Raw genomic sequence first — 136,252 nt, 5'->3', positions numbered from 1 at the left:
TCAGTCTAGTTGTGGAGGGAACAGCTCAGCTCCAAGTCAGCTCCAAGATATGGTAATAAGTTCATACCACTATATTCTCACTGGTGGCTGGGTTGGAGATACAGGAAGCAGGAGTCACATGATCTGCAATCCTCCATCTGCTTCTCTGCCAACCAACCAACCAACCAACCCACCAACGTAGCCACGGCAGTTACCTCAGTGGCTAATGGCTAACCGGTAACAGTTGATGGCCAACTAGTCACACCTGATGGCCATCTACTACCTGAGCCAGCATCTTTCCACGTGAGGCCGAGAGCCTGGAAACTGCTCTCTGGGACTGTCCCCACAGCCAATCTGTAAGGGACCTTTGGGCCATGAGAAGAAATGGAGTATTCTTCTAAACGTGAAGAAGCCAGCAATGGGCTTTATACAGGGGAAAGAGATATTGGATTTGGATTTGTCAGAGGTTCCACTGGCTGCTGTGTAGAAAATGGGTAGTAGGAAGACTGGTTATATAGACTATTTCCATATTTAGGAAAATAATGATAGTGGTTTGCTCTAGAGTGGTAACAGTGAAGATGGAGAAAAGTAGATAGATCGGGGGTACATGTTGGAGATAAAGTCTACAGGACTTGTTAATGGACTGAATGTGGAAGGAGAAAGAAAAAGTGGAAGCAAGGATGACACTTAGCTCTTTGATGTGAGCAACTGCATGGGAGACATTTCCTGAAATGGAAGAAGTTGAAGGCAGAGCAGGTTTAGGAGGGTGTTTGGGTAGATGAGAGAGGCTTGAACATGTTGGAACGCTGATGGAAATGATCCAGTAGAAAGGACAGAGGATACAGGACGAAGAAAGGATCCGTCCTAAGGGGTCCCAGTGTCACAAAGTCTGCTGTCCTGCCAATCTAGGTGTTGGGGGCCTCTGTGTCATTAAGTAAATGAGACTTCCGACCATGGACACTGGCTAGTCAGGGTGGAGGAATACTGGATTGATTATACATGCACAAAGGAATAAATGGGTCTGTTCAATGACCACAGGTCTCTATTCTAATCTTTATATCTTTCATTAAAAAGATATGAAGCAACATTAAAAAAAGAAATCTTGGAACATGTTTTATCATTATTCCCTACCCAGCCCTCACTGGGTCATATCCATCAGCATTCAAACATGTTCAAGGCAGGTTACAAAGCAGTATGCATTATATCATCTATAATACTACATGCATGTGCACACACACGCAAGCATTTTATACATATTGAAAAATAACTGAGGACTACCATGAAAACGCAAATAGTATCTTTTTAATTGGATTATGAATAATCTTTTTCATTGTCTGCATTTTATAAATTATCTACAACGAACATGTACTACTTTTGTCTTTAAAAAAACTAATAAATTTATTAGCTAAAAATCTTGGGCTCTCAGACATACCCAAGTCCTGGAGGATTTTTAGGGAGAAGGAAGAGACTAGCACAGTCAGCAGCATAGTTTTACTCAAGGCATTTGCTCTGTGTTTTTGCCTGGTCTCTCCTCCCACAAGGAGCATGTACGTCCTCCCCAAGTCACCTGCTGAGGTCCCAGCCACCATCTCCTACCTGCAGGAGCTGCCACTACTCTAAGAAAACTCCTTTACCAACCTCAAGAGTCCAATAAAGGTCACCACTGCCATTTCTCAGACCACATTTACAATAAAAATAATTTTTTTCCAATAGTTATTACATTCATATATTTTAAAATTTAAAGGTACAGACAGTATATAGTGAAAGCTCCTCCTCATACCCCTTTTCCCCAGACACCCAGCTTCTATCCCTGGGGCAAACAAATGTTATCAGTTTCTTGTGTATTCTCCTAGACATAAATAACGTAATATAATTTTTTTTAGTTTATTACATAATGAAGAAACTTTTAGTTAAAAAAAAATAGAAAATACAAATAACCACACAGAACACAATAGAACCAACCTTCTGATGCTGTTAACATTTGGGTATGTATCATTCTAGATTTCTATGTGCTTAAACTAATACCTATGTGTATTGAAAAATTAGAATAAAACAAAATAATTAAAATAATTTAAAAAATATCTTGTGTATCAATTATTCCTAAGTATATCCTCTTTCAAAATTTAAATCATACTGTAACATTTTTTTTTAATTTTTAAAAATTTTGAACACTTTAATTTATTTATTTTTATTTATTTTCTTATTAAATGTATTGGGGTGACATTGGTTAATAAAATTATATAGGTTTCAAGTGTACAACTCTATAATATATCATCAATAGATGGCATGGTGTGTTCACCATCCAAAGTCAAATCTCCTGTCACCATATATTTGACCCCCCCTTACCCTCTTGTATCTCCCCAACTTTTCCCGTTACTCTCTGGTAACCACTATTGTCTGTGTTTATGAGTTTTTGCCTGTTTGTTTATGAGTTTTTGCTTGTCTTATTCCTTTGTCGATTTCAGTTTTATATCCCACATATCAATGAAATCATACAGTTCTCCACTTTTTCAGTCTTATTTCGCTTAGCATGATAATCTCAAGATCCATTTATATTGTCGCAAATGGCAGTATTTCATCTTTCTTATGGCTAATATTCCATTGTATGCATGTACCACATCTTCTTTATCCAGTTATCTGATAACTCTGTGTAGCAATTTTTCCTAAATGTGCTCTTTCAAAATTTAGATCATACTGCAACCTTCTATTTTTTTAATTTTTAAAAATGTATTTTTCAATTACTGTTGACATGTAATATTATATTAGTTTCAGGTATACAAAACAACATAATGATTAGCTATTTACATACCTCACAAAGTGATAACCCCAATAACCCTATTACTCATCTGACATTGTGTATAGTTATAAAATTATTGACTATATTCCCTATGCTGTACTTTACATCCCCATGACTATTTTTTTTCAATTATAGTTGACAGTCAATATTATTTTATATTAGTTTCAGGTATACAGTGCGGTGGTTAGACATTTATATGATTTATGATGTGATCCCCCTGATACTACAGTTTTTACGATATTGTTGAGTATATTTCCCATATTGTACTTCAGGGTATTATGCTAAGTGAAATAAGCGAGACTAAGAAAGACAAATACCATATGATCTCACTTATATGTGGAACATAAAGTACGAAATAAATGAACAAACAAAACAGAAATAGACTCATAGATACAGAGAACAAACTGATGTAACCTCTCTTTAGTAAATATATAGTGAATGTCTTTCCATATCAATAAAGATACTTCCACATATTATCTTTAATGGTCAAACAGTATTCCATTATTTGAACATGTTGTTTAAAACAACGCCTTCTCGTAGGACATTTGGATTGGTTTAAATTTTTTCAAATGTTGTCATGAATATGTATAAGTGGGTGGGTGGGTAGGTATCTATATGTATCACTGGTGATAACAAGAGCATAACTTCCTACATGAAAACTGCTGGGTCACTTGAAGCCTTGCAGAAAGGGCACCTCCAACAGCTGCCTCTGAGAACTGGCACTGCTGCTGCCTGATTGGCTGTGCGAGGAAGCCATGCTCATCTTTCTGTTTCATTACCTCCATGCCCAGCACAGTGTGAACAACAGACTTAAGAACTCTTTGGATGCATGAACTGAATTCACTTTAAAACAGCTATCATTTCCTAACACCCTCTGCCTATTCCTTACCCCTCACCCAAAGGTGAAATCAATGTTTTTAATTGAGTGTGCAAACACAGAGTTCAAGAGAACATAACTACTATAAGTGCTTTTTGCACAAAACACTTTAGCTGAGAATGACTGACAATCTTACTCATACATAACCAGTAACCATTTATTGAGGGCCTACTGTGTACTGTGCCAGGTACACTATTTATACGCTCTCTTGTCCTAATCTATGAGTTAGATGTTTTATTATCCCCAGCTAATGACTTTTTAAAAGGGACTCACATTTATGGAGTACTTACTATGTTTCAGCCACTGTTCCATACATTTTGTATTCATTCATTCAACTTTCAATGCCTGTGTGCCAGGAGCTGTGCCAGGCAACAGAATAGCGAGCAAAACAGACAAAACCTCTGGCTTCATGGAGCTTACCTTGGGAAAGGTGGCCATTTATGAAGACAAACAAGGAAGCTAAAGTAAGTGAGATCACAAAAGGTACCTAAATGGAAAAACAAAGCAGGCAATGGTGACGTGAAGTTCTCATTAATCCTCACAGCAACTGTATGCGGGAGAGACTATTATTATCTTCTTTTCAAAACTAAATAATTTGAGAGAAAGAGGTTAAGTGACTTGCCCAAGTTTTATGGAGCTAAAGTAGATGACCAATAGATGCACCAAGAGCACTTGCAGGGGCTTTAGAACCCCCAACCCATAGAATCTCTATCAGCACCCCACCCCGAGCTTTGCAAAGATGTTTTCTCCATCTTACGTAAAGAGCCTTGGCGAGCAGCCGCAAAGCCCCAACACCTACCAAACCTGCACAACGAAAGCATATGATCACCACAACCACTGCTCTGTGGAAATCCTGCAGCTGCCACAATAGATGAAGAACAGAGCTGGTGTGTGATTTGCAAATGACAAAAAGAGAGAGAGAAAATTGTCACTCATCCTAAAAACAACCCCAGGAGACCGTTATTATCCCAATAGAGACACCGAGGCTTCACAGACAGGCAAACTCAGAGAAGTTACCTATATGACACTGGCTACCTGTAGCCGATGCTACCTGTAGCCAATGTCGTACAGGTAACAATGGCTAAGACAGGATTTCAACCCACATCACTCCAGATCCTAAAGCTCAGGGAGGTGGCCCCAGTGTGGGCTATGGCTCCAGACTTCAAGATGACTTGTCAGAGTCACATGTTTTGAGGGCAGGTGCATCAGAGCGGCCAGAGCCCAGCTGTTTATCTCCAGCCAGGTCTTTTGAGAGAAAGTAATAGGTGTCTGTTAAAAGAAGGTCCTTATGAAATCATTTCTGAAGTAAAACACAAAAGGACTCCTCACACACACACACACACACACACACACACACACACACACACAAATAGCCTCAAAGCAGCAATGTGAAAGGTTAGCTGAAAGGAGTGGTCTTGAGTCTTAAGTACTTTTCCACTTCCTGAACAATTTATTGGGCTCCCCCCACCCCGCTTGTACCTTGTGATTAACAGAACTTCAAGAGCTGTTCAGTCTCCAGGCCATTTTGCGTTAGGAAGCTTTGATTGGAAAAATGAGACAAGCAGTTTCAGTGCTGTCATCAACAGGAAATTAGGGGATAAAAAGAAATCTATTTAAATGGTTTTTAAATATTCACACAAAGAGTCGAAGGGTCTTAGTCATGTTTCTCTCCTCTGTCCCCCTTGCCCAAAAAACCTGTTGCATCAGAATAATGAACACAAACTGTGTCACTATTAGCAGATGCTGAAGAGTCACAGGGAGTATGGCCCACCCTGGCCTGAGCTCTTGTCCCTCAAGAACTTGAGTCTTTAGGAATGTGATTCAATAAAGGGTCTTTGACATGGCTTCACTCCTCTCGCACAGGGTGCAAGACAAGATAGCTGGAAGCTACGGGCACAGGGAAATGACAATCTGATTTAAAAGAAGCCTTTGAAATTAGTTCTACGCAATCAACTGTTTCCCTTTCTTTTTAGCACCCAAGAAGGTCAGAACCAAATCTGAGGCTCAGATACAGCACCGGAGGCCCCTGTAGCCTGCAGATTTGTGGTCTTGTGTTCCGTGGAGAGGCAGGACAGGACAGTGGTTAAGGGCATGAGTTCTAATGTCACACTTGGCAAATACTGGCTCTCCTGCTGAGTACCCATGCGACTTGGGGCATCATCTTTCATCTCTCTGAGCCTCAGTTCCCTATACCTCAAAATGAAGATAATCAGCGCACCTACCTCAAAGGACTCTTTTAAGGATTAAATGGAATAAACTACATAAATTCCTTTGCAAGCAGCAGGAACTCAGTAAAAATCAGCTGTAATAATTGAAGGAAAGAAGGAGCCTTTAAAAGGGGGTATAAATTGGTACAGCCCCTTTCGATATACTTTGTCACATGCATCAAAATTTTAAATGTGGATTCCCTTTGACCTAGCGATTCTGCTTCTAGGACACTTATTAGTGTACAGATGCAAGGATGTTTGCAGATATGCTTTGTAATTTGAAAAACAGCAAAGTAAACATGCATCTGTAGGGAAATGATTCAATGAATTATATTTCATCTATACTAATGTATACAGTAAGTAAAAAGGACAAGACGTATGTGTTTCACTAACGTTCCACAATATATTATTCTGTGCAAAAAAGTAGAATGCAAGGCAGTATACATGGTATGAACTCATTTATACAAAATATACAGATATGCGTTTACATGTTTCACTTAAAAGACGGGACTAATCCCCACCAATGCCAGCAGCCCTTAGCTAGAGGATTGGGACGAGCTGGGGTTTGAGGACAGCAGCCTGTCACTCTGCTGCATGGTGTTCTCCATTAGTTGAATTTTGACAAGCAAATGATATTTTATATTTTTAAAAAGATTACTAGGCCTCATACTTTTGAGCTTAGCCACTCTTAGAAAGAGAAAAATTAAGCAAATCAAGCACAGACACACTAGCAAATGGAGCTTTAAGCATGTAATTATGTGATTCATTTCAGCCATTTCAATTGAATAAAATTCAATGTAATAAATGAGAGAGTTATGAAAATTTTACCATGGGATGTGCAGTCACATTTTACCTCAAACTGTTTAACTTCATAAATGTATACTTTGTTTTCAATTGTACCAATGCAACCTTAGTTTTATTTTCTGATCCATGAGTTCCCTTCACAATCCTGCACACCTGCCTGATACGTCCACCTGAATATGCCAATGTACTTAAAAATAGCATATCTAAAACCAAATGTATCATCTTCCCCAAATATCCTATTTTTTCTAAGGATATTCCCTGTCTCCCACCACCCAGGCTTGAAACTCTAACACTTGTTGAGTGGGCCTCCATCTTGTTCCCTCAGCAAATTGATGGTTCTTCACCTGCAGTGTCTCTGACGTCACTTCCTTTTTTGCCTTTCCCAAAGGTCAGTGCCTAAGAGCAGGCCTCCCATCTCAATGTCACCTTCTATCTTTATTACAATATCTGTAATATTGTGTATATCTCCCCACAGCACTCCTGCCCAACTGCAACCCCAAACAGACCGTGAAGGATTCATGGGCTAGTCATCCCAGCAGCCAGCATCCTGCCTAGGACACAATGGGTGCTAGGTAACACTTTTTTCAGTGAACAAACAGACGGAAAGAAATAACTGGTCTTTATTTCTAGCAGATTCCCCTTTTCTCATCTCTTCACCCTCCGCCCCCCACCATCCATTTTCTTCAATAATTCTCCCTACTTGATAATTCAGTGTGTCATCATCATTGGTAATTTGCCACTTCTCAGATGAGAGCACAATCCTTTCAAATTCAGTCATGAATGGAATTTAATGGGCGTTATTTGATGTATTCAGTGCTTTTCAAAGAAAATTTGAAAAATTCAAAGCTATAGAAACTGAAAAACTCCAGTAGGCCTTAAACTTCCATTGAGACTCTTACAAAACAGTAGAAATGAACATTTATGAATCATTAGAGGGTTAAAGATCAAGCCCTTAATTATCAATCATTAAATATTATTTTATGAGTGGAATGCATACACATTAAGAATGGAATCATGTAATTTACAAATCTCTTCTAAATAGCTCTCTGACTATGATGTTCAGCTCATTAGAAGTTGTTAATATTCTATTACTCAGAGGTCATTAGCACATTCTGCTCGCAATACAGTTCACATAATATCAAGTGACAAGGGGAGAACACGAAGCATCCCAATTATGATTGTTTTTTAAAAAGGGCTGTCGTGACCTTCTTCCCAGAGTGTGAACTATATCTTACAAAGTCTGAAAATGCTACAACCCTTCTCTATTAAATGTGCTACCATCAGGGGAGAGGAATATTACCTAAATAGAATAGTAACTAGCATTTATTATATACGCTCCACTATGTGCCAGGCACAGTTCTGAGGGCTTTACAATAATTCACTAAATCCTCACAAAAACTTTATGAGATAGGTACTGTTAGTATCCCATCTTACAGAAAAGGAGACTGAGTCCCCACTGAAGTTTTAAGTAAGATGTCCGAGGTTACATAACTTCTAAAAATTAAACCTGGTGTGGCAGACATGGAGAGGTGCCCCCCAGAGTCACCTTCTAGGAAGGACTTGCCCCAGATGCTGGGAGTGCTGTCAGCTCCTGACCAGTCTTCCTCAGCTACACAGAGCACCTTGCCAAGAACACACCCTTCCCAAGGCAGCTCAAACCTAGGGACTGATTGTCATTGAGGTTTCAGGTCTGGCCTTTGGGGGGCTCTCGGGGACAGATGTAATGGTTTGTGCACATTCGGGGCTCCCCATGGGGTGGGCTGAGGTTTTGCTGGACCTGCTTTGCAGTTCCGCTCTTCCCTCTGCTCCAGCCTGCTTCCCCCACTCTCCTGTCCACAGCGCTGGATTCCTATAATACCCTGCGTGCCCAGTTCCATCCGAAGACCCCAGCCCACGACACCAGGATTGGAACCACAGCATCTGCCTGCACAGTCCGCAGTCTGAACTCTCTACTGTCTTCCCAGGCAGAACGACACGCAAAAGGAAATCTGCAAATTATTCAACAGCCTCATCTTAGCTATTTACTTCTATCTCTGCTTATACCAAGCATTTGTTAGAACTGTTAAACACAAGCAACATTGTGCCATGTTTGGTCTAAATTCTGGAAGGAGGGAAAAAAACCTGAGATCTTGGCTAATATCTCCCCTATATCAGGCCCCAAAATATAGTATTCTGCATTTTGAATACCCTGAGATATACATATTTGTTATTCTTCATTCTATAACCAACTCACCGACTCATATGCTTTTCTCTCCTCTGCTCATCTTATACTACTCACTGCTTAAGTGTGGGTTAAATGTAGGCTGACAAATTTTAAGGCTTCCATTCACTTTAAATGGCTGATTACACACTCAACGTCCTTCCTCAAGCACCTTTAAACTTTTCTGTGGGAAAATGCTTGTTCACAAAGGAAACAGGGTCTATCTCTCTCCCTCCCTCCCTCCCTCTCTCCCTGCCTCCCTCCCTCCCTCTTTCTCTTTCTTCCCTGCAATATATTAACAGCACAACTTAGAAGTGAAAGCTAAAACAACAAGTGGAGACCCAGAAGTTTCCAGGGTTTTCCCAGTGTCACAGACTCCTAGTTGGAGCACCAACACGCCTCCTAAATTCTCACGGAACTGTCATCCGGGCCCTGATTCATGTTTAAGGTGCAGCACGTTGGTGAGAACCTCAGTAATACTTACACTTTACTACGTACGGATTTTTTGGATTCCACATTTCCAATATTTATAGTAACAGTTCGAATAGGGAAATAACTGCTGGAAGTGCTTGTATATACTCTTGATGGCTCACCAGAAGAGCTTAAACAAGGCACTTCTTATTTCTGCCTCATCGCTGAAAGGAGCCCACAGCTGGCTTTATTCACTGTCAGGGAAGAATGAGTCCGTGTCCACAGAGGTTCTTTGATAAGAAACAGGCCAATACTTCATGTCTTGATCTCAAGGGTCAAGATTTAAATATTAGCACTACAGACAATGCACCAAGATATGGAACATGGATAACACATGGGTTCTCCTTTTGTTAGAATTTTATCATTGATTTTAGGAAATGTTCTAGCAAACATGTAGGCATGATTCTGTATGTTCTTCAAGTTGAATATCAAGTTCAACTTGAAGAGTATACAGAATCATGCCTACACTGAGATGGTCGTAGTCATGCCAAAACCATGAAGTTAAGACACATCAACAAAAAAGGTGAACATAATAATCTCTTTAAGTGTAGATGACACAAGGACCACTTTCTTTTACTTCCAAACTCATCATGCATTCTGGGCTTTCTCTTCCTTGCTTTGGCTCTTCCTGTATTCGTACCACGGGGATGTTAAAGAACAAAATTCAACTGAGTAAATTTTAAATATCTTAATGGCATTACTCAGTGATTCATGAATTGGGCAGCATCCAATTAGCAGACATAAAGGAGCTCCAAAGAACTGTACAAGGCAAGAGATTTTATAGGCAGAAGGGAGAAGAAGTAAGGAAGTTATACTGAGGATTTGCTGATTGGTTATTACAAGATTACTTTTCTTACATAGAGCAAAAGTAAGTCTTAGAGCCAAGTCAGGTAACTTGAGCTGAGCAGGCAAGCACTGAATGGTTGACGTAGGCCTTCCTTTTCTGGGAGAGCTGAGCATAGAAATTTGACAAAGTTTTGGTTTGCTGAAATGGGTCTTAGCAGGAATGACTCCATCTTGGACCCAATTTGGTTACTTTAACAAGTCGTTGAATGAAGCCCAAGTTGTGGGAGCAAATGTAAACAGAACAAGTAAAAGGCACCCCACCCTACCTGGCTTTGCCCCTAGGTGATTCCCTGATGACCTGGTCTTACCTGTCTTCTGTCTCTCCCAGACACTTCCATTCCCTAGCAGGCTGGATTTTCTTAGTATTTCATTAACACCCCAGGGATTCACTACTGAGAGGAAACATCTTCGACCAACACTGGATGAACCCTCCCGGTCAGGTGTCCAGGACCTCCGCTGACCTCGGCTAACCCTCTAGAGTTCAAGCACCCAAAGCTAGAGCATGCTCCCCTGTATCTGCACTCTGAAAACTATGACAATGAAACCCTCAGACCTTCCTGGAAAGAAGGAATCTCCTCAGCTCTGCAAATGGTACCCTGAGAAAGTCAGGCCAGAGCTCCCAGCTTGATTGCAGAGTCACCTAACAGCCAGGGAGAGTGTAAGCCTCAGTCCGTCCATGCCAGTGCTGCTGTTTTCTTCTATCACACTTGGTTTTGGTTGCATCAGGAAGGCAATTTTATCCATTCATGCCCACTCACGTTCACTAAACTGAAGTCCAGAATTAATTATGACTGATTCAACAAAAGGGAATGACTCTGGCTCTGTTATACATGTAATGAGTAGAGAAAGTGCACTGAAGTAAAAAGTATGGCCAACATGTATAGTGTTGATACTAGCAGTAGAAAGATACTGATTTGGGTGGGTCAAGTTGTTTTGCATGGGAATTTTATTAATAAAGTTTTAAATGTTTTAGTCTCTTTTGTTAAATCTTTCTAAAACATATTTTGTGTCTTCATAACTTACACAGAGTAAACCCTTCCTTATTGGCCCTGAGTGATCGTTCTTTCAGCCAAAATTCCCACCTTCACTCCAGCACTTTGCTAATGGTATGTGGCTGCCAGAATTTAGATCTTAAGTGACGAGCCAAATATAACAACAGATGAAAGTTAATAAATATAACTACAAATTTCTATACTCATGTCCAAAAAATAAACCATACAATTGGGAAGACATATCCTGATAAGCGCACATGTTTTAAGAACCAACGGTTTGCTTGAACGTCAACAGCATGATGTTCTTGCCAGAGAACCAATGAGATTTTGGCTACATTATCAGGAGCAAAGTCTCCAAAATAAGGGAGTGCTACTCTGCTCCATGCACATGGGCTCACCCCTAAAGTCAGGTATTTGGCTCCAGATAACGTCCTTTAACAGGCTCATTAATAAATTAGAATCAATCTATTGTTGGGATTTAAAATATGGAGTTCAGAGTTCAAAAGATAGGAACTGGAATATCAGTTCCATCAACTTACTCATGTTGGTTTACCACTCTGGGCTTTAGTTTCCTTGTCTGCTAAGTGCTGATATGAATACTGCCTATCTCATGAGATTGTTGTGAGAATTAAACGAGAAAATAGCTAGCAACATTTACTGCACTCTAAAGGTAAAATGTTAAATACAATGCTTAGCAAAGATAAGATTCTCAAAAAATGGCTTATTTTTAAGTATAATGAACTACATGGGGCAATCAATTTTCTTTGAATCCATTTCATATAAAAATTATTAACAGAACTGGGTGGATTTAGCTGGAGGAAAAGTCATCTTGAAAAAAACATGGGGTTGCTATGTTCAAATATTTGAAGGTTGTCACATAGATGAAAGAACTAGGACCAGTAAGTCCAAGTTACAGGGAGATAAATGGTTTTGAACTCAACACAGGAACAACTGTTCAATGAGCAGTTGAAAAGTTAAGCTGCTGCCACAGGAAGTGGTGAGTTTCCCGGCAGTGAAAAGTTCCATAACTACTTCGAGAGTATACGAATCTATGAAAATCCCCTAATGCCCCTCTACTGTGTGGAGTCTCTCTTTGAACATCTCATCAACTTACCAATCACTTCAAGGTTGTAAAAGTCTAAAGATCAAAATCCTGTATTTCCAAGGGCCAGGAACATCTCAGCTTTGAAGCCTTGCCCTATGTTCCCTGTGCCAATTGCCCTTCTCTCCTCTCACAAACTGAAATAACCAAAGATGCTTCTCAATGAGGGGGAGACTGAGAAGAAGCCATAAGCACAAAACAAGGTGGTCACATCCTTCAGTGTCTAGCCCAAACAAAGTCCAATTTCCTTCCAGATGAATTTCATCCCATTCTGCACAAACTTTTAACCTCTGACCCAGTGGCACTTAAATAATCCATTAAAAGTCTATCAGTTTTTGTTGTTGTCAGTATATTATACTTTCCTTTAGTGAAGCAAGAATCGGCGAATGGAAGTTTTATGGTATCAACTTTTAGTTTAACAAAAGAAAGAATTTTTTAACCATTATTGCTGTCCAATAATGAGGTGGACTATCTCTAAGGATAGTGATGGCCCTGTCAGTAAAAGTGTTAGAACTGAGGCTAGGTAAGCATGGGAGGCAAAGGCAAAGTAGATTACCTTTAAAGTCCCTTCCAACCATAAAAATCTGTCTAAGTACGAGGTTGAACAATTCAGTTTGCAAACTCATTCTAGAAAAAGCACTACATACCCCATTGCTGAATATCACGATGGTCACCTTCAAAGTACTCCCCTTGGGAAGCTATGCACTGACGCCAGCACCTAGTCCACCCTTCAAAGCAATTTTGGAACTGTTTTTCTGGAATGGCCATCAGAGCTATCGTCCTATTAGCCTTGATGTCCTGAATGTCATCAAAATGTCTTCCTTTCAATATTTCCTTTATCTTCGGGTAAAGAACGAAGTCATTGGGGGCCAGATCAGGTGGGTAGGGAGGGTGTTCCAATACAGTTATTTGTTTACTGGCTAAAAACTCCCTCACCGACAGTGCTGTGTGAGCTGGTGCATTGTCGTGATGCAAGAGCCATGAATTGTTGGAGAAAAGTTCAAGTCTTCTAAGTTTTTCACACAATCTTTTCAGCACTTCCAAATAGTAAACTCGGTTAACTGTTTGTCCAGTTGGTACAAATCCATAATGAATAATCCCTCTGATATCAAAAAAGGTTAGCAACATCACTGCAACAAGTTTGCAAACTTAATTGTCAGACCTCGTATATAATGTTCAGTAACTTCAAATGGAATCAAGGAAGAAAAATCACCTGGGTGTGTAAGTAAGTAAATGAATCCAGGTTGAAATGATACACACCTGCACTTGCTGTAAACACCTTAATTTTAAAAATAAAACAAGAACTACCATTTAAAGTAGCTTTGCTACTATTTCTTCACCAAAGGTTAGTGTGTTTTAGTGATAAATGCTTGCAGTACATTACAAAGACAAAAGCAGTTTTCTGAGAATGTACACATAAATGTCAAACAAAAAACTGTCTGTAAAACTTAAAGTGAAATCCCAGGGCCGCAATTATATAACATCCTCCGGAAATGTGTACCAAGGCCTTGACCTTGGCTCCCGATTCCACTTTCAGATAAAAAAGAGAAAATCACCCAATAGGGTGTGAAATTCAATGCATAGAACAAAAATGAACACAAAAATATATGGAGAAAAGAAGCTACCACCAGATCATCCCAAACCTGTTCCTATAGTTAAAACTCTGTCTTTCTGACTCTTGCAAGGAGCAACGGTGTCCCATTGCGCAATTCATTCCTTTAATGTCTCCGGCACTTCTGTGAAGATGCATGTGGAGGCTTTTGACACCCTTCCTTCATTCTGCTAAGAGTAATACACCTCCTCCGGAGGTGTTCCTTCTCTTTCTTAACAAAGAGCATGAAAGTCTCAACCCCTGGCATTTCCTCTTCAAAAACAGGGAACTTGTACATGGGCTGATAAACGTCATTAAACACACTTCCTTTACTCATGCAGTAATTTAGTTGCCATGGTAATCTTTGGTAACTTGAAAGGTAGTTTGAAGTGGTCATTTCTAAAGCCTGTTTTTTTAAATTCTAGAACTTTTTAAAGTCCTAGAGGATAAAGAGATTGAAAATGCTTTTCTGTTCAATTTCTAACCATGGACTTATTAAATGGAGCACAGCTATTCGCAATATGACATCCATTACACCTCTGACAATGATCACTTCATCATTTCCCACCTCAAGACAATCTTGTAGACTGCCCATTTCTTCCCAACTGAATGAAAGCATTAAGTCGGGTCTCCGTGGCAGTGAAGAGAATTAATTCATGAAATAAGTACTTTCCCATAATAGTCCCCAAAGCTCACAATTGAGCACTGTCATTTCGGCTTTCCATCAATAACAGGGTGACAAAGTACATTTTGAAGTAGTTTATCAAAGAAACATCAGATCACTTGGGACTTGAACACATCCAGGCTGCTACCCAAGGAAACCCTGTCAGACAGAGGCCCTGATGAGTCACAGCTCTAACGTACTCTGTTCATCAACTATGTCAGGGTTCAAAAGGTTTCCGGAGACACTGTGTAGAAGCTAGTTTTTGGCTAATAGCTACATTCGATTTTCATTTTTATCATCCTATCATTAACCAAGAATAACATACGAGCACTTTTCAAGTATGAGTTCGTGGGCTGAAGATGTTCTAAAGACTGCATCCGAAGAAAGGCACGATTGTTTGTGTTATCTGACTCTGACTATATCCTGGATTTTCAGAAAGAACTTAATTAAGTAAAGTTCATGGTTTCACTGGAGTTGAATAAGCAGTCACACACTATTTGTTTCCTTATTTTCTGCGGGGCTCTCTTGGTCACGTCAGAATAGGATAGCACTCAGGAACTGAAGCAATGCAGGCTGTGTGGTAACAGGAGCCGTGACCTGGAAGAAAAGAGTCTGCTCTCATCTGAAGCAAACCTATTTCGTACCTCTGAGTCTGCTGCCTCATCTGTAACCCATGAGGAGTGGGCCAAAGAGGAGGGCATGTGGCCCCAGGCAATGCAGCTGGAACAAGAGAGAAGTAAACATATAAGGAAACACAAAGTTTGGCCAGGTAGGCAGGGGCCAGGCCACGCCTTGTAGGTTATTTACCCTAAGAGCAGTAGGATATAATTCACTGAAGGATTTAAGCAAGGGACTGATGTGATCAGAGATGTATTTTGGAAAGCTCACTGTGGAGTCTGGATTGGAGATCAAAGTAGAGGCATGGAAACCAGTCAGTAAACTAGTCCAGTAGCCCAGGTGAATGATGGTAAGTGCTTAGACTAGAGTGATGGCAATAAAGGTGGAAATAGGGAATGGATTTGAGAGATACTTAGGAGGTAAAATCAATAGGATTTGTGGTGGAGGGTAGGGAGAAGCACCACAAGAATGGCTCGGAAGTTGATGGCTTATGCAACCCGTTGGTTGGTGATGCCATTGGCTGGAATAGAAAACACTGGAAGAGAATTAATTTAGGAGAAACTGTTCAATTTTTACAAGTTCAGTTTTGGACAAATTGAGTTAGAGGTACTTTAAAATATCCCAATGGAGGTATCAAAGCAGTACTTGGGTCCAGCGCTTAAGGAAGGGATCTCTGCTAGAGATATAAACTTGAAAGTCATCAGCATATGGAAGTCAATTGAAGCCATGGTATGGAGCAAGTACAGTTAGGAAAGAAGAGGCCCGAGAGCCAAGCTCCAGAATCTCTAACAATTTAACCTCAGAGTATAGGAGTAAGAGTTGTGAAAGAGACTGGGAAAGGAGAAGCCACATAACTGAGAGGAAAACCAGGATGGAGCATTACCGAAAACAAAGAGAAAAGTCTTTTCTTGGAGGGAGAGTTCAACACTATATTTAGTGACCGGAGGTAACTGATGACCTTAGTGAAACTGTGACAAACTCAGACGCAAGATTAGAATGAGGAGTTTAAGTCTTTAAAACTTGATTTACACATAACAATTTATCCCAAAAGAATGTTAGCTAAAGGGGGGAGTCACAAAAAGAATACTTGAATGAATCATGTTTAAAAAGAAAAAATATCTATATTGGATTTCGAGCAGGGTTCTGTTCAAGACCCAGAATACTTTGTAAATAAAGCTATAGTGCAATCCTACAGCCCAGGCACAGCGCCCCCCAGTGGAGAATTTATATTCCATTCGGGGAGAGGATAAGCCTTCATGATTCCAATCCCAACAAGCCCTAGAGCCTTATTATATATATATTAGGTTCTCTGGGTCGGTAAGGAAACCACTAACTACACGAAACTGCCTTACTGCAAGGGCTTTGGCACTCAGTCCCCATGACAGACATTTGTACAGCACACTCTATGTCTGAGGGGCTGTGCTGGGTCCTGGAAAGCAAAGAAAAGGTCTGCAAGTCAGTTTAAATCTATGTAGCGACCACCCTGGGGACCTTTCCTAGGTGTAACTGTTCGATTACTCCCTTCCAGTTCTCAATAAAGGCCAAATGGGAGATGACTGTTTTTTTGGAGGCACTGAATTTTGGCTCAGTAAGCTCCTTGAATAGAATGAAGTGATCCTGGAGATAACACCATCTTCCTTTCCCACATCTTCTTTAGCAACTGTGCTCATTCATTCATTCATCACTCTTCAGTCATTCAACTACCATGTTTCCCTGAAAATAAGACCTAGCCGCACAATCAGCTCTAATGCGTCTTTTGGAACAAAAATTAATGTAAGACCCAGTATTATATTATATTATATTATATTATATTATATTATATTATATTATGTTACATAGGACCAGGTCTTATATTACAGTAAAATAAGACCAGGTCTTATATTAATTTTTGCTCCAAAAGACACATTAGAGCTGATTGTCCAGCTAGGTCTTATTTTCAGGGAAACACGGTATGTACCAGGCTATGTGAGCTCTGGCAGCTTGCTTACTCTTTTGTCCTCATCTGCCAATAGTAGAGTAATAACACCTGTCTCACGGTGGGGTCAGGATGACCAAACGAGCTCCCTTACTGAAAACGGAAAACGCTTTGGAACTCGTGGAGCATTCTGCATGCCCTAGATTCCTGCACTCCGCACTCCTGGGCGTCGGTGCTATTGCAGGCGCTGGACCTGTGAATGGGCCCTGGTAAGGTAGACTCCATCCTGCCCTTAGGATGCACTGAGTAAGTCGTCCCCTTCTTCAAATACATGAAACCATCACATCATCCTCAGACGACGGCCCTGCATGAAGGGCCTCCTTTGTCCTCACTTTTGTTTAGTAACGCCCCTCTGAGCTACTCCTTTTTTCCAGTCATGTCACTTTCTCTCACCACTAGCTTCAACTTTCATCAGATTGTTCCCTTTCATCCTCTTCTACAATTTTCCACTTAACAACACTAGCCTTGACCTCTTCTAGGAAAAGTGAAGGTAGGAAGGTGAGAGGAGGCGGGGGAGTCCCACGGAAGTTCCTGGAGCACGTGGGCCACGAGGGCGACTGCTGCTGAACAAACCTCATTAGTTTTCTAGCTGCCTCTGTGTGTTTACCTTTTATTGACAGTGATTATGCAAATGTGATATTTGTTTTAATGAGCATGTCGGATGTGTTTTGCTGTAACGTAACATGATTGACTATGGTATTAAAGTAACAACTTGATAACAACTGCATAAGAAAATGTTGAGCTGTAAAAACAGACGTCTGGCAAACTTCTCTCTTCTAACAGTGGCACAATCTCTGTTGGACAATAAGAGCCTAAATTTTCTGTACAGCTATTCCTACTGTGGGATAAAAAATTCAGACATGCAGTACCCGTTGTGATCATTTCTGTCAAACTCCATTGGAGGCACAAGAGTGACATGGGGCCCCAGCCACCAGTTCACTAATCTTAGGGAGTCAGTGTTCAGACCTCACGCGGACTTTTTGAGGAGCCTACTGGGTCAGGGGAAGGGCATACTTTATTCTGGGGATGCAGAATGGCAGAGTGGTTTTAAAGTCAGACCACAACTGAGGTTGGATTCTGGTTTCTGCCCTTTCTTGCCACATCATCTTAGCAAAGTTACTCTCTGTGGATCTTGGTTTTCTTATCTGTAAAGTAGAGATACAAGATAATGCCTACTTCATGGGGTGTTGTAAAAATTTAATGAAGTGCTAGCTGCAAAGCACTTAGCCTAGTACACGAGCCTGCAATAAATCGTTTATATTAGTGACTAGGACGGCTGAGGCATTAGCTTTCTGTTCACTGTCTTAGATGCTGGGGAAAATACTTGACACTAGGTTTGTCCTCCCATATTTTCCTCCTTCCTCTAGCCTCAGTTCTCCCTATCCTGACTGCCTCTTCTCCATCTGTATTGTAAAATGTAAAACCCTCTTCTAAGGGACACAGGTTAAGTGAGCGAAATGATGGGAACTGCTGATTTCTCCTCTCTCAGGCCCTGCTAGTCGACTGGCAGGATCAGAAGAGGAGTTCATTGACAAGAAGGCTCTCCCACATCAGCGCCTGTCCTTCATTACACGTGGCTGGGCAGGGAGAAAAGGGGGCCTGCTGGAGGAAGAGCCCCCATCATTCTCTGGGACACAAACAGGGCAGCAGCAAGGAAATCAACACATCAAAATTGAGTCAGACATCAAGACAATTTTTGACCAAAATCCATTGTCAATGATTTGATTTCACTATATTACTTGGCAGTTACTGCTCTGGCCCTTACTGTGAACGCACACTTGTACCTATTTCACGCAAATCTCATAAATAAGGTTGGTAGTGAAAGGCCAAACATCATGGGCCACGACTTGGTCATTTTATGTTCATACTCCTGACTCTAGAAAAGTATACAATGGGAAATAAATAACAACAACAAAATTGATGAAATATCTGCATTATTATGATAAATTATAGTAAGTCTAAAGACTTCTGAGCATTTCCTCTTGTCATTAAAACAAAAACATATTTCATTAGCTAGAAAGTCTGCATATCAATAAGGGCAACGACCACTTATCTGACATATGGTTTACAAATATTTTCTCCCATTCCATAGGTTTCCATTTCATTTTGTTGTTGGTTTCCTTTGCTGGGCAGAAGCTTTTTAGTTTAATGTAGTTCTACTTCTTTATTTTTGCTTTTGTTGCTTGTGATTTTGGTGTCATATCCAAAAATAATCATTGCCAAGACTAATCTCAAAGAGCTTCTTCCCTATGTTTTTTTCTAAGAGTTATTGGAACAGGATATTTAAGAAATGTCTGCACTCCCATGTTTATTGAAGCATTATTCACAATAGCCAAGATATGGAAACAACCTAAGTAGCCATCAACAGATGAACAGCTGAACAAGATTTGGTGTACATATACACATACAATGAAATATTATGCAACCATGAGAAAGAAGGAAACCCTGCCATTTGCAACAATATGGATGGAACTTGAGGGCATTATGCTAAGTGAAACAAGTCGGACAGAAAAAGACAAATACTATATGATATCACTTATGTGGAATCTAAAAAGGCCAAACTTGTAAATATAGAGAGTAGAATGGTAGTAACCAGGAGCTGGAAAGTGGGAAAATTGAGGAGATCTTGTTTAAGGGTAGAAATTTGCAACTAGTAGCTAAGTCCTGGAGACCTAATGCATGGCACAGTGGTTATAGTCAACAATGCTATATTATAAACTTCAAAGTTGCTGAGAGACTAGATCTTAATTGTTCTCACCATAAAAAAGAAATATTATATAAGATGATACAGGTGAGGTGTTAGCTAAAGCTACAATGGTAATCATTTTGCAATATATAAATGTATCAAATCAACACGTTGCACACCTTAAACTTACACAATGTTATATGTCAATTATATCTCATTTAAAAACAACAACAAAACAAGGGCAACAAGTTTGACCTTTAGGCTTATTCTCTTTCCAACAGTATACAAGTCCTTTTTAACTTTGGGGACAGCACTGGTAGCACTCTGTTCTCTTCAAGTTCTTTTAGATAACTTCTGCTCAATTTACTCTTCTTGTCAAATTCTCTCTCTATATATATATGAGTGTGTGTATATGTATATATACATATATATACACATACACAAAATGGTTTTGCCTCATGAATTAAGGTCATCTATGCCCTGTGCCATCAGTGAATCAATGATAGTTTCAGGACTTGATCGGCTAAGGTTAGATGTGAGTTTAGTCTATGCTCTCCTTGGGTTTCCAAGCTGTGTCCTTCTTACGTTTTATTACAAAACAAATTTACTCATTTTAAATACTGGAGACTTTTTTGAAACTGAAATTTCCGAAAATTTTAAAATAGCTTGGCTTTAAGATCCACAAATCATCCAAAAACTTTTTCATAATGAAAGGCCTCAACTTTCTCCCTCATGAAAAATTTAGCCAGAATTCCTCATGAAATAAAGTGATTTCAACTTGAACCCATATAACATAGGATTAAATGTTTTCAAACCAGGTTGAGCAAAAAGATCCAAAAAACCTAAATAATTCATTGACACTCAATAAGCGGGTATCATTTCCAAACCCCAAGAACAGGGTCAAGCTGCATGAGCAGAGACGTGATATATACAGTGGACACAGCTTGGTGAGGCCTCCCGAATGGACAATACAGTAACACCTCACCCCTCCCAGCCGAAATAGCAATTCATCATTATATGCTACTATCTTTTTAATTTAAGAACAGCTTTTAACAAGCTTATTTTAGAATCTGGTTCATTATCATTTTTAGGAAATTTAAAGGCCTTCAATCTTCTCCATACTGTGTGATTACACCTAATTAAAGTTCACATCTTTCGCAGAAAAGTGGAACATCAGTTCTAATTTTATATACTAGTGTGATCAAGAGCATAAAACATCAGTTTGCAGGTCAGGAGGCCCAACTTCTATTTCTGACTTGGTCAGTGCTTTTCTTAAATGCCTCAGTTTTTCTATCCATAATATATGGGCAGGGTTCATTAGAACTTGTCAGAGCTCATCAGAACAAATTATGGCATCTGCATTCATTTTAAAACTATCGAGCCCATACTGTGTGCTGGACACCACCCTCTGCCCGTTTTCAGGGGAACAAGAAAGGTGTGATTCTAAATGACACCGAACTTACATTTGTTCTGTATATTTTTACTGCCATCAAATCACTGATAAGACACTCTCAAGAACCGCTGAGGATACATGAACTCAATAAGTCAACCAAGTCAACAATATTTGTTGAATACTTACAATGTGCAAGCATTGTTCAAAATTAATGAGAGAAAAATGTCCCTCCTAGACCTATGCTCATAGCAAGAGGACAGAGGTTATGCTCGGCGTAGCACTCTGTACCCCCAGAGTCTGGCACAGAGCCCAGTACTCAGTAGGTGCTCAATATATAATTGTTGAATGACCAAATGAGTGAGTTTGTGAGTGAAAGAAAAAGTACGGTCCCTGTTCTCAAGGGATTAGAATCTAACAAGGATTTAAAGCATCTGTGCATCTAAGCAACAACCACAATATATCACAGCATGTTATGAAAAGACATGAAGGATACAAAAGAATTAAAAGCAGGAACTCAAACAGACGGTTGGAGACTAAAAGTCATAGCGCCATTATTCACAATAGCCAAAAGGCAGTAACAACCCAAATGTTCATGAACACATGAACAAAATGTGATATATCCATACAATGGATTATTATTTGGCCTTAAAAAGGAAGGCAATTGTGACACCTGCTACAACATGGATGAACCTTGAAGACATTATGCTAAACGAAATACGCAAGACATGAAAGGACAAATATTATATGATTCCACTGATATGAGGTACTTAGAATAGGCAAATTTGTAGAGACAGAAAGTAGGGTGGGGTTACCAGGCCCTGGGGGAATAAGGAATGAGGAGTTAGTGTTTAATGGGGACAGAGTTTCTCTTTGGGATGATGAAAAAGTTCTGGAAATGGATAATGGAGATGGTTGCCCAACAATGTGAATATACCCAACGTCACTGCACTATACCATTAAAATTAATTAACATGGCAAATTTTCTTATGTATGTTTTGCCACAATAAAAACAATGATAGTTATAAAAAGACATGAAGGAGGTTGGGAGGCAGTAACAGTATCTGCCTGGCTTAACCACAGCATGGTAGGGGGTTCATAGAAGTGGTATATTTGAGTTTGCTCTTCCTTTTAATGCCTATAAATTAAATTGAAAAAGTTTCCACTGTTAACAACAAGAAGCACGCATGTCTTTCCATATGGTTCACCAGTTTTATATGACCCCTTCTTCCACACGAAACTGATAAGAGTGGTTGCTTCTGGGGAGAGGCACCAGAAGTCTACAGGTTCAGGGATCTAATGGCCTGGGGTAGGAGATGATTTACTTTTCACTGTACATTTATTACTTTTTGCTTAAAATACTAATATTAAAATATATTTAAAAACAAATGACTCCTGATGCTCTTTACAGATTCCCTAACTGTGGCCTGAAAGATACACCAATTGTCTTAGTTTCCTATACTTTTATTCAAAGGACATAAAAACAGTCCATGTTCCATGTCAGAAACATTAATCAGATAACTACCAAAGCACCATTTCAATTTGAAATTCTGTCTCTTCTGGGGACATCGGTTTTGTAACTCGGAAATCTGCTTCCCTGCTAATCATCCCTCTACACACAAAGAACTAATGAGATCAAAATATTCAGACTACAGTTTTAACCACCAACCCTTCCTGCCAGGCATCTTAAATCAGGGTCTTGGTCTAAGTCTTTAATGCTGTGTCTTAATCTTGGGTCTTCGTCTAATAAGCGCTAATTTGTCCATTTATTCCTATGACAGAGTATTTGTGGTCACAACCCCCGGGTTAAAAGACCAGTTCCCTTAGACTACTTTGCAGCTAGATATGGCCAGGTGACTAAGTTCAAGCCAACAAGAAGTACTGTGTCCTTTTCTGGAAGATTCCTCAGCCGAGAGACACACTCCCTTGCCCTTCCCTTTGCATCCTTCCCGGGAGTGATTTGGAGGATAGAAGGCATGTGCTAAAGATAGTGGAATAGACAGACAGGAGACTGGGTCTCTGGTGGGATCCTAAAGCTTCCATCTAACACCTGGCTCCCTCTGCATTTCTTTTATGTGGGAGAATAAGCTATGGTGTGGTTAAGCCAGTGTTACTTGGAGTTTCTATTGTATGCTGTTTACATAAGCTTGCTTGCTTCTTCTGTGCAACGTTCTTCTTCATACTCACTTTACTGTAATCCCTGGACTTCTGGACACTGTGATACACACTCTGCTTTCTGGAAGCTTTGGCTCTCGTGCACACTGCTCTGCCTTTTGCCGAGGGCCGCGCCCATGTGTCCTCCTCCATCTCTGCTGCTGTGGCCTCTTTACCAGCCCCACGCGCTGTCCTCTGCACAAAATGCTACGCACTCTGCAGTTCTGCTGTTTTGCAGTAGTTGCCACCAGGAATGTCAGCTCCGAGAAGGCAGAGCTGTCCCATCCATCTGCAGCTGTATTCTGAGAACAGAGAGCAATGTTTGACTGTTAGTAACTACCCCATAACTATGGCACAAGTTTACTCTGCAATATTTATTAAGCACCTAGTACGTGTCAAGCACCTTTCTCAGCACTGAGGACACTTCAGAACAAAACAGATGAAAATCACTTCCCTGTGGCAATTACTGTATTTTGCTGTGTATAATGTGCACTTTTTTGCCCAAATTTGTGAGGGAAAAATAAGGATGCGCATTATATATGGGTGGTACTAATTCCATATCTATATAAATGTTTTTAATTCTTTTATTTATGCTTATGAGTTAAAAGTGTAATAATAAATCAATAAATGCTAAAATTCCTCTAAAATACAAAAAACAAGTACCAAAATATAAACAAAAATTTGCATGAAAAAATTATAACAAAATATTTTTTTCCCCTGAAAGTCTGGGCCAAAAACATGGGTGAGCATTATACATGGGAGCACATTATACACAGCAAAATATGGTACATTCTATGGAAGAAAGAAAAATAAACAATAAACATGAAATCAATCAATCATTCAATGAAAAAAAGGAAAAATCCAGTATGTTACCAGAGGAGAGGTGCTATGGAAAACCACAGCAGGGCAAAGGGGGTTGGGGGCTCACGGTAGAGGAAATGGGCAGAAGGGGGGGGGGTCACAGTTTTAAATAAATAAAGGAATAAGAGTTGGCCCTTGGAGAAGGCAACCTTTGAGCGAACACCTAGAGGTGGTGAGGAAAGGAACCACTCAGATATCTCGGGGAAGAGCATTCTTGGCAACGAGTACAATGAGGGAACGGCAAGTACAAAAGCCCGGTCTTCCCAAGGAATAGTGTTAGAGACGCTGAGCCTTGAAGAAAGTGAGCAGGTGGGAGAGAGGTGTAAGAAGAGGTCAGAGATCAAACCTTTAGGTCAATCTCAGTTCTCCGGTCATTACTCTGAGTGACACGGGGAACGACTACAGGGTTTGGAGCCAAAGTGGGACAGGATGTGGTTTTAATTTTAAAGAACACTCTGGCTCCTGTGCTGAAAACAGATGATAAAGGACCGGGAATGGAAGCAGGGAGACCTGCAATAATTCAGGTGAGAGATGGTTAAAAGCTTAGACCAAGATGTAGCAAGAGGTGGGCAAAAATGATCAAAGTCTAGATACACTTTGAATATAGAGGCAAGGGGATTTGTCAGCCGACTGGGTGTGGGGTGTGGCAAACAAAAAGAAAAAAAGTCCTTGGATGACTACAAGTTTTCTGGCCAGGGCAAGCAGAAGAATGGTGTTGCGTTAACAGAAATAGACAGCACTGTAGGTGGGGTGGACTCGGAGGATTTGAGGGTGGCTACGTGAGAAGTCTGTGAGACATTCAAGCGGAGGTGTCCAGCAGACAGTTGGGTATACACCCTTGGAGTTCAAAGAAAAGTTCTGGGTTAGGAGCAGAAACTTTGGAGTCATGGTCGATATATGCAAAAAGGGCCCGGAACAATGATAACACATACTTTCCTTTACTCAAGGAAACGTAACATTTTGTAGCTGAAGGAATGGCTTCCAAAGAACAAGACCATTTATCAAGAAAACAAGGCAAAACCTCTATGATGCTTCCTAAACTTTCATTTTAAAGCAACATGGTCTATAGATCCCCTGAATTAGAATAAAACCAACTTTTGTAATAAGCTCGCTTAGTGATTCTCACACATATTCAAATCTGAAAACCACCCACAATGTGCATGTAACCGTGGCATAGAGCGTCACTTGGAAGTTTCCACTTTCAGCCCTATAACGGCATCTAAATGAGGTTACACAGGACGGGTACAGCCTAAGCACAGAGTCATTAGGGATCATTTTATAATAGCCACAGACTGACACAGGTCGCATGGGATTTATCAATATTCAAGGAAGTATGTTTCTGGGCAATCTCCTGAATCATTTCCTGCAGCATCTCCATAGCAACCCTGATCATTCGCCTTTAAGATGGATCTGTCTTGCGATGAGTTGTAACAACTTTGGTTCGGATGAGCATGGTGTTTCAGGCAAGGGGCTATTTCTCAGCCAGATCTGATTCTCTGGTGTCAACATTTAAAACCTGTACCCACGACAGTTTTTCAGTTCTTTGCAATCTTGTTTTTTCGTTTTTTTTCTTTGCTTGCTGATGAAGTTTAAGAGTACATGAGACTGCGTTATAGTCTGATGTACTGAAAAGTCCTTACAAAGTTATTGGTACTCAGAGAAACAAACATAGCAGACACTAAAGGATTACCCAGGTACCCTTTCAGGGAGATGCTAGTTCCAGGAGGCTGTGTAAACACACTTAACAGGTTTCTTGAGTAATCATTTTTAGGCCCAAATTGACCTGTAGTAACTGAGTAATATTTTCAGAATTTCTGGACCAAGGAAGCCATAAACCTGAATATCTTTTCAAATCGTTTTCCAGAATGTGTGGTGGCTGGGGGCTTCACTCATGTATATTTCCTGCCAGGTCTTTTTAATAGCAGAATTACCGTTCCTGACCTACATCTATTATTCTCATAGGCTCAAGATCCCGAGCTACATTGTCCATCTACTACATCAAAAAGAAAAAGAGAAAGCCAGTTGACTCAATACGCTATGGAGAATCTGGTATTAGAGGACCTTTAGACAGCACTTAGGCCACTTTTAAATCCTGAAACCCAAATTTGTGGTATCTCTAGGTGTTAGTTTCCAAAAGTCTATGTATTTCTGACTTCAGTTTTACTGGACAAAAGGTTTACATTTTAAATTATAGTTGCCATGTTCATTTGTCTCAATTCTAAAATGATATATTTTTTATAATTTTGTTATATAAAATGTGAATAAGTTTGATTGATAGGTTGCACCTAAATTCAGCCAGTGCCCAAGGACTGAGAGTCAGGGACAGAAATTAGAGACCATGAGGAACCAAGATCATATCGTTCTGTGGGAGCCCGAGTCCCAGGTCACTGGGCCACAACATCCCTGAAATGGGCTCAGAACTGACATCTGTAACCCAAAGAGGACACGACCTGGCTGGGGGGAGGGAAAAAGGTGCAGAGTGAGAAAGTGCCAACTCTGACAATTCTCTAGCACATTCCAGGCCACAGTTCTGGCCTGGCTTCTGGCAGGAGGAGCACAAAGGAGCTCCAGTCCAGACAGAGGGGTAGTCAGAGGCCAGGGTTCCCTGGGGAAATCACGCCACCTCTGACTGTAAACCAGAAGGAGCAGCAGCATCCAATAGAAAAACAGGAGCTTATGACTCTTGGCAGACATCGAGTTTGTAAGGTACGTCGTTTTCATCTCCCACTGATTAGAAAGAACTTCATAAATATTGAGATAGGCCTTTAAACTTTTATCGTCCACTTTATTTACATTCAGATCTTGTCTGCTCCTGGGAGGCACTGGATCTTATTCCCAAAATATTGATTTCCCTGCTTTTTCTACACATGGTAAGTAGGAAGCACATGACCGTGACAAGCATTGGGACAAGTACTGGGGGGTGATGGGAAGGGAGCAGATACCTATGCCAGGAAACACTACTGCTACACTTCCATGTGCCTTCCCATGCTGGCATGGTGTCTCTTCCGTTATCAACAATCGCTGCAGTACAAATATCCTGTGGTCTTTCCCTGGCCCTTGCAGTTCCGCTGCATTAGGCAATCACCAAGCATCTGTTGACTCATGATCAATGCAAACTAGAAAAGGGAAAAAATTATGATATCCTGTCATGTGTCCGTTTTCAAGGCTGCAAGTAGCATAAGATGTTGTCACAGAGACTTAGTAGAAAAGCTGCAGTATACAATGTACACATATGGCTAACCTGGGAGCTGTAAACTGGGAGAAAATATAATGTAACAAAATGTTCTCAACACGTATTTTTATTTTCTTAGAAGAAATTACTATTTGGAAGGTATTGATAGTGCCGGCTAAATCATCTGTTATTAAATATATTGTCAAGAGAATAAATCCTTTTGTTGCATACTGTAAGAAAACAGCTTTAAGTAAGGTTCCAAGAGGAAGGAAAGAGAAGGGAAAGGATATCTGGTAACATATCCTTTGTTAAAATAGCAGTTGCTATTTCCCCTTAGTATTATAGCTGTTAAAAGACAATGAAGACAATACAAACAAATAGTCTCTAAATATTTCAAACTATATCTGCACATAAAATTATACAACATTGTCATTTAGCAATTCTTTTTACAATAGCTACTCATATATAAGATAATTCACAGAATTGCCTCAAAGGGATCTCTAACTGCCCTAGTAAAAACTTAGAAAATAATTGAATTCCTCCACAGGAGCATTTCCAATAAGTCAACTATGATGAACTAGGTTATTAACTAGACTTATTGTAGTGATTATTTCATGATATATATATATATATATATATATATATATATATATATATATATATATATCAAATCATTAGGTTGTATACCTGAAACTAATACGTTATATGTCAATTATAGCTCAATTCAAAAAAGACACGTAACTTAATCAAGCTAATAAAATGACAGAGCAGAGAAAAATAGGTATAGAAAAGACCAGGTAGACAGCATAAAAATGATAGAAATAAATATATCAGTAATCACAATAAGTATAGTCTAAATGTATTAATTAAAAGTCACAGATTGTCAGATTTGATTGAAAAAACAAACAAACCACCAACAAAATCCAACTGTACACCACCTGAAAGAGGCATATCTAAAGCAAAGGACAGATGATACAGGTTGGAAATGAAAAATGGAAAAATGATAAATCAGACAAATACTCACCAAAAAGCAACAGAACTATTAAAAATAGCAATAGAACTATTAAAAGCATTATTAAGGCTAAAGATGCTCATTATGTTATGATAAAAGGATAAAAAGAAAAATTCACTAGGAGGATTTAGTACATCGAAATGTTCATGTTCATCAAAATATAGAATGGAAATTTGGTAGGATTACACATTGATAAATCTGTAATCAAAGTAGAAGATTTCAAGACACTTCTTAGCAACGGATAGATGAAGAAGACAAAATATTAGTAAGAACATGGACAATTTAAACAATCCCATTAAGAAAATACCATTTTGGTTATGTCTTTACTGGTCTAAAGTCTTCCGTGGCTCCTTACTGCCTCTGGCACCAAATCCAAATTCTTCTCCTTGATCCTAAAAGTACTCCACATTTGGTACTGCCCTATCTAGCCAAGCTTATTTCTTACCTGTTCTCTACACAAATCACCTCTCCTAGGCAAGCCACTAATGGACCAGACAGAGGACGCTCTATGGTGTAGCACTTATGTGCCTGGGCTGGGAATTAGGCTGCAAAGGTTCCTGTCCTTGTTCTACCATTTACTAACTTCAGGGCCTTGGGCAAGTTACTTAACCCTTACGATCTTCAGTCTTCTCACCTACAGAACCAGGATACTGGTAACCTCTACCTCCTAGGCCAATACTGAGGATTTATAAAGAAAACCAGGGCCTGATACATTGTACTTGCTCCATAAATACTGGCTACGTGCCTGTATTCATATGGTTACAATCTATTGGAACAACCCCAACCCGCCTCCCATCTATTCAAACTCTACCCAGGCTCAAAGGCCAACTCAAGTTCCTCTTCTTTCATAAAGCTTTCACCAATTCCTCCCTTCATTTATCTGGCCTTCATTTATCTCCCTCTTCTTAACCTTTTGGGGGAGAGGTAGTGTCATAGATGCTTTAGAGAATCTTATGGGGGGGAAAATTCCCCATCTATAAAAATGCACATGCATACCTAACGTTAGCCTAGAATATCAGGGATTCATGTCCTCTGAAGCTCACCCATGGAACCCCAACTAAAGAACCTCTGTCTTCAAGTCTATGTTTCACCATCACCCACCCTTTTCTCCAACGCCATCTGAACAAAAGCACAGACTGCTACACAGAGCTAGAAAAGGCAGAGAGAGAAGGCAGTGAGGCTCACCTTGGAGATAAGGAAACTGACACCTAGAGAGGTGAGGTGACTTACCGAAGCCAACGCAACGACAGAGTGGCAGAGATGGAGCCAGAACTTGTCTCCTGACTACCATTCTAGGGCTCTTTGCAAAAGTGTATTGGAATAATTTATCTCTGACTCACGGAACTCTAAAATTGAGAAATAATGTTAGCCCATTTTTCAGATCAGGGGATGATCCCTTGGGGAATTTGTCCCCAGGTAAATCAGGCCAGAAAGCACTACCTACGACTTATTTTCGGAATTATAATTACTAACCATACTAGCTATGTTATTATATTTTATTCTATTTTACCTTCCTTATGTTAAAATTCTCTCACTAGCTTTCTCTGAAGCAACTCCAAACTAAGAAACACAAAACTGCCCCAATTTTACTGAGGCAGTTAATTTTAAATCATTCTTTAAAACTTTTCTACAACTGTAATAATCAAAGAATATTATTAGTCTAGATTTTTGGTCAGGAAAGACACACATAATGCCAATCTACAATCTTTCATTCTAAGATCTGACTTTATAAATAGAACTATTTTTATAAATATTTTATAAACGTATCTTCTATCTTCTTCCCCATAAGACATTTTTCCAGAACTAACAAACAGTAAAATGAACTATACCTTGCTCATTCTCTATCCTACCTTCCAATTCTCAAAGTAGTTTAATGGTAAGTAAAGAAAAAAGCATCCTGAATAACCTAGAAAAAACAATAATCAGCCTCCACGTTATTAAAAACTGATTAACGCTCTGCAGTCAGTCTCCTGTACACACAGAGGACTGTTTCACTACGTGGAGTCATACAACCAGTCTAGGAAATGAGATAAATGACTCAGGAAGAGGGGGAGGTTTGTAAAATGGGATATATTATTCAAAAACTTTACTCAACAACCAGGAAAGAAGGCACTTTATAAGAAAATAATATTGAGGCACTTGAACAGGACAGATTTTTAACAAAGGGATCATACAGTTGAATCATAAAGGCACTCTGTCAAAACTCTTCATTTTCTAGATAATATGTGTACACTGAAGTCTGAGACCTAAACTGCATCTCCTCTGAAATCACAGGCTTTCCAGAGAAGGGAACCTGGGGACCCATCATAAGAAGTCAACTTCCCCAAATGAAAATTCATACGTTCTTAGCTAATAAAGTAAGTGAAATAAATACTGGAAAATACCAGGAACATTATTTATACATTCTAAATAGTAAGTCCTATTTAGGCCTTAGGGGAAAGTACACACACCACAGGCAACTGGACCTTGCACCTTACAAGTGACACAGGGACTAGATGGGACTGCAGTGCTCTCTTGGATGCTGACAAAAATACAACGACACACCTACTTGGCCTTAAGAGGTTCTTTCCTTTACTGTCTTCCTTTGTCAAGTTAAAACACCTAGAAAAAGAAAAGTGTTGGCTACAGAATTTACCATATATGTGTTCATATTTTTAGTATTTCTATTCATGTTTTTCATAGATGTGCTCTAAAAAAATAATGTTTAGAAACAATTATTGGTTAAGAGGGGCAAAGAATTAATGTTTATTTGGAATAGCAGTAACTTCCTGTGTATTATTGTTGCTCATGTGGGAAATTTAAAAGAAAAATTTGATTAGTATATGAGGTCTGAAAATTAATTTTGTGACTTCATCCTAGAATAAGTGCTACATACCTCATTGCTGAATATCACTATGGTCACCTTCGAAGTACTCCCCTTGGGAAGCTATGCACCAATGCGTGTCTAGTCCACCCTTCAAAGCAATTTTGGAACTCTTTTTCTGGAATGGCCATCAGAGCTGTCATTGTATTACCCTCTATGTCCTGAATGTCATCAAAATGTCTTCCTTTCAATATTTCCTTTGTCTTCAGGTAAAGAAAGAAGTAATTAGGGGCCAGATCAGGTGAGTAGGGAGGGTGTTCCGATACAGTTATTTGTTTACTGGCTAAAAACTCCCTCACAGAAAGCGCTATGTGAGCTGGTACATTGTCGTGATGCAAGAGCCATGAAACGTTGGCAAAAAGTTCAGATCGTTTTCGTCTAATTTTTTCACACAGTCTTTTCAGCACTTCCAAATAGTAAACTTGGTTAACCGTGTATCCAGTTGGTACAAATTCATAATGAATAATCCCTCTGATATCAAAAAAGGTTAGCAACATCGTTGCAACAAAGTTCACAAATGTAATTGTCAGACCTCGTATGTTCACACATGATCTATGGTTACAAATACAAACTGAAGGCTGTGTGATGACGAAGTTGCTTTCCTGAGGGGAAGGTATTCAGGACTCAGTTGCCTAACCTAGAGTAAATCACTCTAAAGTTATTTATAAAACTTGTTCACTTTTATTAGAAAAAACACAAAAGGATTTCTTACTGATTGCAATTTTACTTTCATAAATTAAAATAGAATAGAAAATGATAATTTAATAAATGGATCAACATTTTCTGTTATTGGATTCTTTGAGTGTAAACATCCCTAGAATTCTGGAACTTCAGCTTTCCTTTTTATATCAATACTTCATTTTATATTAAACTCCTTATAGAAGTAAAATTGAAAGCCTAATATCAATCCCATCCCCTTGGGATTTGGTGATAAAGCCTTATGAATAAAAACTATAAGTCAGTATTTACCTATCTTACAGGTGGTGATAAGATTTTGGCAAATAAAGAAAACTGCATTTGCCAATCTTTAAAAACCAGAAACCATTGTGTATTTTATAGAGAGCAAAACAAGTCAATTCCCAAATGCTATCATCATTTTTACAATCCTAAAATCCAAAGTACTTTCTAGGCAAAAGTACAATATTTGGAAGTTTTGTTTGTTTGTTTTTATCTGCTTCTACATTAACTACACAAAATCTTAATGCTATACCTTCTTTGTTCCTTTTAAACATAAAATAATGGATTTTGTACAGGTTTCTGACTAAAACTGGAGTACATGAATAAACAGATTTTGTTTATGATTAAGAAATTTTAAAAATTAAATCGTTTCTTCCAGTGTTCCCAAGTTAAAATTATAAATCAGTAAAAATGAACTATGTGAATAATGAAAGCATTTTAAGGGCAATTTTCTACTACTTTATCATATTACTGGCACATTGAATTTCCTAGACAAAAATACTCAAAACAACTATGCTGAAAAAATGGTTGAATCATCCCTAACAACTTCCGCTACCAAAAATGAGCAACTGAGAAACATTAGAAACTAAATCTAAGTTAATGCAGTATCAAAAGAATGAGAAATTGCTTACAAAAATGTTTTACTGACCAAAGTAGTTATGTTTTGTGGAAATGTGAAAGGTGTTACCTTCATATCTTTAACCTTCTTGTCCCTGGTTGAGGGGGGGAGGCTGGGGGCAGCAGAATCTCCCTATAGGTTCACTTTTGTTAATGGAAACTTCACAATAGCTACTACAAAAATATAATGATTGCTTCTTCTTTCCAGCACCTCATATTTGCCTTTTTTAGGAATGTTTTTAAGTTTGCAGAAAGGCAGTTGATGGAAAATAGGAACGGGGAAGAAATATTTGGAAAATAAGCATAAAGAGCACTATATGCCATGTGAGTGCAAAGACTTGTTTGGGCCGGATCATGAACATCCAAGACCAAGTACAATCACATTTTATTAGGCAGAGAAGGCAGCTTTTGAGAAAAGTGACTTGGCCAGATCTGTGGAAGATAAATCTTCAGGACTGTCCTCTAGAGAGAACGGAGGCAGGAAACTGTTGGGATTCTGCTGGGTTAGCTCCCTGGGTATCAGTGAGGGTCCAGGCAGGAAAACAGGTAGCAGTCAAGCTGGGTAATTTAAGAAAGATCAACAAAGGGAATATTACAAAGATGTGGGCATAGTTTAAGGAAACTCAAAAAGGAGAGTGTTGTAATAGCAAGAGCTGTGTCTCCTCCAAGGCCTACAGGAACCAGGGAAGTAGTTAAAGGAGTTAGGAGAGGGTGGAGAGCTGCCTGATTGGAGCTATGGCCTTTTAAAGGAACCATCCAGTCCACAGCAATCTGCAGAGGGCTGGGGGCACACAGCGCTTTACCTTACTCTCGTCACACCCTCAGATCTCCCGCTGGCGGCACCCATCTGGAAGCCAGGGGCAGAGAGCAGAGTGGAGAGGGAGGATCTAGAGAAGCCAATGAAGACACCCTGTCTAGAAGAAAGGTCCTGGTAGTGGGAACAGAAAAGGTACAATAGACATAGGGACACATTTAACAGGACTTTCTACCTGGATGGATTTGGAGATGGAAAGAGAAAGTCAAGAATAATATCATAGTTTCAAGCCTAAGTTACTAGACTAGAATGACAATAATATCAACTGAGCCTATTGTTACTAACCATTGTATTTCCAATGCCCAGCACAGTATCTTGGGCATGAAAGGCCTTCTATAAACATTTTTTGGGGGAAAAAGAAGTGGATGGATGTTATTTAGCCTTAAACATACTGAGTTTATAGTGGAAACACCCAGCAAGTGATTGGAGATTTCAGCCTAAAGCTCTGAAAAGGAAAGGGAAAGAGATGTACCTCTAAGAACCACCTGCACAAAAAAGGCAGCTGACACCCTGAGACGGGATGAAATGGCATAGACAGCAGGTATAAAGAGAAAACACGGAGGATCTGGTGACCAAACTAGAGATCTGTCAGCATAATGAGACAAAAAGAAGAAGGGCAACCAACAAAGAGAAAAGGCAAAGGGAAAAACCAACAAAGGAAAAAGACAATACATGCAACCTTTTGCTGTACTGTTAAAATAATTTCACATATATTTGCACATCCCTCTTTTTCTTGACACTGCACAAACTTGCCTAACATAAAGATGATACAAATGCAAGCGGGAGACCTCCACTTACCTATTTATCTCAACAGATTTTTTTTAAAAACATTAATTCCCAATTTTAATAGTTTTGTTTACCTTAAATCTAACATAGCCAACATTAATCCTTTTTTAATTTAGAAAAGTCTATTTAATAAGCTTATTTTTTCAAGCAATCATGTATTAAATACCTATTATGTATCCAGCACTATGCTCAGCAAAGTGAGTAACAATCAGTCTCCAGCCATCAAGGAAATTGAATTCCACTTGGAATTTAAAAAAAGCCCCATTGAACATAAAACAATTAAGAGTCCAATTAAGAGCTGACCTGTATGATTCAAACCAAACAGCATTTCATCCAGTGAGAATTCATACCATTCAAGACCTGTTGACATCTGCTCTTTTTTTTCCTAACTCAGAATATTGACAGAGGAGCTAAATCCTACATAGTTGCACTTCCTATTAAAAGCCCAATCATGCCATATGGTAAATTTCTCTTTACCTTTCTTTCTTCCCCACTGTTCCATAAGGTCTCAATAATCTTTGCATCTAATGTCTGAAACATGGTAGTCATTCAAATGTTTGCTAAATGAATGAGTGAATCAGAAGCTAAGCCAGGTCCAGAGCAACTGTCAATGTCCTTAACTCCCTCCTACAGCAAATCCCCGAAACTTTAACGTTCACAGCAGTTACCTACTCTGGTCATTGACCTGGCCTTGGTTCAGGGGATGAGATATTACAGACTTGGCCGCGAGTGTTAAGGTAAAGGCTCAGAAAACCCTGGCAAATCTTAAAACCCTTTTAGAAAAGAGAAAGAAAGAAGATTCTAGCACAATGCCTGAAGCATAAAATGTGCTCATTAAACGGTTTATGAGTAAATGAACAAAGGAGATCGGAGGAAAGACAGTGAGTTCAAGAGGAGACCAAACTCGGGACAGGTATGACAGATGAGGCTGTATCTAAAGCCCTCTCTAAGAGGAACTCAACTGAATCTATTTCCTAATGGAAATTATGTCCATATCTATAGGTTAATTCTCCAGCATAACACCCTCTTTACTATGCCCAACCTCCCTTGAAAGGAAAATAAAACCTGTAAACCACACAATCAGCGCCAAGTCTGTAGTGCCTCCCAAATTTGATTATACATGCTCATCACCTAAAGATCTTACTAAAATGAAGGTCTGAATTATTACATCTGGGGTGAGGCCAGAAATAGTGCCTTTCTAACAAACTCCCGGCTGGTGCTATAATGCTGATCCAGAGAGCACACTTTTAGAGTATGGAGAGCCTGGAAGACGTTACAGAGAATATGTATGCAGTCCTAAAGCCTTGAGTAAGCTACCTCCTGCTCCCAGATTTCCTAGTTACATAACCTTAGACAAGTCATTTCACCTCTCTGAGCCTCCCTTTGTCATTAGAGGAATGTGGTGAATAACAACAGCTAAGATTTATTGAATGCTTACCGGAAACTTATGATAACAAGTTATCATAACTTAGCTTAAACAACCTGTCCAAGGTAGGTATAGTAAACCTAGATCTGATTCTAGGTAGTCTGACTCAAGAACCTGGTGTTTAATCACCGTTTAAGACTGCCTCTTTGGCTTAGCACCCAGAGCCATTATGAAGATTAAATAATAACTGGTATTTTGCTAACATTTATCGAGCACTTACATATTCCAGGCCCTGGTCTAAACTCCCTTGGGGGGTCATATTAACTCATTTATCTCTGTAACAGCCCTAAGGAGGTTACAGGTTTTAAATCAGGCCCAAACAAGTTAAAGCTGAAGGTCAAACACGGGCAGTCAGGGTTGGAACCCCGGCAGCGGACCTACAGAGCCGGTTGCTCTTCTGCCACTGTCAGGAGAGGCTGTGGCCCGGACTCCGGGCTCCTGGCGTTCAGCAAGCCGAGGGGGGCGGACACTCGCGCCCACTCAGGGCGTCGGTAAGCCCGCTCACTCCCAAAGCAAACCCCGTCTTCTACACTTAGCTTCACACGCATCTGTGCAAAGTGTCTTTCCTGGCCCAAACCCACGACCCCCATGAACGGGTTGGGGCTCCGGTGAAATCATTTGTCTCGTTCCAAATCCACGCCCCTGATGAACGGGTCGGGTGAAATAACGTGTCTAGCTAAACATCTGGAGAAGGCACTTGCACTGAAATTGTGACAGAGTCGCTCCGGAACCCCACAACCTGTGGCCCCAGGAATTAGCGCCGCCCCACCTGCGCCACCGCCTCCAGGGAGCCGCAGTCCAATCAGGTTCCTGGAATTTGTAATCTGGGCTCCTCGCGCCAGCTCCGCCTCCAGCCACCAAGAATACCATCTGCTCTCCAACACCGTCCTCTGCCGGCCTTTTCTGGAGTAGCCCGGATTGGGCACTAGTTCCGGTTGCTCCGGAAGTGAAGCTTTCTCTTCCGGGGCGAGCGTCTGGGTGCTCGCACGTGGTTGTGTTGCCTGAGTTTTAGCCGGCGCTGGCGAGAAGTTATTTGAACTGGTTTCCTGGAGCCAGTGAGCCCAGCCGAAACTATGGAGGGCCAGAGTGTAGAGGAGCTGCTGGCAAAGGCGGAGCGGGACGAGGCAGAGAAGCTGCAGCGCATCACGGTGCACAAGGAGCTGGAGCTGGAGTTCGACCTGGGTAACCTGCTGGCGTCGGACCGGAACCCCCCCACTGGGCTGCGCGGGGGACCCTCGCCGGAGGCCGAACTGCGGGCCTTGGCGCGGGACAACACGCAGCTGCTCATCAACCAGCTGTGGCAGCTGCCCACGGAGCGCGTGGAGGAGGCGCTGGTGGCGCAGCTGCCGGAGCCCACCACTCGCCTGCCGCGCGAGAAGCCGGTGCCCCGGCCACGGCCGCTTACACGATGGCAGCAGTTCGCGCGCCTCAAGGGCATCCGTCCCAAGAAGAAGACCAATCTGGTGTGGGACGAGGTGAGCGGCCAGTGGCGGCGGCGCTGGGGCTACCAGCGCGCCCGCGACGATACGAAGGAATGGCTGATCGAGGTGCCCGGCAGTGCGGACCCCTTGGAGGACCAGTTCGCCAAGCGGATTCAAGCTAAGAAGGAACGGGTAGCCAAGAACGAGCTGAACCGGCTGCGTAACTTAGCCCGCGCTCACAAAACACAGCTGCCCAGCACGGCTGGCATGCACCCTACGGGACACCAGAGTACGAAAGAGCTGGGCCGCGCCTTGCAGGTAGCCAAGGTCTCCACCGCCTCCGTGGGGCGCTTCCAGGAGCGCCTGCCCAAGGAGAAGGCTCCCCGCGGCTCCGGCAAGAAGAGGAAGTTTCAGCCCCTCTTCGGGGACTTTGCAGCCGAGAAAAACAGCCAGTTGGAGATGCTGCGAGTCATGAACAGCAAAAAGCCTCAGCTGGACATGACGAGAGCCACCAATAAGCAGATGAGAGAGGATGAACAGGAGGAGGCGGCCAAGAGAAGGAAAATGAGCCAAAAGGGCAAGAGAAAGGGAGGCCGTCAGGGTCCTGGAGGCAAGAGGAAAGGCGGTCCGCCCAGCCAAGGAGGGAAAAGAAAAGGGGGCTTGGGCGGCAAGATGAATTCCAGACCGCCTCGCTTGGGTGGCAATAGGAAAGGAGGGCAACACCCAGGCGGAAAGAGGAGGAGGTAAATTTCACCCTCTGACCTGCCTGTAAACCAAGAACTACACTAAATGTTAACTTCTAGGACCTATAGGAGGATGCAGAATAAGGGGACTGCCTTCATTGAGCTTGAGGTTGAAGGGATAGGACTGCCCTCCCCTCAAGATAGTATGTAAATGTTGGACTCTACAAATTAATGTTTTTCCCACAACCAAGACTTTGGCTGGAGATGTAAAGGATGTATTTGACGACTTAAAACTTAGAGAAGGAATTTGGTGGAAATTAGGAATGACTTCTATTTTTTAACTTTGTGTATGTTGTCAGGGTCATATTTCAGAGACTTAGATTGATTTCTGTGTTATTTTTCTAACAAGCTTGTGTATTTATCAAAGCAGGTGTGTCTGGGGAGGGGTCGACCACACAGAAAGATTACATTTTCAAAACTGGCCTTACAAGTAACGTTATTTAATAAAAGTGTGTCTGTATCTAATGTTGCTTTTAACTCTTGGCTATTGGTAGAAATCTTAAGTAAAGCCTGTGACTTGAATGCCTGGTACAGATTATTTTCATTTACTGTCTAAAAAACACAAAACAGCTAAATTATGATTTCAGTGAGATCACTTAGTTTAGAAAAAGTTATGCTTCTTTTGGTATCAAATATGGAAAGTGTAACTGGTGTGTCTGAAAAGAGTCATGCTTTTCAACACTGAAAACACTGATTTGCTATAAATGATAAAGCTTAACTAATAACAGGGTAATAATCCTCATTAATCCAGAAAATACTTAAATCTTTGTCAACATTTATGTCCCTGATTTTGTAAAGGTTCAAATAGGGTCTGTTTTGGGGAAGAGAAAACCCACAAAATCCATAACTGAAACATCTTGATTCATCTGAGCTGGTTTGTTTAGGAGGTGAAATGTTTCACTATTCTGGATCTCTCCCCTAATTCATCTCAGTAACTCAACTTTGTAAAAAATATCTCCTGAAAAGGATTCATAGTAGATCTAGATCCCTGGATTTGAGGGGGTTAGGGGGTTGTTTTTGCTGCTATTAGAGTTGAGTGGACTTCACTCTGTTTGATCTGACAATAGGAAATTAAAATTGGGAATTCATTTTTTCTTTTCAGTATTCTCTCATTTTTATAAGGTTACTTTTAGAAATTGTTATGAAAGAAAATGTTCAGATATAATAAGTTACTTAAAACACTTGCTCAGTCATTACTATCTTAGGAGACTTTCTGATTAAGTTACAAGTTGAACTTTGCCAGGTTGATCATTGATCAACTTTGCCCCTGGAACAAGGTGCACTGGGGCTGCTGAGCCCTCCAAAAGCATAGTGTAATCATGGGAAGTTTTAACTACTGATGAAACTGTTTAATGCAATCGTGAACAACTTCAAAAGCCAAGCCATCCACAGAGCATTTAACCTTTTAAAGTATTAACTAGGGGGTTCGGGGTTGGGGGCAGGTTTGTTGCTGTTTTGTTTGGGAATTGTCTGTTTTTGTTTTGAGACTTTCTGGGTTTAACAGTTGGACACAACACTGGCCCTGTAAAAAAGGGTCCTGGGGCTTTTTGCAAGGGTCTTGTTTACTGTTAAAACTTTAAATGCAGTGTCTTAATTTATTCTGAAAATAAGAAGGCAGAATAGCATTCGAAAGGAAATCAGTGGGAAGAGAATACCCTAGTTTCTCCCTTTCCCCACGTGTCACATAGTGGGTTTTAAGTAGAGACTTCAGACCCTACGGAGCAGTTATCTATACGGCAATTTCTGAGGTGCATGGTGAGACCGCAGCTGGAGCAGTTGAGGTTTTGACCCGTGGGAAAGGGGGTCCTGAGCCACTGAAAGCTAAATCTTGGGCGGAGGGCACCTAGCATAGGGGGTGCACAGACGCTGCCGAGTGGGCGGGAGGATGAGGCCACGGCTGGGATTGGTCGGCGCAGGGGGCGGGGCCACGGGGAGACGCCTGCGCAGCCATGGCCGCCGCCGCCCGCTCTCGGGTCGCGCACTTGCTGAGGCAACTGCAACGCGCAACGTGAGTGCAGGGCCCGGCGGGCGGGCAGGGGATCGGAGGGTGCCGCGGTGCCCACGCAGCCCCACTGGGTGTGACCCGCCCGGGCCCCGCGCATCCTTCCTCTGGTTGCTTTCAAGAACTTGGGGAAGGGTCCAGCGCCCGCTGCAAGTGGTGCAGGACCGCGTTGTCACACTGCGGTGCCACCACGCACCGCGCTTGGGACAGGTTTCACCCTGTTCTGCGGTTAAGGAAGCTACGGCCCAGAGAGGACAGTGCCTGGTCCCACGTCCTGGCAGGCAGTGGCGGGCTTAACATAGTGACCCAGACGCATTTATGTATCCAATCAACACATTTATATTGTGTGCATGTTATGTGCCAACTATTCTAGGTGCCGGGGAGACAAAGACGAAAGACCCTGGAGCAGTTTAAAGTCTAGTAGGATATCGATGAGGGGACAGCGTTTGTAAAACGGGCGGGCCAATACGGAATGCAGCAGACAGAGGGTGTAGAAGAAAAAGGTGGACGTGAGAAGTCACCAGGAGCTGCACTCCCTGGCGTGTACAGGGTGTTAAATGTTATGACATGTCAGACTTGCCCTCTAGAAATGCGGGTACCTGGCAGCCACATGATAAAATACTTGTTGACTGTGCAAGTGCACTAGTGGGCCTGGGAAAACATGGAAATATTCACGCAAACGGGGAGGTAAATAAGCGGTGTGGGGGGGGCACGGGAGAGGGAGAGACTAGAGAGGTATTTCAGGCCAAGGGAAGAGCAGCACCAGAGGCAAGAGATGAAGCTCCAGCATCTAAAAGTAGTTCAAATATGGACCTGCCTTCATAGGAGGAGGTGAGGATGGAGAAGACAGATGGTGAAAGACCATGAATAAGAAAATAAAACTTATGGGGCACTTAGGTGTCAGGCACAGTCCCACACTCTTTACGTGTACCGCATACTGTTACTAGTAACTCTAATCGTTGCAACAATCCTATGCAATACTGTATTATATCCTCATATTACAGATAAAAAAATAAAGGCATGGAGAAAAAGAATTTGTTCAGTGTCACACAGTAAGCAAATGGCACAGCCATAATTTGAACCCAGATATTCTGGATTCGCAGTCTTCGTTCTCAGTCCTATGCTAAGGAATTTGAATTGTGTCCTATGGGTAATGAAAAGTTATGGAAGCAATAGTTCTCACTGTGAAACACTAATATCTTGAAAGGCCCGTGAAAATAGAATTCCATGGACAAATAGGTTTGGGAAACTGCTCACCGCTGCATAGCTCTCTTGGAAAGTCAGGATATACATTGGTACATGCAGGGCTCTGAGAAGTCTGGTAGTGGTGGGGGAAAGGTTAGGTGTATTTAATTAAACTTTGTTCTAAATCTGTCATCATAGAACTTTTTATTAAGCAACACCATTCATATCCCTTGGAACCAGTGTCATGTAGAACATGTTTTTGGAATGGTTGCATGACAAAGGAGTGTGGCATAATTAGAATTATGTGACAGCTTTGTGGTGGCAGTGTAGAGTGCAGAAGAAAGACTAGAGGTAATTATAGTGCTCCAGCTAAAAGGTGATTGATGGCTTCGAGCACCAAGGAGCGGCAGCTAGTACAAGGATAGATACAAGAAATATTGAGGAGTTGGTAAGAATCAGCAGGATTTTGCATCTGATCAATGAGACAGAAGAAATTGAGCTTTCTGTCTGGAACATCAGGTAACTGGTGGGCAATTTACCAAGATTGGAATGGTAAAAGGGTTAGCTTTAGAAGGAAGATAATAACTGCAGTCTTGGGCATTTTGAATTGGACATGCCTCAGGTATATCAGGATGAAGATACCCAGCAGGGAACTGAATATATTGTTCTGGAACTCAGGAGTGAGTTGAAATCTCATCCATGTGTATCACGGACCTCCCCTCTCAAGGAATCGCCAGTTCCAGGAGGGTTTTGCAGTCAGTGATATGAATGTTGTCCATCGGGCTGAAGGGCTAGTTCATCCGGGTAAGCAACAAGGCCTGGTGATGTGCCTGTTAACATCGTTTTGATACAAGCCATTTTGATACAATTTGGTGACTTTTTCATTTCATCTGCTGATGCGGAAGAGACAGACAGAAAGCAACATCTCTCATATCTCCCCTGTGGGGAATGAGACAGAAGAGGCAATTGCAACCTCATCTCCTGTCTCTCCTGCAGGGGAAAATGAGACCAAAGGGGGAATTTACTCAACCCCTGATCACGGCACAGAAATCACCTCATATGCAGGAACAGACAAAAGCTAATAGACAGCAGCCAGTGAAGGCAAATTTTCCTCAACATCTTCCCTACAGTGTGCAAGCAAAGGCCTTGGCAAACTAAAACCAGAGGAAAAGGGCTGAGAATGAAGTCGTGGGGAGTAGCACTGTCATAGTAGGAGTAGCAAAATGGTGCTTTGTTTGTTCTGTACATGTTCATTCATTTCATAGGGTAAGCATTTAAACGTGGGAGATTTTAAATAAACGTCTTGGAAAATTGGGAAATGGCATCACGGCTCACATTTAATCTGGGGAAAGTCTGCTGGGGCTGAGTATTTTAGAAGCCACATGATAAAATACTTGTTGACTATGCAAGTGGTGGCCACTTTTAGATGGGGCAAGGTACTCAAGGTCATGAGACAGGTGAGGTCCCTCAGGGAGTAAGTGTGGAAAGAAGAGAAGCATCCACAGTCAGAACCCTAAGACCCACCAGCATTCAGACTCAAGCATAAAAAGAAACAAGGTCAGGAGCAGCCAGTGCAGTGGGAAGAAAACCAGAGAGTGGTCCTGGAGGTCAACAGAAGAGTTTTTCCAGTGAGGAGGGAGTGAACAGGAGTGAGCCTGCTGACAGGTCAGGTAAGATGCGGCCTGAACTGAGGACTGAGTGGTAAATTAGCAAGGTGGGGGCCATTGGTGACCCGGTAAGCTAGTCACTGGAGTCATGGGGCAAAGGCTGATTGAAAGAGGTCTCAGTGACAATGAGAGAAAAGACGTTGAAGAGAGTCAGCTAAAGGGAAGGAGAGAGGTGGGGGCGGCATCAGGAGAGGGAAGAGGGGCAAGAGAAAGTTGTTTGCTTTTTTCATATAAAATGGAAAAAAATGACAGTTTCCTACTGATGGATAAGATGGATTGGGAGGGAAATTTGGATGATGCAGGAGAGAGAAGGAAGGACTGCTGGTAGTGGTGTCCTTGAGTAGATGAGCGACCTGAGATTTAGTGCACAGGGGAGGGCTTGGCCTTTGCCAAGAGCACAGCCAGTCTGTCAGTGGTACAAGGAGAGAAGCCAGAATGATTGGACCGGAGCCAGGAGCTGGGCAGATGAGGGGCTTGCTCTGACGGGCTTCTGCGGCTTCTCAGGAGGGGTGCAAAGAAGCCCATCGGTGGTTTCAGGCCATCCTACGAAAGTGGGGGAGCCCACAGTCTGTTCCCCTCCCCCAGATCAGGCTCTGTGTCTTTGCTCACCAGGAAAAGAGAGAAGAAGGTCAAGAGATGGTAAATGTCTACATTTCTTTATTTATTCATTCACTCAGGATTAGGGCTTACTTTGTGCTGGGCCCATGCTAGCCGCTGCAGATAAAGTTGTGAGCTAGGGTACCTCTTGCCTCATTACCACAAAATTTATAATCTCAAGGAAGATGGAAACAGGAAAGGGGCGCCAGCAACAGAGTTTGATTACAGTTTTAATGGGGAGGGATATATAGGTACTATGGACCACAGAGAGAAGGTGTCTACCCAGGGCCCAGGCCTTAGGGAAGCCACATCTGAACTGACAATGAGAAAGAACCTAATTGCCCAGAAGTATGTTCCAGACAGCGAACATAACAAGGACAAAATTATGGAAGCAAGAGATAAAGTGTATGGCCGATTAAAAGAAAAGAACAAAATTAATCTTTTAAGAGCCCAACCCCGGGGATGGCCAGAGATGGGGGGCTAGGCTGGAGAGGTTAACCGGGCCAGTGAGGCACGCCCAGGTCTGAGCTTTATCCTAAGAGCCTTGAGGAGCATTTGAAATACTTTGAAACAAGGGAGTGACATCATTGGAAATATGCCCCAGACCACAGTGTGAGAAGGGTGGAGCCAAGCCTGTTAGGAACTCCACAGCAATACAGGTGAGAAATGACACCAGAATCAGCGAGTGGCAGGGGGCCCCAGAGAAGTGCATGGGTTTGGGTAGAGAAATATTTGGGGCCTTGATGCGTGGTTGGCTATAAAGGGTGAGGGGTGAGCCCAGGATAGAATCCAACATTTAAGGAATTAGCAGAGTGGAAAAGAAGCTGGAGGAAGAATAATTAGAGGAAACCCAGGTGAGCAAGGAGTTCTGGAAGACAAAAAAGTGTTTCAGCCACCCAAAGAGGGGTGACCCACAGTGTTCAAGGCTGTGAGAGTAAGGTGCTAGGGCGTCTGAGACGTAAGGACACAGCAGGAAAGCTGGGACTGATGGAGACAGCAGCTGGATTTCAGGGGGCCAAGGAATGTGTGGGAGGCAAGGAAATGGAACCAGCAGATAGAGGCCAGAAGGGGAGAAGCAGAGTGAGCAAGCCAAGGTGCAAGAGGTTGAAAGTTTTAAGCATGAAACTAATAAATACGATATAACACGAATTGAGTGAGGGGGGGAGAATAGGAAATACAGGACAGATGGAGATCCCAAGATGGCAAGAGAGGATGGGATTCAAAGCACAAATAAGGAATGACCAACTGAGGTAGCCTTAGAGCCTGAAAAATGTAAAAACGGGTGGGTGCGTGTTCTCCCGCTGGCCCTGGGCATTGGAAAGCTTTGGGTTTGCTTTTCGTCTTCCCTTTGCCTCTTTTCTCTTGTGGGAGGCGTAAGTGGAAAAGAACACCTTGGCCTAGCCTGCTTTCATTGCTCCTGCCGGAGCCTGTGGCTGGATCAGACCAGCGGGGATGCTCCTGGGAAAACACTTAGCACTTGGCGTTCTCAGCGGCGCCCACGAGATGGCAGCCGTGATTCGTGGTCGTGCACACACCGCCGCGCGGTTCTGACTTCCCCAGTCAGTTTTTGAGATCATGACCATCATGGAGTTCAACCTTTTTCCTTCCTTCCCCATCTTCCCCCTCAGATGTTTTCATTCCAAATTTGAGTGGGGGAGGGAAGGTTATACACTCACATATCCATAGGGACCCAACTATGACAAGGTCCCCCGGGGAATAATTAGAAACATAAAACCCTCTCGCAACACTCAGTGATCAGGACAAAGGGAAGCCAGAGAAGGGACTGTCCAAGATCTCAGAGGCGACCAGCACAGGGAAGGGATACGGAAGGCAAGGGCAGAGAAGCAGACTGAGACTGAGAAGAGTAAGGGATTTGGTAAGAAGACAGGGACAGGTGTGAGTGCAATTTAGGCAGAGAGGGGATGGACACGAGGGCAGTGGTCACTGGTCCCTGAAGCTTGGCAGGGAAAGGACTGGAGGCTCAAGGTGGTACCCAGCGAGGCCTGCAGGCCCAGGGAGGGACAGGCCCAGAACCTGTCTGAAGAAAAATTAAACACCTTGAAGACCCTGGGAAAATACAGGAAAGTACCTGGAGTGGGGGAAAACGGGAGGATGGGAGGAGATTAGGTGCGAGAGTAGTCAACTGTGGGTCCTCTCAGTCAACTACTAACCTAGTAAGAGCTGGGACCTCATGGAAACAAGGAAACCAGGGACCCCATCGAGACCAGGGACCCCACCTTAAACTTACTTGTAGTCCTGGGATGTTCGTCTCAGCTACCCGTAGGCAGTTGTTAAATACTGCTTGAATAATTCATGAAAGAATGGACCTACAACACTGGAAAGACTCTCCGTCAACTTTTTGTCCATGGTGATTTCTGTTTTCTTCTATATACAGTATTTGCCAATAGCTACTACTTTGATGGCATCTTAAGACTAGATAGACTTCAAAATGAGTTACTTTAAGGTTTCTTATCTTTGGGTTTTCTAGTTTCACTTTACATTTTTTTTCTTTTCTCTAGATGCCAGTGCCCAACTCATTCGCATACTTACTCCCAAGGTAATAATACATTCTGTTTTCAGAATGGCCTCAATTTCCACTTCCACAGTTGGCATTTATAATATATTTGGACAAAGGGTAAAAGCAAAGAAAATCAAGGGATGTGAGAAGGTGAATAAAAATGATTGTCTTCTTTGAAATTGGTAATATGTAGTTCTAATTCTATGATGTTAGCTGAATGTATGTTACTGATTATGTGTTTGGCTCAAATACATATTTAATACTATTTATAATGTTTGTTCTAAATAGAATTATATGCCAAAGCTGAAAATGGTGGTATGGGTAGGATTTTAAGATTGTCTGAGTTCATCAAACAGAATTCATCAAGATGAAATCTTTGCAAGTTTCTAATACATTTCGAAAAAGAAAGAGGCTAAAGAACAAGGTGGTTCCTAGAAGGAAAAAACTTACTGGTATTAATGTTTAAAGTAACTTCTATTTCTTAATAATTCAAAATAATGACAAAAGTTTTCAGTTCCCACAGACATCTTAATCTGTACCAACTCCATTGTCCACAGAGCAGCAGGAAGCCCATCATCACCTCAGTGTGTCCTCAGAATGTCTGTCACATGAATTACTGACACAAACACTGATGTCACCTCTTAGAAGGAAAGGTCAAATCTGAACAGTGTTGCGAGGGATAGAAAGGAGGGGGTCTGGCCATGCACAATCCTAAGCAACCTCCCCAACACCCCACCCCCACCCCCCGCTGCAGAGAAGCCTGTTGAGGAGTAGAGCAGATAAACTAACTGAGGGCTGTGCTGGAGTGACTCAGCCTTAAGGACAAGCCAGGGGACCCCCCATTCATGAACAGCCATCACCACGCAGAAGCATGCCCAGCCTTCAGGCCCTCATGTGCATACGTCTTCAGTTGGTTTTCTCCAATTCTGACTTGGTTTCAGCAAAGAATCAGGAATTTTCTATTCGGGGGGAATAAAATTAGTAATTTAGGGAAAGATAATGTCTCTTTCATAGGATCCAATTTATGACTTCTCCTAAACTTTACTCACAAAAATAATAGATTATTTCTTTAAAGCCTGTAGTAATCAAAGAAATTTAAATTTTGATTAAGGATACCCTCGCCCTCAGGAAAGTGAAGATAGATTGTTGTCTAGTGGTGGTCTCTTTTACTTTCAAAAAAAAAAATGGTAGTGAAAATTGTTCGGTAGACTTTTTGTCAATCTTATAGTCATAACCAGGACTGATAGAAAAAAATCGATAAAAACAAGGATAAAATTCATTTAACGGGGCCCTCTTATTGTTCCAGTATCACAGAATTATCATTTTTGCCATAATTGCAACCAGATACATTGCAAAGAAATAATCAGTTTATAAATTTTTTTATTAAATCTCACAAAGAAAACTAAAATTTTTATATGTATCAGCGTGAGAAATAGAAATATCTCACTGTGATAAGTAACATCCATGGGAAAAAATCTTAAACAAATGGTCACAGTTGCTATAAGAAGTGTAAGCAGGACACTAATTACTGAATTTACTAATAGTTTTTCTCTAACAATAACCCATCTGTAGAGTCTAGAGGATTTTTTTCTGGAAGATTTTTACACATCATGTTTTCAAAAGGTATTTTAATTTCAAAGGAGAAAATATTCTAAGTAACTTTGTTTTCACACAATCAGCATCAAGTTAGCATTACATTCTCTTAAAATTGAGGTTTAATTTGATATACAACAATGAAACCTGAAAAATATAGTTTAGGTAAGGGTTCAGGGGAGATGTTTATGTTTACTGCTGGTGTTCACTGCTGGACTACTGATTTACTGTCAAATGACAATGCTTTGCTTTATTTTTGACACCTACTCTAATGCTAAGTTTTACATTTCTAGCTCCTGGATTTTCACCTTATGGGAAAACAACAGATTATGCCTTCGAGGTAAATTCAATCGGTCTATTCTTTCTTTTATGAATGACCTGAAAAAAATACAACTAGAGTATTTTGCTAATGCATTATTATCTCATTTGAAATCTGTTATTAATTGATGTTCCCTAATCTCATTATTTGATCAGGCCCTATTTAGGAAAGTACCTTATTAGGATAATGAACTATAAACATGAGTCATGTCTACCATACTGTCTTCTGTGTAGCTGTTAAAGTAGGACAAATTCCCAGTTCTACAAACTCTCCAATTTATATATGTTGTATGCTGAATCTTCTTTAGCTTTGTAGTTATAACTATCTCAAAAGAGGGCCAGGTAATCTTTTGACACAAGAATAAATGAACAATTAATTCTGATGAATTTTTATCACACCGTATTTATATAATTATTTGTTTAAATCCCGGCCTCCTCCTATTTCAGGAATCATAAAGTACATGTCACCAGGGGCCTAACAATCAACCTGCCCCTGAGCAGGCTGGGTGAGGATGGTGCTGAGTTCACTGAGAGCCCATGTCCATCTGAAAGGTGCGGCCTCCAGTCAGCCCCCCGTGATTGCTGCCCCCCAGGAATGCAGGCTCGGTGTAGCCCAGTTATTTAAGAGACATAGTCACATTGGATTTTTTTTTAAATCCTGACTTTTAAGAGTTATTAGCCAATTCAAAAAAAAAAAATCTAAACATAATGTGGATCAAGCAAAACATCTTGGAGACAAAAGTGACCCATCATCCATCAATATGAAAGCTCTTCTCTCAGCTGTAAACTTTATGAAGCCATGATCCTCCTATTAGTAGTTGTTTTACCAGAGCCTACCACAGTGCCTGGAACATAGCAGGTACTCAGCAGTTTTGGGGGGGTAGGAGGGTGGATGGATGGATGGATGGATGGATGGATGGATGGATACATGCATGCAACAGTAGTTGGATAGACGAATGGTTGGATGAGTGAATGGAGTGAAAAATACACGAGGAATAAACAACATTTAAATTAGAAAATAAGAAATTTGAGAGGTAACTTAGATATGGAGGCATTTCAAGCTGAGGGAAGCATTGAGAGTTTATGATGAATTTGGAAAAAGGTAAATAATTCCAAAGTGACTAGAGCCAAGGTTTGCTTAAAGAAGTGTGATGAGTCTGAGGCCAGATAGGGGTGACCTGGAAGGCCATGCTATTGAATAAATACTCTATTCTCTAAAGGAACCATTTCAGGCTTTTAGAAATGAAATGGTCAAATCTCTAATACACCCATCACGTATACCTTTTTTTTTTCAGATGGCTGTTTCAAATATTAGATATGGAGCAGGAGTTACAAAGGAAGTGGGAATGGCAAGTATTTAAGTTTTCTAGAGTCTACTGTAGAGGTTATATAGCTTTCTGAAAAGAGCAAATTGACAACAGTTGAGTCCTTTGTGGTTGTTGTTTTTTAAATGTTCAATGTTAAGCTTACCAGAAGTGTCTATTACGTTTCTAGTGCGATCAAACCTAACTTATAAATTATTTTCATTACTGTAGGACCTACAAAACATGGGTGCTAAGAATGTTTGTTTGATGACAGACAAGAACCTTTCCCAGCTTCCTCCTGTACAAGTAGTTATGGATTCCCTAATGAAGAATGGCATAAACTTTAAGGTTTATGATAATGTGAGGGTGGAACCAACCGATAAAAGGTATTTTTTTATCGTTGTTACTTTACGTGGAAGCCAACACATTACCACTGTTGGCGTAAAACTTGTCCCAAGCCTTCCTTAATGGCATGGCAATGTATTTCTGAAAAGTATGACATCATGGCTTTTATTTTCCCTTCTCTAAGCTTCATGGAAGCTATTGAGTTTGCCAGAAAGGGAGCTTTTGACGCCTACGTTGCCGTGGGTGGCGGCTCCACCATGGACACCTGTAAAGCCGCTAACCTGTATGCATCCAGCCCTGACTCCGATATCCTAGATTATGTCAGTGCCCCCATTGGGAAGGGGAAGCCCGTGTCTGTGCCTCTTAAGCCTCTGATTGCAGGTAAAGACTGTTCGTTTGCTTGTTTATTTGTTTTCTTTCGCAGTTGGCAAAAGGCCTTAGGAAAGATGCAAGCCAGGAATTTTAGGGTAGATGTTTCCGAAGCTTTCTGATCTCTTCATTTCAGTGTAGTACCTCATTGGGAGAGCAAAACAGATAGCAATTCCTTTATGGTAAAATTCTGATCTTCATTATTGCACAGATCGAGACAATTGGGTCAGTGGTAGGAAAGTTTGCAGACTAAAGCTATGAAATCACTATTTGAAGAAAGGGGGATGGTCATCATTTACTTAATAGATCCCTCTGCCGGTTTCACAAGGTGTTTCTTCTAAACCCCACTCTGTTTTGTCCCATGTTCCCAGCCTCTGTGGAGTTTAAAGGGAACATTCACTATTATTTTTCTGGTGTTGACTCAACCCTTTCTCCCACATAATGGCCCCTCAGCTGACCTGAGGCTTCGTGTCTGCCCTGGGACATGTGGCCAGCATGGCTGCATCACTCTGGGTGACATCTGCTCTGTAGCTGCTAGGAGGGGCACAGCCGCGCAAATCCAAATCAGAATAGCTTGTGTGTTTCACACAGACCTTGGGATCTTTCTGTCTTTTCTGCCCTCTCATTTTATGGCTGTTAGCTTATGACTATTTAAAGTTTTGTGGCTGAAGTGCGCTAACTGGTAACTGGGAAGTATCAGTTTAATGCCTTGTCGTCTCTCTTCTCCCCCTCTTCTGCCCCCATTGTGAATGGGCCTTGTGATGGGATGCGGGTGAGTTGATGTCCCATGAACTGCTGTGATGTGAGTGAGCAATCAGCAGGGGGCAGCATAACTGATGTCTGGCAAGTGGAACCCTCTGGGGAGACAAACTTGACAGAACTACCAAACCAGGAGCCCAGCGAAGGCAGAGCATTACTGTGCTTGCTGCCAAGAGGGCATGAAGACGTCTTTAGCGAGGCAAACAGGAGTTTTCTTCCTGGAGATGCCCAGCGGCCTGCGTTGGGATCCCCAACTGCAGCTGCTTAAGCTCTGGCACCGAGGAGCCCGAGGTTCCCAGCGCTCCTCACTGTTACTACAGAAACAGACATTACACGTACATGTTAAACCTACATACGTGTTAATACAGTCATGGACATCATACACACATGTTAACACAGGTACAGGCATCACATACACATCAAACCGCACATACATGTTACACATGCATGCATGTAATGCAGACATGGACATCATACGTGCTTGCCAACACAAGCATCATGCTGTTATCCACACATGTTAATGCAGACACAGACATACATGTGAAGCATACATACATGTTAATAGACATCAGACAAGCAATGGGGGCTGCAAAGCTTCCTTCTCTAACTTTGCTCCTAAGTATCTCCACCGACCTTTATTTACATGTTGTATTAAAATTAATATTATTTTGTTCAAGTCCCAACTACTTCAGGAACCGGGAGTGAAACTACTGGCGTTGCCATTTTTGACTATGAACACTTGAAAGTAAAAATTGGTAAGAATTTTGCCCTTTAACTTTTAAAAACATTCTCTTACCTTTTAACCCCACCCCCTTTGCTTTAATCCTAATACTTCACAATCAAGGAATTATGGAGTGAAATGCATATATATGTACATTTTCTTTCTTTTTTCAAGTATATATAAAAATATGAAACCATCTAATGAACTTCTTTTTGAGAATTACCTACAAAAGCATATTGAAATGCCATGAATCGCGACTGGCCATTTTTCTGCTCAAGTTAGTGACTTGTATGTCAATGACAAATCGTCCTTCCTTTCTCGGACATCTTTGTTATATTTTAAATCAACGTCATTGAGACATAATGTTATATAATAAAATGCCTCCATCTTAAGAGTCTGGTTTGATGGAGTTTGACAAACATAGACATCCATGTAACCACCACCCCAATCAAGACACAAAACGTCCCCATCATTCCAGAATGTTCCCTCCTGCTCCTTCCTAGTCAATCCCTCCAGCCCCATTCCTGAGTAACAACTGTTCTGCTTTCCATCCTCTTCGTCATTTTTATCCTATCTTCCGCTCTGACTCTCAGCGAAGGTGGCAGAAATGTCCGTCTCCTTGAGTCTGACTCAATATTTTTCTTCTAGGCCTTTGTAGCAGAATAAATTGACGTTCAACCACATATTTATAGTAACTTCTCTTTTTAAAATTAAATTACATTATCCTTTGACATTGTTAAGATAATAATAGTTACCAACACTTAAATTCTACCTTATAGTTGTTGTTGTTTTTTTAATGCATCCTTTTTTTTTTTTAATTTTTTATTGGGGAATCTTTGGGAACAGTGTGTTTCTCCAGGGCCCATCAGCTTCAAGTCGTTGTCCTTCAATCTAGCTGTGGAGGGCGCAGCTCAGCTCCAAGTCCAGTTGCCGTTTTCAATCTTTAGTTGCAGGGGGCACAGCCCACCATCCTATGAGGGAATTGAACCGGCAACCTTGTTGTTAAGAGCTCGCGCTCTAACCAACTGAGCCATCTGGCCACCCTTACAGTTTTGTGTTTGTTTGTTTTTTAAAGAATTTCTCATGTCATCTAATGTGATCCTTAAACAGTTCTGTGAGAGATGGAGGCCCTTTGATGGCATAGTCTAATCTCATAGAGAACTCAGAGAGGCTAAGTGACTTACCCAAAGACACACAGTTGCAGAGCAAGGAACCGAACCAGTGGCATGCTAGTAAACCAGTTCTCTGGAATTTAATAAGTAAATAAGCCCTGATTTGTAGTCTTTGCCAATTTGTGTGGTATAAATACTCCCATCAGAGCCAATGACGTCACTCAACCTGGACTTGGGAAGACATGCTCACACTTGGCTCTTTCGAACCTGAAGGAGCTTCAGCTCCACTGAAAAAGCCAGGTTTCTGATTCCCAGTCTCTTTCCACTGTTCCTGGCCACTTGTGTACAGGAGAATGAATCTTGTCTCGGATTTTTTATTTTTAGGATAATTTCTTATCCTAAAGTTATTTAATGTTTTTAAATGGACCCCATTATCTATAACCTCTATTGAAAATCCCTGTCTTAGGCATTGCTTCCCGAGCCATTAAACCCACGCTGGGACTGGTTGACCCTCTGCACACCCTGCATATGCCTGCCCGGGTGGTCGCCAACAGTGGCTTCGATGTGCTTTGGTAGGTACGGGTGCCACCCGGAGGGGCTTTGTCAGTACCTGGGTCTACAGATAGTATTTTCTTGCTGAAATTACTTTCTAAGCATTCATGTATTAGTACTCCACAGCAGCCCCAGTTTTGGCTGTATTATCCCCTTGCCTACATGAAACTATTGAAGCTGTAAAGATGGTTAAGTCAGTGAGGCCATGGGTGAGCCACAAACCTGCTGTTCGGGATGGACCACCCCAGCCATGGCTGCAGCCACAGGGACGTAGCAAAAGGAGCAGTTGGAGCTGGCCTGTCTCTATGGCCACGCTAACCAGAGAATGCCCAGGGCTGTCAAAACACGCGAGACGGCAGGAAAGGGAGCTGACGTTCTATGAGCTGAACCGTGCTCACCATGTCAGCACATTCCATGCATCATCCACAGCTCTGTACCTGGCGAAAAAGAGAACTCGCTTCAAGATGTTGAGTAACTTGCGCGCGTCATAACGATGCTGCCTTGCCTTCAGCTGCCATGTGCTCCGGCTTCCTAATCAGCATTTCTACTCCAGACTTCGCTTCTGAGCTCCAGGCCATTCATCCCAGCGGCCTCACTCCCGGAGGTCCCGCGGCATGTCACATTCAGCATGTCCCAAACTGCCCTCTTTCACTCATCTGTACGTGCATATTTTTTCACATTCTAACATCTCTAAAATCAGAACATACCTTAAAATCTGTGGCATGGTGATATAGTGTTCTTCCTCAGTGGTACCTTTGTTTTTTAAATGGTACATCTTATAATGCATGGCATCTTAAATTTGATGAAATCTGATCATGCTCTTAATTCCACCTCCCTTCCCCCCACACACACACCTCACAGCTTCTCCTCCTGAGTCCCTTAACTTAGTGAGTGCAGGACTCAGTATGAGTGTCTCCTTTCTCTCATGCCCACACCAGCCAGGAGTTCCTCCCCCTGGTCTTGCTGAATTTCTCTCGTATGTGTTCCCTCTCGGGCCTCATTGCTCCGCCTTGGTTCAGGCCCGTCCCAGCTCTTGCCCTGATCTTTGTAGTCATTCGCTCATCAATTTCCCTGCTGCCATCCCATAGTTCATCCATCTGTCCTCCTCACTGGCCTCACCAAGCTTTCAGAATGCAATATGCCCACTACACAGACACACACACACACACACACACACACACACACAACTCTACCTTATAGGTCTTTCCATGGCTTCCCATGCCTGCTGTCCAAGGGCCACATTCCTTTGGCACTGGACTGTCCCTAAAGCTCAGTTCTTTATCTGCTTGGGTAACTCATCTTTCATGTCCATTGGAGCATTCTCTCTCCAATGGAGTCTTTGCTGACCCTTCCCTTCCCTTTCCTCAAGCACAACTGACCACTCTATCCTTTGCTCTTCCCCTGAGACGGGCCTATACATTGCTTCTGAGACACCCTTCTCTTCACATGCATCTCTCCCTCAGTGCACTGTGAGCTTGGTGAGGACAGGACCATCTTCCTTATCCCTCCTTGCCCCTTGACACAGTGGCAGTCACATCATAGGTATTCAATTAATACCCATTGAATGAATTTCACACAAGCAGGAAGTGGCCGAGTTAGGATTCATGCCCAGGTCGACCCAAGTTCATGGTCTGCTTTACTCAATACATTGCGCTGCCTTCAAGAAACTGGAAAAAATTGTGTTCAACTCCATCCTGGTCATTGTTATCAGTACTTTGAAGACTTCTCCCCTAACAACTTGGAAATGAGGGAAATAAGATTACCCTCCCTAACTGGAAACTGCATAATAAATATATAATGGACGAAAGCAGTCGCCTTTAAGTGAATGATTCACAGGCCCAAAGACTTCACTGTTAGTCAGACGTGGGAGTGGGCTCAGGAGGAAGAATGGTGATAGTTGCCCTTCCAAATATTGTCCAAGGGAGAGAACACCTGGCCTGAAGAATCTGCCCCTATGGCCCAGTGGCCTGTTCTGAAGGTGGACACACCCATCCACTCAACCTTAGAGGCAATCCCCCTGGTTAGGACTCCATGGGCCTTCTGGTCATAAATTAGCATCCATAGGACTTGCCAGCAGGGAGAAAAGGTGTCATCTGGAAGACTCAAGCGTCTGTCCCCCTCAGCAGTTATGTTTCTTGTTGCAAATCAATCATCAGACTTCTAGGTTTTACGTGTAGTTTCTGTGAGTGCCGTTCGGTGAATGTGCCGCTGAGAGACAGAGCTGCTCCTGGGCCCAGACTCGAGATGCATGCAGGGCAGAGGTTGGACTCTGGACCTCAGCAGACTCACTGCCACCCCATCCTGGCCACGTGGACACCTCATTCTTACATTGCCCACAGATTCTGTTTAGAACCACAAAGCCATAGCTTCTGTCGACCAACTGATTTTTTGGTTAAGTTCTAATGCTTTGTTCAACCAATGTTAGCTGCTTCTCAAATGTAGAAGAGAGTAAATTCTCCAATTGAAGACAGAAAATTCTGATTCGTTCAAAAAATAGTTCATCTTATATTGTGTTCCCAATATATCATTGATCTAGATGGTTATGCTTACTCTTATCTTCAGCACTTGATTACCTAGAATTGGTGGCAAGCCAGCAGGTGGAAGAAACGCTGAAGCTTGGGTCCTGAAATAGTCAACCCTGAATTTAGGTCACATAAGGAAAAAGAATTGGCGTTTCTTTCAGGCCAAGATTTAATAATAATGGTGATTGATAAGTTTTATAATGTGCTGGTCCAATATGCTAAGTCCTTTACATGTGTCAACTCAATTTTCACAGTTGCACCCTGAAGATGTACTATTATTTATTCCTGTCTTAGAATCACAGGGAGGGTGGTGACTCCCCCCATGCCCGCAGCAGGAAGATTTGGTGCCAGAATTTACACCTGGGCAGATGACCCCAGGTTTACTGTTCTCACACACTGCATCGCGCTCTTAATAGGAGGCTAGTGTAATAAATGAACTCCTTGGGTAAGACGGTATTTGATCAATGCGACGTATAATAAAATGGTAAGTATACTTTAGAAGGTAATCGTTTTTCTAGAGTCAGTGCTTTGCTTCATGACTTAAATGTTTAAAAAATTTCACATCATAAAGATTTATTTGCCATAGGTAATCTTATACAGATAGGTCAAAAACACTATTTTCAACCTGTGCCTTTGAAATACTTCTTGTTAGCCATGCTCTGGAGTCCTACACGGCCCTTCCCTACCACATGCGGAGCCCGTGCCCTTCAAACCCCATCTCCCGGCCAGCCTACCAGGGCAGCAACCCCATCAGCGACATCTGGGCAGTCCAGGCCCTGCGGATCGTGGCTAAGTATCTGAAGAGGTATGTCACCCCATATCCTCTGGCCTTGAGCTGGAAGCTGCACTGGAGAAGGGACTTGGGCTGCATTTGTAGTAGAGCCGGCGGGAAGTGACATGGAGCTGTTTCAGACTCACGGGGACCACCAGAGAGCGTGGCAGCATTTGACTGGGTAGAAGCGGGTACAGATAACGGGCAGCCAGTGTGTTTGAGAGGAACAGAAGGCTTGGCAGAGCAGCGGTGGGAGGTGAGGGGATAAAATGGACACAGGAGAGGCCCAAGCTCCATCATCTACTATTTCGTCTTGTTAATCAGGAAATACGGAACAAACATTGGGTTTTGGAAAGGAGACACAGACGCCTAACTATTCCAAAGAAAGGGGGGAAAGGCCGTGGCACTCTTATTTCATAACAGGAACGCTTCCTTACTCCAGGCAAAATGGTGAAAGAGCAAGTGAGAACTGGTCGGCTTGGCAGTCAGGCTTCCTCCCCAGGGCAGGGTTTCCAAGCTCTGTGTGCAGGAAGGCTGAGCTGCATCTGAAAGGGACCTTTGAGAATGTGTTTTTCCAAAGTGGCACTGGGGACACAGAGAGCAAGCAAAGCCCGTCCTACAATAACATCCCACTTCCACAATAATAAATATTAAAATAACATGTGCAGTTTCCACAGATAACGAGAGGCCTCCAGTGGGTCCTAGTTGGGGCAGTGTCACAGCAAGAACGGTGGGCGGGCTGCGTGTATCCTGCAGGTTGCCCCAGGCGACAGGGACTCACTCCGGGGAACCAGTCTGGGCCCTGTGCATTCGAGTATGTGTTTACTCTAAGTCCATTCACAGCTGCAGTCAAGGTCATTGACAAATGAAGAAGAAGAATGAGTCCCAGGGCACTTTGCTAGAGCAGCTCTCACAATCCAAGGGTCAGTGCTTTGCTTCCCCTGGCGCTTTTATCACATGAGCAGCCTGATGTGATATTTATTATGCCTTTTCTGAAACCATTGATGAGAAAATATTGCTTACCTTCAGTTTTTCTTGAGAAGACAAGATGTCATTTGAATAACTTGCCTAATTTTTCTTCCTACCAAGTAGCATTTCTTATTTTCCCGATCGTTCCCTAAGGCAGCTCTTTATTCAGTAGGAAATGCCAATGTCAGTGTGTTATTGTTAGGTATTTATGTCATCCACAGGGCTGTCAGAAATCCTGACGATATTGAAGCAAGGTCCTATATGCATTTGGCAAGTGCTTTTGCTGGCATTGGCTTTGGAAATGCTGGTGTTCATCTGTGGTGAGCAAATCTGAGATTTTATTTCTTCACCTAAGATCATTGCTTTAAAATTTTTTAAAATATTTAGAATTTAGGACAGGTGGTAAGATTTAAATATGCTATAGAAAGAAAAAAAATTAATTTAGGGTCCTGGAATATTTTCTTAATTCCTATGTAGTGTGTTAGGTCAAAGATTTTGGGGTTTTTGGGTTTTTTTGGTAACAGTTTTATCGAGATATAATTGACACACTATATAATTCACCCATTTAAAATATGTAATTGAGTGCTTTTTAGCATGTTCACTGAGTTACTGTTACCATAATCAATTTTAGGGCATGTTAATCACCCAAAAAAGAAATCCTATATCCCTTAGCTGTTACCTGCCAATCCTCCTATGCCTTCAGGCAACTATTAATCTACTTTCTGTCTCCATAGATTTGTCTATTCTGGACATTTCATATGAATAGAATCATATAATGTGTGGTCTTTTGTGTCTGGTTTCTTTAACTTAGCATAGTGTTTCCATGGTTCATTCATGCATATATAGTACTTCATTCCATTTTATTGCCAAATAACATTCCGTTATATGGACAGACCACTTTTATTTCTCCATTCATCAGTTGGTGGACATTTGAGTTGTTTCCACTTTTTGGCTCTTATGAATAATGCTGCTATGAACATGAGTGTACAAGTTTTTGTGTGGATGTATGTTTTCTTTTCTATTGATTGTATACCTAGGAGCGGAATTGCTGGTAATCCTATGTTTAAATTTTGAGGAACTTCCAGACTTTTTCACAGCAGCCGTACCATTTTGCATTCCTACCAACAGTGGATGTGGGTTCTGATTTCTCCACATCCTTGCCATGTGTTGTGGATTTTTAAAACCTCAAATACATAATTTTTTTCCTCCTAATCTCTCACAAAAAGAGAGATCAGAATCTGTATTAATAGCCCAGAATTCATCTTTTTGAACAGAACTTTATTTGTTTGTTGCCTTAAAAATGAATACCAGTGAACACGGAGAATTAAGAATAGGTCTTTGCTAGGGAGAGAACAGCAAAATAGTCACCCCCAAACTCTAATGCTGAGAGGAGCACAGATTGTCAGTCACGACCTTTCTAAAAAGAAGGTGAGCAAAGTCTCTCCAGAGCTTGAAAAATATTTATATTCTTTGACCCACTAATTTTACCTCTAGGAATATAGCCTAAAAAAGTAATCATGATATGATCACAGCATTTCCACATAAGGATATTCGCCTAAATGTTATTTATAATTGAAAAATTTGGAAACAACCTAAATTTCCAACAGTTTTTGAATGGTTAAAGTGCAGTACTCAATGAACAAAATAAGGCTATTAAAAATAATGTTTTAGAAGAATATAAAATTATATGGGAAAATGTATACAAAGACTATATTAAGTAACAAAAGCAATGTTTAAAACTGAATACACAATATGATCATAAATTAAAGATATGCTCAAGACTAGAAGCATTGTTTCATTTTTTGTTGTTGAGTTGTATGAGTTCCTTATATATTTTGGATATTAGCCCCTTATCGGAGGCGTTGTTTGCAAAAATCTTCTCCCATTCGGTTAGTTGCCTGTTTATTTTGCCTATGGTTTCTTTGGCTGTGCAGAGCTTTTTAATTTGATATAATCCCATTCATTTATTTTAGCTTTTACTTCCCTTGCCTTTGAGGTCAAATTCATAAAATCGTCTTTGAACCCAGGGTCCATAAGTTTAGTACCTATATTTTCTTCTATACATTTTATTGTCTCAGGTCATACGTTTAGGTCTTTGATTTATATTGAGATAATTTTGGTACACGGTGCCAGATAGTAGTCTAGTTTCATTCTTTTGCATGTGGCTTTCCAATTCTCCCAGCATCATTTATTGAAGAGCCTGTCTTTTCTCCATTGTGTGTTTTGGCTTCTTTGTCAAAAATTATCTGTCCATATTTATGTGGGTTTATTTCTGGGTTTTCAGTTCTACTCCATTGGTCCATGTGTCTGTTTTCCTGCCAATACCATGCTGTTTTGATTATTGTAGCCCTGTAGTACAAGCCAAAGTCAGGGAGTGTGATACCTCCAGCATTGTTCTTTTTTCTTAAGATTGCTTTGGCTATTCAGGGTCTTTTGTGGTTCCATACAAATCTGATGATTTTTTGTTCTATTTCTTTTAAAAATGCCATTGGGATTTTGATGGGGATTGCATTAAATCTGTATATTGCTTGGGGTAATATGGCCATTTTTAACTATGTTGATTCTTCCAATCCATGAACACAGAATGTCTTTCCATTTCTTTGTGTCTTCTTCAATTTCTTTTAAAAATATCTTATAGTTTTCAGTATATTGGTCTTTTACATCCTCGGTTAAGTTTATTCCTAGGTATTTTATTCTTTTTGTTGCAATTGGAAAAGAGATTTTTTTTTTTTGTATTTCTTTTTCTGAGATTTCATTGTTAGTATATAGGAATGCAATGGACTTTTGTACATTGATTTTGTAGCCAGCAACTTTACTATATTCATTTATTGTTTCTAATAATTTTTGGTGGCTTTTTTAGGGTTTCCTATATATAGCATCATGTCATCTGCAAAAAATGACAATTTAACTTCTTCATTCCCAATTTGGATGCCTTTTATTTATTTCTCTTGCCTGATTGTTCTGGCAGGGACTTCCAACACTATGTTGAAAAGCAGAGGTGATAGGGGACTTGTTCCTGAACGTAGAGCAAATGGCTTCAGTTTTTCACCATTAATTATGATAATACCTGAGCGTTTATCATATATGGCCATTATTATGTTAAGGTATTTTCCTTGTATACCCATTTTATTAAGTGTTTTAATCATAAATGGATGTTGTATCTTGTCAAATGCTTTTTCTGTATCTATTGATATAATAATATGATTTTTGTCCTTTATTTTGTTTATGTGTTGTATCACATTGATGGATTTGTGTATATTCAACTATCCTTGTGTCCCTGGGATGAACCCCACTTGGTCGTGATGCATAATCTTTTTAATGCATTGTTGCATTCAATTTGCTAGAATTTTGTTTAGGATTTTTGCATCTGTATTCATTAAAAAATATGCAGAGGACCTGAATAGACATTTCTCCAAAGAGGACATACAAATGGCCAATAGATATATGAAAAAATATTCAACATCACTAATCATCAGAGAAATGCAAATAAAAACCATAATGAGATATCACCTCACCCCAGGTAGAATGGCTATCATCAACAAGACAAATAATAACAAGTGTTGGAGAGGCAGTGGAGAAAAAGGAACCCTCATACACTGTTGGTGGGAATGCAGCCGCTATGGAAGGCAGTGTGGAGGTTCCTCAAAAAATTAAGAATAGAATTACCATATGATCCAGCAATCCCTCTCCTGGGTATCTACCCAAAATATCTGAAACCATTTATCCGTAAAGATATATGTGCTCCAATGTTCATTGCAGCTTTATTTACAGTGGCCAAGACATGGAAACAACCAAAATGTCCTTTGATAAATGATTGGATAAAGAAGTTGTGGTATATATACACAATGGAATACTATTCGGTGGTAAGAAAAGATGAAATAGTACCATTTGTGACAACATGGATGGATCTTGAGAGTATTATGCTAAGCAAAATAAGTCAGACAGAAAAAGTCTAGAACCATATGAGTTCACTGATATGTGGTATATAAAACTGAAAACAACAAAAGAACAAGACAAACAAATGAAGAAACAAAAACTCATAGACACAGCCAATAGTTTAGTGGTTACCAGAGGGGAAGAGGGAAGTGGGTGGTACATGAGGGTAAAGGGGATCAAATATATGGTGAGGGGTGATGAACTGACTCTGGGTGGTGGACACACAATATGATAATATATGATGTATTACAGAATTGTACACCTGAAATCTCTGTAACTTTACTGACAATTGTCATCCCAATAAACTTTAATTATTTTTTTAAAAGACTAGAAGGAAATATTCTATAATGATTATCTTGAGAAAATGGGATTATGTATTATTTTCATTTTTTAAAGAATACATGCAACTGTTAAGAATTAAAATATTGGATATTGTTAGAAAGGTACCTTTGAAAGCTACTGTGTTTCCCCGAAAATAAGACCTAGCCAGACCATCAGTTTTAATGTGTCTTTTGGAGCAAAAATTAATATAAAACCCGGTCTTACTTTAATATAAGACCAGGTCTATAATATAATATATAATATAATATAATATAATATAATATAATATAATATAATATAATATAATATAATATAATACTGGGTCTTATATTAATTTTTGCTCCAAAAGACACATTAGAGCTAATGGTCCAGCTAGGTCTTATTTTGGGGGAAACACAGTACATGCACCCTTTCATGTCATGAAAGCACACAAAGCAATAATATTCTGAATACTCTGGAACCTGAGCTAGGTAAAACACATTCCAAAATACCCAACAACTCAGAGAATTGATAGCTTCTGATCTGCCTCAAGAAAGATGATAGGCAAAGGGCACCTTTTTTTTGGACAGATAATTATACTATTCACAAAAACATTTCAACTTTCTATGAAATTCAAATCTTTTGGTGCATGAGCACAAATGTATCCAATAACCCATATCAATAGACTTACAGACCACTTTACTATTATAAAACATTTTTTTTTCAATATATTAATTGTAACTATATTATTAAAGTGTATGAATCTTATAGAAGATGACTCTTCTGAGTCACCTATTAAACTATAATATTATCCTATTTGTTCACTAAGAACTCAAGAGGACATAAAGGGTTTTTCCATTAAAACAAATGAAAAAGAAAACCCCCACAAATGAAAACACATGGTGCCTTTTCTTGAAAGCCCTTCAGGCTAAAATAATCATTTATGATTCAATTCCATTAGTATGTAACATTCAAAAGGATGTATCAGTTATTGGTGGGACAGATCGCCGGCAGGTGAAGCTTGCTTGTCTAACACAGCACATCTTGGCTCATAAAACTCCCACGGAGCGTGCCGCGAAAGCATTGCAAAGCAGGATAGAAAACTCACGCCCTGAAGCTTATTAAAGAAACTTCAAAGTGAATTCTTAATTTCTTCAAGATCATAAGGTTCACCAAATGTGTTTGGGGAGCAACTTCTGCATCGACATGTTTAATGGCACACCATGCTATGAGCATTTGAATTTGAACATTCCCGAGGTTTTGTTATGAAGAACACCAAATACCAAGGGCCTAATGACATATCCTTATATCAAAGAATGTGTAACTTTGTGAGATAGCGGGATTGTCAAACGACTATAAAGGGCTCTCCCATAAGAGTATCTTTGTGTTGTTCATTTGAATTTCTGATATCTGTATGTCAACATAAAGACTTTCTTTCTTTTCTAGCCATGGAATGTCTTACCCAATTTCAGGCTTAGTGAAGACATATAAAGCAAAGGACTATAACGTGGATCACCCACTGGTGGTAAAAATCATAATAAATTCTGTAATTAAATCTTACATTTCCTCGCAGTTGCCGTAAATGTATTTGTCAATTCTTGATTGCTTGGAGTACGGGGTACAATAATTTACTATCTAGAACATGGAGGTTGAAGACCAGCTTTGGCCAACTGGTCACCATGTTTTGTTTGTCTGCAGCCTCATGGCCTTTCTGTGGTGCTCACCTCCCCAGCCGTGTTTACTTTCACTGCGCAGATGTTTCCCGAGCGGCATCTGGAGGCGGCAGAAATATTGGGTAGGAACCATTACTCATAAATCTGTGACCCATGTGTGTGGAGCATTTCCTAGTGTTGCTTCTGAAGATAAACCATAAAGGATAATACTAAAAACGTTGCTTTGAGATAGTTTACTAATAAAATGTCAGTGACATGCCCAAAGTCCAATTTGCGCTAAAATTCTAATTTTATGTTTCTAATAAATAGTCTATTAACAATGAAATGGAACCAAATATTGCTTATGTTCAGTTTGGAGTAATCCCCTGTTCAGTGTTTTCATCCCCAAGGAACGTGAAACTCTTTATAGACTACCAGTGTTGTAAATGGCTTTTGCTATGTTTAATGGGTAATAAAATGAATCTAAATCAGGAAGTAAAAATAAATTCCCAATTACAGAGAATCTAAACAACTAAAAACTGTATAAAAAGATCCCAAAAGAAGAATTTGTTTACTGCTCTGTAGAATAAATAATGTCTATAATAAGATTCCAACTGTGCCTCTTGAATCTTACAACAAATAAAATTATGTTCAGGATAGCTTTAGTGTTGAGTAAAATTTGGGTATTTTTCGAAGACGAGAACTCTTTTAAGTAAACTTGAGTGTTTGATTAACTTTCCAAACACCTTATTCCCCTACTTGCGTTTAGGGTAGGAAGGGAAAGGCTAAAAAGAAAACTTCAGTGTGCTCTTCTAGCACCAGCCGTTGGAGAGATTGTTTCCAAAAAGGTAGGAACGACCACAGACATCCTTCCAAGGTGCCGCTTCAACCCAACTTTTCTCTCACACTCTGACGTTTGTGCTTTCGCTGAGTACCAGGCTCTGGGCTGGAAGTGTTCATGAAAGAAGTCCAGGGTAGAGAAGTCGTGCTGGGGGCTTGGTTTTTCCAGAACTTTCTGCTGGAAATGTGGCACCAGCTTTACCAAGGGTCTTATTTCCCTTTTCCCTTTGGGCCTGGGGATGTTGTTTAGCCATTTGCTGGGACTCAGATGCCTTTGTAAATATGCAAACAGTGTAAATAGGCAGGAGCCCAAATTGACTAGCTAGCTGTATGGTAAATGGGGAAATCTTAGAGAACTTTCCACGCAACCAGTAAAAATACTGAGAAAGCGATTCCTCTGTTAGACAAAACCCAGGCCAGTAGAACCCACCAATTCTTTCTTCTTGCACAGGAAATTTGTTTAATATTATTCTCTACTTAGCCATTAAATATTTTGCTTCCTTATGTAATCTTAGATTTTCTTAAGCTTTATACCAGTGTAGTCTCTTTCCTACCCTCTTTTTTTCTAAAACACTTCATAGGAAAACCCAGGGGTTTTGCCGGTGTGTTTTATGGCAGCCATCCCAGGAAAATAAAAAGCCCATAAACCTCGTATCATGTGTCGCCTCTCCACCTACTCCATACTTTAGCTGCCGCTGTGTAATATAGGTTGGTCTTGTCAGGCAAGGTTTACCTTCCATTCAGCTGCTCTCCCAACCAGCCCTGTATCTGGTTCTATTTATACCTTTTCCTGGATTAGTGAAACAGACCTCACTGTCCTGGAAGAGAAAGGTTAAAATGGATTTAATAACGTGCTTTAGTATGGCGGTGAACCAACCGTACATTCTAGTGTCCTTGTGCGCAATAGCAAGTGGGCTTGGATGACAGCATGAGGCATTTTGGATAATAACTAATATTACATTCCATTGTAAAGTGTTTCACTTCCTCACAATGAAGATGTTCAACCAGAATAGATGGGGGGCAGGGGTGCTAATGGTTTCGGATCAGTTCCCTTCCCCTGGGAACTTTCACGGGCACTCTGCCTGAGGGCAAAACCCTCTGGTTCTTCCAGATTGACATTTCTGTGATTGTGTATATTAATTATGTCCACATTCTTACATGTCTCCAACCCTTGGGAACCTTCCTCCCCCTTTATGATATCATTATTCTCTACATAGTAAATAGTATTTTCTGAGAGGCTTCCTGTTCTTGGTTCTGCCTAAGTCTATAATATTTATTTAGAGGAGCCTGCCTTGCCCTTTGGTAACAGAGTCCAAACTAAAAACTTTTGTAGCTATAGACAGGAAATACTTCCCTCCCTGGCCACACATAGTCCGTTTTTGTCATTTTCCTCCTTTTTGGCAGTTAGCCTTGGAGTTTTTGTACTTAACATACATCTGTATCTCACACGGTATTTTTGCAAAGGGTTTGTCTTCCTTTCCTAAGATGTTGCCGTAAGAAAAGGCATTGAACATGTGTACCTCTAGATGTCAGCAAATTCTAAGCCCTGAAAGCTATGTAAGCTGTGTTTTCTGCTACGAGTGCTCTTTCTTCCTCATCCAAACACCAGCCTTCCTTCTTGGGCTCCTTCCTGTGCCTCTTTTCTTGGCTCTGTTCCTTTCCTTCCGACCCCAAAGCGGGGAGCAGCCCATTGGAAATGTGAGAGCCAGGTGAGCTGCCTCCCCGCGGCCCTCTCTGCACGGGCCTGGCGGGTGGGGCTGACCGCTGGGCCGGCCTCCGTGTGAGGCACAGGGGCACCCTTGTCCTCTGTGTCAGGGAACCAGCAGTAGGCTATACATCAGCTACCTTGTGACTGAATGACACCCAGGGCCAGCTTCCTCCTCTCTGTCTACAGTCAGCGCTTTGTGTCTTCTAGGCGCCCACGCCCGCACTGCCAGGACCGCAGATGCTGGGCCTGTTTTGGCAGATGCACTCCGGAAATTCTTATTCGATCTGGATGTTGATGATGGCCTGGCTGCCGTTGGTTATTCTAAGGCTGATATCCCCGCATTAGTGAAAGGAACGCTGCCCCAGGTAAGAGACACAGCACATCTTCACTCCCTTCTGGAAACACAAAGCTACAGGAAAGATGTACTTCATTTGGGGCATGTTAGAGGAAATGAAAACCCGGGTCCACAGGTTTGCTGTACCACACGGCAGCTCTCCCCTTCCCCAGGGGGAAGGAGCCACAGCTCCCTCACCTTTATATTCTTCCATAAAACTGTGGCATGTGTGAAACTTATGATGCAACTGAAAGGAGCCCTTATAAAAATTCAAGGCAAAGGAAAACACAAAAAAACGCATTCATCTTGAGGTATAGCAAATCTCTCTTTTCTCCATGTCTACTCTTTTAAGAGTCCCCTATAAAACTATGTGAAGCTGTTTTAGAAGGGCCACTAATATTGTTTTTCACTGTAAAGAGTTACAAATTCCTATTACTGTGAACAGTAGACATGACCTTTAAGACTATTACAAAATTACCTTTTTTATTTAGATATAATTGATATTATATTCATTTCAGGTATACAACATAATGATTCCATATTTGTATATGTTGTGGAATGATTAATAAGTCTATTATTAACATCCATCACCTCACAGAGTAACAATAATTTTTCTTCTTATGATGGAAACTTTTAAGATCTACTCTCCCAGCAACTTGCAAATATACAGTACAGTATTACTATATAGTTGTCACCATGACAAAATCACTTTTTAGCATATTTGGGAGATTGTATATTTTATATGTATACATGTCTGTGTCATTTTGAATCTTATTTATTTAAATGTTGCTAAAGAGTGTAAACTGAGCTGTTACCCTTTATTTGGTAGGATCGTAATAGATGTCGAGTTTCCCCTCCCAAACTTCACATGAAGAGAGTTTCTGCCCCACTGGGCCTCTCTCCCACTGTGCTACAGCATGAGACCCTAATAGGCCAAGACTGTGTTCATTGCAATTCGCCATGAAGTAGAGATTCCGAGCCATGGACACTCAGCTTGTGGACCACACCATGCCCACCAGGCCCAGAGCACTCACTTGGCCCTCCCATCCAAAATGGGAAAGGCGAGGGTCATTTAAACACCGTGAGGAAATAAATAAATAAATAAATAAATAAATAAATAAATAAATAAATAAATAAATAAAACAATAAAAATGTAAACCCCCCCCCCCAAAAAAAATGAAAAAATAAAAAATAAACACTGTGAGGATATGAGGATAAGGCGTGTCTGCCTCAAGGTATTCATGGATCTTTTCCTGACACTGGAACAGAGTTAACAGCTGGAATATCTACTCACACAGCATACTGCTTACGATAAATAGCAATGCTTTTCTCTTACCCCACCACTCCAGTTAATCAATTTCCCACTTAGCAAGTGCTTAGAATGTTGAAGACCTCAGCTCACATAGATAATATTTGTATGGATTAGGTTCACAGATTCATGTTTGCAGGAGCCAGATAGATAACAGCAATGAATAGTCAGTTAAGGCAATAGGGGGTAGTGGGGACTTTGGTGAACTAGAAATCACACGACCCATCTGATGGGGTAAGCCTCTTTTCAGCTACAATTTATCATTTCCAAGCAGAAATTCAGGTCCCAGTGTTGGGAGAACTTCCAATTTTCAAGAAAAATCAGCAATCTGAATATTTGTATTGAATTCCCTTATTTCCCAATGTACAGACCAAACATGGCCCATGCACTATCAGTTTCCCTAATTTAGACTCAGGTGCAGTAGACTCAGTTGCTTCTAAAAATAGAAATGAATGAGAAAAAGAAGAATCTCAAAATGTAGCCGAGCCCCTAGACTAACTCACAAACCCTTAGTTCTAACCCACAGTCAAGGGACAAAATAGCCAAAAGACATGACTATCCCAGTTGTTTTATGCAAACCTGTAAGTTCCATGAGGGCAGGAACCTATCTGTTTTGGTCATCTATTCTCTATTGTACCTAGCACAGCTAGTAAACATCTTAAATGAACACATATCTGCAGCCCTCTCCTTCTAAATCGTCTGTCCAGGTGAGCTTAATGGCTGAATGATGGTAACTTCTTGAGAAGTTTCCTTAGATTTAATAGGACTCAACCAGTGACAAAGAGCCATGAAAACCTACCTAGGGACACCCGACCAAACGGTCATCATGAGTTTTATGTAGCCCAAGGCTCTTACAACATGGTCCCCGTGATAGTATCCATTCCGCAAGGGGTTCTTTGAAAAGTTCTGCTTGTTTAGCTCGGAAGTATTCAGGAATATGTGTTTGTCAACATCTAGGAATGGTATCCATGGTTTTCAGATGAAACTGTGTGATGTTCTTGGTCATTTAATTGCTGGTGGCAAAGCATCTCCCCGCCATTGGGATGCATTGGCAAGTGTTTATTTACTGTTTTAATTATACTCTGCTCAGACTTTCACTTTCAGAAGCTATTCCAAACTAACATCTGAGACCATCCAGTAAAATAGCAAGCTAATTAGATATCATTCTGACTACCTCAGTGCACGTGTCATACTGGGAAATACAGAGAGCACAACCTTAATTAGATAAAACTAATTTCTTCGTTGCAGAAAAGATACAAGTCATATCTATAAAGTAGGAAGCCAGTATTTCCTCAAGGTGTATTCCTAAAGCAGTCCCAACATGTATACTGCCTTTTTTTTCCTTTGATCATATTTTCATGATTGGGAGAAACATAGTCAATTTTAATTAACTAGCACTAGTTCCATTTTTGAGTCAATGTGATATATGTGAGATAGATAGATGATAGATAGATAGATAGATAGATAGATAGATAGATAGATATATAGATAGATACCCTGTTTCCCTAAAATAAGACCTAGCCAGACAATCAGTTCTAATGTGTCTTTTGGAGCAAAAATTAATGTAAGACCCGGTCTCATATTATATAAGACCGGGTCTTATAATAAAATAAGGCTGGGTATATATTATATTATATTATATTATATTATATTATATTATATTATATTATATTATATTATATTATATTATAGACCCAGTCTTATAATAAAATAAGACTGGGTCTTATATTAATTTTTGCTCCAAAAGACACATTAGAGCTGATTGTCCGGCTAGGTCTTATTTTGGGGAAACATGGTAGATAGATAGATTGACTGATTGATTGATAGATGGCAAACAGACAAAAGTATATAGATAGATATAGGTGATATTGATATAGATATAGATGGAAAGAGAGGAAGGGGTATATACACGGGACTTCAGAAGCAATCTTAGAAATAAGCTGGTCTTGTAAATGAAGAACTACTGTGAGGTTTTTTGTTTGTTTTTGGCAGCAGTGAACATTTTACAGGAATGCTATGGCAACTTCAGAATTTTTCACATGCTGCAAACTACTCTGCACTTACTAGTATTTACAGGATTTAAGGTAGTGAGGGGCGGGGGGTATACTGGTTCCTGCAAAAAGGTTATTTCATGTAGTCAACATTTGATAAAGCTCCTTTTATGTTCAGCAACGAGGGATCGGTTTTCTCTGGAAGGAACAACCAGGCCAGTATTCTTGACCAAACACTACGGCTGCTACTGGCGGCAGCAAATAGCGGCCCTGTGTACAGAGGCTTCCAACCGCCATCGCCAGGCTGCAAGGGGAGCAGGCAGGAATAAATTAATCTCCCAAGCTGGATTTCTGAAACCTCTGGAAAGAAACACTTACATTTCAAATCAAAACATTTCATTACTGAGGAGAGCTGTCTACTACCAAAATGAGCGCTTCCACTCCCTGGCAGGCAGGCCAGCTGAAATGTTGTTATTTTATGAATGTGCTAAAAGTAGTAGTCTGGATTTATTTCAGTGCCCATGTTAATCAGTTGTCTTTTGGTCTTCCATGTCTATAAATAATAGTGCATTGCAGAACACATCTGAATTCTGAGAGTTTAGCTTTTATATGGCATAGATGATATGTGTGGGTCTATATTGCAAACTTTACATCCTTACCCCCGTTTAACCAATCACTGGGGGTTACAAATGTGAAAGAGAAGCTCGGCTCAGCTGGGCCTGAAGGACTTCTGAGAGTCCTAAACTACTTCACCAAATGTGACAGGATCATTTTAAGGGCCTTTGAGCTCATCAGATAAGACCCTCTTATAAACAGAATAATGGGGCAGTAATCTTTGGCCACAGCGAACACTGAACTTTATTCCTTCAGCCTGGCACAAACATACCTATAGGTCACCATAAAGCAGTCTCTGCCTTGCTATGGATTTTCAATAGTCTTTCAAGTTTCTAAAAGATATGCTAGTAGGTACCGTTCTACTTCGGCTTCACCCACACTCATCAGCGTAGTCCCCATCCTTCTCCCATCTGTCTCTCCATCCTTTCTTTATAATTCATTTTTTTAATTGTGGTAAAATACACCTAACACCATTTACTATTTTAACCATTTTTAGGTGTACAAGTTAATGCCATTAAGTACATTTACAATCTTGTGCAACCATCACCACTATCCATTTCCAGGACTTTTTAATCATCGCAAACAGAAGCTCTGCTCTGTTGTTTAATGGTAAATAACCTCTCCCCATTCTCCCCTTCCCCTGGCCCCTGGTACCCTCTATTCTACTTTCTGTCTTTGTGAATTTGCCTAGTGTAGGTACTTCATATAAGTGGAGTCATACAATAATATTTGTCCTATTGTGGCATCCCTACTTAGCATTAACGCCTTCAATGTTTGGGAATTACATTCCTTTTCATGGCTGACTGATATTCCATTGTATAGATATACTGTGTTTTTTATTCCATTTATCTTCAGATAGACATTGGGGTTGATGCCACTTCTTGGCTATTGTGAATAGTGCTGCTAGAAACATTAGGTTACAAGTATCTGTTTTAGTCCCTGATTGCAATTTATTTGGGTATACCTAGGAATAGAAGTGTTGGATCATATAATTCTATGTTTAACTTTTTTAGGAACCGCCAAACTGTTTTCCATAATAGCTACACCACTTTATATTCCAACCAACAATGGATTCCAGTTTCTCCACAGCTTCACCAACACTTGCTAAATACTTGTTATTTTTCTCCTGTTTTTTGTTTTTGTTTTTTGATAGCCATTCTAGTGGGTGTGAGTAGAAATTCATTATGGTTTTGACTTGTATTTCCCTAATGACTAATTTCCCTAATGATGTTGACCATTTTTCCGTGTACTTGACTGTTTATATACCTTCCTTGAAGAAATGTCTATTCAAGTCCTTTGCCTATTTTTGAATTGGACTGTCTGGTTTTTTATTGTTGAAATATAGCAATTATTTATATATTCTGGATATTAATCCCTTCTCAGATATCTGACTTGCAAATATTTTTTTCCATTCTATTAGTTATCTTTTCACTCTTTTGAAAATGTCTGTTGATGCATAAAAGTTTTAAATTTTGCTGTAGGCCAGTTTATCTGTTTTTTTCTTTTGTTGCCTGTGATTTTGGTGTCATATCCAACAAACCCAATGTTGTGAAGATTTTCCCCTGTTTTCCTCTAAGAATTTCAAGATTTGTCTCTTACATTTAGGTCCATTTTGAGTTAATTTTTGTGTACATCTTTCCTTCTTTCCTTTCTTTCTTTTACCTGACAAATACTTAGTCAGGTCGTACTATATACCATGCATTTTATAGGATACAGTGAGGAGGAAAATAAAAGTCTTTTCCCTCTCTCATGGAGCTTACATTCTAGTGAGGGGAGACAGACAATGCACATCTAATCAAATCTATAAATAATATATAAATGAAATCATTTCAGATAATGATAAGTGGTATGAAGGAAAACCTGGGTGGTTTCACACAGGACAGTGTGGAAGGAACTCCAGTGAGGATGGTCAGAGAAGGCCTCTGACTGAAGGTGGAAGTAGCCAAGTGAAGATCTGGGAGAAGCAGTCCAGGCAGAAGGGAAGGGCCCTAAGACAGGGTAAAGATTAGCATTTGCACAGGACTGAGAGGGGACGTGGGTCTAAGTGAGATGAACCAACGGGAGAAGAGTCAGAGCTGGGGCAAGAACCAGGGCCAGATCAAGTGGCATTAGAAGCCATGGTTTTGCTCTAATTGCAATGAGAAGTTATTGGAGAGCATTAAGCAAGGGAATGGTATGATCCGATTTATAATGGGGGGGAAATCATTCTGCTGCCATAGGGAGATTGGCCTCTAGGGGGCAAGCGTGGAGCAAAAGTGGAAACACCTTTAAGAGGCCTTGCAAGTAGGACAGGAGAGTGAGGGTGATGTAGACGTGGGTTGTGGTAGAATGGGAGGTGAGAAGTGGTCAGATTTGGGATTTATTTTGCAGGTAAATTTGACAGATTTGCTGATAGACTTAGATTTAATATGGAGGGAAGGGAAAGAGGAATCAATGATGACTCCTAGACTTTCCCGAGTGACTGGGTGTCATTGCTGAGATAACGAAAATGGGGGGTAGGGGAATCCGAGTTCGATCTTCGTGTGTGAATGTTGATTCCCCCTTCCCACCGCCTTCATTAACTCAACAAATAACTGTTGAGCACCTATTAATGGTGTGTCAAGCACTCTGGTAGGCACTGGGCATGGAGCATCCCTCTTATACCAGATATGCCCCCAAACAAGTGTTTATCACAAGAGCACAGACCGAGAGACCCATGAAAATTGAACCCCCAAACTGACACACTTCTTAATTTTATGGAGCCCCAGAAATGTGGACACAGGGTACTCATTACAATATCTTCTAATCCCCTGTCGCAGAGGAATCTGGGACCCACTGATGGGAATATAAATAGCAAAAAGATGTATAACTTGAGTCAATAATCATTGGAAAAATTAACAAGTCACTGAATTTGTTGGGGAAGGTAGAAATAAAACCCTAGTTAATATTTAAAAAGGAGTTACTTATTGCCCATAGCCTGAAAGTGATGCCCTAATGAAGTCCTTTCGCATGTATATCTGAAGTCCAAGTTGTAAAACACAGTCTTTGAGGTCAAGAAAGACCCAGTTCTGTTTTCTTTGGCTGCATGCGCTGTGCCTGGGTCTTTGCTCCGCATTCACACAGAGCTGGCAGAGGTTGCTGACTGGACACGGTTTGGTCATTCTAGGAGGTGTTTCTCCCTAGGTTGATTTGGTTCTGTACATTTGGGCAGAAGGATATTGTCAGGACATAAGATAAGGACAATGGCTTTTGAAAATTTGTGGAAAAGAGGTGTCACTTGATAAACTTCTGAGTTGGGGGTCAGCTAGTGCGAAGCAAACAAGGAATATGATTTTTAAAGATATCACTATTCTCAAGTCGTTATTTCTTATGCCCTAGTTAATTTATATAACCTAGTAGCTTTTGCAAACTGTCTTTTCAAAGCCCAGAGTAACTCCTTTTGTTTACTGTTTCAGGAAAGGGTCACCAAGCTTGCACCACGCCCTCAGTCGGAAGAGGATCTGTCTGCCCTGTTTGAAGCTTCAATGAAACTCTATTAATTTTCATTTTCACTGAAAGAATTACCATTGGCTATCATAGTTTAAGATCAGAAGTTGATCTAAGCAGAGCTTTGTCTTTTCATCTCCACACATAACTTCTCTGTTATCAGTTTGAATGCGATGTAAGTTTATCCTGCAGAAGATTCCCTGATGCTCAAAGTCAAGCCACTTCCATACTACAGGTTAGACAAATGCCCCCAATGTTGGCCCCTCATTTGCATTCCTGTCCCAACCCTGCAGACTTGCCCTGCTTCATGTATTAAATGGGTAAAAACTCAATATCTATCAAAACTCTTCATGCACATATCCTGTGCCCAGCCATCCATGTCTAGAAATTTATCCTATAGAGGTTCTAGCATGAGTGTGTAAAGAAATATGCCAAGGATGTTTCAGGCAGCACTTTTTCTAATAAAAAAAATGTGAAAAAACCTAAATATTCATTAATAGTACATTGATAAATAAATCATAGTGCATTAAATAATGGAATGCTATAGTGCTATTAAGAAGAATGAGGTAAAACTATTGGAAATATGTCCATGATATACTGCTAAATTGGAAGAAAGTAAGTTGCAGAAAAATTATATTTTAGTATGGTCTGATTTTTGTTTTTAATTATATGTAAATATATGTCTATCTATACATAGAAAAGAAAGATGCACATCAAAATATTAAAAGTTATCACTGGAGAAATGGAATTTGGGGTATAGAAAATTAAGAGAAATTGTTTACTTTATATTTTATACTTTCACTTTTAATTTTATAAACATCTGTATTGTTTGGATTTGTCACAACAAGCATATATCTTCTAATTTTAAAGGGGGGAAAGAAAAGAAAGAAAAATACCACTTTACTGTTTTAGGTCAGATTCATCATATTTTATTAAAATATTAGCAACTAATATTTAAAAGATAAAAACAAACACAAAGTGGTAAAATATTAGAGAATGGACCTCTGGTAAATAAATTGTTCTTTTGAGAAACACACTAACTGTTTTTTGAATTGAGGTAACATTGGTGAATAACATTATATAAGTTTCAGGTATATACAACATTATAATTCAATATCTGTATGTACTATAGAGTGCTCACCACCCGAAGTCTAGTTTTCATGAGACACCATATGTATATTTAACCTCCTTTACCTATTTTTGCCTTCCCCCCACGCTTTTTCCCCTCTCATAACCACCAATCTGTAGTCTGTATCTATGAGTTTGTTCTTGTTTTATTTGTTTCTTTTTTGTTTTACAGATTTCACATATGAGTGAAATCATATGGTTTTTGTCCTTTTCATCCATGTTGTTGCTAATGGCAATATTTCATCTTTTTTATGGCTGAGTACTAGTCTGTTGTGTGTGTGTATATATATATATATATATATATATATATATATATATATATATACACATATATATGTATATATATATATGTCTACACATATATATATCTTCTTCATCCACTCCTCCATCGATGGACACTTAGGTTGTCCCTGTATCTTGACTATTGTAAAGAATGCTGCAATGAACATGGGGATACATATATCTTTTTGAATTAGAAAACACTCACATTTTATATGGTAATTCCCTTTTTGGAAAAATGTTTCTGGTGCTCAGAATAAATTAATTCAAAAGCAAGCAGTTGTAGTTTACAGACTTCAGCCTTGCAAGTAAAATCTAAGGAGTGTGACCATCTGCCTCCCTACTTGCTGAAACTTCTGTGGTTCATTTCCTCACAAAGGTTCCCACATCGAGGTTTGCCTGCTCAAGCTTTGGAGTCTAGATCTCAGTGGGCTTGTGGATTTACTTGTATTTTAAATTGAATTAAAGACTTAATCAAATAAGACATAGCTATCTACAGATAGATATATGTAGATATATAGATATATCCGTATATAATTACATCAGCATTTTAAATAATGGATGAAAAGGGCATTGCTGTGCCATTCAACCTGCCCGGGCCCACTTTATAAAGATCTTTATTTCCTTAAGATTTTTAAAATATCATTTAAATAATGTTTATTGGGAGTTTTCTCTAATCACAAACATAAAATATGTTCAGTACCAAAAATTGGTAATACAAAGATAAACACAAAAGAAAATATGTGTTCGTATTGCACCATCCAAAATAGCCTCTGTTAAAAGTTTGATATAAGTCCTTTCAGTAATTTTGTATGCATATATATGTATATATGTTATAGATAACTGTGTATGTAGATATTTTTCACTTAGAAATGGTATCGTTAAGGTATTATTGTAAATCCTACAGAACATTCAAATTCTTTTACCAAGTGCCCAAAAGGCAAGCATAAGCACCAACAGAATTTCAGCTATGCCTTGCAGACCCTATCTAGCTAAATTTCCCTCCAGCTTTTCAAGAGAATCATGGATCCTGAGAGCAGAAGCTGTGTAAATGATGCAGAGAACAGCTAAATGCTCTGCCAATCTGAGATTCTTCAGGAAACTTGAGTAAAAACTGTTAATGAATGTCTCAAAATACATTTGGCATAGCAAAAACATTATAAATGTCCCGCCTCTTCCATCCTCCCCAAAAAAAGTCCAGGGAATTTCTAGAGCTCTTGTAATATTTTCTGCCAGGTGACATGGCATCATTAGAAAACCTTAGACTAGGGGTCAAGAGCCTTGGGCTCTGCTCCAGTCCCTTGGTCTATCTAAGTCTATGCCTCTTCCAGCTTGAAAACGCTGTGATTAGATTTTATGTGTTACCTAGTCCTTGATGTGAGATTTTGAGTTTGGGAAATTTAATCTGAAATAATTTGACATATAAAAATGCTTTGTCTCTCTCTCTTCAATGTTCGATGCCTTTACTACCAGTAGCCAGATGTCTAAATGTGACTCAGCAGGCGGAGTGTTTGCTGATGATGATTCTGGAGGAAGGATTTAAAGGTCAAGCATGAAGGAACAGATTTAGGAAGCCTTCTTTTTAAAAAAAAAAAAAATCTTAATAATTATCATTTTGGGTTCTTACAAGATGAGAATATGGAAAAGATGTGTTTCTAGCTGTTAAAAGAGTGTGAGATACGATATTCAGCCCATTTCTGTGAACCAATCACTTTGATGTTTCTGAGACAATTGAGTGCATTCTTCTAAGTCAAATCCTATTTTTCTATTGATTTCCTTTAAAAGATCAAAAAGTTCTTAGGAGGGCCGGCCCGGTGGCTCAGGCGGTTAGAGCTCCATGCTCCTAACTCCGAAGGCTGCCGGTTCGATTCCCACATGGGCCAGTGGGCTCTCAACCACAGGTTGCCAGTTTAATTCCTCGAGTCCCGCAAGGGATGGTGGGCTCTGCCCCCTGCAACTAGCAATGGCAACTGGACCTGGAGCTGAGCTGCGCCCTCCACAACTAAGATTGAAAAGGACAACAACTTGACTTGGAAAAAAGTACTGCAAGTACACACTGTTCCCCCAATAAAGTCCTGTATCCCTTCCCCAGTAAAATCTTTAAAAAAAAAAAAGTTCTTAGGAGTCCCGGCTCCACTTAATATGGATTAATTTACTTAAATTAAAAGAATAGTATTCAAAAGTTTGTATAATGCTACTTTCATAAAACTATCACATAAGGTGGCATTTTCACTTAAAATTTACATGTACATCCCTAATTTTATTTTGTGATACAAAATACTAATTTGTTTCAAGTAAGTCATATTTCTGGGGTTTTTGTCAAGTGCCACCATAAATAGCTAAGCCGTTCTGCACTCCTGTCCCTTCTCCATGTACACGGAGGGCTATGGTGGGTTTGGCATTGTTTGCATAGCTGTAGACACAGCTGTGGGGTGTTTCCCAGTGGTCAATGAAGTAAGTCTGCTCTTGTAAAACACAGACAAGTACAGTATCGAGAGAGAGAGAGAGAGAGAGAGAGAGAGAGAGAGAGAGAGAGAGCAAAAATTGCTTTTCTGGCCTTTTAACCCTGAGAAAGATTAATGGTTGTTTGGATTAGAAACTGTACCCTAATGAGGGGTTGTTGCCTCCAGGGAGTAGGTATGAGAAAGGGGACTGTTCACCTCCAGGTCAACATTGCACAGGCTGCCATGTCTTTGATGACCAGCAACTCCAAGCCGAGACAGCTGCCCGGGCTCCTCCATTAAATGCCTGATCCTCTGGGAGCTGTTTTGGAGGCCAGGCCACATCCCAGCCATCACCATCACAATGATCTGTGGGAGGCAGTCACCCGGGACAAACCACACTTTGGGCAGGAATTGGTTCTCGAAGCCCTAGGTTGAATTACTGGCAGCTGGGGGTGGGAGGGTCTCCTTCCTCAAGTTATTATTCCACTGTCTTTCCAGCCACCCCAACAACTCCCAGAATAAATGCATATGCCTTGCAAATCACAATAACTGCTCGCAGTTTTGTCCCATGTGAAATCCCTCATGAAGCTATCAGCAGAACAGCTAACTTTAAAATAACCCCGTCTTATTCTTTCTGGCTTTAACTATTAGCTTTTTCATTTGGGTGCTTTTAATTGGTTTTCCAATTTATGTAATTGGAAAACTGATTAAGATAATCATGAGTAAAAAGGAGAAAAAAATTACCATCATGCCATTACCCAAACACAGCTGTTATCATTTGATGTATTTCCTTCCCATCTTTTTCATTTGGATGATGTAATTTTAAAGGATGACATTTTAAGTATTTTCTATGTTGCCACATAATCTTAACCATTAATTTAAAAGGTACTGACAGTTTATTGAACATGAATTTAATAATTTTTCTTACAGGGCATCAAGATTACTTTCAAATTTTTATCCCTATCAATAGCATAGCAATGAATATTGTGTATGTGGCTTTTTTCATATTCTAAATTAATTTCTTAGGTTAATTATTCCGATTGAACTTTTTTTTTTTTTTTTAAGGAGGACGCAGCTTACAGTGGCCCATGCGGGGATCGAACCAGCAACCTTGGTGTTATCAGCACCACACTCTAACCAATTGAGCTAACCGGCCACCCCCCCAATTGAATTTTTACTTTAGAGTATAGACATTTTTATGGTTCTTGATTCATATTGTCAAATTACATATACCTTACTATTGTTTTCAATGCTGCTTCCCCTCTCCTTCAATCTTACTTTTCTTTAAAATCAATAGTACTACAGAGCAACAAGTAATGAAACAAAATTTACATGAATGGACCTGCAAGACTATTTGTGCAGACCTGCAAAATTCAGCTATGGTTTTTTTCTTTTATATCAGCATATCTTAACAGTTAACATGAACAGATTAAAATTTTCAAATAAAATCAGACACTTACTTTAGTGTTATGTTATTGCCTCTTAAATAAAACTATAGATCACCAAGTCTACTTTTCTTGGTCACTTCCTTTACTTTTTTCCTTCTAGGACCCTCTGTGGGTCCCTAAGTCTATGGGCCTGCATTATTATATTCATGGTCCTCCATTTTGCTGGCCAAGAAAAAAGACCCAAGGGAACAACGTGAAAACATAAATGTCCTTTTCTCTAAGGATGTTCTAGAATCATCTGGGCCTGTGAAAGCATTGCTGTGCTGGGAGGGAGATGAGTGACACCAAGCAACCACCCCCACCAAGACCCCTTCCAAGGGTCTAAGCTGTTGCTCTAATCAGAAACCTCACAAACTTCACAGTTGTACATACTGGTCCCACGATGGCTTTGTCAACCTTTACTGGGGACCAACATGAACTTTATACCAAGCATTGTATATGAGAGAGAAAAAAAAAATGTTTGTAAAGCAGCATTTAGTTGAAGAGATGTCCAAATAGTAACAACAGGCTGAGTGATTGCCTAAGTAAGGACAGGCTAATTTTCTACCTTGACAAAGTAGTTTCCCAAAGGAGGAAGGAGAACGTGGATTTGGGGAGAGGAGGAGAACAGGTGATTACAAGAACATGACAGTAGTATTTTGAACCAAACTATTGACACTTAAAAATATCAACTCTCATGAAACACAGTGGCCTATTTACTAGGACATCTACTGCAGCTGGCAAAAATAATAAAGACAATAATAATACAGACATACCTCATTTTGTTTTACTTTGCTTTATTCCACTTTGCAGACATAGCATTGCATTCGTTACAAATTGAAAGTTTGTGGTAACCCTGCGTTGAGCAAGCCTGTTGGCACCATTGTTTCCAACAGCACTTATTCACTTCGTGTCTCTGTGTCACATTTTGGTAATTCTCAAAATATTTCAAAGTTTTCACTGTTACTATACGTGTTATAGTGATCTATGATCAGTGGATCTTTGATGTTACTGTTATCATTGTTTTGGGGTGCCAGGAACCATGCCCACATAAGAGGACAAACTTAATTGATAAATGTTGTGTGTATTCTGACTGCCCCACCAACCAGCCATTCCCCTCTCTCTCCTCCTCTCCGTGGGCCACCCTGTTCCCTGAAACACAACAATATTGAAAGTAGCCTCTGAGTGTTCAAGTGAAGAGTCCCATAGGCATTTAATCACTTTAGATCAAAAGTTAGAAATGATTAGGCTTAGTGAGGATGACATGTTGAAAGCTGGGATAGACTGAAAGCCAGGCCTCTTGCACCAAACAGTTAGCCAAGTTGTAGATGCAAAGAAAAAGTTCTTGAGGGAAATTGAAAGTGCTACTTCAGTAAACACAGGAATGATAAGAAAGTAAAATAGCCTCATGCTGACGTAGAGAAAGTTAGAGGGGTCTGAATAGAAGATCAAACCAGTCATAACATTCCCTTAGGTGAAAGCCTGATCCAGAGCAAGGCCCTAACTCTCTTCAATTCTACGAAGGCTGAGAGAGGTGAGGAATCTGCAGAAGAAAAGTTTGAAGCTAGCCAAGGTTGGTTCATGGGGTTTAAGGATAGAAACTCTTTCCATAACATAAAAGTGCAGGTTGAAGCAGAAAGTGTTGATGGAAAAGCCGCAGCAAGTTATCCAGAAGGTCCAGCTAAGACAATTCATGAAGAAGGTGGCTGCACAAAACAACAGATTTTCAATGCAGATGAAACAGCCTCATATTGGAAGAAGATGCCATCTAGGACCTTCATCGCTAAAGAGAAGAAGTCAACGCCTGGCTTCAAGCCTTCAAAGGACAGGCTGACTCTCTTCTTAGGGGCTAGTGCAGCTGGTGAGTTTAAATTGTAGCCAACGTTCATTTACCATTCCAAAAATCCTAGGCCCCTTAAGAATGATGCTAAATCTGCTCTGTCTGTGCATTATAAATCGAACAACAAAGCCTGGATGGCAGCACATCTGTTTACAACATGGTTTACTGAATATTTTAAGCCCACCATAGGGACCTACTGCTCAGAAAAAAGTTTGCTTTCAAAATGTTGCTGCTAGGTTTTATTACTCGCTGATGTTTATGCTTAGAAAATTTACTGGAGGTAGGTTATTTTTGTAACCAAAGGATAAAGCAATCTTTTCCACTTTCATTTGAGTCTCCACTGCATGCTTCCACTGCAGTCTCATCCTTCTCCCTAAGGGGGAGTCAAGGAGCCCTCATTTGAGGTCTCCTCTGAACTCTGTAAGACCCTTTGTGTGCCTCCACTTAACACTCTGTTATAAATGCATCTTATTCTGTGGGCTGATCATTTATTTTCTTGTCTATCTCCCCCTCTAATCTGTTAACAGAGGGTGAAAGACTTTGTCTTAATTATCTCTAGATCCTTATCACCTAGCTAATAGCTGGCATCTACGGCAGTAAGTTATCAATAAGTATTGGCAGGATAGAATGGAAAGGAGAGAATGAAACAACCAGTCTGATTTTTTTCCTACTCAGACAATCTGATTTTTCATTAGCCAGTCTTACACTTTACAAGTAAATAAATGCCAAGCCTGTATGTCTCAGCTCCTCAGCTATAACCAATGAGTGGTGGAACTAACATCTCTTGACCATCATATCCTGATATAAAAACAACTTGGCAAAAATCAAAAAGTGTTCTAGGATCTTCTTTTTGAAGTCCTGGCTGTCATGCGGGGAGGCCTGCGGGGTCTCAGCTCCCGCTCCCCACATGAGAATGCAGCATGTGGCTAGGCCAAAAAGGAACACCCACGGAGCCATAGGTAGGGAAGTCATACCACTATAGTCTCATTGGAGGCTGGATTCACACAACGTGCGACCTGCCGTCCACTTCTCTCTGCTAACCGACCGACTCGCTAACTGCAATCCCCGCTTGCTAGCTCAGCCACCATCTTCTTGCTAGCTCCCATTTTCTGCTAGCATAGCCTCGGCAGTTATATTAGTTGACAATGGCTCACTGGTTACAGCTGACAACTAGCCACAGCTGATGGCCATTTAATCACAGTTGATGGCCATTTACTACATGAGCCAGCACCTTTCCACGTGAGGCAGAGAGCCTGGAAACTGCACTCCAGGCTCTGTCTGCACACTGGCCCATTGAGAATGTTGGGAGGGCAGCCTGGGGGGGTCCACAGAACATAAGAGTCCCCTCCTTCAGATCAATGCACAGAGAACCCCTTAGCTGAGCCAGTGAAGGATAACTTTATAAAGAGCAGACAACTAGTTATCTACACAAAAGAAAATCTTCCTACCAGTAATAACTCCATTAACATCTTAGCAGCTTTTCCATTATGAATCTGACATTTCCTTCTTCTTCAAAGCCCAGTTTGAGCGCTTTTCATTTTTTAAATGAAATAATAAAGCCATCAACACAATAAAAGCTATGCAATATTTATAATCAGGGGTCTTTAGGGTGTATTTTATGTTAAGGAAAAGATTGAGTTACTAGGCCTTCCCTTTTAAATCCCTTAAAACCTTCAGCTTTAGAATGAGAGACTCAAACTCTTCCCTCAGGTCTTAACTTTTATGTGGCCTCTTATTACCTTTTTTTTTTTTTTTTAATCCCCTCTAAAACTCCAAATCCCCTCCACATAGCTTCAACTCTTTCCACGGCTCAACTGGCAGCAGGCTGATCTTTTTATTGGTGGGTAATGGATTTAGTTTGATTGCTGACACAAGAACAATGAGAGGATAAACAATTCCATTTGTGGCCATGAAATTCCCCATCTGTTTAGCGTGGTTCTGACTGAAGAACCCGGGACAGAGACAGATGAATGAGCCTGCCACACCTGATGCTAATGACATCCGTCATACAAGCTGAACATGTGGCTTCATAAATCAAGAGCTAATAGCAACTCTGGTTGTTCATGTCATTAACTCACCAGCCAGCCATTTAAATACCTAAGAATTTACCATAATGTTGAGCACAGGCACCAAATTTGCAATTCTGAGCTCACCAAGAAACCAGAGGTAGCAAGGGAAGCCAAAAATCATTTTCTAAGTTAAAACATATGATGCCTGGAATTGGTTTCAAAATAAAATGGATGGGTACGTGGGTAGAGGTAAGGATGAAAAAAGATTGGCCATAAATTGCTCATTGTTAACGATGAGTGATGGGAGCCTGGGGGTCCATTATACTGTATCTTCAGTTCTGTATATGTTTAAAATTATTCACAATGAAAAGTTTTTAAAAATTGAATAAATTGGGAAAAGGGAGCTTCCATTGTGTAACACAAGCATTTTTGCCTAATGTTGTCTTTTCCTAAAGAAACAGAAAAAATTACGCTCACACAACAGTTCAAACACTTGACAAAGCAAATAAGCCATCACCATCACACAGTAAAGCAACACTTTTCAAAGGGAGAAGATCAGGCAACACCTACCGTGGTTTTTCAGGAACCCACATCACTCCACTGAGGAGAACCGCCTTGCCCAAGATCACGCCCCTTCCCAAAGTGGTCACTACCAGTGCCAGCCAAGTAGGAGGTCAGTTAGGATTCCCAGCCAAGCACCTTGTCCCAGCTTGGATAACTCTGAAGGCTGCCCAGCTTCAGAGTTCCTTCGGGAAGTTGGCTGAGTTCCTTGCTGGGACTACATTGCAGCAGCTTCCTCTGCCCACTCCCACTTCCTTCGCTTCTCCCCCAGGTGTTGATACTGTCTGCGCTGGGCAGCAAACTTCCTGCCTGCAACTGTCAGCGTTGTCTTCCTGGGAACTTGACCTGCAACATGACCTTCCCTCCAAAGCTCTTTCTCTTTTAGTTTTTTCCTAGTGCCATCCTTAGCTCCTCTCTTTCTCTCACACCCACAGCCTATTGGTCAGAAATCTTACTGCTATTTACCTTAAATTATATCCAGAATCTGACCAATTCTCACGACCTCTTCTACCACCTTCCTGATCCAATTCCCCATCATCTCTCACCTGTGATATTGCAATGGCCTCCCAACTTTTCTCTCTGCTTCTGCCCTTGCCACCCTTCAATCCTTCCCAACAGAGAACCAGAATGCAGGTTGTGGGGACAGAGTCCCAGAGAGCAGTTTCCAGGCTCTCGGCCTCACGTGGAAAGGTGCTGGCTCGGTTATTAGATGGCCATCAGCTGTAATCAGATGGCCATCCGTTGTGGCTGAATGGCCATAAGCTGTTCCCGGTTAGCCATTAGCCACTAATATGACTGCCATGGCTACGCTAGGGGGTTGGTTGGTTGGCAGAGAGGCAGATGGCGGATTGCGGATTGTGTGGATCCTGCTTCCTGTATCTCCAACCCAGCCGCCATCAAGAATATAATGGTATAAATCCCCTATCCATGGCTCCGTGGGTGTTCCTTTTTGGCCTCACCATGTCCTGCGTTCTTGTGCAGGGAGCGGGAGCTGAGTCCCTGCAGGACACAGGTCTCAACTCAGGTCATGACACAGCTCTGCCTGAAGTCCTTCCCACTCAGAGTAAACGCTAAATCCTTGCTGTGATCGGGCACACCTAGGGCCAGCTGACTTGATACCTGATGTCCCCGCATAATTTTAATAGCAATTGCTTTCACTCTCAAAAGTAGCCTAGTTTGGATCACAAATGACATGGCTAGCCTACCGATAAGGCCCTTGGTGAAGCAGCCTCCTGCTACCCCTTAGACCTCATCTCCTAACACCTGCCCCTTGTTCACTCTATTCCAGTGACTTATACCATCACATTGGGCCGTAAAATTTCAACATATGAATTTTTGCAGGCACGAACATTCAGACCATAGCATCTGGCTATCACCTCTCTCCCTCAGTAGAATGTAAGCTCATCGTCTCCAGTGCTCGATGCATAGTAGGTATTCAATAAATATCTGTTGAAAAAAAATGAATGAACAAAACATGGATGAACCTCAGAAATATTATGCTAAATGGAAGAAGCCAGACACAAAAGGTCACATTATTATATAATTTCATTAATAGGAAATATTCAGAATAGATAAATCTGCAGAGACAGAATGCAGACTGGTGGCTGCTAGAGGCTAGGGGAAAGGGAAATAGGGATCGACTGCTTCATGGGTACGAGGTTTCCTTTTGAGGTGATAAAAATATTTTATGCCTAGGTAGTGATGATAGCGGTAATGGTAACACAGCATTGTGAATGCACTAAATCCCACTGAAATGTATGTTTTAAAACAGTTAATTTTATGTTTGTGAATTTCACCTCACTAAAAAAAAGCATAAAACAACAAATGAATGAACATTTGTAGAGTAGAGAGGTCTGGCAGTGTCAGGACTTTCCTGTAAGAGTGGGGAGAGGCGAGGGGAGTGACGGATTTCTCAGGCCACAGCAGGACAGCCTGAGCACTGTCTGTGTTAAAGCCCATGCTCAAGGCAGGGAGAACATGACCAGTAGCGTGCCTGGGTCCTGCTCATTTATGCCATAATTCAACAACCATATTAAATGCCTATGAGGTCCCAGTCATTGCCCACTCTGAACCCTATGGAGTGCTGTGCCAGCACCCCAAAGAGGAAATCAAGCTGTAATAATAGGTCATGCAAAAGCCCTGCACATCATTTTCAAGTGATTTTCTTTCAAATGAATGTAATATGATAGATTCCTCTTTCTTCCAGAACTTTCCCTGGATGAAACTGTTGCAGTGTCTAAGAACACAAGTTTTGGGGCAGGCTGCCTGGGTTCTGATTCTGGTTCAATATCTTGATAATGATAAAATCTTAGACCACTTATTCTCACTCAGGGGTAAATTTGCTCCTAGGGACATTTGGTAATGTCTAGAGACAAGTTTGATCGTTACAACTGAAGGAATGTTACTGGCAGCTAATGGGTAAAGGTCAGGGATGCCACAAAGCATCCTACAATGCAAAGGACAAGTCCCCACAACAAAGAATTATCTGGCCCCAGACAATTGAGAAACTTCCTTAAACCAATTGCTAAGCCAATTTGGGCCTCAGTTTTCTCATCTGTAAAATGGTGATACTAGTCCTGGGCCAACTTAAAGGCTTGTGAGAATTAAATAAAATAGTGAGCAAAAGGCTCATAGCATAGTGCTTGGCACATAGTGCTATTTTTTTTAAGCATTACTACGACTGTGTCTGATTATCTCGATTATCGAAGACTATATTAAGACCAGGTGAATTTGTTTTCTGCCCCTATTCAAGCCCTAGCTGCGAGCCTCTAACATGGGAGCATCATGGTCACAGGAGATAGAGCGTGCTCAGTACCGGGGCCAGAAAACCCACTCCAATGGGCTTGCCTGAGTGAGCGTAAAGGATAGGACACCCAATTAGATTTGAATTTCAGTAAACAACAAATAGTTTTTTAGTATAAGTATATTGCCCCATGCAATATTTGGGACATACTTATACCAGAAAAATGCTTTGTTATTTTTCTTAAATTAAAACTTAACTGCATAACCTGTATTGTTTCTAACCCCCTGTACTCCAAGCACCTGCCATCTGATAAAGAGCGTCTTCACCCGCAAAGAACATCACTTTGCATAAGTTAAAGATCGAAACCATCTCTTTCTCTCTGTCTCTGTCTCTCTCAGAGGAACTGAAAGTTGAATGTTATATATCTGCTAAAATTACAAGTGTATCTCTAATTTCACAAAATAAGCCACTGAAGCTTAAACACAGAGGCTTCTCAGAGGCCCACAGCCTGGTGCCCCCAAGTCTGCAAAGACTGGCACTGTGGCACAGTATGGAGTCCAGGTTTTGGAGTCATGACTGACCCGGGCTAGGGACTGTCTTATGTAAAATGATCATGGGCCCACCTTGCAGGGTTGTTGTAGGGCAAATGTATAAAGTGCCTGGTACCTCACAGGTATTCAACAGTAAATCATCCACATAGTATCTGTCACGTTATGGGTTCGATAAATGTGGACTGAACTCATGAAGCCAGGAGACCACAAACCACATTCATGTTGAGGGGCTACTGCCCCTCTTCCCAGTCACTAAATCCACATCCCCCAGGTGCTTTTAAAGCCCTATACTCCTGGGAATCACTCCAGGTCTTTGGAATCAGAAAGAATGGGGGTGGGACCCAGGCATGCAGACGTTTACCAAGCTGCTTAGCAGTTCTAATGTGCAGGCAGGGGTAAGAACCACAGATCCAGCTCTTGGAGGAAGCTTCTGTCAAGGAGGAGCCTCTTCTGTCCATCAGTGGTTCTCAGGCTCTAGGAAGATCAGAAGCCCTGGAGAGCTGTTCAGATACAGATTGCTGGGCCCTACCCCAGAGTTTCTGACTGAGTAGGTGGCGTAGGGGGTTTGGCAGGTGGGGACCACTCTGAGAATTTGCATGTCTAACAAGCTGGTGCTGCTGTCTGGGGACAATTTGAGAACCACGTCACTCCACCCAAACCCTAGCTGCATATTATAGTCACCGGAGACGTTTTTAAGTACCTATGCCTGCGCCCTAGAGAATCAATCATGTTTAAATAGTCTGGTGGGGGAGCCGAGCACCTCATGTGGGTCAGGGATGTCTGCTCTCCTTATGTGAACTCTCCTCTCACGCCAGTGTGTCTGGGGTCAGCCAGGAGGGCTTCACAGGGAGTCTTCACAAACTCGGTCTTCAGGCCCCCACCCCAGACCTGTGGAATCAGAATCCGCACTTTAACAAGACCCCTGGTGATTCCTGTGTACTTTCTTTTTTGTCCCCCCTTTTTCCACCATCCCCGCCGCCCCGGGCCCCCACTCTGGTTCAAGCCGTTGTTTCTCAGTCTAGTTGTGTAGGACACAGCTCCCTGGCCCATGCTGATGCTATGAGCCAAGCTGAGGCAGTCGGTCGCCTGGTGACTACGGCATTAGGAGCGTGGTGCTTGCTCTAACCACCTGAGCCACCGGGCTGGCTCCCTCCTATGTACTTTCAAGTCTGAGAAGCATTGCTTAGGTTTCAGCCTAAATGGAAGTTCCTCAGAGAAAGTTTCTTCTAAGGGTCTTTGCAAGGGTGCATCTCCAGAGCTCTCAGGTTTGAGAGAGAAATACAGAGGTAGCACCCACCACTGATCTCTTCCCACTAGGCAAACAAGTAACCAAGACTTTTGCAGAACACGCAGTAAAGAAATAAAGGCTTCCATTGATGTTAATTGACTACCCTTGGAGTTAAGTGTAGAAGCAAACTTTTTAAAGGGCATAAGTGGGCATCCACGTGCCACCAGTGTAGAACTCTCAGCAGTGACTTTCCAGAACCTTGGAGAAGAGGACCACAGACCAGAACAGACTTCCCTTATTTAGCCTTAGCCTGGTCTGAGACAGGGGTTGTCACCAGTACACATACGTCTGGTATATACTGCATACAGATTATAGAGTTTTTATTGCAACATGAGGACTCAGCCATTCATTCACTCCTCCACGGATTGTAAAGTACCTGGGCGAGGAGGACCCTAACTGTCTAATGTGATCAAGATTCTAGGCTCAGAGCTCAAAAACCAAACTGGATCGTGTTGGCAAAACATTTAAAGATTAACAATATCAAGTGTTGCCAAGGGTGTGGGGAATAAGGCCCTCATACCCTATGGTGAAAGTGTCAAGTGATGCTGAATTTTTGAAAGGCAATGTGGAAAAATTCCTCACAATTTCAAACATGCATATGCTATGACCTGCGGTTCCACAACTAGAAGTGTAGCCTGCAGAAGTATTAGAAGACATATATACAGATGCATACATAAGGATGTACTTCACAGCATTGTTTCTGCTTTTTAAAAAATGCAACAAGCTGTAGGTCTATCAAGAAAGAAGTGGATACATTCTTATAACACACTGGTCTTCTGCTCACGTATTTAAAGAATGCAACTATATATGTTCATACCTGAGTGGGTGTTTATGTATGTGTGTATGTGTAGCATGACTCCATTTCTATTTTTAAAAAGTTTTATATATATATAAAATCTGGAAATACACACACTAATCTGTAAACAATGATTGCTGTTAGGAAGTGAGACTAAAATTGGGGAAGTATATTTCACTTTTTCTGTATACTCATCTACAATTTTTGAATTTGTTATAATAAGCATGTATTATTTTGTATTATTTAAAATATATTTCAAGCAGGTAAAAACGATTTCTTAAGAATTGTTTTTTTTCTGGGTGTGTTTCCTTACATTAGTCCATTTAGTTATGTGTTTCAGGCTTATTCATTAGATATAGCACAATATATTCTAATTGATTAAATATGGGATTTCTTAGAGAAAGCCTAGTCCAGTCCGGACCCTTTAAGATTAAATCCAGATAACTATGATTGGCTTCTGGGCGCCCCAAAGGGGTCTTAATTTCAATTTCAAACCAGGTCCTTGAAACTCATTTGTGTCTCCTGCCCTTTAATATGAGTATCGCCTCTTATGAAGTATGTGGTGAACCAAACCCCAGATTTCTCGTTAATGAATTGCTACTAAATCTGGTCACCCCCACTTCTGTACTTAATTTTTTAAAATGTAAATGTAGATGATTTGTTTAGTTCTGTTAAATCTCATCTTGTAGGTTTTATTGCCTGCCATCTGTTAACACAATTTCAGTCTGTTAACATAATTTTGGATCTTGCTTCCTATTGCTTTAGATATTCCTCTAAACTTTACATTATCTAAAAATTGAATCACTATAGAAGATATCAAATTTATAGACACCTCTTTTAGAAAGTATCCCCGTTAGCTGAAAATGACCAAAATCTACTTAAACTTCAGCAAAAAGGAAATTTATCGGATGGAGACTGAGGTTTCTCATTGACCACAAGACAGGTGTGAGTCTAAGCCTGAGAGAAAGGCAGGAAACAGGAAACTATCAAGCTGGGGCAATACTCTTCCCCCCCTTATCTCCTTCTGCTCTGCCTTTCTCAATCCTCTCAAACCCACCCCTCACTGTCCCAATGCTACCCTCCCACCCAAGCCCCCATCCCTCCCACTGGCTCTTCCTGGAGTGTGCCCATAACCACAGACCCACCAAGTGCGGGCCAAGGTGAGAGTCCCTGCTCCCCTCCCCCAGCTAGAACTCTTTACCCTGGATTTACATTCAGGCCTCAGGCCCTTTCCAGACCAACAGTTCCATTTATCTCCACTGGCCTCCCCTCAACTTCACCTGCATTGGCCCTGAGAGCCACCCCAGGTGTACAGAGTGAATACCTTCCCCTGGCCCCAGACTAAGGCCCAATTTCTGTTTCCAGGAGGCAGCAATTTGTGTTAGCTGTCTACCCTGGCTCAATCAAATGTGGCCAAGGGGACAAATTCAGGTAGAACGAACACGGCTTCCCAGAGCCATTTTCTGTGGCTGGTGAAATTCTCAGAGACATGGGTATAATACTGACAACTACTTGATGAGCACATGCCCCAAATTTGTCTACTACAGACATGTCCATGAATGCCAAGTCCAAATGTAAGAGATTATGACTCAGGTTCAAAGCAGAAAAATGACTGTAGAGGTAAAGTATGGAGTGTCATTTAGGGGTTAAATACACTGGCTTTGGAGTCAAGTTAGAGATCAAATACAATATGTGCCATGAAGTGGGTATTTTAATTTTCGGCAACTTACTCAATCTCTTCATGTCTTAGTTCCCTCATCTGTAAGGTGGCACAAATAATAGTCTTATTGGGTAGTTGCAGATATTAAATGAGATTATATATCCAGCTTCCTAGCTCTTAGCAAGCATTTAACAAATGCCAACTATCATTATTAGCATTATTACATCATTATCATTATTTATATGAAGAAGTAAATCTGTAAGGGTGTAATGAAAGGCAATGGGTTTGACATAATACACATGTTTCCACCATACCTTATTTTTGTGTATAATATATAGAGTACATAGGATGAAATATAGGACATATCGCATAGTGTATATTAGGATATTTAGGATAATAAAAATATAACCTTCCTGTAACCAGGTACCTGGAGTGTTGGGACACTTCTTGTTACCACGTCCTGTGAGCACCTGGAGGGTTGTACAAGGCTCTGTAGAAATGTCAGCCTTGTCATATACTGGCACGAGGCAAAAACACTATGGAGAAACAGTCCTTTTGCTAAAAATAGAAATTTTGAAGGAAGCCAAATTAATACATGAAAAGTTACTGACTATCCAGTTCTTCTGCAGGGAAAGAAAAAGAAAAGCTTCTTCATTTCTGAAATGACAAGGGGAGTTGCTGATACTAAAAATCACGTTTCCTTCTCGGTGCAATTCTCCAGCCAAGCTTGGCGCTAACCGAGTAGGCGATCTCACTTCATCACTTCACAAAAGACTTCCAAATTCACTGCGGCAGACACGGCAAAATAAAAATGTTGAATACATCCTGGCTGGGAGGGGACTGAAGCCTCCAGGCTCAATCAAGGGTTTACAATAATAGGATTCATAAAAAAAAAAAAAAAAAAAAAAAAAAAAAGACAGATGGGATTAGAAAATGTTGCAGTGAAGACTCTGGAATGAGATGAGATCACAGCACCAGCCTGTCTTTTGTGGACCTGCACGGTGATACAATCAATGATTCCCTGAGCCAGACTGGATTAGGAAACCTCCGGACCAGGGGTACAGAGAGAGGCCTCCGCTTCTCAGGCACTTTGGGGGAGAGAAGGCTGAAACGATGCATCAGATTTACAGCTGCAGTGACGAAAATATAGAAGTTTTCACCACTGTGATTCCTTCCAAGGGTGAGTAAAATCGCCCTTGACTATTCTGTTAATGGGGCACCTTCTGTGGGAGGGTAAGGAAAGTCACATGCTGTTTTACTACAGTTTTCCCTCAGGTCTCTGAGCTCTGACGCTTCTCTGTTTTGATGGTATTTGTTGTTGTTGTTGTTGTTGTTGTTGTTGTATCTGAAAAGGAGGCACGTGGATAAACATCAGTCTTTGAGAAACAATCCATCAAGGAGGAAACGAGGGCAGTTAAATATTCCGTTTCACTTAATTCAGTACTGCCACCCAATACGCCGAATGAAAGTGACAGCAAGCCATTGTTGCAGGAAACAGATGTGAAAACAAAATTCCCAGGGCTGCTAGATAGGTTCTTTCATCTTCTCCAGTGAGCAAGCGGGCTCTGAAACGAGAACCAGCCGCCTCAAAAGTCTGCTTTCTAACTGTGCGGTTAAATGTGAGGAGAAATACTCCCCACAGTGGCCCGAAGTCCAAAGAAGTGGTCGAATAATACCCTGACCCCGGCTGGCCTCTACCCAGACCTCAGGGCCACACTCCCAGTCTTAACCTGAACCCAGTGCCACTCAAAAGTGTGACTTTGTCAGTCCTCGTGCTCCCAGGCGAATGGTGTCAAGTCCCAGGAAGGGCTTCAGATAAGAGCTCAGATGACAGCAGGTTTCTGGTGACTGGACAGGTCCATTGTCCCCTCCAAATCTCCCCCTCTCTTCTGCTACCTCTGTTCTCGCCCCGCAGCGCCTGTCTTGCTAGGAGAGCCTGGGACTCTGGCTTAGCCCTGGTCTCATTGTCAGACTTGAAAGAAGGGGGCTGGGTATTTGCTGGTATTGTGACCCCCTGTTCAAACAATTCCTTTCTTTTTCCAGTGTCAGCCACCGACAGGTCCATTGCTCAGGGGGGAAGGGAGAGACTCAGCCTAGCCACAAAAAGACAGCCAGCAGAACATAAATTAAGCTTTAGACATCTATTGCCAGAGAGAGAGAAAAAAGAGCTAAGAGTCTGCCCATGTGCAGGAGTTAGAACTCTCTCTGGAAACTCCAAAACGTACCCGGAAAGTCAAGGCTGACCCTCTGACCCAGCAGTCCCACTTCTGGGTAAAAATCCTTCGGGGTAGATGCTCATGGTAGCATTGATTCTATGAGGGCAAAATTCAAGAGAACCTAAATGTCCTTGAAGAGATCAGGCGTGAAATGTGGTGTCATCATACTATAGAACACTCCACAGGAGTCAACAGGGATAAACAAAATCTACGTGCATGGACAGAGATCTCAAAGCAGAATGTTGAGTGAAAAAAAAGCAGGCTGAAAATTATCTACGTATGATAACAATGATTAAATTTAGAAATACAAAATACTACTGTTGATACATATCTAGAGAAAAGTACGTAAACAGGCTGGAAAGATACAGATAAAATTAATGATCTTAGTAGCCCTGGGAGGGAGGGAAGTAGAATTAGGGGAGGGTAGAAAATGGACCTAAACTTGCCCTTTCATTTTTTATTTATTTTATATGAGAAGGAAACAAATTGGAAGCAAATATTAAAATGTTAAGATATGTCTATTTTCTGTCATGTCAAAACCTCCTCCTTTTAAAAACATTTTAAAGAGAGGGAAAAAGTCAAATCAAAATGGTTCTTTTTAATTAGAAATGTACTGTGCAATTCAGGAGTAATGTCACACTTAGCACAGCGGTCAGGAGACTGCCACCACTTATGCTCTGTGTGACCTTGGGCAGGCTACTTAACCTGTCTGGGCCTGAGTTTCCACTTTTGCAAAAGGGAGAACTAGAATTCTCCTCCCAGGGTTATTATGGGGGAAAGTGAGGTATAGATAAACTGTGTGAAGCATCCAAAACAGTACCTAGCATATAGTAAACACCGTTAAATACATGATTTACAAAGTGATTTCTGTTTTTATTCCATATTTAGAGCAATGAATATGTTCAGTCAAAGATAAATATGAATCCTCTATTCCTTTCTTATCATTTTCATTCATGGCCACCTTCTGGTTGTAAACCAAGTATTCATCAGTATTCATGGACACTTCACTGCTCAGGAAGTTGTTCTCTAGAAAAGGAGTATTTGCAGTTTATGTTAAACCAGAAGTGGAAGAAGTCCACCTCTTCCTTCATCTTGTTTTGCCCCATCTTGCTTTCTCCAAAGCCATCAAGCAGAGGGCTCTCAGTGAAAGAAGGCAGTGCTAGCTCTTCTTATGTCACCACTTATGAGAGAGATTGGTAACTCTTTATTACAGCCTCACATTCCCTAACTGCAAAAACATAGGTCGGTTTGATTTTACCTAACAAAGGTTATAGTCCCGTCTGGTACGCCCTTCCCTAAGCGCTACTGGTTAGCCATGTTTAGTCAATGTGCAATGAACAAAACATTTTCCAAGCACAAGTTCAGTCACATGGGCAGTGTGAATGGTGGCCTAGTGGTGACGAGCATAGGCCTTATTCTACCTTCAATTCTGTGACCCCAACCCTCAGTATCCCCATCTATAACATGGAGTTAATGAAGCACGCCTACCTCACAGAATTGCTGTGAGGAGTGAGTTAAGGCAAATAAGCCATCCGCCTAGTAAAGCTCAATAGGAGCTAGTATTACATTTATTATTGTTGTATTAATCCCTCTTTCCAACACACACATACACACACACACATACACACACACACACACACACATACACATTGGGTTCAATCTAATAACTATATATTTTTATTGGCTGAGCCATCTTAATATCTCACAAAAATATGGGCACAGCAAATGTTATGGTGCTTCTTCAGTATTTTAAAGGCACAGGACATAGATCAAGTCTGTAAGTGAGGACAAGTGTGGACTTTTACTTTCTAGAGAAAGAGAAACCTTTGAAGGAAAGAGTCCATAGACACAATTCACAATAAATGCAAAAGGTAAAAGCTGTGGTTTTACCAAGAAGTTATACCAGAAGCTATTTCCTGAGGCACACCAGAGTAGGTTTAATTCTGGGGTGAAGAGTACCACATCATTCAAAATAATTCACTTGGGGATAAACAACAATGGGGAGAGGGTGGCGAGGAGAATCAGGGAATGGCAAGAGGAAATGGAGAAACTCCAGAAAGAGAAATTCTAATGAAATGTTACAGTCTCTAGAAGTTATCGCCTAGTCCTTCCACTAGCTCTTATTTTGCAGAGAAGGAATATCATAGTAACCACCACTAATTCTGGGAACGTACTTTTTGCTCGGTGCTGGGTCAGGGGCTTTGTAAAGATGAGCTCATTTTGTCCTTGCCACAGACCTCTGAGGTAGGTGCTATTATTACCCCTGACTTACAGATAGGGAAAGTGAGGCTTAGAGAGGACGAGTAATTTGCTCAAGTCACATAACTGGCAAATGGTCAAATTCAGATTCACACCCAAGTGGAAGGAGTGGGGGCGCTGGCTGTTACCCAGCAGCTAGAGCTAGACAACCGGTGTGATGGCTGCAGGTGCTCTGCAGAAAATAACAACACAGCCCTCTTCACTTATCTGATAGGTGACATCTAGGCAGGGCAGTGACATGAGAGGATTTCTTCCAAGTAAATCATTGTGATAACAATATGGAAAAGAGATGCCTGGGTGTATTCTCCGTTTGCAACAAAATGCACACCTTTTCCCAACCAAGTAACATTTTTCACGGTTAAAGGATTTTTTAAGTTTCTTTGTTTTTGTGGTAAAATATACATAATATAAAATTTACCATTTAACCATGTTTTTAAGTGTACAGTACTATGGCATTAAGTACATTGTTGTGCAACCATCACCACTAGCCATTTCCAGGATGGAACTCTGTGCACATTAAATAATTCCCCATTCCTTTCTTCCCCCCAGCCCTTGGTAATCTCTATTCTACTTTCTGTTCCTATAAATGTGGCTACTCTGGGTCTCTCATATAAGTGGGCTCATACAATATTTGTTCTTTCGTGTCTGGCTCATTTCACTTCACTTAATGCCTGCAAGGTTCATTCACGTTGCAGCATGTATCAGAATTCCATTCCTTCTTAGGGCTGAATAATATTCTATTGAATGTATGCACCACATTTTGTTTGTTTAGCCGTTCATCTGTGGATGTACGTTGGGGTTGTTTCCACCTTTTGGCTGTCATGAATAATGCTGCAGTGAACTTTCGAGTACTCAGCAAAGTCACGTCGAAAATTGCAATTGTTCCCTGCATTTCTCCTCTGACCCACTCCAGGTTTGAACCCTCTTGGTTTTGTTACCATAGCTACATCACACTCACAGGTGTTCTCTAAAACGATTCCTTCGTCTCTCTTTGCAGTGCCCAGCCCAGCCAGAAGAAGAGTCAAAAGCTCTCAACACCTCTTGACCAAGAATGTAAGGAAACTTCAGTTTTGATTTCTTGGATTGATTTTCATTTAAAAAGCAATGTCTATTTTTTTCATTCTCTCTCCTCTGCTTCCAATAAACAGAAAGGTTTTCTGTAGCCCATGTTGTAACATTCTCTATCCTCCACCTAACCAAAATAATTAGCAAATGTCAACCAGAGAGCACACAGCCCTGAATTAGACCTCCCTGTTCTCCATTCAGACACAGTGAGTAAATCTTATTTGATATATACTTTTTTTTTTCTTATTTAAACAAAGTCCACGATATGGGTATAGTATCTCTGACCTATGTGTTCTCCTGTTGTTGGCACTTGAAATGTTTCGTTTTCTTCCACTATTCTAAAGAGCAGTGCAATGAATTCATTTGTACAAAGTACTCTTCTTTTGGATTAATTCCTTGGTGCAAAGTCTTTCACAGTAGCATTAACAAGAGGTTAAGAATAGTTTCATCCATCCATCCATCTATCGAATACTTGCATTCCTGTTATGCGTCAGAGACACTGGGCCAGGTGTGCAGAAATAATAGTGATTTTAGAAACATGGTTCCTGCTTACAGTTTTGTCCCATATGACCAAGAATTCTGAGCAGTTGCCAGGCTTCCAGCAATGTTTCTCCATTTACCTCCAACCTACCAACACTGCCTTTTACTTTATCTTTTGCTACTTTAATAACCATACGCATTACCTTAAAATTCGTTAACATGTCTTTAGAGCCTAATGATGCTGTGAATTTCTCATTTTACTTCCAGATTTCTTTATATAAAAGCTGTTAATACATTTTTGTACTTTAAAAGGTTTATTTTAACTAGTAATTGTTCCCTCTTGGTTATACTGGTGTTTCTATTTCTACCACAATTTTTCATAAAATACCGTTTTGATTTTCTAAAGTACCTCAATTTGAAAAATCCTGTTCTTCACTTAAAAAAAAGTTGTGTTAAGTGTCCTTCGGATGAGATGGGGTTTTAGTCAAGGTTGTTTTTGTGTCTATTTATTCCTTTTTTAATACCCAGAGCAGTATGTGCCCATTATAAAATTTGAAACATCACAAAGATATAAAATATAGTATTAATAAATCCTGAGAAGCTGTAGAACACGGTGGTTAAGTGTGGAGACTTAGGGTTGAACCGCCTGGGCTTAAATCCCAATTCTACCCATTTCTAGCTGTGTGATTTTGGGCAAGTTGCCCAACCATTCTGGGACTCAACTTCCTTAGCATTAAAATGGGGATAAAAAGAGCACTTATATCAAGAACCACTGGAAGGAGTAAATAATCTAATACCTGTAAAGTCCTTAGGCTAGAGTCTGACATATACTGAGCATTCAATAAACATTGGCATGTTTAAGTGAAAATTTCTCATATACTACCGTGTTTCCCCAAAAATAAGACCTAGTCAGACAATCAGCTCTACTGCATCTTTTGGAGCAAAGATTAATATAAGACCCGGCCTTATTTTACTATATGAACAGGTCTTTAATATAATATAATGTAATATAATATAATACAATATAATACCAGGACTTATATTAATTTTTGCTCCAAAAGATGCATTAGAGCTGATTGTCTGGCTAGGTCTTATTTTAGGGGAAACAGGGTAACATAATTATTATGCTTTATTGCTTGATAACATATTGTTTTGAAATTTACTTTTTTCACTGAAAAATAAATCTTGAACGTCTTTACATGTCAATTAATACATATAGAGCTACCCCATTCCTTATAGAGGCTGCATAGCATGCCATTGTCTGAATATACTATAATTTTTTACCTAAACCAAATCTGAGGTTTTCTAGATTCATTATTTAACCAAATAATCAATAAATGAGATTTTTTCCCATTATTTTCTAAGACAATGCCACAAGAAGGAATCTTGAACATATTTTTATGCTCTGATGTAAACGTTTTTGAGGATAAATTCATAGATATGAAAAATGAGTCATCAAATCAACATTTAATGTACTCCTTAAATTTACACAATGTTATATGTCAATTGTGTTTCAATCTAAAAAAAGAAAGGAAATGCTCAAAGGATATGATCATCGAACAAATTTTATAGGCATTGCCAAATTCTTAGCAACTGTGTTTTAAAAGCAGCTTCACCAGAATACCTGAGCCAATGCTGTTCATATTTGACAATCTGATAAGAGAATATCTTATTGTTTTAATTTGCATTTCTTTATTGATATCATTCTTCATCTTTTCACAGATTTTGTTGTTTTTTTTCATTATGGGTTCCTCACTCATGCCTTTTGCCCACTTTTTCTGTCAGTGGTGTGTCTTTTCTAAATAACTTTTGAGACTATTTTGTATATTAAGAAAGAAAGGGGCTTCCAATGAATGGAAGGACAAGAGAGTCTTATCTTTCTCCTGGTCCCTGGAAACATTTAAGCCCACAGTGCAGAAGCAAAATGCTCCTGACTTTTAAGGAGCAGTGGGTGTTACCAAAAATGGAAAGGGAGGCTGTTGTTTGTAGGTAATTTAGAGTTTAAAAAAGTTTCACAACAGACCTTTCAGTGAAAGACTTGCATTTGGCATTACTCAGGATTTAAAGGAGCCACAAATCATGCATGACTCAGGGACCATCCCTTAGGAACTAGGACTATTCAGTTTTCAACCAAGTTCTTGCCTTGAATTTCTAACCTTAAACAACGTTCCTGTCTGAATCACCCCTTATACCAATAACTACTGGTTTTGTCACAGTGGTGACAAAAACTTTTAAAATGGAAACTAGATCACTATACTTTCTAGCAGTTAAATAGGGTTCTAGGGAAGAAAATTCTCAGGGGGCTTAGAACCTAAACAAAGTAGACAACTCTCAATGGTGGAGGTAAAGCCACATGAACAGGAGATACACAAAGCCACCAAAACATGGGGCACTACCTCCTGGCATATGTGACTTCAGCCAGGCACTGCAGAGCCTTTCTCTCAGGTTTCCTGGAAGAGGAAATTTTTGAGAAAGACTGCTATGTGTATGACTTCCCCTGTCTCAAATACTTTTACTCAGAGGGAAAAAAAAAAAAGACTCAAGTATATGAATACATATAAAAATTGCTTTTGATAAAAATCACAAGCTAGAGTCTTGTCTTCAAACATGCAATCTTCCATCAGGTGAGACAGTTTCATAATGCCCTCTGGCCTTTGAGCTCGCCTCCGAATTTCTGATTTCCCCTCACAGCCTGACTCATCCTTTGCTTATAAAATTTAGCTCTAGCTATACAGAACATTCAAATGAGAAAAGACAGGAAAGGTCTGTTAGTCCACCTAAGATGGGGGAAGGGAGTCCCAAAGAAGAAAGAATTGGCTCTGATCTCCTGTTTCTTCATCCTTCTGGCTCTTGGCTTCCCGAGAAAATGAGTTCCCGAGAAAATGATTCATATTTTGCACCTGCTCTCATGTACTCATGTTTATGACTTTGTCCTGCAATTCTTTTCTGTGCCTATTCTCACTCCCTGGACTACTATGTGGATGTCAGTTTCCTTCCTTTGCAAATATTCCTTTCCTCTCTGAACCATCCTCAGTGTTCCAGTGTCCTCTCTCTGGACTCCTTCTAAGTTCCACTTTATTTCCGAACCCAGGGCACAGCCACACACTGTTCCTTCTCTAGACAGTCTCAATGGTCTTTTTCTCCTCCTTGAATTCTTAGGCAATTTCTTTGACACCCTGATCAACCTGAGGCCGCCAACATTATAAGAGTAGCTCAGAGGGATGAATTTACACTAAGGCGTGGGTCGGTTAGGACTCCCTGTACAACGGAGCCCCTGCCTCCGTGAGTCACAGTCCCTTCATAATTAGCAGCGGGGCCACCACCAGGAAAGATGGAGAAATGAGATTGCAAATGTCACATTCTCCCCAGATTTCAATCTTGCGGAGGAGGGATTTGTCTGGTGATCTGATTTCTCAAAATGCACCGAGCAATCGATTGCACTTGAAAATTCTTATCGGGATGTAGGCACTTCTGTGGATCTAACAAAGATCACCCAGGAGTCATAAAATCACAGTTCTCATCCTGGGTCTGCCCCTTCTAGTTCTGTGACCTTGAAGACATACGCCTTCTCTTGGCTTCCCTATGTGTAAAATTAGGGAGTTGGGCTAGAACATTATTATGGATCCTAGCAGCCCCAAATCATGATGATTCTCCATCACCTAAGACTCACGTGTCTTTCTAACTCCCTGTTAATATACCCCACCCCCTGCTGCCAGTTCCCTGTCTTACTCACATACTCAGGGTGCTAAAGAGCCTACTCTCAGACCAGTTTGTTCTAAGACCAGCAGCAGCAGCAGACTATGTCCTATAGACCAGAAAATAACCAGGCTGTCAGGAGGCTTTTGGGAGGCCACAGCCATCCACTCAGCTGTCCATTCCTTGGTGTGGGCCGAATGCATGGGCCTGGAGCCCTGAAAGAGCCTCTGTTATTGTGGGAAATGAGAACCAAGTACAAGATCAGCTATAAAAGGGAAATCTTCTAAGCTGGGCCCCTCTCCTCTTTCCTTTCTTGCTGTTAGCATCCTTTTGGGGAATTGGAGAAGACACCCCAAAGAGGCACTTGGCCCTAAGTCATAACCTGGGGAGGAACGAGCCTCATCCCAACCCCCAGGACACCTCCTATGTCTTGCCAGGGGCTGAGCAGCTACTGCCTCTCCACTCTGTCCCTCACCATTCTCTTCTCCCAGCCCACAGTACAGAGAAGGCATTGCGGAGGTGGCAGTTCTTGTTCCTGAAAGGGAACATTTGCTTCCCTTTCAAAGGAGGAAACGCTGGGTTTCCCCAGGGACTCCTTAGGCTTTCACCTGCTGCCTTACTTTCTCCTTCTATAAAGTGGGTCTGAAAACACACCTATCCTTACTGTTCCTCCCTTAGAGGCATGCAGAGACAATGAAAATAAAGTCAGAAATCCCTACGATGGGAGGTCAACAGCAAAGAGTCTTACAAGTGTCACATAATGAGACTCATGTCTTTCCTGTTCGACCTGGAGATTCATATTCTTGGGGGACGGCCCTTAGGTGAAACAGTCCATGTATCCAGGGGAGTGGGGCTCCAAACTACCATCAACCTAGGAAATTCCAGTATTCCGGGTGACATCACAGCAGAGCACAGAGCTAAAAGGAAAGGAAGGAAGAGAGCAGAGGGGATGTATGTGCAGGGTGGTGAGTGCCAACCCACCCACTGCTGTACCTTCCTGCCCGGGTGAGCTGGCGTAGAGTGGAGGGTACTGCCCCCAGACTGCAGTGAGGCTTGCTGAACACAGAAACCCCACCTCTGCACCGTCCAGAGGAGAAAGGGGACTAATCCTAAATGATCCTGAATTATCAGCTTTCTCCAAAGGCACAGAATGACTAAATCTGGGTCCTAAAATAGGCATGAGAAGAGCTAATTTCCTATCCCAGATAAGACCAAATTTGGAATACATTAATTTTCTAAGCAAAGGATGATTTGTGGTAAACTGCGGCAAAGAGTGACTCCTGCCCTTCATTTTCCTCTGTGAGAGAAATGAACTGCTCTCAGATACTATAGGTAAATATGTGACCTGAACTAAAAAAGCAGTTGTGTTACTAAAATCTCTACTCATAACAGGCACTTGCTATGCCCCGATACAGCAAGGGCAGACCAGGCATCCCCTTCCCACATAACCAATAGTCATCACTGGGGGTTGAATCCAAACGAGTTATCTGATAGGAGAGAAAAAAAGTGACTGTTTCAATTTGCATTTATTTCATTATGAATGTGGTTCAGCATCTTTTCATGTTGATCGGCATTTGTATTTTTATTGTCAATTGCCAGATATTTTTTGCCCCATTTTTCTATTTTTTCCTCTTTATTAATTTCTAAGAGTTCTATATACATAGGGATAATTCCCCATTGTAAGTAACAAATGTTTTTTTTGAGCCACATTCTAGTGTTTGGGCTTTTGGCTTTTTTTTTCATTTTTTCTTTTTTTTTTTTTTTTTCATGTTGGTGTGAGAAGTATGGGCAGGGATTGATTCACCCCAGTGGCCTGACGCTTATTCCAACAATTTTTATTTTATTTTTTATTTTTTAATTGGGGAACAGTGTGTTTTTCCAGGACCCATCAGTTCCGTGTCAAGTCGTTATTTTCAGTCTAGTTGTGGAGGGCACAGCTCACTGGCCTGTGTGGGAATCGTACCAGTGACCTTGGTGCTTTGCACACTGAGCTCTAACCACTGTGCCAACTGGCTGCCCTGACCTACAATATTTATTAAAGATCCAATTTTTCTCCACTCAATTGAAATACCACCTTATTATGATATTTTAAAATTCAATCTGGTTTGCTTCACATCCTCCAAAATACAATTGTCATGTGCAGACATCTGAGGAGGATCCGTCAAAGACCAGACGGTGGGGCTGAAATGGGTCCACCTCACTCCCAGAGGCATCGTGTGCCCAGGATCTGCCACAGAATGTGCCCTCGCAGGATGTCTGCAGAGGGAAGGAACCAGCAAGCAAGCAAAGGGGTAAATGCAAACCTCAGAAAAGCTGCCGTGGAATATTGGAAGTTCCAACCAGCGACAAAATTCAGAATGAATGACCCCAGTGTCCTGGATAGGTATAAAAGTATGCAGGACGTGAGCCAAAAACTGCTAGAATTCCCTTTGTCACTCCCAGTAGTAAGATAAAAGAGAGTGTTATTTGTCTCAAATTTTCACATTTATTTCAGTGATTTAAGTGTTTTTATTATCATTTCTACGACCCATTTTGGTGGGCCCTGACAAAAAGACTATTTCCCCCAAAATACCCATTCAGCAGGTGGTTCTTACCGAAAATGATTTAGCATTTAGCGCTGTCTTTGGTTTACTAGGATTTCCACTTACCGAACCACACATAGGGAAATTCATCTCCCAGCTCCACCACACACAGGCATTGCAAGGAGCATTCCGGGGTCTTGCCAGCAGCTTCTTTCTTTCTTAAAATCTGGTAATCATGGGCCCCAGTCCTCTCCCTAGGTCTTCCCTCTGCTAGAGCATCCCAAAAAAGCTGCCCGCTGCATGAACAAGAGCATCCACTTAGCTGCAAAGATCATAAGACCCAGATTTCCAGGACTATCCTCATTTCAAATAGCCTGTCCTGTTGTCGAACCATGTCAGGCCCGGATGCAGGTGACTAGCCCCCCTTTTTGAGCTGATGGCCCAGGATCCTGATTCTGTGAAGGGAATGCTGGTGAGGAACCCCCAGAACCCTCATTTTCCTGCACATGTCACCACTGGACATTGTCTTAAGCTCAATAAAACAAATAACTGTTTCTGGCCAGTTTACTCAAGTGTTCTCACTGCTCTCCTAGCATTCACTGGAGTAAGGATGGCTCCAAAACATCGTTGTAAGCACAAGATTCATCTGCACACCTGCAGCCCTGGCCCGAGTTATGGGTCCCCAGATCGGGAAAGGAACAAGCTAACTGTCCTTCCTCCTCCCTGCAGGTGGTGATCGAATCAGACCTCTACCCACCCCGACCCCTGGAGCTGCTGCCATTCCGTGGTGACTGCCGGGAAGGTGAGGGCCGCAGGTCGGGCAGGCTCCAAAGCCCATGGCAGCAGGGACCCCACCCTGCCAAGACCCCTTCCAGACCCGGTATGTGTGCCCTGGCCCACGTTCCTGGTACCTCCTTGAGGGACAATGACACGCTTAAAGCAGCAGCCACAGTTTCTGCATCCTGGCTTGTGTTTTTTTCCCACTGCTTCATGGTCCTCCCTGGTGACCTCGGTCACACCAGGTGAGCAGAGCACCTGGGAAATAGGCTTTTCCCCAATACATACTCTACATTCTGGATACGCACCCACTCTGGGGCCCCACCTATAGCAGCCCCTCATAACACCATTTACCTAGAAAACACTTGCTTCTGGCTGTGTGTAATGAGCAAAGATGCTTTCATCTACCATCTTGTTCCACAGGAAGACCTGCTACATTCAGGAGATGAAAATCGTTTTGTCCTGGTATAGAGCAGTGTAGACATGACTCAAAGCAGAAGCCTACATTACTTATTTTACTGGCTCTGTGTGTGTGTGTGTGTGTGTGTGTGTGTGTGTGTGTGTGTGTGTGATTATATAGGCTCATCAAAAACTGCCATCTTGAAAATCGCACACCATTTTAAATTTGAATGACTTAGGCTATTTCAACAAGCTATAAACAAGAACTTTGGGACAAATTTGCTTCTAAAACTAGAAACAGCATAATCTTACCTTCCACACTATTGTTAAAAATGGCTTCCACCCTAAGCAGTTAAACAGGCATCTTCGTCTAGCCCACTGAAGCCTGTGATGGTATTTGGCATTTAATTGCTGGTTTAGGTTATTTCTGTTATACCCAGACCCTAAAATTATTCATTTTTTTTTTTTACTTCAAAAATATACGATAGAAAGTCTAGGATGTTCTTCTCAAAGCTTTTGTGTGTCAACAATTCTGTATGTTACAAGAACTGAAACACGACTCCATTGATCGTCCCTTCAACCATCCATCTTTTCTCCTTCACAGATGCTAGACTGGCTTGCTAAGGTTTCTTTGATCACTGACAACCCTGATCCTGTTTTTATGATCCTACGAATAAGAATGCATAAATCAAGCTCTATTCTTTAGTTAAGTGATTAAATAGACACATATGTATGGAGAGTGAAAGCATTAGGAAAACCACAATCTGCCTTGTAAATTAAGAGGAGACAAATTTTTCTCTGTCTATATATAGGTGGGTGGGTGGGTAACATGTGTGCAGAAAGAGAAAAAGAGAATATTTATCTTCACTACAAAATCTTAAAGTGAATTTAGAGCCATGTTTCTCAGATTTTAATTCGGAAGAGCATCACCTGAGAATCTTGTTTTTATGCAGATACTAATTCAGTAAGACTGAGTAGGGCCCCAGATTTTATATTTCTAACAAGCTTGCAGATGCTGCTGATGCTGTTGGTTCTGAGGACAACAAACCGATGAGCAAGGATTTAGAGATGATCTAATGGGTGGTTCTCAACACAGGGTCCCCAGAGCTGCAGAATCACCTGGGATTCCAGCAGAATCATATGCTGGAAATGCAAATTTGGGGTCCCACCCGAGACCTATTAAATTAGGAATTCTGGGGTGGAGCCCAGCAATCTGTGTTTTAACACTCCCCACACATTGATTCTAATGCCTACTGATGGTAAAGAACCACCCATCCCCCACCAATTTACAGAAGAGGAAACTGAAACCATGGAAACTGTGACCTATGCAAGGTCACGTGGCTCATTAGCTACAGAGCTGAGGTGAAATCTCAGAGTTCCTGATTTCCTAGCTAATATCTCTTCCCCCTGGAGAACGTCTTCCCAACTGTCTCATTTTAGGGACCACTTTCCTCCCTTTCTAAGTAGCTTGGTGTCATGCAGGGTGTCATGTGGGGTTTCAGCTCCCACTCCCCACATAAGAACGCAGGATGTGGCTAGGCCAAAAAGGAACACCCACGGAGCCATAGGTCAGGGAGTCCTACCACTATAGTCTCAGTGGAGGCTGGATTCACATGACGTGCGACCTGCTGTCCGCTTTTCTGCCTGCCAACCGACCCCTTGTTAGCTGCAATCCGCTCTTTCTAGCTCAGCCACCATCTTCTTGCTAGCCCTCATTTTTCTTGCTAGCCCCATTTTCCTGCTAGCATAGCCACAGCAGTTATATTAGTGGCCAATAGCTCACTGGTTACAGCTGACGGCCAACTAGCCACAGCTGATGGCCATCCAATCACAGTTGATGGCCATTTACTACCTGAGTGAGCACCTTTCCACGTGAGGCTGAGAGCCTGGAAACTGCACTCCTGGCTCTGTTCCCACACTTGGCCTGCCCAAGTCAGTCTTTTATTCTGAAAGAGGAGAACAGTAAGTTATGAAGTGGAGAGAATCTGCCCAACCTGTGACACTCAGCTCATGCAGGGAATGTGCTTGCTAGTCAGGTTTAGGAAGAAAGAAAAAAAAGATCGAGCTGGGCACTGATTCAACCTTCAGCTCCCTGAATCTGATAGATTCCAGAGCGGGTTGAGAGAGGGAGGGTTTCTGAGCCAAAGCCGGAACCTAGTGCTCTTCACAGGAAGGGCTTGGCACCGGCCTTGGGCATCAAGTCTTCCCGCCGGAAGGATGTGTGTCTCCAGGGATCTCAGATCTGGGAACTTGTTTCTTTTCTGAGCTACAGGAGAAGGCTCCTGGATGCTGTAGCCTTCTCACGTGAGACAAGGATTCTCTGAGGAGTCTTGGAAATTGCAGGGACTCTGAAGGCAGAGGCCCAGCTGAGAAACTCTCACCATGAGGCCTTGAGCAGATGAGCGTTAGGTGCCTGGAAAGGGAACACGCCGCCTCCTGGGCCTGGGAGAACCTCTCCACCAAGATGTCCTCAGCCACCTCAGAATCAACTTGTTCAAACAGAACTCATCTTCCTTCTTCAAACCTCTCTTCCTTTCTCAGCTGGGACCACTATCCATCTTCCTAGCATGCTGCTGGGATGTTTTCCCTAACACCCCTTTTCCTCCCCCACCCCCCCACTCCATTCACCACATCAGACATTAAACACTGATCGTGTCAGCTCCTAGGTATGTCTCCACTCTCCCTCTTGGCACCTACCTCTGCCTACCTGGATTCAGTCTCCCTTTGTCATCCCTTGTGTGCAGTAGCCAACCCTGGTCCTCAGCCACCAGCCCCCCACCCCCCACACACTACAAGGCTGCCAGAGGGTCCTTCTAGAGCAGAAATGAGCCTCTGCCATCCCTCCACTTTAACCCCTGTGTCCTCCCACCCCCAACCACCCCCAACCACCCTCTGAACCATGCCCAAGGCCCTCCAGGAACTGTCCTCTACTGACCTCTCCAGAGCCACCTCCTGTGACACTCCTGTCCCTGCCAGCCCATACATAAAGCAACCCTGAGCTGCTGTGTAATTCTGACTACTCCCTTATGTCCTGTTTCCCTGGACCTTCGCTGATACTGTTCTCCGTGTGAATTGCCCCCTGTGTCCCTCCATCTGGCTAACTCCTCCCAGACTGCATTAGAAAGCCCCCAGGGTCAAGTTTGCCCAGCCCTGCAAGACCAAAAAGGGCAGTTTATCATTCTGGAGATCACCTTTACCCAGTTTCTTCACAGCTGTTACGGAGCTCTAAAGCCTCCATTTCCTCAGCTAAAAAAAGGGGACTATTATGATATCTACCTATTAGGGTTGTGGTGAGGATTAAATCAGACAAGGTTTACATGTTTTACACTCGGCACAGTGTCTGACACAGCAAAGACTCAAAAACTATGAGCTGCTATCATTGCTTATGCCAGAGTCCTGTACACTGTGGTTTGATCCCGGTCGTCTTGTAACTTCATCTCATTGGCACTGCGATAACCTCCTGGGGGAGGGCGTGTCTTATTTCTATGTGCTGCAGTGTGTTCGGATGGGGCTCGTCCTGGAGCCTCTGCCCCAGGAGAGGACTATATTAAAAGCCAACTTTCCCCTACCTGTGGCTCAACACCTGGATTCTCAGCAGCTGCAGGCTTCCGGGTAGAAATTCCTCAGAAGTCGGTTGGGTCTTGGGAATAAAGGCATGGGAGGATGGTTCTCATGGAGCGCTCAGGTAGCCAATGTCTCAGGACTCTGAAAAGCGCCGATCATCCCCCATTGTCATGCTGTGCTTCCCACTGCAGGCAAGACTTCTCTGCTCGTTTTCACAGAGGGGTGCCCAGGAACAGCAGGTCAAATAATTGGTCCAAGCCATAAGGACTTCACTCCCCGTAACCTCATGACCTGGCACCTTCGGAAGGAAGGAGTAGCTGAGGGCACATTCTCTTAGCACCTAGTGCCTGCAGATGACCACCTACTGCTCACAGACGCAGCACTAAATGCTTCCACACACGTGATCTTATTAGACTTTACTTCTGTCCCCCCGGCCCCCACCGGAAGAGCACCAGGGGGCCTGGTGATGCATGCAGCACTTGTCCCACTGCCTGATTTTGCTGCTTGGTACGAGACCTTTAGAATTGCCTGCTTGTAATTGATTAGCTAATGAGGTTATGGATACAGAACCGTGGGAAGGCAAAAAGAACACAGAGTCACACAATGAATGATGTCTCCTCCATTCACCTTTGCAGTGGGCATTGCTGAATCCAAATCATCAAATCTGTGTGGGAATCGAGCCTATGGCAAGTCTTTGGTAAGTAAAGGAAGCCTGGTTAGTTGCGTGTATTGTGCTCTGACGCTCAAGGAGAGACTAAGTGTCCTTTGTTCCAGGCCCCAGGACTATAGAAAAGCTCCCATGGGTGGATATGATCGCCTGCCCCCAGGCCCAGAGCTGGGCTCAGACACTGCCCTTGGCAGAGAGGTTGCTGTAGCTGGGAGCCATAGCAAGTTGGAATGGGGTAGGGTGGTGATGGAGACACAGTTACAAAGCTGGGGGGCATTAATAATGCAGAAGACTGACCCCAGGCAGTAACGACTGACGCTTTCCTCCTGGTCTGAGGCAATGGGGCTGGTGTCCTACTTCATCAGAGCCTGGGGAGCAATTCAGAACACGGACAGCTAAGCCTGATTCAACACTGAAATGCACTGGAGTTGACGAGGCTGAGGGCAGTGCGGAAGGAGGGCTAGGTGTATGTTCTCCTTGTTTCACTATGGAGAGGGAGAGCTCCCGAGAGGCCACAAGGTGGCACAGTAACTCTGTCCACAGCATCTGGCTGGCTCAGGAGAGAAGAGAGAGATGAATCATGGTGTCCTCAACCTGGAATTTCCCAGCAATTCCAGGATTATAGTGACCTTAAGCCTTCGATGGGCCTTGGGGTGGATAAACAAAGCATAGCGTATGTCCACTGACTGAGCAAGCTCTGGACTTAGCCCAGGTCAGGCCATCAGTCTTTTTCACTTCAGTACATGTTTCTTAAGCATTCACCACCTCCTTTACTAGAGCCAAGGAGGCCCCCAAAGTGGTTAAGTCCCAGGTCCTGCCACATAGCATGCTACCCTTCTGGAGACTAGGAAATTGGAAAAGCATACGAAACAAGTAGAGAACCGTAAAAAGATAGAATTGGTGGGATGCTAAAACATGTCACATAGGTACACAGTGCTGTGGAGATGTGAGGACAGAGATATCAGCTTGGGCCTCCAGCCTGAGGGAAGGCTTCCTGGAGGAAGTGGCCTCAAGGGGCAGGCAGAGATGAAGCTCAATCCAGAGAGGGAAGGAAAAGCCAAGTCAAGATGCAGAGCTGGGCACGAGCATTAGGAAAGGTAGGCCCAGCCCTGCTGGGACTGGAACTGCTGGTACCCTCGGGGGATAAGAGAAGGCGGAGCAGGCTGCAGAGTTGGCCTCAGTCTGCTCTGCAATGCGGAGGCCCTGCTGATCCAGGAGGGGCCCGAGGTATGTGGTGGGTCTGGTGGGAAACAAGGAGGTCCCAGGTAACTGGCTCTGAAGGCCACAGCAGAGGAGATGGAGAGGATGCAATCTAGGCTGTATTTCAAAGCAAGAATCTGCAGTTTAACAACAAAGGGGACACAGGCGATGGGGGTGAGAGGGGGGCAGAGTTCTCAGGTAAGAGTGAGTTGTTCTATCTCAAGTTGTTCTGTCTTGGTAGGTGGTTCTCAAAGTGGGGTCCCAGGATTAGCAGCACCTAGGATCTTGTTGGAAATGCAAATTCTCAGGCCCACATCAGATTTACTGCGGGGATGCTAGGGTGGGCCCAGCACGGAGTTAACAAGCCCTCCAGCAGAGCCTGAGGCCCCAGGTCGGGGGTGGGTCAACTCAGCCACCCACCTTTCAAATGGCTCCAGTTAGTGCCAGAGTTGGGACCACGGCTACATCCTCACCTGTCTTCCCCTTCCGTACAACCCAGATTCCTCCCGTGGCCCGGATCTCTGTGAAAGCCCCCGCCGCTGTCCTGGAGGCGACAGCCACAGGCTCAGAGAACAGAGCTGTTCTGGCAAGAGGGTAAGTGCTGGTGCCTCCCAGCCCGGCAGCCTGCAGGGCTCCCCACCTGCTCCGGGTCCTGTGGCAGAAGAGTAACAGGTGGCCTGGGGGACAGACTCTCAAGACACTGACACAAAACCCATGCCAGCTGCAAATGACCTCGTAATGAGGGCAATAATCCTGAGTCATGTAATGCTTCATCAACTGTTTCCCTAGGATTACGCTGAATTGTTTGTGATGGTTTCCACTTCATTAACACCACTCTTTAGACGGAAAGAAGTGTCCTTTGGAGGATTCTTGGTTAATTAGGTAAATGTAATGACAGGCCATATTCAGAGCCTCCTGTAGGCACGCTGAGGTCAGACATGTCTCCTGAATTAGGTTCAGGGCTTCTGCCCAAAGGTAAAGAAGTACATAAGATATAAAGATTTCAAACCAAATTCATCAGCGCCAAGTCACTGTTCCCTCTGATGCAGAGAAGGCAGTTAGAGTAGCAGGAGGGGGTAAACCCCAAGCATTCAATGGAGCACTAAGAACATAACGGCAGGGGTCTTAGCTCAGCTCACCCCGTCCATTTGTGCCCTCACCACTCCGTACTGCCGGTGGCAGACAAGTGGTTCTGCTTGCTTCCCCGGCACTGCCTCTGTCTTGCTGTGACTTCAGGCAAGTTAGTCAGACCTCCATGCCCTCATTTATTAAACACATAAATAATGGGGTTAGTAGTACCCCTGTTGAGAGGTACTGTGAGAACGGAATGAGGTAATGTGTGAAGAGCTTACCACGAATCGTTGCTATCATTTTTCAAGAAACTGACAATCCACTACTAGTTGGAAAGACACATACTTGGGAATGTGTTTGCTGTGCATGAGGACCCGTGGGTTAAAATATCCACCGGAGTGGTGCCCCCCTTAAAAGCTTTGGGAGTCCAAGGAGGGAGAGAACAATGTGCAAGCCCCTCTAGCTGAAAAAAGCCATCTAGAAAGAATGATGAAAACCAAGTCACTCGATGTATTGCACCTCATTGGAGAAAAGTAAGAAAATCATTTGGATGGTATTAAGTTCTCCTGGCTGTGGCTGATTACTGGAAAACTGACCCCTGCCATCCACACAGCCGCATTACAGAGGGTTCTGAACGGCTCCTTTCTTTCTAAGCTCAGTCATTCTCATTTTAATTTGTTCCTGGCCCTTGGCTATTAAAAATTAAGGCCATTTCTTTCACCAAAGGGCAGAATGTGAGGAGAAAAAGGACCATTTATTGAGGCCTACAAGGTGCCAGATGCTTGATGACTTCATTTTCCTCCCCACAGAAGCCCCATGAGTTAAGATGAAATGATCCCCATTTTGTACAGGAGGAAACTGAGGCTGGTTGAGGTTAAGTCACTTGCCTGAGGTCATACAGTACATGCAGGATTCAATCCCAAGCCTCATGGTCTTTCACTAGCCAATGCTTTGGGATATTTGCCCCTTCCAGCCAGGCTGTTTGCATAGAGGCAGGAGGGGTGGAAAAGCGGAACTTGGACAAGAGCAGAACTTGCGGTGCATGAACCAGTGTGTCCAGAGCCACCTCCTTCCCTCACCCCAGGTGGGCATCCCCCAGGGGGAGTCATTCCTGTATGGGTCCCAACAGTGCCCCTCCCTCCTGGCCACAGGATGTGTGAGCAGAGAAGTAAGAGCTCTGGCTACTCTTCTCCTGCGCCACAATTCAAAGTCTGGCTCAGGGAAGTGACTGCCCTCCCCACTCACCCCTGGCTTTTCTTTAGATCCAGACATCTCAAGAAGATGACTGAAGAGTATCCAACCCTTTCCCAGGGAGCAGATGCCTCCCTACCACTGACAGGAAGTGCTTCCTGCAGCGTCCCCAGCATCCTCCGGAAAATGTGGATGAGACACAAGAAGAAATCTGAATACCTGGGAGCTACCAACAGTGCCTTCGAGGCCGACTAAGGTTGCCCCCCTCCCCCGCCCCCCAGGTGCCCCCCCATTGGCCAAAGTTTACTGCACAGGGGGCGAAAACTGGATTGGAATGGAGCCACATCCACCTCTGCTTGTAGCTGGTCTGAACACATCATCCACCCTTACTAACCCATCACCCCAGCTTAGGACACAGGAAAGGAACTTCCCTTGAAGGCAAAAGAAAAACGGTTCTTCTTAGAGTCGCTAAAGACACTGGTCTGAAAGTGACTTTGGGAGGTCTTAAGTTTATATCCCTAGCTTTAAGCAAAGCCACACCCAAATCAAATTTTCCTAACGCATTTTAAAGACCTCCAAGGAAGGAAGCAGGTGATTCTTCCATCTTCATTGTGAGTTGTTCTAATGTGTGTGATTTGTAGTATAAATGGGAGAGCTTGATGTTTGAGGCACTTGTAAACACAATGGCTCGTACTATTCCTGTTATCGCCTTTATTTCATCTTGACAAGGTACGATTTGTAATAACCGAGCACTACATATTTACTTAGTAGTTCAAATATCCAATTGAGAGTATCATCAAGATGGGTTTTGTTGACCATTTGACATGATTGCATGAATTCTCTAGTCTTTTACATGCAGTTTTTCTATAGAAAAACATGATTAAAATTTAAATGTTAAATACTAATGTTTTCTGAAATGGTATAGTCTAGTGGAATTAATATCTTTCTTTGGTATAATGATTTTAACTTTTGAAAGTGCTTTCCCATCCATTATCTCTTATCTTCCCAAAATCCCTATTTTAGAAAGCACAATTGTTCCCAATCTACAGATGAGAAAGTCAAGGCCTTAAGAAGTTGTATGGCTAGATACAGTAGAACTAGATACCAGGTCTTCAACTTCTCCACCAGACTCCTTGCTTTGTTTACTCTAGCAAACTGATTTGAGGAAGGTTTTGAGGAGTAGGAGTATGTCTTTGGGGGTAATCTTTGAAGGGAAGAATTTGATAAAGCTAGAACACGTAAGGGACTTGAATGAAATACACCATTATACATTAGGATGAACTGAAGAAATTGCCATGTTTGTAGGTCAAAAACAATTTGTTACCAATTTCATATAGTTCAACCTAATATACAATATTATGATTTCCTTCCTTCAATGGAAATGTCATCACCAGTTCCACTGTCAACATCAGTAGCTTTAAAATGCTAATTTGATAATGATAGCTATCATTTATTAAATGCCTACTATGTGCCAGGTATGATACTGAGCATTTTACACACATTATCCCAAGCTTTCTAACAACTCTCAGTTAGGTGGCCTTGCCATTTAATAGGCATCAGTTTAAAGCAGTTAAATGATTCGTCTGAAGGCCCCTAATCATGTGGGTATCAGGCTTCAATGACTGTGTTATATCTAGTCCTTCACAGAGAATAGTGCAGAACATAGAGATGGACCAAAGTTAATAAATCATTTTGATCTCAAATGCTAACCGCAGTTGATTGGCAGAGGCTGCCTGGAGTTCTGTGTGGAGCTGGAATCTGAGATGAAGGAGTGCTGTGATCAATTAGTAATATCGGCCTGTGGAGGGCCTCGGTGGCAATATGCCTTGTGTATTGTCATCTGTGGCCTCGACTCAGCCTCCAGAAGGCTTGTTTACTAATTCGGAAGTTTAAGTTAATCCAGCTCACCTGATAGAACCTGACACTCCATGGAGAAATGTAATGTACGACTAGGTGGGAACTTGCCATGTGTTGGTACAAAGAAGAATTTGATCACATTACTGCCTCAGACTCAACTGCTATTCATATGCTGCTGCTCTGAGGCCACGTGTTGCTTTTTGCTAAGTTACTGTTTCCGTAGCTCCAGGTGAACCATAAGAAGGCATGGGGGGATAAGAGGCCTTGGCTGCGAGGCTTTCACCTTGCTGCTCTCTGCTCTTCAACTGTTTTTGGTTCTGCAAACTCAGTCCTTGCACCGGAACACATTTTGGAGATTTGGGTATCAAGTGGTCTTTCAATGAGGGCCTAGTCTCGGGGGACTAATAGTCCTACCTGGTGTAGATAATGGGACCTGGAATAAAGTCGGGGAGCAAAGAGGTGATTTATGCTGGACCTATCAATCAGAGTATCCTAAGACTATTTATTTTAAATTATTTAATTTATAACTGATGCCTTCTATTTGTATGTGGCAGCTGGAGGTGTCCGTAGGATGCAACCAACTTATTTATTTTTAATTTAAATGTTTCATCACGAAGTGTTTGCCTTGTATAGAACATTTTCATTGGCCAATTCGAATAAAAATAAAATATGCTTTGTCTGTGACATCAATAAACCACTACAAGAGTATGTCTGAGGCTCCCTCGTTGAATGAGAGAGAAGACTTTCACAAAGGGAAAGGATTATGCATCTGGACCTCATTGCTCCTTTACCTAAATGAAAAGGATTGTGAGAAAGAACCCAGCCTGTTCTTTTCATCCTACGGCAATATCTGCTTTTGATATCAAGGCCCTGCCTAGCACCAGGGCCATTTCTGATGGGGCCTGGCCTGGCCTGACCTGTCCTCTCTGGGCTCACCCTCCTCCCTGCTGATGCTGACCCCTCAGTCCCCACCACAAACCCCAGGGGGCCAAGGAGCCATCCCCAGCCTGCTGGCCTCTCATCCCCAAGGTGGAGGAAGATGCAGCCTTTCTCTTCTGTGCCTACCTCATGGTCAGCCTCACTGGGGACTGCCCCCTATGACTCATGTCACAGCCACTTGCAGAAGCTTGCCAGGACTAGCTACCCAGGGCCATCCGGGCATGTCAGAGCCTGGAATCTTCTAATGCCAGAGACAACTGGGTTTCCAGGACATTTAGGGTAATAAAATTGCCTCTGTTAGGACCAAGTCCAGTCAAATATTTCAGTTCTTATTTGAGCACTCTCTATGGCAGTCTCCTGCCCTCACCCACCCCCCCACACACACACACACCCAGTACTTGGATTGCCTTTAGAGCAGGCAGATGGGCAGTGGGTAGGAAAAGCAGAAGCAGCCAGAGCCCAATTTGAAAAGGAATCATGTGACAAGCAAGAAAATAACACAGACAAAAAGATGACTCTCCTGAGGATTAGAATTGCATTTCGTTTTTAATTTCTTATAAGAATATCAGCCTCTGTTGAGAGGTTTTTGGTGAATGCATTGCCATGAGGCCTGGGGAAAGAGATGTCATTCTGCAGACTAGGCCACGTGCCTAGAAAAAAAGATTTGTTTTTTGTATCTTTTGATCTGGGACAAGACTCACACCTATTAATATTCTTTGTTGAGAGGGAATATATAGGTTGGGAAAAGGCGTGCACTGCCCAGAGAATAGAAGCAGAAGGAATCTGACATGTGATGTGTCCATTGACAGGGCAGTTGGGCCTGTGCCCACCTGGTTCCTAGCCCCTGTTGGGGGCTGTGGAAGAACCTTCTTACACCCTCACTCCAGGGGACTTCAGAAGTGCTGAGCCCTTCCCCAGGGGACAAGCAGCCAGGCCTTTGCTTGTTGGCTTAAGAGGGCCTGTGCTTTTCCAAGGACAGGTATCTGGATCCTGACCAGCCCCGAAGAGGGAGAGGTGCCGAGAATTCTGGGCAAGTGCTGACCAAGGTTTCAGGCTCCATTCACAGGAGAGCAAATTGGGTTTCCTAATCTTTGACCACCTGGGCCCCAGGCATTCTGCAAGGAGAAGCCTCACTTCTACACTAACCAGCTTTTGCTCACATCAGACTCTGTGGAGCTCAGGATGCTTCACAGCCTAGCAATTGTGGGTGTGAGGGTGGGGGAGAAGGGGGGGCAGAGATCAGAAGTTATGAACCCCTAATGAATGAGACAGCTATTTCTAAAATGCCACAGCCAGCGCTGCAAGTGTGATCACATTTCCTGGGTGACAACATGCAGCCAGAGAGCAAGAGGCAAAGCAAGCAATGGAAGTGGTTTCTTTGTTTCACTCAGGACTTGTTCCGGCCACAGCAAAACTCTGGTGAGGGCAGGCTTATTCTCAGTTTCTCAGTGTCCTCCCATCCCCAACCCTTGCCATCTTTCCAGTCAACACACACACACACACACACACACACACACACACACACACCTTTCCTTTCTGTTCCTTTCCCTGTTTCTCCACATCATGCTTCTGGGCCTCTGGGGGGGCCTGAGCCCTCATGGTGCCCAATGCCTGCCCAGGGCTCCCACCTCCTTTATCCCACCAAGGGCGTCCCGTCCTGGGTACCCCATGATCTGAACTTCCCCCACTACCAGAAACACTCACTGGCTATGAGAGCTTGAGAAGTGTTGAATGTCATGAAGACCCTGTTTCCTCGGCCGTTGAAAATGTGCTAGAAAAGATTAAATGCAATTATTGGTGTTTATATGTAACCGGTATGCACTGGTAAGACAGTGTATGTGAGAAAATGTCCCAGTGGGGCCATGCTGGCTGGTAATGGTCAATGCCCAGAGCTCTCCCCCTCAGCCCTGGTTGCCCAGTTTGCCCCTGGGACTCTTTCATGAATCAACAGCTGTGGGTAATGCCTGGCACTATGGAGCAGGGGCGGGGGGGGGCACTCCAGGACCCACTCAGCACTGCGAGCAACGTTTCTTCTCATTGGTCATTTGCACGGGCTACACCAGTGGTTAAAAATGTGTAAAACGTGTCCTTACTTTCCTCCTGGGGACAATGCGTTTGTACCTGCCCTGTAAGTGGAGGCATAGACCACAGAATTGTAAGGTGTGCTAAGGTATGGAGGGGTGATCATTTAAACTTATCAGTCACGTATGCCTTAGAGTCGGTGAATGAGGGAATGGAGAAGAGGTTTTCTTAGGGTCAAGGAGGTAAGGGGAAAGGGGGGGTGAAATGCTGAGGGAAGGGTTAGAAAGGGCCCCGAATGGAGAAGGGAATTCAGGCTATTTTCTCCACTTTGCCTAGAATTCTGCTTCTCCCCCACCAGCATTTTAAACCTTGGGTTCAAAGTGCAATACTCGCCAGAAGCAACTGTCCTCCATGAAGAAGAAAGGAAATGGCCACCGTATGTGGTCCTGCAGGGTCCCCCTCACCAGTGCCATACTCCATGGATATCTGGGGATGAGCAGGAAGCCTGGGTCTAAAACTCAACCCCACCCTGACTTGCAGTGTGCCTGGGCAGTGTGCAGTGTGTCTTGTTAGTCAGGCTGCTTGAGTTCCTTTGAGCCTCCATTATCCCTCATCTGTGAAACATGGATTAAATTACCTTCCCGTGGACCTCACAGGCTGATGGAAGATCAGAGAGCTGGTTCATAAAAGGGCTTTGTAAATTGTGAATTGCTTTTCTAACATATGGTGTTATGATAATCCACTCCATTCAGAAAGAAGCAGAGCTGGGAGGGGGAGAAATGACTCAGGAAACTCAAGACAGGAGTGAGGCCTGAAGAGCTAGTCAGGGGCCAAAAATAGAATCATTTTCAGAGCCTAGGGCCAGACTCTCAGGGCCAGGCCCACCAGCAACTGGCAGACAGGGGCTCCAGCCCGGCGGGGGTCCCCAGGCTACCTGCCCCTTCCCCACCGACCCCCACCCAGCGTGTGGCCTGTGGGGCCAGTGCGTGGCGCTGGAGGCAGCCCAAGGCGGCCTGGACAGGTCAGTGCAGCCAACAGCCTGGCACACAGGCAGGAAATGCAGGGCGGTGACCATCCTTGGACTTCATTACGATTTCAAACGGCTCTCCCTCTCCAGGAGCTGCCTGCTTGCTGCCAAATGCTGCCCTGGCCTCTTGCCTACATTCCCTACCAGCAAAATTAGCCCTCAGAAGAAACCTACAAAGCATGCTGGCCCAGGAGACCATAAGCCCTGCCACGTGTTCCAGCCCTGAGGAGGGAAGCTGGCCCTTTTGTTTTGGAGCAGGTAACAGACACCCATACCCACAGGACTAAAGGCTGAGGTACTACTGAGGGATGGGATCTGGAGGCAAGTTGGCCTGCTTAGGCGTAACTAGGCAGGGATTCGCTGTTTCACAAACAAACACTTCTCCAAGCCATTCTTGCCGCTTGCTCAGGCCAAGGAAAGCAAGGTAATAATAATTCAAGGAACAGTGACCTCATCAGGAAAGCAGGCCCCACAGTCTCTCACACAAACCCCACATCCCTTAACAACCCAGGAGACTGAGTTTGTCATGAAAAGTCCCAGAGAGGCACTGCCCTGGAGAAGGAACAGGTGTCCAGTGTAGGAGCAGGCTGGGAGCCGGGATGCAGCTTTTTCTCTCCTGTCTAGAGAAACCGCAGTCCCAGTGGAGAGGGGCTGGGGGTGGGGGTTTTCAGCCTCTGGGTCCTGCCCTCTTGCCAAAGCATAAAAAAAAACAGAACAAAGCTATTTGTCATCTCGGCTCTCCAGGGCCCTGGCCAGGGACTGGACGTCAGCAGGCTGCCTGGAGAGCACTGGGAGTTGGGCGCTATTGTGAAACCCCCTCAGCCTGGTCCTGTTTCCTTTCCCCTATCTGTTGCTTTGTTCTTCTTCGGGATATGGTGAGAGATGCCGATGGGGGAAGGAAGTAGGGAGGAGAAGGGAGGCCTGATGTTATGGCTGTTTATTCCCTGCTCCTCCAGCCTGAGAAGAAGAAGAGCAGTAAGCCATCCCCAGGCTTTGCAACTGGATGCCCCTTCAGCAGCCCAGAGCTGTGTGCCAGGCGCTACCTGAAGCCACAGGCTAAACCCACACATCTTCCTGGGCCCTCCCGCCAGAGTGTGGTGGATTTCTTGACATGAAGATAAATGCAGCTGTATGAACAGGAGCGAACATTCATTGGACGTTTACCATGTGCCAGGCACTGTGCTTAAACGACCTTAGCTCATGCAGTCCCATGAGATCACTCTTTCCTTTAACCCTTCATTTACAGAGGCTTCCAGAGTGTATTAGCTTGTCTGAGGTCACACTGCTATCTGTGGCAGGCCTAGAGATGAACCCAGACAGCCTGACTCTGGATCCCACTGCATTTAGATGTCCTATCTGTACACGATCCTAATGGGCCTTACTTGGGACAAGTGGTATGTGCCCTGGCACAGGGGCTTGCTCTACACAAAGATACTGTCAGCTTGTCTTAAAGAGGCTGCTTCCCAGAGGGATATATATATATATATATATATATATATATATATATATATACACACACACACACACACACACACACACACATATCACAAAATATATTCCTTACATACAAGTCTTTCTCTTTCTTTTCCTCTTCCTTCTTAAGTAACTCAGTCCTAGTCAGCCTGGCAAAGCAAGAGAGGCATCCATGTAGGGTGAGGGGACACAGCCGCAGTGACTGAGGGGAGGAAGGCTGGATCCTTTTGAGATAAAGGACACTACAGGGTTAACTGGAGAACCTCGAAGGGGATGTGAAGATTGGTGGCAGTCATGCAGCCATGTTAGTTTCCTGACTGAATGGTTCTCCTGGGATGATGCAGAGAAAGGTCTTTATGTGGAAGGTACCATGCCAGCCACTTACTCTTACATTTTTTTCATTATTACTTTTACCTTTTTGTTTACTTTTACACCAAACTAGTAATGTATGGGTATTTTCCCATTGTAAAAAACACCAAGCCATAAAGAAGTTATTCATTAAAAACGTAAGTCTCCTTCCCTCCCCTTTGATCTCCATCACTTTTTCAGAAGTCACCACTATTATCCAGGTGGTATTTTCATAGAATACAAATATATAGGTAAGAGAGTAGATCTTCAAAGTTCTCATCACAAGAAAAAAATTTGTAACTATGTGAGATAATCGATGTTAACTAAACTTATTATAGTAATCATTTCACGATTTATACATATGTCAAATCATTATCTTGTACACCTTAAACTAATAGAATGTTACATGTCAATTATATCTCAATAAAACTAGAGAAAAATAAAATAGCCAAGAAAAGAATAATTTAAAAAATATTTTTAATTCTCACTATTAAAAAATACCGTTGTTAAGCTTTCATTACATTTGTTGTTAAAGTCTAAAAAGGTAAATAAAATATAGGTTGCTTTTTTGGGGAAAAAAAACAAATATATAGGCAACTGACTTTCAAATGGTACAGGAGAAAAAATGTTCTTTGCACTATGCTTTCAATTTCTCAGTAAGTTTGGGATTGTTTCAAAAAGTAGTTTAATTTAAAAGAACACAAGCGCATGCACACACACACACACACACACCATGCGCCTTGAAAGAAAATTCTTATGTTGGAGACCCCCAGGGCATGTCTTCATGGTATTCTGCTATTACAGGCACTAAAGTAACAAAGTTTGGGAAGTCTGGCTGTACCCAGGCCAGGCTATCTGTAAATAACGTGCTCTGAGTTCCCCCCGGAGCAGAGAGTTCTCTCCTGGTGGGTCCACACTCCAGGGCTGCTCATACCCTCGCACCTTTGCTGGGGAGCAGTGTCAGGGACTGCAGCTTCCTCACGGCCTAGACACTCACTCTCCTGCCCCCGACCCACTACTCCCAGAGCGAAAATGCCAGCAAGGTCTCATCGTACTTTATTGATTGCAGTTGAAAATCACTCTAGAGAAGAAATGGTTCTTGTACTCTGGGCTCCCTCTCCCCAAGGCTGGAGCTTTTCTGGCAACTAGTTAATACTGATGGAGAAACGTTGTGGGAAGGAAGGGGATGTGAGAAAGTGCCAGGCCTGATGGTGGCGTCCCTCGCCTGGGAATGTCCAGGCTCCTAGAGTGTTGTCCCTGTATAACTTCTGCAGCGTGCGGACTCTGCCTACCTGCTCCCTGGGCTCAGGGCAAAGGGCATGGATGTTTTCCCCATTTCCAGTGACCTGTTTTGTGTGTGTGTGTGTGTGTGTGTGTGTGTGTGTGTGTGTGTGTGTGTGCGGTTTTTTTTTGGGGGTAGTCTCTCATTCTAAGGACCAAGAGAAGGCTAGAAACTCCTTCAGGGTTCCTGAGCAGAGCAGCTAATTTTCAGTAGGAGGAAATGCGGCCTGATGCTCAAGGGAGGCAGGAAGAGTGAGTCAGGCCCTCAGCCAGCCCATTACTCAGCAGGTGAGCTGACTTGGAAAGACAGTGGTTGTGTCCCAGTGTCCAGGGCAACCACACAAACAGTGTGGAGGCGTACAGGTCAGTGCCCTGGGCTCCCTCACGTAACATTCCTGTGTCATGTGTACTGGGAGGGATCAGGGCACAGGAAAAAAATATATAGGTAGGCTTCTTCATGTGAGAACATTTCTCCAGCCTCGGAACATTTCTGGGCCCCTTACTCTGCCTGGAAATGATATTTATTAAAAAAAAAAAAAAAAAACCACGGGCCTAATTTCCACCTATGTAATTCCTATAGTGCTGGGCACCTCTAGGATGAGAACACCTCCCCCGCTGCAAAACCTGGATCTGTGATCAGGATTAAGAAACACACCCTCCTTCACAGATTAATAGAGCGTTTTCAAAATTAATCCCTGCCTTTTCTATAAGACAACAAAAAACAAAAGTTATTCTAAAGAAACACAGAATTTAACAGTGCCTACGTGGGAATTACGGGGCAAGCAAGAGAAAGAGGAGGTTAGGAAGTATGAAATAGAAGAAATGACCTGGGAATTAGATGTGAGAATTTGAGATGGTAGTCAGAAAGGAAAAGGGAAGGGGCTTTCAAAAGCTTAGAATCAGAAAGCAGAATAATTTCAGACAGGATAAACTGGCTACTCAGCAAAGGATGCTGGACACTGGGAGTACAAAAATGAAAAGAGAGTCCTAGCTCTTGAGGAGAGCAACAGTCTAGATTAAGACAACAACATAAACCAATTAGGAAACCACATGATCTGTGTTACAGTTGATGCATTTACAGGATGCTAAGGGGAAATAAAGGAGAGAGCATCTGACTGAGGGAGTGAGGGACACTTGAGCTGGGTATTGAAACATGAGCACGAGTTTTGCCACAAAAGGGAAAGGGCCTGAGGACATTCCAAAGATAGGTCAGATAGAAAGAACTTGAAGGAAAGGAGCCAAGAAACCAATTCAGGGAGATTTCTCTTACTGTGAGAGTAGGGAGCATTCCTGGGCAAGGACCCTTTGGATTTGGAGAATGGCAATATAGGTCAGCCTGAACTCAAGGGGATGGTTGGTGGGGAAAGAGAGAGAATGGTCTGGATTATACTTTGCATATCAGCTTCACCTCAGATTACTTACTCATAAAACAGGGCAAATAATTGCTACTCTGCAAAGTTATGGTAAGAATATACATAGGGTAAGGATAGCAAATCATCTAATATGGGGTGTTTTTTTTTTGGGGGGGGGGGGGTTACCAAACGATAATTTTTTTAAAGTAGGAAACCAACAAATATTTGTTGAATTAAAAGTTAAACTACTCTAGGTAAGTTAACCCAGAGGAAATCAAGACAATCCATCTCTTTCCTGGTAATTAGAATGCTTAAGAAAGTGGGGTTGGTACTGTGTCCTATAAAGGAGAGGAAAAATTCCCACCTCGCCAACTGTGTGAAAGGGACATTGAGTGTGGCCCCACAGACAGCCATCCCTCCTGGCTAGTCCTGTTCTGCTTCCCCAATAAAATCTTTAAACAAAAAAAGTAGAAAGAGGAGGTAATCCAATTTTATATTTAGCATATATAAAGAATACATAACAAAACATTCATAGAGATTATCTTTGGATGTGGGATTATGGATGATTTAACTTTTATTACTTTCATATCAGTATTTTCTTTATCTCCTACAATAAACGTGTATTATGATGATGATAAGATTAAAGAGGGGGTGTTTTTATTTTGTCTTGTGTTTGAGTATCCAGAGCTATTGCTCCCTGAGACACTGAGAATGGAATTTAAACTCACTCCCTTACTTATGCAGTAAAGAAAACAGGGGTTTTTGTGAAGACCCCTACCATAGTGACTTGTTTCTATGTCCCCTGAGTCCAGGGCCCAAGTTCTTACATAAAGTCCCCAAGTCATCTGCCAGCCCTAAGTCCTGTGCTGTGAAGAGAAGGCCCAGTATCCACGAAGGGGTGCCCAGCAGGGTGGGAGGGAGCAGGGAATTTGAAACCAAGGCTTATGATAGTGCCTGCACTGGAGGTCACAGGAAAGCCTTCTAGACATTCATTTTGGGTGGTCCAGGGACACCTGTGTCCCTTCCTGAAGCTTCCCAAGATCCCGGTCACCTTGTCTCCTATGCAACACACCAAAGATTTGCATGGACTGTAGCTCACTTTTGGGGAAGTTCAACAACCACTGTGTAACATAAATGATTCTGAGATCTTCCAGCCAAAATGATCTCTTACTTTATCCAACAAGAAAGTCTCAAATCCCCACTGCCAGAAGCCACCAAGTCAAGTCTACTATGGCCCTTACAATACACCTTGTATTTTACACAAACCAATTTCCCTGAATTAAATGTTTTCCGCCATAGCAGAACAGATTCATTCATTTTGCATTCCCTGTAGAAACTATCAGAGTTTCTGAATTATCTAACTCACTGCCAGATATCAGTACCAGAATGATCAAAATCAGTCTTATTGCTTGCTTTGAATTTCATGTTATTATTTAAAACCCTGCTATAAGCAGAAGCAGCAATTAGAGTTTAATTCTAACATCTCCACGGACTTCCTTCCAAAACATATGTCAGTTAACCACACTCAGGCTTAAAGGTTTGTGCGCAGAAATCAACAAGGGATATGACAAATGACAAACACGGGTCTAGGGTCCCCTGAAGGAAGAGCTGTGACCAGAGTGGGGAGACCAGTTCTCCAGTATAACACCTTTTGTTTGTAAATTTTACTAATTTAAGAAAAGCAGGAGAGATCTAGGTGGCAGAGTAGATAAACAAGTGCTTGTTTCCTTCCATGAACACATTAAAATTACAACTAAATTATAGAAAAATCAACCTGAAGAACCATCTGAAGTCTGGCTGAACAGAAGTTTTATAACTAAGGATACAAATAAGAAGCCATGTCAAAACTGGTAGGAGGGGAGGAGATACACAACACGCTTGCCTTAAACTTCTGTGTGGCAGTTGAAAATCAAGAGGGATATCTCAGCTGAGGAGGTTCCCCCCAGAGGAATGAGGGACAACAGCCCCACACCAGTCTCCCAGCCCAGAGAACTTGTGCCAAAAAAAGGAGCCTCCACAACATCTGGCTGTGACAAACAGTGGGGATTCTGACCATCCGGGTGGGATAAAAGGCTACGGGAAACCCAGACATCCTCTTAAATGGCCCACACAGACTCTCTCACCCCCAGGCACTCACCCTGGGCTCTGGCAGAGGGACAGAGACTCAGGAGGTGTCGGAGATACCGGGGAGGCAGACTGAGGTGTGTGGCTTTAGGGTAGGGCTGGAGGACAGTCACCATTTTCCCTGTGTGAAGTCCTCCTGTGCAGCTGTCAGGTGGGCGCCATCTTTCCTGTGTTGAGCTTGATTCCACAGGAAAATCTAAATCTGATTGGTCTGGTGAGCTCTGCTGCTCCACCCTGCTGACTCACTGGGAACCCATCTGTCGTGCGGGAGACCCTGCTCGCTGCGCCATTTTTCAGGCGGGGCGGCCTGCGGGGTCTCTGCTCCCGCTCCCCATACAAGAACGCAGGATATGGTGAGGCCAAAAAGGAACACCCACGGAGCCATAGGTAGGGAAGTCATACCACTATTTTCTCTCTGGCGGCACTATACTCTCACTGGAGGCTGGATCCACACTGTCCGCAAACTGCCATCCGCGCTTGCCAGCCCAGCCGCCATCTTCTTGCTAGCCTCCATTCTTTTCTCTCTCCTCTCTCCCTCTGCTAGCGTAGCCACAGCAGTTATATTAGTGGCCAATGGCTCACTGGTTACAGCTGACGGCCAACTAGCCACAGCTGATGGCCATCCCATCACAGTTGATGGCCATTTACTACCTGAGCCAGCACCTGTCTATGTGAGGCCGAGAGCCTGGAAACTACTTTCTGGGGCTCTGTCCCCACACCATCCCACCCAACTCCCCCAATGGGTAAGGCACTTTCTTGCAAGCAGCCAGCTTGAGAGAACCTCTATATCCATATGTTCACTGCAGCATTATTTACAATGACCAAGATGTGGAGGCAGCCTGGGTGTCCATTGATAGAAGAATGGATAAAGAGGAGGTGGTATATATACAATGGAATATTGCTAAGCCATGGAAGGGAATGGGTTCTTGCCATCTGTGGTGGCATGGATAGACCTGGAGGATATTGTGCTGAGTGAAGTGTGTCAGACAGAGAAAGACATATGCAATGTGATTTCACTTATATGTGGAATCCAAGAACAAAATTAACAAACTAAACAGATACAAACTCATAGATACAGAAAACATTTTGATGGTTGCTAGATGGGAGGGCAGTTGGGGGTGTGGGTGAAAAAAGGAGAAGGGATAAAGAAGTACAAATTCATTGTTAAAAAGTAGGGTATAGCATAAAGAATATAGTCAATAATATTGACTATAATATAAGACCGGGTATAATATAATATAATATAATATAATATAATATAACATAACATAACACTGAGTCTTATATTAATTTTTGCTCCAAAAGATGCATTAGAGCTGATTGTCTGACTAGGTCTTATTTTTGGGGAAACACGATATGTATAGTGTCAAAGGGGTACTAGATTTGATGGGGTGATAGATAGGAGGGGTTGGTGGGCAGGGTGAAAAATGTGAAGGGATTAAAAAGCACAAATTGGTAGTTACAAAATAGTCATGGGGATGTAAAGTAAAGCATAAAGTCAATAATGTGGTAATAACTATGTACGGTGCCAGGTGGGTACTAGACTAGTCAGGGGAATCACTTCTTAAATTATATAAATGTCTAACCACTATGTTGTACACCTGAAACTAATATAAACTAAAATTGAATGTCAATTTTAATTGAAAAATTAAAAAGGGGGAAAGGTGAAGGGGAATAAGAGGTCCAAATTTCCGGGTATAAAAAAAACATGTCATGGGAATTTAATATACCATTATAGGGAATATAGTCAATAATATTGTAATAGCATAATATGGTGTCAGATGGTTGCTGGGCTTAATCATGGTGATCACTTATTTAGTTATATAAATGTTTAATAATTATGGTGTACCCCTGAAACTAATATGATATTGTATGTTAGCTATATAATTTTAATAAAAATCTTTTTAAAAAAGAAAAACAATTGAATTGCCCTAAAGTCTTAATCCTTATAAGAATCACATGATGAGTTTGTTTCTCATTAAAGTTACATCTCTTTCTTGATATCCACCCAAGTTCCAGGCCCAAGAGGTGTCCAGACAGATCTGGACCTCTCACCCAGATTATCATAGGGTAGGCAGGGCCTTAACAAAAGAAAAGAAAGGGAAAAAGAAACAGGGGATTCAGATGCTAGTGATCCAATTAGCTCTAAGTCCCTGATGAATGAGTGAGTTTTATTTTTATTTCCCCTTCACTTCATTTCATTGTGGCCCACGTTTTTCTGAAGAGGCATCCTTAAGGGCATCTTTATTTAAATATCAGATGCATCATTGAATATTTGCTTATAATTTATATCCAGCCTTTTTCTAGAATTCCTTAAGCTCTTCAGCTCCTTAGCAGGATTATGATGAAAGAAAAGCTTTGGGGAAGACTAGGCCAGCCAGGGCCTCAAGTTCAGCAAACATTGGTGAGAGGCTACTATAGGCTCGGCACCTGTATACACAAATAACGTAATCTCAGGCAACTTCATTTTCTAAATGAGGAAGTGGTGGTTCAATAACTTGTCCACACTCACACAAATCCTAAGTGCGTGTCTGCATTAACCCCAGATTGGTCGATTACCCCACAGGTACAATATATCGGAAGAACTAGACAAGCAAGCATGAAATCACCTGTCTTTAAATTGAATAGAAAAAGAAAAAAACCTCTTGAAAATGTTTTCAAATGATGGCTACTTGAGCATGACCAGCAACAACCCCTCTTGAAAGGAGAAGTAATTTGGCTACTTGTGGCTAAGTACTATGGCCCCACCCTCAATGTAATACCTACTAAGTTAGCCAGCTTCCTACTTACTGTGCCCTCCACTTGAGTCATATGAATGTACCAGGGAGGTGACAAAGGGGAAATTCCATTCAACATCTGAAGTCTCACTTCAGGAATGAGTGACTCAGTTGCCACTGACAGTCTCCCTACCCAACCAATGACCTTCCTAAGGAGACACATGTTTTCAGTGCATACTTAATGGGACTTAGGCTTCCAGAGCCCCAATTTTTAGCATATAGCTAAATTCCGGGCCCCGAGTCTGCAAATAAAATCTTCAGAAAGCTCTGGGACACATGATTTAACTTCCCTGATCCTCAGTTCCTTCATGTATAAAGTGAGGGTAATAACACCTACCACAGAGATGTTGTGAATTAAAAACAAGATAAGGAGGTAATGAAATTGGCCCATAATAGGTGCTGGATCAATGTGAGTTTCTTCTGCATTGCCAGGAGAAAGGAAGAGGGATTATAATGAATAGTAGTCAGCTAACGTATTTCCCTGTTGACTTCATTTCTTCAATACCCATGAGTGGAGTGCCCACTGGGTACTGAAGACACAAAGGAGAAGGTAGGTGGGACACAGGTAGATTCCATCAATCATGCAATGAGGTAAATGCAGAAACAAAGGAGGAGCAAAGAGGAAGACTGATTAATTCTTCTGGGGCGTTAGGAGGATCCCAGGGAAAGACAGGGTTGAACAGGGCCAGGAGGTCAAGGTTGCCAGGTAGAGAGAGACGTTTTAGGCAAAGCCAACAGCAAAAGCGAAAACACAGAGGCCTAAGGAGGGGCTTGGGGAGTGGAAAACCGTTCATTTGAGGGGAGTCGGCTGTCTGATGGAAACGGATAAGAGATAGAACTGGAAAGGGGGCTAAACAGATGCTTTAGATTCGGGTTGGCAGTGGGCTGGTAAATGAAGCTCATGGGAAGAAGAGAGTTCTGAAGAGCTCTGCTGCAGAAAGCACTCACCAGCAGCTCTGTGTGTGCTGTGATGGATAGTGCCAACATGCGGGAAAGTGACAAAAAGAAACCACGGGGGAGAAATAAGGAAGAAAGGCTAAGAGCCTGGATACTTCATGAGTTCGATCATTAGCATCTGGATAATTATGTGGATTCTAGTGAGAAGTTCCCAGAGGCTCATAATATGAAAACCCTGAGTGTGGTGACTGCCGCGTGCTACATGGTGTGTCCTTTCTAGTGGAACATTCCACAGTGTGACTGGGAGCCTATGGCATCCACCCGTTCAATTCAAAATGGCCCCTCTCTTTAAGCAATGAAGTCAGCTCCTGAAGCAGGTAAGTTTCCATAGAACACTTTGATTTCTTTTCCTGGGCTCTACTTTCTCTGAGGGAGGCCACCGTGCCCTGAACCATAGTCTTATCGTTTTGCTTTGCCCATGAATTCACACATACATTCATTTAACAAACATTTGTGAAGACCTACAATGCACTAGCAGTAGGAGGGTTATAAGGAAAACTATAGAGAAGTAAGAGGTGGCTGCTTTCTTCAAGGAGATAACTTCTAATGTACAGCATAGCTATAATTCTAAAATGAAATCTGCTAAATGGGCTTTAAATGCCGCACAGAGGAAGATATTATGGAGATTCAAAGTGAAGAAGGTGATTTGAAAAACGTAGTTACAGCACACAATTTGAAAATTGTGTACAGGGCCTGGCTTCTCAAGGTGTTGTCCAGAGCATAGGTATCACCTGGGAGCTGGTTAGAAACGCAAAATTATAGACTCCCCCCAGAGCAACGGAATTAGGATCTGTATTTGGTAAGATCTTCTGGTGCTATGTGTCCACGTTCAAGTTTGAACAGCACTGGTATAGAGGCCACATGGCCTTAAAATTTGCTTGAAATGTGCTGGGGGCGTTTTTGCGTGTGTGGTTTTTTTTTCAGGAAACAATAAGCAGAAAGTGATCAAAACTAAATGCCCTATGTTGAGACATTTGCCTAACCACAACATAATCTTTCAAAATTAGTACTTCTTTTCCTTAAGTGCATCTTGTATTTCCAATTCTTCCTTTATTCAATCTGAGAAGGATGCAGGTGTGTGGGGCTTAAAAAAGAAAAGAGAAGGGAGAACAATAGGTCCTCTTTGGGGGGCACACATGGCTGGCCCACCACCAGCAGATTCAGTTCTAGAAAATAAAACCTTTGTGCTCTGAGGTGGTCTGAGGCCACTTGGCTCTTAGATCTCCATTTCACCTGGCCCTGCAGCTGTCCTGCTGTGCTCCCACATCAGCACTGATGCATGCATTTTTGTGCTGGTTTCATTTCATATGTGGATCAAGGAACGTTTGTTGAGTACCCACTAAGTGCATAATGTGAGTTAAATGTTCTCAGATATATACAGGCATGGTCAAAGATGCATAGAAATAATTACAAGAATAGGTAGAAAGCAAGTAGTACCAAAAGAAAGATACAAACCAAAGACCATCTATATTCCGATAAGGGAGAGAACATTCCTGGCTCAGGAAACCCAGGAAGGCTTCATCAAGGAGGCAGTAGAACCAGCTGGGCCTTAAGTGGTGATTAGGATTTCAAGAGGTAGATATGGGACTATAGCATTTTAGAAAGAGCATCTAGTCCAGAAAAAGCGTGGAGAGGAGGAGATGAAGGGTTTCTTGAAGAGATGAGAGAATCTGAGAAGTGAGAGAGAAAACTGGAAAGAAAGGCTTGGAGTTAGGTCATATGACTCGTAGATGGTCCCACAGGCCCAAATGTGGGCAGCAGAAAGTCAGATTTTTGGGTAGAGCAATGGCACGATCACATCTGTCCCTTGGAGTTCTTTTACATCAGGCATTCGTTGCAGGTGAGGGTGTGAATGGGAAGGGTAAGAATTTATGAGATGCTCCCATTGCTTCCAACAATTCCCAGTTGAAGACATGAGTATTGCTCCCTTCTTTTGTGTTCTCCCATCTCCCCACATCCCCACCTGCCAGTCACCATGCCATCCATAGATACTTAACATCTCAAAGAGAACAGGGGTTGGATTGGAGTCCATCCCTGATGGAGGCCTTGTCTAAGGACCAGGAAATGTCACAAACCCTATTCCCAGAAAGACAGCCACAGAGCATGGGTGTGTTATGATAGAAAGTATTAAAGCCACCGACTTATCAAAGTCGGGGGTCATGATGACTGTCTCAGGCATGTTCATCATCCGAAAGGAGAGGATGCTCAGATAAGAAACCCTATTTCACAACAATCTTCTTTCACTTGTACTTATTTCTGGGTATGTGCTGTTCTAAGAAGAAATATTGAGTCCCTTTTTCTGTGAACTTGATTGCCCTGAGCCAGTTGTTTCTTTTTTCTCATATTAACATCGTGGAAATTGGGAACTGGATGGAACTGTAGAACCATTTTGCCAATTCCCTTATTTAATGCAGAGGCTGAACGACTTGTCCAACTATAGCCAGCCAAGTAGAGTAGAGCCTTTTAAAAATGCATAAAATGTGGTGGGAGTGCCGTGCTCCTAATACCGAGGTCGCCAGTTCGAGTCCCACATGGGCCAGTGAGATGCGCCCTCTACAGCTAAGGTTGTGAACAACGGCTCTCCCTGGAGCTGGGCTGCCACTGGGCGCATACGGGGGAAGAGCAAGGCTCATAATACTAGCATGCTCAGGGAGCTGTGTCCTACAAAACTAGACTGAGAAACAACAGGGCTTGAACTGGAGTGGGGGGGGGGGGGGCAGAAAAAGAGGGAAAATACATAAAATATAAAAGCTGGAGGAGGGTTAGCATCCTCCCACCCTTGAAGGGGCTGCTCTGTGGCCCATAAGGCTGTTTTGTACCCAGAAAGGGCCAGTCTATTCTGGGCTGCAGGCCAGTGGGAGAGGGTCTTCACAGCAGAAGACACCACTCCTATTGGACCAACCCATCCAAACCATCCTATCCAGTGTGCTGAGAGCCTGTTTTCACTCTTAAAAACAGAAATGTAGTGGAATTTTCAACCGTTTAGAAGAGAATGTTAAGTTAAGGAAATGCAGCTTACTCTGTTTGGCCTTGACCAAAACACAAAGAAGTCGGTATGAAATAACTTCTTCAATGGGAACTAAGTCAGACACACTTGGTTGCTTCCCAGTGGAGGTGAGACCCGTGAAGGTAAATTCCCTGCTGACAAAGTGTTCAGGGCTTACCACTGGTCAAAGAGGGAAAGACAGATGCCTTCTCCAACTCATGGCCACAGGTCTCACCATATCAAAATATCCCCTCAGGTTTTAAATGCCTTGTGTTTTGATTTTAACTTATAAAGGAGAAAAGAGATGGCCAGTTAAATAAGGCATCCAACTCTGGAAGTCCCCAGCAGATTTTCCTTTGACCTGGACTTTCTCTAATCACCTGTGCTAAAACATAAGGTGTAGGACCCCACTTCCAGAACGGTGTTGGTCAGCCGGAGGGCAGAGGCTTGCTTTGGCCCCTGATTTTTGGAAACAAGGCAAGATTCACAGCCTCAAAGCAACCTCATGTCAGAAAACACGGAAGCCACCAGGACTGGGCTCCCTAGGAGTAAGAAAAAGACAGATCAGAGCCTTTGTCGCCCAACCAGGCAGCCTAATGAGGGAGGATGAGGGCTGGACAGTAAGAAAGCAGTCTTCTTCCTAGTACTTAGGTGTCAGCAGTGTCCAGTTGAATATAACGCATTCCACAAATGTAATTTAAATTTTTCTAGAAGCCACATTTTAAAAAGCAAAAAGAGAGAGTTTGCACTGGGAAATCGCTATTTTGATTTGGCCCAGTGTATCCAAAATAATGTCATTTCACCATAAAGCCAAAATAAAAATAATTAGTGAGATAGTTTACATTCTCTTGTGTCTTGAATCTCTGAAATCTGGTGTGTATTTTACACTCAGAGCACATCTCAATTCAAACCAGCCACATTTCAAGTGCTGAATAACCACATGTGGTTAATGGCCACTGTATTGAACCCCTCAGAGTCAGAGAATTAAAAATAAATGAAAAAGATAATCTAAGGACACCAGTATTTTGAAAAAAGGAAGCCTGCCTATTGCATGAGTGGAAGAGGGTGCCTGGTTCTCTGGGAAGATGCCACCATAAGTATTGAAAAGAATATCATCGTCATAGTCTTTACAGAGCTTGTTCCATCTGTACCCTGACCCTGTAAACTGTGTATTCTTCTCTCCTGATTAGCAATAAGACAACACAGTCAGTAGACAAAGGGCTGCTCCAAGGTCACACCATGAAGGAGAAGTGGATGGAGGCTCCTGACATCTCAGGCTGGCTAGAGCTCTGGAGGAGCCCTGATTCCAGGGGACAATGCCTGAAACTCCCAAGAACTCTCTGTGACTTCATTCTGCCTGGTCCCACACATATTTTACTCTCTTTTTGGAAGACCAGTGACTCACCACCCGACACAGATGGATATCTGTGCATATTATCCGAGATAACATGGGGTTAGGTGGGAAGGCGGGATCCAAACAGGCAGGCCACGGGCAAACATGAAGTGGCTTTTGGAGACCCCTGGAGGGCCTTGTCTCTTCATCCCACCCCCACAGGGATGCTCTGCTGGACTCTCACTCTGGGCTGCCCGTCCTCTCTCATCCTCACAGCAGATCTCTCCCAGCTCCTCATGTCTCTGTAGTACATGTAAGCCGAGTGTCATTATCTGCGTGCACTGCTCTCTGCTTAAGTGATGGGCTGTGCTAATGTGTTAGACCCGGGGTCACCACTGTAGATATAACACGGGCCTTCTGGAGAGAACACCTTGACCCGAAGAGGGCAAGTCAGTGGACCAGACATTCCAGAGGTAGAGGGGCTTTCATATGGTCTCCCTTCATGTCTGCTGCTCCAGAACAGCCGTGTTCTAGAACTGAGTGCTCCATTCACATCTGAACAGATCTGAATGTACCATAAACGCATTTCATCCAAATGGCACCCAACTCTCAGGCCTGGATAAGTCATTTTTATCATTAATCACTTCTGATGCAGACCTAGAGAAATGGCCCCTCCAGGTAGCAGAGGCCATGGGGCAAGTGATTACAAAGAAAGTAATCTCCTACCTTTGTGAGTAATCTGCCCGCCTATCTCCTACCAACACACACACACACACACACACTCAATACCTGGTCGGGAAGCCATCCACCTCGCCTACCTGCCAGGTTTTGCTCTGCCCAGGAACGCTGGGTTAAGATGTAAATTGGGGGGTTCCCTTTGGAAGGGGTCCCACTGTCCCTCCCTCCTCCCTCGTGTCCTTTCCCTGTACAAGTGCACACACTGGACGCAGCACAAGTCCATCCCTCACTGACATCTTTGCATTCATAGAGCCTCCTAACAACGGCCAGCCGTGCTCAGTGGGGTGCAAACATCGCCCTGCTCTCTGCTCCCTAAAAGCCATATGGAAACTCCCCCTCATTGTTGGCACACATCTGACAGAGCTAAAGGCTTTTATCTCAGAAGGACAGAGTCCAATTCTGAGCTGCCACCCCACCCCCAAGCACATACAAAGTCAAAAAGACATTTGTCCAAAGGGCATATCACAGAGAAAAAGTTCTTTTTTTTTTTTTTTTAAAGAATTTTTTCATCCCGCCAAAATGTCTGTACCAGCAGCAGCAGTTAGTCCATGGAGAGCCTGCCATCTGACCCGCTGTGCACGGCCCTAATTGCATCCCATCTGTTGTCTGGCACACACAAAGGCTGTGGCCCAGCCTCACCCTGGCCTTTCTCCAGGCCGTTTTGTGCATTTGTGGGGCCCAGGCTGCAGCTGCCCCCGCCAGGCCTGACAAGGCACATGCCAGCAGGTGCCAGGCCTAGGGCCATCCACGGTCACTCAGGGAGGGAGGACAAAGGCCATATCCAGGGCCGAGGGCCTGCGTCCCCACACTCCTGGATGGGCACCAAGGACATTTTGTCAGCCCAGGACTGACAGGTATGTTGGTGGACTGGCCCTCAGCCAGAGAAAGCAGAAAAGAGAGATCTAGGACCCCATCAAGATTGGCAACATGTTTTAAAATGCAGGCGGCTGTGACTCAGCAGCTCATAGCTCCTAGGAACTCATCCTGGGCAGCACGCCACTGAGAAGGACCCAACGACAGAGCTGCCAGGGGTTCGTGGCACCATCTTTCTGTGTAATAGCAAAATTTTGGAAACAGCTCTAACAACTCAGAATGGTTGGGTTACTTACCTAAATTGGGGAAATATCCACACTATTAAATACCGTACAGGGCTCCAAAATGATGCTGGAGACCTGTGTATGTTGACATCAAAGGATATCCACAAAAACATTCTTAAGTTTAAAAAGCAAGTTACAAAATGATTTGTAAAATGTGATTCTATCTTGTTATAATATATATGCATGTAATATATATATATATGCGTATCACGGAGAAGAATACATGTATGTATGGATGGATGGATGTACATACATGTATGTACGTATGAAGAAAAAGTATATATACCAAGATGTTAACGGATTATTTCTGGGTATTGAGTTTGTGACTGGTTTTATCTTCCTATTTTGATTTTCTGTATTTTCTGATTTTTACATATTTTCTGTAATGGAACATGTGTTATTTGTATAATGAAAGAAGAAATGTTTTTAAATGAATGCTGGAGACAGCTTTCTCATTTACTTATAGATATTATTTGAAACCACGACTAGATGAAGTCACCTGAGGGAAAATACAGAAAAGAGAGGGGGTACAGGGCAGGGGCCTGGACTCCCACCTATGAAAGTTAGACATAGGATGAGGAGGAGACAGGAAAGGAAACCACGAAAGGGCAGCCAGTAAGAAAAGAGAAAACCCAGAAGGATCCCAGAGGCCAAGTGAAACAAGTGGCTCATACAGATGAGAGCTGACTCTGTCCCGTGTCCCTAAGAAGTCAGATAATAAGATTAGGACAGCAAATTGGACATTGGTCGAGCAAGAAGGAAGTTTATCAGAACAAGAGGGAAGGTGAGGAAGTGGAGCTTTGATGAGCAGCAGAGAAATGGGAGTGGGGGGGCTGGTGGCCATCAAGGGAGGGATTTTTTAAATGTATTTAGGGAGGGTATTTCAACACTGTTGTAGGAAGATGAAAGTGATCACGGAGAGAGGGATGGAGAGAAGGGAGGACTGAAAGGGCAACAGGCTTGGTGGGTGAGAGGCTTGGGGTCGCGCTCATGGGAGGGGTGTGGCCTGTGCATGGAGAAAGTCAATAGAGTAAGTATAGGTGGCTTGGTAGTTGTGACAGGAGAAAGTGGAAATGAGGTATTTCTAGGCTGACTGTCACTAGTTCCCCCTCCCCCACAAAAGAGCAAGCTGTGAGTGAACGGAAGTCTGAGGAGAAAGTGAGAAAGATCATGTCAGAGAAGAGAGAGTCAGTGGTCCAGGCGCTTGGGGTAAGATTGTCGCATCGATGTACACTTTGTACCAGGCAGTTGGCACCGTTGTGTGTTTGCCTGTAGCCAGCCTCCGGTGCTCTGTGAGTTAGCAGACTTGCCCGGGTGATGGAGGAGATGAGCAGAGGCCTTTGGGAAGCCTGCCCTGCAGAGAGTTTCTCACACCTGGAACATTTTGCTGGAAATAGCTGTTCCTACCCCTGCCTAATGCCGGTTCGCACTTGGACTTAATTTAGGGATCACACCTTCCAGAATTATAATTCGGTACCTGTGTCTATTTCTAAAATTAAAGTAGGAGTTCCTTGAGGGCTAGGAATGAGTTATCTTTATCTCCTGAATTCTGAGGGCAGAACTTGAAAAACAGTAGGAGCTCAATAAATGTGTGTTGCAGGAAGAAAGTGAGGATGGGAAGAAAGGATGTAGGAGGGAAGGAGAAAAGGTTCTCCGTTTTAGAACTGAGGAAATCAAAGCTCAGAAAGGTAAACACGGGCCTTCTCATTCCAAACCCTGCTTATAAAACCAACCCAGAGTTACATGTAATTATTTGTTATGTTATCAGACACATGATTAGTGCTGCAGGCATCTTGCGTATAATTTGCTTAAGCTTTTTGTCCCAGTATAATTATTTATAGCATCACATTTCAAGCTCCAATCTGTCCCTGGGTTAGAGGATAAATCCTATGGCCACCCCGGTTATGGCTACCGTCAAGACAACAGGGGCTCCCTGAGTCACCGTCCCCTCAAAACGCTCCTGTTAGCACCTCAGAACTCAAATGGAGTCATCAGTGGACACAAAATATAGACTGAGGGTTGAAGCATTCAGAACAATCTACAAACTGAAAATTCAAAACTTATTCATGTTTTTCATGTGGCTCAGCATCAGAATCTAACTTTTGACCCTCCTTCGACAGCCCTACAGTGTTAGGCATAGTGTGAACTGAGCTATATCTTTTTAAAACGTTTTGCTTCTATTTTCTTGTTATGTCACTCTTTTATTGCTTAGGCCAACAACAAAAAAACAACAACCCTGAATTAATTGTTCACAGCTTTTTTGAGGTTTAATTTACATACCATAAAATTTGCTTGTGTTAAGTGTTCAACTCAACAATTTTTAGTAAATTCACAAAGTTGTGCAGCCAATACAACAAAAATTGGATTAATTTTATTTATATAATGGAAAATTATGCATATCTGGAGCTTTCTATTAACATGAATTATTTAATACACATAGCTCCATCCCTAAATATACACTCCCTAACTCTTTCTCTCTCTCTCACTCTCTTAAGTTTTTGGAATATTTATATCTGTCTCAGGAAATGACTTCATCTCAACTCTTATGACAATAAATGGAATCAAAATAATGATCACATTCTCGAGTACTTTAGTACTTTTTTCCGGGACACACTCCATCTTATGTA

At 42.2% G+C, this 136,252-nt stretch overlaps 3 protein-coding genes across 5 annotated transcripts; all 3 read left to right on the top strand.

Annotated features, from left to right (window-relative positions):
- Window positions 1-36,813: 36,813 nt before the first annotated feature.
- On the top strand, window positions 36,814-38,548 carry RRS1 (regulator of ribosome synthesis 1). The gene has a single exon (XM_019726318.3). The coding sequence runs from the start codon at window positions 36,936-36,938 to the stop codon at window positions 38,028-38,030; it is 1,095 nt and encodes a 364-aa protein (XP_019581877.2). The 5' UTR covers window positions 36,814-36,935; the 3' UTR covers window positions 38,031-38,548.
- A 1,380-nt stretch (window positions 38,549-39,928) lies between these two features.
- On the top strand, window positions 39,929-78,796 carry ADHFE1 (alcohol dehydrogenase iron containing 1). Of its 3 annotated transcripts, XR_012491572.2 has the most exons (15): window positions 39,930-40,034; window positions 45,997-46,034; window positions 47,882-47,928; window positions 49,202-49,255; window positions 49,442-49,596; window positions 49,740-49,936; window positions 51,361-51,438; window positions 52,983-53,088; window positions 56,243-56,395; window positions 57,553-57,651; window positions 63,014-63,092; window positions 63,266-63,362; window positions 65,975-66,132; window positions 73,451-73,716; window positions 78,398-78,796. XR_012491572.2 is itself a non-coding variant. In XM_074318416.2 (14 exons), the coding sequence occupies exons 1-14, from the start codon at window positions 39,976-39,978 to the stop codon at window positions 73,532-73,534; spliced, it is 1,404 nt and encodes a 467-aa protein (XP_074174517.2). In that variant the 5' UTR covers window positions 39,930-39,975; the 3' UTR covers window positions 73,535-74,517. The 3 variants fall into 3 exon arrangements, 2 of the variants coding, with proteins under 2 accessions (XP_074174519.2, XP_074174517.2); XM_074318416.2 differs by lacking the exon at window positions 78,398-78,796 and having other exon boundaries at window positions 73,451-74,517; XM_074318418.2 differs by lacking the exons at window positions 57,553-57,651; window positions 78,398-78,796 and having other exon boundaries at window positions 39,929-40,034; window positions 73,451-73,673.
- Window positions 78,797-90,939: 12,143 nt separating this feature from the next.
- On the top strand, window positions 90,940-113,879 carry VXN (vexin). The gene is made up of 6 exons (XM_019726330.3): window positions 90,940-91,387; window positions 95,680-95,735; window positions 103,175-103,325; window positions 107,821-107,882; window positions 109,552-109,646; window positions 111,386-113,879. Exons 1-6 carry the CDS (start codon window positions 91,321-91,323, stop codon window positions 111,567-111,569), a joined length of 615 nt encoding a protein of 204 aa, XP_019581889.2. The 5' UTR covers window positions 90,940-91,320; the 3' UTR covers window positions 111,570-113,879.
- The last annotated feature ends 22,373 nt before the right edge of the window (window positions 113,880-136,252 follow it).

The sequence above is a fragment of the Rhinolophus sinicus genome, chromosome 7 (genome assembly GCF_057876585.1).
Source record: "Rhinolophus sinicus isolate RSI-liver-muscle chromosome 7, RSI-T2T, whole genome shotgun sequence".
NCBI classification, from domain to species: domain Eukaryota; kingdom Metazoa; phylum Chordata; class Mammalia; order Chiroptera; family Rhinolophidae; genus Rhinolophus; species Rhinolophus sinicus.
The sequence above is the reverse complement of the archived record's forward strand: the minus strand, read 5'-3'. Positions and strand labels throughout refer to the sequence as shown.

Coding starts and splice junctions, on each gene's coding strand:
- RRS1 (XM_019726318.3), top strand. CDS start 36,936: ATGGAGGGCCAGAGTGTAGAGGAGCTGCTGGCAAAGGCGGAGCGGGAC.
- ADHFE1 (XM_074318416.2), top strand. CDS start 39,976: ATGGCCGCCGCCGCCCGCTCTCGGGTCGCGCACTTGCTGAGGCAACTG. Junction 47,929..49,201: donor CAACAGATTATGCCTTCGAG/GTAAATTCAATC, acceptor TTTTTTTTTCAG/ATGGCTGTTTCAAATATTAG. Junction 63,093..63,265: donor ACGTGGATCACCCACTGGTG/GTAAAAATCATA, acceptor GTTTGTCTGCAG/CCTCATGGCCTTTCTGTGGT.
- VXN (XM_019726330.3), top strand. CDS start 91,321: ATGCATCAGATTTACAGCTGCAGTGACGAAAATATAGAAGTTTTCACC. Junction 91,388..95,679: donor CACTGTGATTCCTTCCAAGG/GTGAGTAAAATC, acceptor CTCTCTTTGCAG/TGCCCAGCCCAGCCAGAAGA. Junction 109,647..111,385: donor AGAGCTGTTCTGGCAAGAGG/GTAAGTGCTGGT, acceptor GCTTTTCTTTAG/ATCCAGACATCTCAAGAAGA.